This window comes from Squalius cephalus (assembly GCF_949319135.1).
Source record: "Squalius cephalus genome assembly, chromosome: 24".
NCBI classification, from domain to species: Eukaryota; Metazoa; Chordata; class Actinopteri; order Cypriniformes; family Leuciscidae; genus Squalius; species Squalius cephalus.
Window position 1 is genome coordinate 21,942,557 of NC_137145.1, and position 144,179 is coordinate 22,086,735.

At 39.1% G+C, this 144,179-nt stretch overlaps 6 protein-coding genes across 13 annotated transcripts in view; 4 read left to right on the plus strand and 2 right to left on the minus strand.

Moving 5' to 3' along the window:
• Positions 1-6,647: 6,647 nt before the first annotated feature.
• On the minus strand, positions 6,648-27,183 carry mrrf (mitochondrial ribosome recycling factor). 5 transcript variants are annotated; one of them, XM_079861445.1, is made up of 8 exons: positions 27,070-27,183; positions 25,582-25,618; positions 19,818-19,988; positions 19,356-19,508; positions 15,705-15,823; positions 11,808-11,899; positions 9,513-9,672; positions 6,648-7,612 (listed from the first exon to the last, which is right to left on the minus strand). In XM_079861445.1, the coding sequence occupies exons 3-8, from the start codon at positions 19,975-19,977 to the stop codon at positions 7,535-7,537; spliced, it is 762 nt and encodes a 253-aa protein (XP_079717571.1). In that variant the 5' UTR covers positions 19,978-19,988; positions 25,582-25,618; positions 27,070-27,183; the 3' UTR covers positions 6,648-7,534. The 5 variants fall into 5 exon arrangements, with proteins under 5 accessions (XP_079717571.1, XP_079717570.1, XP_079717572.1 ...); XM_079861444.1 differs by having other exon boundaries at positions 27,066-27,146; XM_079861446.1 differs by lacking the exon at positions 25,582-25,618 and having other exon boundaries at positions 27,070-27,180.
• Positions 27,184-27,207: 24 nt separating this feature from the next.
• rbm18 (RNA binding motif protein 18) lies at positions 27,208-45,008 on the plus strand. The gene is made up of 6 exons (XM_079861450.1): positions 27,208-27,390; positions 28,822-28,935; positions 39,698-39,824; positions 40,271-40,351; positions 43,688-43,776; positions 43,953-45,008. Exons 2-6 carry the CDS (start codon positions 28,829-28,831, stop codon positions 44,113-44,115), a joined length of 567 nt encoding a protein of 188 aa, XP_079717576.1. The 5' UTR covers positions 27,208-27,390; positions 28,822-28,828; the 3' UTR covers positions 44,116-45,008.
• Positions 45,009-46,706: 1,698 nt separating this feature from the next.
• Positions 46,707-59,538, plus strand: lhx6a (LIM homeobox 6a). 3 transcript variants are annotated; one of them, XM_079861439.1, is made up of 9 exons: positions 46,707-47,110; positions 47,900-47,971; positions 48,441-48,623; positions 50,318-50,439; positions 56,619-56,839; positions 56,927-57,027; positions 57,760-57,855; positions 57,952-58,126; positions 59,180-59,538. In XM_079861439.1, exons 1-9 carry the CDS (start codon positions 47,033-47,035, stop codon positions 59,257-59,259), a joined length of 1,128 nt encoding a protein of 375 aa, XP_079717565.1. In that variant the 5' UTR covers positions 46,707-47,032; the 3' UTR covers positions 59,260-59,538. The 3 variants fall into 3 exon arrangements, with proteins under 3 accessions (XP_079717565.1, XP_079717566.1, XP_079717567.1); XM_079861440.1 differs by having other exon boundaries at positions 46,903-47,110; positions 56,622-56,839; positions 59,180-59,388; XM_079861441.1 differs by lacking the exon at positions 47,900-47,971 and having other exon boundaries at positions 46,903-47,110; positions 59,180-59,388.
• A 25-nt stretch (positions 59,539-59,563) lies between these two features.
• morn5 (MORN repeat containing 5) lies at positions 59,564-77,455 on the minus strand. 2 transcript variants are annotated; one of them, XM_079861452.1, is made up of 6 exons: positions 77,292-77,455; positions 76,652-76,799; positions 72,324-72,435; positions 72,084-72,215; positions 62,507-62,600; positions 59,564-59,626 (listed from the first exon to the last, which is right to left on the minus strand). In XM_079861452.1, the coding sequence occupies exons 1-6, from the start codon at positions 77,336-77,338 to the stop codon at positions 59,611-59,613; spliced, it is 549 nt and encodes a 182-aa protein (XP_079717578.1). In that variant the 5' UTR covers positions 77,339-77,455; the 3' UTR covers positions 59,564-59,610. The 2 variants fall into 2 exon arrangements, with proteins under 2 accessions (XP_079717578.1, XP_079717577.1); XM_079861451.1 differs by lacking the exon at positions 59,564-59,626 and having other exon boundaries at positions 62,433-62,600; positions 77,292-77,411.
• A 144-nt stretch (positions 77,456-77,599) lies between these two features.
• On the plus strand, positions 77,600-85,163 carry ndufa8 (NADH:ubiquinone oxidoreductase subunit A8). Its single transcript, XM_079861454.1, has 4 exons — positions 77,600-77,767; positions 78,300-78,463; positions 84,600-84,765; positions 84,872-85,163. Exons 1-4 carry the CDS (start codon positions 77,717-77,719, stop codon positions 85,007-85,009), a joined length of 519 nt encoding a protein of 172 aa, XP_079717580.1. The 5' UTR covers positions 77,600-77,716; the 3' UTR covers positions 85,010-85,163.
• A 53,329-nt stretch (positions 85,164-138,492) lies between these two features.
• The window catches only part of LOC307152629 (keratin, type I cytoskeletal 18), an 11,999-nt gene continuing 6,312 nt past the window's right edge, over positions 138,493-144,179 (plus strand). Inside the window, exons 1-5 of the mRNA XM_079861438.1 lie at positions 138,493-138,571; positions 140,041-140,438; positions 141,532-141,614; positions 141,697-141,853; positions 143,119-143,283. Coding sequence (XP_079717564.1) covers positions 140,046-140,438; positions 141,532-141,614; positions 141,697-141,853; positions 143,119-143,283 — 798 coding nt within the window. The 5' untranslated portion in view covers positions 138,493-138,571; positions 140,041-140,045. The remainder of the gene's footprint in view (positions 138,572-140,040; positions 140,439-141,531; positions 141,615-141,696; positions 141,854-143,118; positions 143,284-144,179) is intronic.

The window sequence follows — 144,179 nt, forward strand, 5'->3', positions numbered from 1 at the left end:
TTTTCAACTATTTTCGTTGGCGAAATAGTTAAAACAGGCAATATGGTGTCTAAAAGTAAACTTTTCAATTATCAATTTATTAAATCACATTTATTATCATGTTAATATCTGGAGAAAAACTGCACTCTTTGTGTGATATTATATTAGATTAACTATATTAAATGATATAAACTGACTAAATCACACAGTGAAAGCGTGAAAATCTAAATGCGCACCCGCACTTGTCTAATCTACAAGACTACACAAGGTGTATGCGTACACTCTTTGGGTGTGTGTGTGAGGGAACGGTTTTAAACAATCTAGGTAACGTTTAACGCACAGACTGTATAAAACAAGGTTATAATCGCCAACATAGCGAGGTGGACTAGCCTACATCGGTGACAAAAGTAAGTGATTGGTTATCATAACATTTTATGTCAATGATTTATTAATGACGCAGACGCAGCATATTCTGTATTAAAGAGAAAATAATCACTTCATCCGAGGTTTAAAGTAAATAAAATAGCCTTGACTTACTGGAGTTTATTGGAGTTGTTTGTGATGAGGTAAAAGGGGAGCGGGCAGTGGACCGAAGCACTGAGGCAAGGGAGGGGGGACTCAACATTTTAAAACGTTTATTTGTATTTGCCCCGTTTGCATTTTTATTGTTTTACTACTTAAACAATTATTTTAAGTATATATCATTATATTATTTACAATACACATATTTTAGGCTAATTATATTTTTAGGAGGGGACAACCCTCAGATAGGGGGGGTCCTGACCCCCCCGACCCCCCCGCGATTTCCGCCTATGGTCATAAGAGTCTACTATGATGAATTGATAAAGTTAATAGATGACAAGCTGAGGTTTTTAATCACCTCAGGCTGTTGTTCTACATGATGCCACATGGTGGAGTCTTGTCTAAATCAGGAGAAAGTGCAATTAGCTGAAATTAAGTAGGCCTAAATGCTGCATGCTCAGTCCTAATAAACACATTCAAATGAAGCCTTTGCTGCCTTTAAGACTAACCACAGCTAGACTAAAAAGATAGATGATTGATATGTGTCTTTAAGGATCGAAGGACCACAGGAGAGGTAGACAAACAAACTATTTCCACCTTTTTTTTTCTTTTTGGCATCTTGTCTGAGGAAAAAACAAGTGGGCCTAGGCTATTTTCCTGTGTGAGCAGAAAGCATATGTGGCGCAGCTTTCCTCATTGTGCTTTTCTTTTCTTCATTTCCAGCGACCGTAAGAAAAATTAGATGCTGAAAGACTCTATTAATTTGGGAAACACTGCCAAAACCTCAGTCCACATGAAATCCTCTAGACGAGAAATGCCTCCTCTTGAACTACACACCAAATGTCCAATCTCCTCCCAAACAAAATGACAGTTAAACCCATCAAACGCTACACCATCCAGCACTAGGCCTTACTTCCCCTCACAACGCTCACCCAAAGACCCCAAAAAGGTTTAAATCATCCCGTAATTAATATTCCTCCAGAAAGAGCCCATGAGGAACCAATTATTCAATAAGACCCCCAACCCCCATTGTTTAATGTGACATACAGGACGTATGTACGCCACAGTTGACGCTTTCAGCCGGTGGATTCAGAGGTCCAACATCACCGCCATTGGCTGGGCTCGATCCTCGACCGCTGCACGACGATAATTGAGATCAGATGCGAGTGCGACCTGCGCAGAGGGTAACCTGGAAGCATTTATTTTATGGAAAAGATGTTTAGTTAAGTGCAGCGCTGTGGTCTAATGAGGCTGGACTGGGTTCTGTGATGAATATGATTGGTGAAAGCTCTGAAGGCTGGTTCCTGAGTCCTTCCTTCCTTGCGCATCAGGTTACAGATTAGTAGACTTCCTGTCCACTCCATGCATTTACCCTCGAAAAGACAATCCTTTTTAATGAAGCTTATCATGTATTCGACTCCGATGCATTAATCCTTTTTTTGTGACTTAACATTTGATAAGAGGGGCTCTGTAACACATCATGAGTCTGCTCTCTGATGTCATTTAGCTTTGATGGGCACATGTAGCCTCATTAGCATAGGCCTATAGCATTTTTTTGTTCTATCAATTAATGTATTCAAATATACATGTTCAGGGTGTACAACCAGCCTTTATATGAAGAAAATTTTTTAAAATATATATATTTGTTTTCCTTGGAAACATATTAAAAAAAAAAAATTAAATAATGATTAAGATGTGTATATTCGCATGTATTCATGGCATGAGGAAAATGTTATTTTTTGGTTACACCACATGACATTTTTTGTCATTAAATTGGAACTTTTCTTAATTTTGGTTTTTCAAAACCATATGAAACCAACATGAATACAATGAGTATACATTAACTTGACAGACAGACAGAAATTTTGCTTGCGAAATCATTTGTACATGCTAATTTCTTACGCACAAACATTAGCGGCACACTATATCGAGTTTTTCCATACCGGTCTATTATTTTTGTGCCATTTAGGCCTATAGGCTTCATACTTACTACTTACATGTTCTTGTGTAAGTGGGCGGATCTTGGCCAGAATAATGTACAAACGCTGAGTCCACAATTTAATACTTCCCAGCTACATAGGAAAAATAGTATGCTAAAAGAGCAGTGTGTCCGAAAACATATTTTCAAAAAACAAGGAAAAGTCCCCTGATGACCTATACCTATATGACCCTAGTGTGTACTACACACATTTATACTATAGAACATACTTAACAGTCGCAAAATAAGTTCAAGTTCAAACTCAGTAGTAGGCCAACGTGATTTCGGACGCAGTGAAAGTCGACCAGACTCTATGCCACTCGTCTGCCTATGTGAGACCACCACCCTATAAACTCAAGAAGTAAACATTTTATTTTTTCATGCTAGGCCTACTCATTGTGAAATCTCATAAGGTGGCCTTAAAGGGGCAATTCAAGGTAAAAAACAAACAAACAAACAAAAAAAACCTTCAAGGTCTATAAAAAGTTTTAACTTTAGAAAGCCGGGTCATGCGCGAAACGCTGCAAAAGACTTGAGCGCAACGGTCAAACACATCCGTCTATATAGCAGATGTTTCCATAGATAGAAAACCAATGGATAAGTAGCGAAATAGCATTGCAAAAACTCATTCTGTGCCTTATTAGATGGCGAGTTACTCCACTACCCAATCTTTAGATCTGTTCGTGACACAGAACTGCGGTCCACTTTCATTCCCTTCCACTGTCACTTGTGATCACGTGCTCAGCAAGGCCTCTCACCCCAGTCGCGTGTCCCTCTAACTAACTTGCATGGCAGGTGCCTCCCTTCTGGTTTGTGCAGTAAAGACTTATGAATAATATGCGCTCAGCAGCAGCGCAGACAGCTTTGAGCACGCGCGCATGTACGCCGTGACCCGCACTCGCCTCATCTCGCGTCTCTCCGTGCTTTGAGCCGTTGATTACAGTCCTCCTGGGGGAATATCACGACTCCGTGGAGATGGGGGTATCTAGTGCTCCAGTCACTTAGGATCAAGACAGGGGCAGGAAATCGCTACGGACTTAAAGCTAAATATATAATTCCTCCCGTGCCGGTAATCACAAGGTCCAGACGATTTGAAATGACAGTTTAACCACTTCAGACTCAAAGACGTTTCTGTTCAATAGGATTCATCTAATGAGCGCACCCTGTGCCAGGATGTAATTGCACATATAGCGCAGATTTAGGTCGTTCAGGTTAGATGGAGGGCAAGGTTTGGGAAGTCCCAACTTACAGATTTGTTTTAAAAACTAGATTTGCATTTATAGTGCAAGACAGCAAAAAGTTGAAGTTTAGTCTACTTTTTAAAAATTCCACATTTCCTCTTCCTGGAAAACAAAAATATTGATGACTTTTTGTCCAATCAGATGCCCCCAAAGCGAACATGTCACTCCCCCTAATACCACCTGAATCTAGAAATAGCAAGCAGCAAATCATGGTTTATAGCCCATGGCTAATATGGAAACCTATATAATGTATAGGCCTATTTATGATGGGTTAAGTGTAAAATAAAGCCCATGATAAACATAACTTGAATATAGGCCTACTTTGACGTTTTGTACTACAACGTAAATTACACACACCGATTGCAAAAATGTGAATTTTGAAGCAATATGTTCATTTTTGAAAATGTACGTTTTTAATAAGTAATTAGATAAGACAGTTTGGAGTGTGCAATTTACGTTGTAGAAAAAAATGTCATAATATCGTCAAGTTGTGTTTACCATAGGCTTAATTTTACACAAAAAATGAAAAGCCCCATTATAAAACCTCAGTAAAATCCCAAAGGAACCCCCTGTGAAATATTTAGTCTTCCGGGTTCTGACGTCACCTGCATCACTCTATTGATTGGATGGTTGTGTTTTGCTAAATGCTGTGATCTCATTTGAATGACAGGTTGCCCCGCCCTCGCGCCAGTAAACACGTCATCAGAGATCAAGAGATGTTGCTGCAAGAGGGAGGGGAAGTTATTTTGATTAAAGATTACAAGGACACACAAATGCTCAAATTTCTTAAAAAAAAAAAAAAAAAAAAACAGTTTACAAAAACACATGGCTGAAAATATCCACAAAATGATGGGAGACTCTTAAAGAGATTAATTAAATTGTTGAAAACTGGAAAAAACAGGAAAAATAATTAAGTAAGAGGGATTTCAGCACTGTGCTTTATCGCAGGCCACATAATAAATGATCACGGAGGAAAAGTTTGTTAGGCTGATATCGAATAACAGCAGCGAGCTCGAAGTCCAATTCAAGTGTGAAGTGACATGAGCATGCAGCGGTTACATCTAACCGCACGTTTACGTATAGGCTACCTACATACATTTCAATGCATTTCACAACCAAACCACATATTAAGTTGTGTAATTCTTTAAAAAGCGCTCAGATTGACCTGAGATCAAGAATGAATAATGCATTCGCCAGAAAAGGCTTCGTTTCGAACTCCTTACACGCTCCCCTGATATATGCATGACTATCAGAAGAAAGAGAATCCGCGTTAATTTCCCTTCCACTTTGCATATGCAGTGATCATGCCCTTATGGCACCGACATCCCGACGGAAAAGCTTTTTTCATCTCCAGCGAAGTGCATCTCGCGCTTAAACTGATTGGATTCTTGATGAGGCGGTCGGGGTGGCTCGCGCACTTCAGGCGAGGACGCGTCGAGCGCGCGGGAGCCAATTCGGTGCCGCTGAAGTGATTAAACGCGCTCTCGAGGTCCCCGGTAACTATCTCCGCGTACGGATGCGTGCGTGCACCGTAATCAGCGCACGCGGACAGGGAAAGCATAATAGCGCTGCTCTGCTCCTGGAGACCCCGTTGTCTGTAAAGTGCTCATATTCCCACTAACCAGCATATCAGTGTTCTAGCATTGTCACAAGAGTGAGAATGAATAATGCAGTGCAGTCCTAAATCATTTGCATGCAAACTAGGCAGGGAATGTGCAAGGTTTCCACACATTTCCACACTGCAAGACTGAAAAGGTGGCTGGACACTTTTAGGTCGGCTATTAGCAGATGCGATGTTGTTTTGATTTCGCACACACACACTGACCCCTTTCTGACAGGTCAAGAGGTGACGGTCCACAAACCCGTAGAGTATATATTTCTGCGATGGGAGTTTACTGTCAATTCAAGAGTTTACAGAGCCAATTTACATGTATATATTTCCAGTGACACAGAAGGAAAAACATTCGGTCTCCCCCCGCTGCTATCGCAATCCTCTCCATCATGGTAGCGGTAAACAGAGAAACACACAGTAATCCACTTGATAAATGTCAAGTGAAATGAAGCTATCAGCTGAAAGCAATTTTCGGGGCAACGTGCAGAGCCAGAGACTCGGGATTTTCACCCCTCCATCGATCATGAGCCGCTCTCTCAGGCCAAGGTATACAATGCCCCCAAATTGCTGACATATGGACCGGGGGAAACCTGGCCATTTCCTCTGTCTGCGAACTAGCTCCTCGAAACTTTTGTTTATTTAGCGACCCCATGTTTTCATCCATTAGAGACAATGCTTTTCGGTTACCGGCACTGACGTGCAAGGAATAGTGTTGGATATTGTGACTCGGAATAACTGACGACGGAATGTTCTATTATTAAAATGTTTAAGGAAGCCAGGACGTGATAATGCAACCACAAAGCATGGTGGACCATAGTTACTTTTCTTACACAACTGATTAGAAAAATCCGCATTTCCTGTTTACAAGTCACGTTATTGCCATTTTTGGCTTTTGTCCAGCTACTGTAGTAAAACATTTCTTTAAATTATTTTCCATTTTTATTGTTCAAGTTCATTTTAAAGTCGGCATGAAATGGAAGTTGCGACAGTCTATTATTCCCTATTGTGTATATCCGAGTGAAATGGCTTCTGGAACAAGAACAAATGTAGGGCGGGATTTGATTTTGTCTATGGGGAATTGATTGGATGGTTGTGGTTTGCTATTGGTGGATCTCATGTGAGTGACAGGTCGCCCCGCCCTCACGCCAGTAATCGCATCAGAGATGCTACTTTGATTCAAGATTATGAGGGGCACATAAATTCAAGTCATTTATAATAAACACTGTATTATTCCGTAAAAAAATAAGAATTGTCCGTTTTGATTTCATGGTGACTTTAAACAGAAAGAACATGCTGAAGATATGCAAAGTCTGAAAAAAGAATAAAGTTTCTTTATTGGCATCTATGATTCCATGAAGAATCTTTCATCACATAAAAGGTCCTTTATAGAAGAAAAAACGGTTTTTAGATTATTAAAATGTTCTACACACTTAGAAAAAAAGGTTCTTAATGTTCACTGATGAGTGAAAAGCTGAGGGAAGCCGAAACACCTTGGAATATTTGTCAACCAAATCAATAATTCAGCATTGTTAAACATTATTAAACAAAAACAAGCAGATGTGGAAATATGATTCAAAAGACAACACACACACACACACACACACACACACACACACACACACACACACACACACACACACACACACACACACACACACACACACACAAACAGAGTGGGCTACAGCACCAGAATAATAACCAATGCATTTTATTCAGTTTACATTGCTAGATCTGATTATATAGATGAAAATAATGACTATTTTTAGCTTGGTGGCTGCAATAGTCAATGCGAAACAAATGTTGGCAGCGTGTTGCCGTGTGCACTCGTTCTCCACCCTGTGTGACTTTCACCGTCCTGTGAAGAACACAGAGTTTACATTCAGTGCGGTGCTTTTTACATAAACAGCCCGTTTGTGGCATCGCTTTGATTAGGAGGAGTACCCCAAATCACATTAAAACTTCATTTGTCCTCCGTTTGTTTGTTTGGAGATGTGAACACAAGGAGCACCATAAGCCACTGGCGTGCCACGCCAACATTTGTTTATGCATGAGAAAAACACCCAAACACCGTCCAAAACACCACCTTCAGCGCTTCCATCACCACCATCATTAACTGGTTTTCTGTTTGGGGGATTTTTGTTCCAGTTAAGAACAGCTGACTGCCTTTGTCTTGATGTTAGCGAGACTTGGAAGGCCTTGTTGTCATCCAAGCAACTCCTTGGTTTTAGTGGCCAGTTGTTTGTCGATGTCTGCCGCGTAACTGTCTGCCATTTGTTGGACCTGGTGATATGGGACAGAACAAATGCAAATTGTGATTAGTTATACATACTTTATAAATAATAGTCACACATTCACGTAACTGCAAAAATACCTTGTGGGTAGTGATTTATTTGATATACAACAACAATAATTATTAATAATATTTTATTATCATTATTAATACTACTACTACTACTACTAATGATAATAAAATTGTATTATTTATTAGTACTACTATTACTACTAATAATAATAATAACAATACTTTCTAGTGCTGTCAAATCGATCACGATTAAATCGCACCTAATATAAAAGTTTGTAAATATATGTGTGTGTGTGTGTGTATATATATATAGTATACTATATATACAGTGCTATGCATAAGTTTAGACACCCATGCTAAAGTTGACTAAAAAGAGGAATAAAAAATCATCTTTTGGAAATTGAACTTAATGGCTTAATTAAAAAAATTAGGAAAAATCCAACCTTTAAGGACACCAATTTTCTTTGTGAATGAATAATGTATCGTAAATAAATAAATGTTCTTCCTTAAAATACAGGGTGCATAAGTTTGGACACCCCTATGTTAAATTCCCATAGAGGCAGGCAGATTTTTATTTTTAAAGGCCAGTTACTTCATGGATCCAGGATACTATGCATCCTGATAAAGTTCCCTTGGCCTTTGGAATTAAAATAGCCCCACATCATCACATAGCCTTCACCATACCTAGAGATTGGCATGGAGTACTTCCCATAAGATCATCTCTCAATGCAAATCAAACCAGCTATTAGGCTAACTGAAATAAAACCATGCTGTTGTAGCCCATCCGCCTCAAGGTTGTGCATGTTGTGGCTTCACAAATGCTTTGCTGCATACCTCGGTTGTAACGAGTGGTTATTTCAGTCAAAGTTGCTCTTCTATCAGCTTGAATCAGTCGGCCCATTCTCCTCTGACCTCTAGCATCAACAAGGCATTTTCGCCCACAGGACTGCCGCATACTGGATGTTTTTCCCTTTTCACACCATTCTTTGTAAACCCTAGAAATGGTTGTGCATGAAAATCCCAGTAACTGAGCAGATTGTGAAATACTCAGACCGGCCCGTCTGGCACCAACAACCATGCCACGCTCAAAATTGCTTAAATCACCTTTCTTTCCCATTCTGACATTCAGTTTGGAGTTCAGGAGATTGTCTTGACCAGGACCACACCCCTAAATGCATTGAAGCAACTGCCATGTGATTGGTTGATTAGATAATTGCATTAATGAGAAATTGAACAGGTGTCCCTAATAATCCTTTAGGTGAGTGTATATATATATATATATATATATATATATATATATTTACAAACTTTTATGTTAGATGCGATTAATCGATTTGACTAGAAAGTAATAAAAACTATTATTAATAATATTGTCATTTATTATTATTAATACTGCTACTTCTACTACTAATAATAATACATAATAATCTATTATAAATGAAAAAGTATCATATTACTTTTATTTATTATTATTAGAATTATTACTACCACTATTGCTACTACTACTACTACTACTACTACTAATAATAATAATAATAATAATAATAATTTATAATGAATATTTAATGATTAAACACTGGTGTCTTTATTGAATGTCTGTCATTTTGTTGTTCTACAACAGTACTTTCAATTTAATATTTATTTATTAATGATAAAAACCATTATTATTTATTATTATTAATACTACTACTACTACTACTACTAATAATAATAATAATACAATTTATAATTATATTTATTTATTAAACAGTGGTATCTATATTGAATTTCTGTAATTTTGTTGTTATTCTAAAACAGTTTCAAAATACTCCATCACTACTCCAACTGATAAATCAAAAAAAAAAAAAAAAAATTTATATTGATCCTCATTTGTATGACCTGTTTTTCGATCAAGTGAATGGTATCATCGGAGACGCCCTCTTTGGACTTCTTCAGTTGACTGATGGTGTTGGACCGTACTCTCCTCAGCAAGTCCTTGGCCTTGTTACTGAACTGCTTCGCCAGTTTCACCAGATTCTCCCGGTGTTCTCGCGTCACCCTGCCAGACAAATATACGGTTAAACCAACCCAGTACATGACTCATTTTAGATCATAATCATTTCCTGAAGAAAAGTCTTGCAGACTTATATTTTTAGGCGAGAGAAAATCTGATTGTCCAGACTATGTTATTTAGACTTTGCTAATATGATGCTTATGACAGACAATGTGTGCTTATGATACATTTTTAAGCCAGAAACAGCTATAATCTGAAACTAAAAAGTTTCACAATCAACAAACTGTTGTTCTTGCCCAAATTTTTTTGTAGGTGTAGAAGTTTCCCCATCTTATAATTGGCATTTTGCTGCCAGCCATTTGCAAACAGTCCAAGAGTACTGTCTGTTTACTACAAACAATGTTCATAATTACTGATTCTGAGCCAATCAAGCCTCCCGCTCTCTTTAGAAATGCAAATGCATGCGACGAGGCTGCGCTGATTACGGGCGAGACGTTCGGCCCCTTCACGCGCGCTGCCAGACAAGCACCTGCTGCTGTAGCTGTAGCGCGGCCTCGTAATCAAAGAGTTTTGTAGAATGAAGGCCGTGCGGCGAGACTATTTGGCTTGGCAGGGAAGAGGAGCGGTGGTCAGAGATCGAAGACCACTGAGTTTTCTTCTTTGTATCAAATATAATAGAGAGTGTCTGAAGCACAGAAGGGGAAAACATGAAAAATAGCAATACAAAGTTATCTTAAACCCTAACAGAACAGACAACAGATACATTTTGAATACATATTTCAGATTTAAAAGAACAGGATATGGTTGAAATGAAAGAAAGAAGAAAAGCATGCAGCCCTTGCTAGAATGTTCTGGGTGGTGACTTACTAAGGAGTTCCTATGCATTCTGGGTGGTTGTTAGGGTGTTGCTATGCTAGGTGATTGTTGCTAGTGATTGTTTACTGCCCTAAGTGAAAAAAGGCCAAGCAGGTTCTCAGCTGGTCTAGGTAGGGATGCACCGATTCATATTTGAAAGCCGATAACCGATATATTGTCCGATAAATCTAAATCCAAATTTTTATATAGTTTTTGAGAGCCTAATTACGAAAAACAAAAGTCTCACTATTAAAAGCCATGTCCCAAGGACACAATTATATTATAATTTTATGTAGCCTATATGACAGACTTGCGCTGCACATGTTGCACTTATAGGTATTTTCCTTTTTTGAAGTGATTGATTCCAATCATATTTTGAGCAATTCAAACCATCATGTTAAACAGTGTGCGTCTGAAGAGTCTCAGCTGAAGGAAATAATCCATTATTTATTGGCTTTAATATATCGGCCAAATTTTCTTATCGGGCGATAACGATAACATGAACATAATGAACATATATCGGCTGATACCGATATGTTGACCGATATATCGTGCATCCCTAGGTCTAGATGATCTCCCAGTCTGGTCAACTGAAAAGTGTGCAAAACCCCTCTAAAATAGTCATGTGCAATAGTAATTGTGAAGCTTGCCTTAAAGGAGAACTCTGGTCAATTTTAACATTGAGCTCATTTTTTTGTAAATTTGGAGTGCTGTCAGTACAGAGAACAACGACAGAAATCGGTGTTGCCTACACCGTGTTATCCTCTTTTTAAAATTTGCACCCTGTTGACTTCAATGGGGCAAGTTTTAAACCTGCTTTTAGCCTCTTAACATCCTTGATGTGTCATTACAAGTGCACAGCCAATGTGAGTGATTCCTTCAGAGTGAACACGGGTGAATTCATATCTTTCACATCTACTGCAGTCAGACTCACTCGTGTTCACTCTGAAGGAATCACTCACATTGGCTGTGCACTTGTAATGACACATCAAGGATGTTAAGAGGCTAAAAGCAGGTTTAAAACTTGCCCCATTGAAGTCAACAGGGTGCAAATTTTAAAAAGAGGATAACACGGTGTAGGCAACACCGATTTCTGTCGTTGTTCTCTGTACTGACAGCACTACAAATTTACAAAAAAATTTGCTCAATGTTAAAATTGACCGGAGTTCTCCTTTAAGTTAAAAAGACAAAAGATGTTAGCATTGGGAAAATGGCATTGCACAGACAAACGGAAGAGAAAGCAAACATTGCTTGTAGAAAGTGATGTTAAAAGGAAAGGTGAGAGTGGTCATGAGGATTCAGGCCCTGGGCGGTAAAACACTCACTTGGGAACAGGCACCCTGATGATGGTGCCCTCCACGTCTGGGTTGAGTCCCATGCTGCTTTCTTGCAAGGCCCGAGTGACGGCTGCCGTGGCCTGAGGACACGTCGCACAAACACACACACAAACACACACATCAGAGCTAATGACAGCCAGCTGGGCTTGCGGTACCTGCTGCAAACCTTCATGCACCCTTTGCATCTCTACAGCCCTCATATCTCACTAGACCGGCCCCTTCCAGATCAGTGGAGTACCCCGACCCCAGGCCCTTTGATCCAGAAGGAGCTGGGCAGCATCTCCCCGTGACGGAGCTCCAGAGGGAGGAGTGTGTGGTGTAGGAAGCGCCGCAGGGCGCTGTCAGCGCCAGATCCCGTGGGATGGAGCTGAGAGGTTGCAGTGCAGGGCATTGACCCACATGACCCTGTTTCTGCATGTTCACCTCATAACCTATTACAACTCCTGTGGCCAGACTAGCCTGAGATTACACTCTGAACTTGTGTGCAGGCAGTCTAGTATACATCATGGGGGCCGCCCCGTTTCACGGATAAGGATTTAGACTGTTTGGAATACTAGTGTACTGCATCCTGCACAGTATATGATTGAAATATTAAAATAAAATGCTTCATTGGCCAAAGTCTGCAAACTTCCTGTTTGTCTTTATGCAGTTTCATCAGATGTCATCTTGTTAGGCTACGTTCACACTGAGTCCAAATCCAATTATTTGTGTATCCGATTGGAATCTGATCTGAATTATTGACTGTCCACATTGTGTTTCGCAACTGTTCAGATCCGATTTGTGTGTCCCATGGCGCTCTTTCGTTTTCCGGAATATTTTGGTATACGGCAAAAACAACAACCACAATGTGGAGGACTTTACAATACAGATGTTGTCTTGTTTACAATATGTAGCCGCGCACTGGACTAGCAATAGCAGAAACACAAGAGGCTGGTACGAGTGGCTTTATTCTGTGCTGTCAACTCCGCCGGTCTCAAAACATGTCTCCATTATATTGTCATTTTCTTCTCGTCCGTCACTTTGCAACAACACAACCTTGTTTCTGCAGTGATGTTTCCTATAACAACGTCTGACGTTTACGTTTTCGCGGTGTGAGAAAGTCACATTAAACCACACAAAATCTGATCAGAGCGGTCAGACTGAAACGGATTTCCAGAAATGTGATTTGAATAGGATTTCAAACCACATGAATGTAGCTCGAAACAGATTTTTTTTTACCATTCACACTTGATACATCTGATCAGTTTTCAATCGGATATGCACAAAAACTGTTTCTCGACTGACAGTAGCCGCAGATTTGCGCATTACATATATGCAAAACCTTTGCGATATTTTCTAAATGTCGATAAAAAACTATTGCGAAATGGCGGCATTTACATTAACCGATGTTATGCGACTGAACGCCATTTTTTCCTCTCGAAATAAGTCATTCCAAAAATGATGGAATGACTAGCCACACTAGCCATTATTTTTAATCGAAGGAGATGTTAGGCGCCATGTATGAGGTGTTTCTCCCTCCTATCTGCTTCGAGGTCTTGATTGTGACATTACTTTGTGGTTTAGAATACAGTATTCCCGTAATTATTTAGTCTTTTATAAGTTTAATGAAGAACTGTCTCGTCTTCTGTCCAAACATACCGTGCCATCTACATCAGGTGACCTGTAAAAACGCAAAAAAATGTTTCCATTGCAGAATTGCATAAAAAACAACCTAATGCGAGAGTAAAAACGCTGAAATTGTTTCCATTCGGCGTATTTTCAATTTTCAATTTTCAATTTCAAGTTGCGCAATCTGAACGGTAATGGAAACGCGGCTAGTGTGAACTAGCCTTAGAGTACACACATCAGTCCGAGCAAGTGACATCTGATTAACAAAGAAATGATTCTCATGAACTGATTCTTTTTATTGAGCCATTCATAAAGATTCACAAAACTCACTCCCTCACTGTCACCACAAGTCATTTTTTCAGCCTTTAATTTCGTGCAATTTATTTTCTGACTGGATGTTCGTGACAATGTGTAAATAAAAGATTTTGTTATTTTTCTGTTGTGAATGTGTAAGGGAATACTAAAAAACGAAACAAATATTTCACAAGAATATTATTAATTATTGTTTAACATTCATAACAGATCCAAGTGTAAAGTGGAATCATCTGTAAAGGAATCTTTACAATCTTTAAAGCATGTTGGAACTGTAATCAGCATAACATTTGACCTTTTTTCACACACACACACGCACATACGCACACACTTTTTAAAGAAAGCTGTACACTCCTCTTATGTTAAATGCATTTCTTGTGAGGTCTGACTCAGTGACTCACAGCCATTGTGTGCGTGTGATTCCTCTGAACATCATCCATCATTAATTCCTGGTAGTTCAGAATTTTACGGTAAAACCAGTATTGTTCTGGTTAGGAAGTTTTTAAAAAAGCCCAGTTACCCTCTGTACTTGTGATAAAAAAAACAAGAGGGTTCAAAGTCAGCTTGAGAAACCGTGGGCTAAAAAAAACTCTGCTTTCTTAATGATTCTGGATCCCACACAGGCACACAGAGATCGAAAGCTAATGACTGCTGTCTGCACCACAACACACAACAGCCACTGGGGTTTCTCAACCAGCCTGGACCTTCTCCGGCCCTCTAATGAACGAATGGAAAACAACGGCGTCTTCTCAAAGATTGTGTAATGGATTAGAACAATCATGAGGCTGTTTGCTTTCGGGCCGGGCCAGTCACCTCTGTGTTGTTTTTTGCAGGCCTGTTAGGTAATGGCCAGTTTTTCCTGACACCCTAAACAGCCGCATCTGGCATTATGGTAATCTGAGCATGCGAATCGACCCCTTAATACTGTGCAGGGTGTTTTTTAGCATTATGTTAATATAGAGGTGATGAAGAGGCAAATCCATTTGCAAAAGGTTTATTATTATATCAATAACATAATGTGTGACCCCACACAAGGGAAGTTAAATTTGGTCATATTTCTGGATTTATTACATTACATGGACAATTGCGGCATTCAGCAGTTAAATGTTTTTTTGTATAATGACTACTTACAGTAACTATATATTACACTCGTTTCATGACAACAAATGCAATGCAATGCAATGCAATTAATTAACATTGCAATATTCATGGAGTGTTATTTAAAGGCTAATATGTTTTAATGGACTGTTAACAGAAGAATTAAGTGAGATAATCATAAATTTGTTTAAATTTCAATATATAAATAAATATCTATTTATAACCTTCAGGGTGCAACACCCCACTGCTTTGGTTTTGATCATCCTATCAAGGTGTACTTTGTAATAATGGCTGGCTGACTGTACATTATCCCTTACATGTTTTGGCTTGGAGTCTCCCAGGATGGATGACGAAGGTAGATTGGTGGGTTTTAGAGACACCAGGAAACCAGAGCCTTTGGTATTGAGTGGACATAGGCCAAGAGGAGAAAGCATTAATCTCATTAGGGTTATCTGAACATCACGCAGAAAGAACTCAAATATATCAGCGGAGAGTGTGGTGACGGGAGAAGGAGGAGAGGAAAAACAGAAAGACAGGGTCTCGATGTGTGGAGAGGCAAAAAGACACAGAAAAGAGAGAGAGATATCACACATTAGCTCAGGTCTAAGTTCCAGAGGGCACTTTGCGGTCATTTCCTGGCCTGACAGCTAACCACAGACTCTTGGCCTACGTTTCAATCGTTCTCCAAGAACAAAGGGCTTCCCCCAACAATCAATCAATTGCTCTGAAACCAGGCTGGAAAGAGTCCATCACACTCAGGTTTCAGTAGGAGAAAGAGTGTGTTTTCGGTGTGTGTGCTTGACTTTGCATGCAGCAGTGTGAACTGAGAAGTTCTGCTAGGAAGCTTTCTGTAGTTTGGTTACATACCTCTGGGAAGCCAGTCATGTTGACCACAAGTAGCTGAGGAGACTTCATGGATATCTGGCCCAGCTGGTTCAGGGGAAATTTGCCATCCTTTGTGGTGACTATGATGTGGTCCAGCGCACCTGAACACATAACAACACAATTCCTTTGTTAACCAGTGGTTTTCTCCACAATTATTCAGCGAGCTAAACATCATAAAGAATCACAACACATACTTCTAACTAGTTATTTTTCTGTCCTCAATGAAAGCAAAACGCATCCAAATCAATCACAACCAATCAGAGATGATGTGATGTTTGATATACAGTTACTTGCCATGAGATACTGGAGCAATGAAATTTCATTGTGGGTGGAGTGATCTAGTGAGTCACGAAAGCAAGTAACCAACAAGATATCTTGCAACACCAAGTTCATGGGTTCAACTCCCAGGAAATGTGTTTCTGAACTGAAGAACTGTTTTTGTCCATACAATTAAAGTACTTGAGGCCCAAACCAACACTGAATCCCATTGTAGATAAAAAAGCTGAAAATGTGTCTTCTTCAACATAATATATTCTTTGTCTGTTCCACAGAAGAAAGAATGTGATACAGATCTGAGGTAGAATTTTCTATCCCTTCAAGAAAAACAAAGGAATAATTCTGTCTGTCAACTAGACATTTGCCTGCTTTCTATATCCTTTCCCAACCCGTCTCAAAAAATGAAAGGTTGCAAAAGAAGAGGCACCTTCGGATGGCTGTTGTGACGACACGTCTCGCTCTCCTTGAGGGATGAAAGCACCCACTCCTTTCACTCCAGACAGAAAACCAGAGCATTTCACCAGCATGTCTCATTCCCTCATCTGTCTAACCTCACACAGCTATGTTTCTGTCTCCCGCCCTTTGTCCCCGGTCTTACCTTACTTACTTATCCCACACTTACGAGAGCCTGGAGAACAGCTGAGACGCACTGCACTGCACTTTGATCTTTCATGAGAGAACCTGCATGTGCCTTTCAGCCCAAAGAAAACACTTCAGAACTTCAAATTCTCCATATATGTACCATTTTGTCAGCTTGTTGAACAGTAACATCTAAGAAGATCATACTTTGCGAACCTTGAAAACCAGCTTCAGTCCAATTTCAGATGGGTTCAATAGTGCATATGTGACTTTGACCAAACTTCGACCATTATCTTGTCATGAGCAAAGGTATGGAGAGATTTGGCCCTGGAACCCACCTCAGATTGTGTGTGTGCTACCTGGAAGCGTTCACATCTGCTAACGCTTCCATGGAACATTTTGCTGTTTCCTCCACTAAAAAACCTTGAAGATTAACAGGGAAGTTATTAGCCAAATGGGCTCTTCCTGGTCATGGTACCAATTGTTGACCTCACAGTTTCAAGAGCCTAAAGGTTAGACAATATTCAGAAGCAAACTGGCTTGATGTTAGATTTATTTGCTTGCTGAAGAACCATCATATGATGGCTGTTTGAGCCTTCTGCTGGAACCACCAAACTTCTGTCCTTGAGATGAGGTGTTTGGAAAATACAAAGGCTTTTGTGAAGCGATGTCCTCTGACAGTAGATTTATCTGGAACAAGAGAAGGTACATTTGCGGAGATCCAAGCACAAGCGGTCTATCCTACAGATGACAGACCGACAGGTCGTAATCCTCGTATATTGTGCCCAGACGCCAGGTCACCACATTAATCCTGCACTCCGCAACCTCCTTCCCTCGGCCAAGGTGATTCTCCTGTCCTTCATAATAAACTCGCTGCTTAATTCAATCCAGATGATTTGATCATTTGCTTAAAAGAACGTCATGCCATCTCACTGACTTTCCATATTTGTTCCATGGAGCCAAGTCCATGCTGGATCAAGGAGAAAGGAGGAAAGGACTGGCAAAGGTCAGGAGGTGAAAGTGAAGAGCATGGACTCCTCAACCACAATTCCCAAATGCCCAACTGTTGGGTCTTTAGGGATTGGGCTGGAGTGAACGGGGTCGACCTGGATGTACTTCAGGAAGTAGGATTGCAAACAGGGTGACCCCACCTTGTGGAACAATGGTCAATGCCAGAACATGTGCAAAGGTGGATCGCTGTGCATTGATCCTCATGGGAGGACGAGGTAACACAATACTCTCTTAGCCTTGTGTAACCTCAGTGACACTGATAATGTTGATCAAGGTTCTTAAACTCAAGTCCTGAAGGGCCAGTGTCCTGTTGAGTTTAGCTCTAACCCTAACCAAAACACACCTGGAAAAGCTAATAAAGGTGTTCAAATCGCAAAATACAAACAGGTAGTTTTAGATACATTAGTCTGCAGGACACCGGCCCTCCAGGACTTGAGTTGAAGAGCTCTGATGTAGATGACGTGGGTTTAAGTCAATGACACCAAACACCATAGGATCTTGTGTCTTGTAACTGATCGGGATGCACAAGTTTTATCCGAAAGTAGTGCACGTACGAAAATGTGATCGTCTGCGGGAAGATTTTTCAGTGAATAAAGCTTCTTATGGCCTCAGAAATCATATTATTTCTGTGGATTAGTTCAAACTGTCCAATTCAAAACTCAGATTGAATTGTTTGTTTGCTTTGCTATTAAAAATAAAAAGTCCATGGAAGTCTCGATGTGGTATTTAATATATATCATTCCTGTGTTTAGTGAAAAACTGCTTTCAAAGTAATTTTGATTAAAAATAAAAGCTATATCAGAGCAAAGACATAAATATAAAAATATAGTAGATATCATCAAAAGGCTAAAAATCTCTCATATTTAAGATAAGATCTTTTTCATCCATTAATTGTTTGGCCACACTTTAATTTAGGGACCAATTCTCACTATTAACTATAACTTTTGCCTCAATAAACTCCTAAGGTAGTTATTAAGTTTAGGTACTGGGTAGGATTAAGGGATGTACAATACGGTCATGCAAAATAAGGCATTAATATGTGCTTTATAAGTACTAATAAACAGCCAATATCCTAGTAATATGCATGCTAATAAGCAAGTTATAGTTAAAAGTGAGAATTGGACCCTGAACTTTAGTCTTAAATGAATTTGAATTGCGGTGACAGAATTGCAATTTTAATTTAAGGAGGTGGAGTGAAATCCCCAAAATATGGTATAACTGCACTATAAAAATACATTTATTATTTTAAGCATAAATTACCCATAAACATGTCAACATGCATTCTCATACTTCAAATTAATAAATTATATAATGAATTGAATCAATGAAATGAAATATGATGACATGTTGTGGTGCTGTAGACTAATTTAAAATCTGTTTTCATGCTTTGAGAGTATTGAACTTGTTGAGAAGCAGAAGTATTCTACATATCAGTGAATAAATTAGTCAAAATTAATTATGTAACTGTATAGAATTATCAGTTGCAGTCTAATTCAAATTCTGTGAAGTCTTGCCAATGCCAGTTCAGCGCTCTCCAAATTATAACTCAACTCTTAAATAAGATCTACTATGATATGAAGAAATATGCATAATTTTAATGTTGCTTAGAAATGTTAATGTTGCTTTCAGAATTTTTGAATGGCTTTCAATGATCAAAGATGCAGCCAGGTGGTGTAGTAATAACCTCCACCAGCAGGGGCAAACGAGTCAAGCATCACAGCATCGGGTTAAAGCGACAGAGTTGCCTTGTGTGTCAGTGGTCCTGACCTGGTGATGTGCGAATGCTGAGGTTGCGGCTGAAATCCTCTTTCAGGGTAGTCAGGACAGCAGCCATGTCTTCATTCACCTCCTCCAGGCTAATAATATCATCCACCAATGCTGCCTTGATGTTCACTTTAGCCGTCTGCCCTTTTGCCTTTGCTAACATATAAAAAAGCAACAAAGAAGAAAGAAACATTAACGTCTTCATCACTGGTGCCTTCAAAAGAAAAGCTGGAGATAGAAATGAAAGATTGTGACCAGCATGCTGGCTGATTGTTTCAGCAATTACAAATGAAAGCAGGATTTGGAGGTCAGAGAGGGAAAAGAGGGGATTTCTCCTCCCTTTATATGGGCTCAAAGCCCACTTGAGTGCAGCTAAACAAGCACTGCTTTGGAAAACAAATACAACATCCACTCCTACCCCTATGCTGGACGCTCTTTGTTGTGGGGGATGAGTACTCCACTCACCTTTACTCTTCTTTGTGGCATAATGACGGGCATAATTCGGCAGGACCACGGGACGGGGCAGAAAGGGGACTCTTGAGCAAGACACCAGCGGGGTCCTCACAACAGAAGGCACAAATCTGCACAATACTGGCCGCAGGAGGTTCAGATGACTCAATGCCATGTCTGTGGAAACTATACCAAAGCATGGAAAGAAAATGATTTAATGCAAGGACATTTAGAGCAACTTTACATCAAATACAGATTTTGAGATCTGTTACAAAAAACTTTGGACATTGGCCACTGGCTAAGATTCAAATTGCCACCAGGGGGCGTCTCACAAATCTAAAAGACCAGTACAGAGGCATTTACACTTACTTTATTCATGTAGCAGAGGCTTTATCTGACTTTAAACAACTTACAAAAGTGGAATACAACAAGCCAACGAGGCAATAACACAAGAAGTGCTAGCAATAGAAAGCTTCAAACATCATCTACAATAGTACAAGCTAGAACAGGGAGGGATTTAAAGGGTTAGTTCACCCAAAAATTAAAATTCTGTCATCATTTACTCACTCTCAAGTTGTTACAAACCAGTATGAGTTTCTTTCTTCGGCTGAACACAAAAGAAGATATTCTGAAGAATGTCGGGAACCAAACAGTTGATGGACACCATTGACTTCCATTGGATTTTTTTCCCCATACTGTGGAAGTCAATGGGATCCATCAACTGTTTGGTTCCCGACATTCTTCAGAATATCTTCTTTTGTGTTCAGCCGAAGAAAGAAATTCACACAGGTTTGAAACAATATGAGGGTGAGGAAATGATGACGGAATTTTCATTTTTGGGTGAACTATCCCTTTAAGAAATTGTGAAAGCAGAGACAGAGACTGGAAAGCACACCAATTTCATCAAACAGACACTAACAAACTAAAAAGCATTGCAATAGTTCCTAAAATAGTGTCATTGTAATTTTAGTACAAATACATCTCAAGCAAATGACAAATCAAGAGCGTCCAAAAAAGAAACAGTCTTTTAAACCTCCAAGTTAAAATGCATGAGCAAAGTTGAAATTAACTCATTGTATTCATGTTGCATTATATATACAGTGCTATGCATAAGTTTAGACACCCATGCTAAAGTTGACTAAAAAGAGGAATAAAAAAATCATCTTTTGGAAACTGAACTTAATGCCTTGAACTTAATTCCCATAGAGGCAGGCAGATTTTTATTTTTAAGTATTTTTTTAAACATTTTTTTTAGGATACTATGCATCCTGATAAAGTTCCCTTGGCCTTTGGAATTAAAATAGCCCCACATCATCACATAGCCTTCACCATACCTAGAGATTGGCATAGTTTTATTTCAGTTAGCCTAATAGCTGGTTTGATTTGCATTGAGAGATGATCTTATGGAAAGTACTCCATGCCAATCTCTAGGTATGGTGAAGGCTATGTGATGATGTGGGGCTATTTTAATTCCAAAGGCCAAGGGAACTTTATCAGGATGCATAGTATCCTAAAAAAAATTTTTTTTTAAATACTTAAAAATAAAAATCTGCCTGCCTCTATGGGAATTTAACATATAGTGTCCAAACTTATGCACCCTGTATTTTAAGGAAGAACATTTATTTATTTACGATACATTATTCATTCACAAAGAAAATTGGTGTCCTTAAAGGTTGGATTTTTCCTCATTTTTTAAATTAAGGCATTAAGTTCAGTTTCCAAAAGATGATTTTTTATTCCTCTTTTTAGTCAACTTTAGCATGGGTGTCTAAACTTATGCATAGCACTGTATATATATATAAAACAATAATTTATTTATTTTTTAATAATTTTTTAATAATTTATTTATTTATTTTAATTTATTATTAATATTAGTATTTTTATTGTCATAAAAGGTCAAATTATCTGATATTTTAAGAGACTTTATTGACCTTGACAGACAGTTATAAAGGCCTGCAGGAGCGGTCTACATGATATAATTTCCTGTTTTATGTTTGTTTTTCTGTAAGTTTCTGAATGTTGGTCAAATCACAATAATAAAAAAATTATGCCAAATTACTCAGTTTTTTCCCCAAGAATTTCATCCTTCGAAAAATTAAAACTTTAAGTTTAAAAAATATATATATAATATAGAGTATGATAGCAAGTGTTCACAAAAATATCAAAATGAATTTTGATCTAGAAATTAAAAACAAATTTATCACACAATAAGGTTTATTCAAGTCACTGCATTTATGAATCGTATTTTTAATGTATTTTAAAATATATTTTTTATTTTTTGTTCCCAACAATATTTTAAATATAAAATATTAATATATACAAATTTAAAATGTCAAAACGAATTAGTTGTGTTTTTTTTTACATTTTCAGAAGAAATGTCTGTGCAAACGTCATTTTTGCATGTTGTGAGGGCGTTCTGGGTGGTTTCTTAGTTGGCTTCAGTTAAAAAAAAAAAAAATCCTCCCCCAAGTTTCTATGATTTTAGTCCCTTGATATCTCTCAGGACTTTCCTTCAATGTAAGTTTATACAATTTCCAACTTGTTTATAGTTCACCAGGTGAAAATTGTAAGTCTGATGGCTTAGTAAAGTAATGGCACAACTCCCCTCAAGCCGCACGATTTGCCGTATCATTCATGTCCGGAGCACAAACAGTGCTGAGTTTAATTCTCAGGGTTAGGGCAGTGGTCCTCAATCCTGGTCCTGGAGGTCCCCCAACACTGTCTCCTTAATCCAACACATCTGATACAACTCATCAGCTCATTAGTGGACACTCCGAGTCCTGCAATGTGTGTGTTGCTGGTGTTGATTTCCCACTGTTTAGTAGCATAAATCTTCAAATGGAGGTTGTTTATCAGTGTGGACTGTAACAACAGCGCAGGTGCTCTGGAAAAGAGCTATACCTCACGGGTTGCTTGCGCCTCTGTCAGTGCTTCTTTGTTATGGCTAGTGTGAGGTATCCCACTAGTCAAAATACAGCCTGGCTTGTGCTTCAAAAAAAGTTTGGCTGTGTGTTTTTACAGTTGCTGTGATAAAGATACCTCGATGGCACGGGTCTGATAGCAGCCACTACACGCACGACCCGCGATTTTTATCAGCTCTTGATGATGCATGTTGCGGGTTCAATGGGAGTCGCAGCTGTTATGGTTAGATGCAGCTCAAAAAACGGAAAGCGTGACTCTTCTTGTCGTCCTTAGGAGATGGGAGTTGTCCGACACGGGTGTTTTGGTCCACGGGGTGTGGATGGAGAAGAGCCGATGGCGGGTTTAGAGGGGCCGTCAAGCAGAAAACTGTTGCGCAGGTGGTCTGTGGGTTACAGCGCGCTGCCGTTTGATTCACACCGGTAGGAATGACAGCGGTTGGCAAACCCTCATTGCATGAGCTCACCTCATGAAAGAAATGTTTACAGTGTGAACTGTTAAAAGTCCTTACTGTAAAAACGGAGACAGTGTTGCATATTGGCTTGGTTGTGGTAATGTGAACCCACGGTTGGATTTCATGATGTATTGGCCACTGCTTTTACACCAGTGTGGCTCGCAATTGATAAAAGCAACTGTATTTCATGGATTTGTAATTTGAAGGCATAGCTCCCCCACCATTTTGTCCATTGAACACATAAGAGATTTTTAGCAGAATAATCATGATGCTCTTTTCCATACAAATTAAATTAATGGTAACCAAGGGTTGTTAAAGTGATCTTATTATGCTTCTTTACATGTTCATCTTTCTTTAGTGTGTTTGCTGTTTGAGAATGAAATAGGTCTGCAAAGTTACAAAGCTCAAAGTCTATATCTGTGTGCATTGTTTCTGAACTCCCTGAAACGCCCTGATTGTAGTCTTGAGTTTTCTTCCGGGAACAAACACGTCACAATATTCCTCATTTAAATAATTCCCGCCCAAGGCATATGAATGAATAAATGAGACATTTATATAGCGCTTATATGTACTACTGTACACCCAAAGTGCTTTACAATCATATTAGGGAATCTCTCCTCACCCACCACCATATGCAAAGAGGCAAGGCTTGTTTGAGTTAAGTCTTGTGCACACCAGGATAATTATCGCGTGCTTATTGCTGAAGTTTAACGCCTCGTGACTAAACAAAGGACGCCAATGTGAGTATGCACGCCAGGCGTAAAAGCGTAATAAAAAACAAAAACGCCTCAGGTTCGTTTTTTTGGTTTGACGCCCCGCGTTAAAAACTGGTCGACCAATGAGATTGGCGCTTTTGTTCACATGCCTGGAGCTGCTGAAAAACGTCTAGAAAAAAACTGGCAATAAGCGCGCGCGATAATCATCCCGGTGTGCACAAGGCTTTAGGCCCCGTTTACACGATGGGAAAACGCAGATATTTCCCTGCGTTTTGGCCTGTCATTTACACGAAAACGCCGTTTTTATCCCAGAAAACGATTATTTCTAAAAACTCCGGCCAAAGTGGAGATTTCTGAAAACGCCGGTTATGTGTTGCCGTGTCAACTGGGAGAAACGGGGTTTTAGGTTCTCAAACGTCACATTATGCGCCAGAAAATGCTTACGTCATGAACCTCGCGCCATGTCTGTTGTTTTGAAAGGAACAGGAAGTCGCTCGTGCTATTCGTTGTTATCATTTTGAGGATTCTGATTGGCTTGCATGGCTTTATCTTTCTCCCTACACTGCCGCCCATAGGTTTGGCATAGTTATGATGGCGCTCGACGGCGTATTTATGCGGGTTAATGTAAACGACAACTTTTTTGAAAACGATGGGGGGGAAATATTCGTTTCTCTAAATACCCGGCTATGTGTAAATGTGGCCTTAGTAGTGTGTGAAACTTGTGGTTATGGTAAGGGGAGGGACGGTTGATCAATCACAACACACTGGTCCAGCCGACCAATCAGAGCACATTGTGCTTTTCAGAAGGAGGGGCTTCATTGAGACAGGAACTAAACAGGGGTGTGTTTACTGAAAGCATCGTTAGCAAACTATGGTCACAAGTTCCGTCATTATCAGCATCGTTCAACGAGTCGTGATTCCCAAAACCATAGTTCCAACGAACATTCGAAAACAGCATCGCGAAGTTGTGTGGTCTGAACGACAGCTCTGGACCTGCGGTTAGAAACATAGTTTCTTGTTTTTATAACATGTGGACTTAATAAATCCTTATCTTGAGCAAAATAAACATTAACTACAATCTATATCTTTTATTTCTAATACATACTAATGTCATTTACATCTTTAAGTTTGTCATGAGATTTAAAGCACTGTTTTTGAAGAGTGCGCATGTGGTCTAGTACATTAGATCGAACCTATGATTGAGTCTTAAAATAAAGCAAAGAAACTGAGAAAAATGAGAAATAGTCCTCAGATGCCATGTCTGTAATTTATGGCAAAAAATCTAGCATTAATTCGATCTCGTACGGATTCATTAAAATAAGTTATTACTCCACTATATGCATGACATCAATGACCAACATGGTTGAATGAAAAATTTGTGAAAATATGGATTCGGGAAACAGTCGTGACTATAGTTGATTTCTTCAGCAATGCATCGTACTATGGTAGCGAGTTACAGCGAGTCGTTGTACGGGAAACCCAGCCCAGAGCGTTACTGACAGACTGGGAAGAGAGGTGCTGCAACAATATCAAATATGTGAAAAATAATCTGTTTTTTGAACATTCAAGCGTGAAAACCTGTTCTAGTAAAAAGCCAGAAAACAAAATCAAGACTGGAAAAAGGCATAGGTCCCCTTTAAAGGTGTAATTCACCAAAAAAAAAATTAATTCTGTCATTCTGTTTACTCACCTTTATGTCATTCCAATCCTGTATGAGGTACTTTCTTCTGTGGAAAACAAACAAAGATATGTTGAAGAATGTTGGGAACATTGGAGCCTACTGACTTCCAAAACTCAAAAATCTTCTTTTATGTCTCACAGACGAAAGAAATTCATACAGGTTGATGACAGAATTGTTTTTTTGAGCGAAGTATCCTTTTAACAACCTGAGGTCACCATTCACTTGTATCGTATTGAGAAGAGCAGCATGAACATTCTGCTAAACATCTCCTTGTGTGTTCAACGGACAAAATGAACGTGAATAATTGTGGGTGAACAAAGATAATATTCCTTTTTGATTGAGATATGCCTTTAATTAAAAAGCCTTCCTGCAAAAATGACAAAAATATTACCAAAGGAGTTCTTTTAATTATGATATATAGCTTGATGCATTCATGTTCTAAAAATATCAATATAAATTATAATTGAAAATTAAAAACAAATTTATCATGTAAGGTTTATTTAAGTCATTGTATTTATGAACTGTATTTTAATGTATTTAACATTATTTTCTTTATTTTTTAAAGAAATACATTTTGTTAATAAAAAATAAAATATATATATTTATTTATAATTCAGAAGTCAACATTTGAAGTGGATCAAAACCTTTCATCACAATTACATGAATTTTGAACAATACCCGTTCTTGTCTTAGGACAAGTTTGATTAACTTTTTTGATCCACGTCAAATGTTGACTACTGTATAATGAGGGTGAAATAAATCATGAATAAATCATGACATGATACATGCCTTTTATTATTATATATCCATACTCTATAAAACTGGATGGAGTGTGTTAATTTAACAAATGTTATGATTTTAAAAACTTAAAACATTTATTTAATTTTTTCTAATGTATATCCAGTTTATTTTCCTATATAAAATCTCTAGCTATTATATTATAGATTCTATTTTACATAGTGATGAGAAGTGAGCCATTTATAGTTTATGATCCATCATATATGAGAGGAAAGTGCTTAAAAGGGAACATTTAAAGAACAGAAGACAGTGTTAGTAAAAGTGAAATAAATCTGGTAGGGCAACCTAAAACAACCCTTTTACCAATGATATATGAATCTCATATTCTGAAACTAAAAAACAACACATGCTTTACTTTGCCTTCCATTAATTTATGCCCTGTCTGTCATTAATAACAATGTTTCCAAGCATTACCCAAGGAATAATTTACAAGGAATTTTCCATTATTATTTTTTTCCAGCACAGACAAACTGTTGATTTTTAACGCAAGTGTGCATTACCACAGACTGCAGTACATGACAAATGACGGACACTGAAGTGAACACACAGCAGTGCCATGATGCTACTAACTTAGCTACATTATGAGTTACATAAATCAAACCCACACATCGCTACAAACTCAAACAGACACAGCGAGTACAAATACATTAAGGCATTTTAGCGTGACAAACAATACAAGTGTAATTCACACATACTTACATTCCTCACGTAGAGAAATGTGTCCTAGCAGGCATGGCTTGCAGTACACTCACTTTTTGACAACATGAGCAGCTCAAGGGCACATGTCATCGCATTTTAGTGTTTTGCGTCATCAGAAAATGCGGTTAACGTCACTTTATGGCGCCGTTGTTGATGTTAGGGATGCTAAAGCTAACTGGCTGCACTCAATGTTTTTGTCTGACTCGTTCGTGTGGCATATAAACGAGATGAATTTTAGGTTTTGAGGCAGTGCCACCAGATTTTGCACATAGCATATTTAGTTTAGGATCAGAGAGCAGAGGAGAGGAATACGAGAGGAGGGTGAGTGTTTTGCTAACGTATGTAAACTATTAACACTGCTTGCTAGTTGTTAGCTCAACAGCCATTGATGTGTATAATTAATTATTTTTCGGCTTTAGTTTATATTGTTGATCAGTATCATTTTTATATAACTGTCGTTGTTTCTAAACGACAAATGGTTTGTAAAAAATCATATTGACGTTATTATCATGTTCATTCTGCATTTTAATTGTCATGGCTAATTTCACACCTAAGTTAGAGACCTAAACTGCAACTGTTCTGCATGCATCGCACTCTCAAGGGTTATTATACGTTTGATAAGAAATTAGAGTTTTATGGAAGTGTTTCATTCAGTTCAGTTATGTATATTTGATCTGTTATGTGATAAAACGTTAGATATAGATAGATGCACAGTCAGATAGATAGATAGATAGATAGATAGACAGACAGAGTCTGATAGATAGATAGATAGATAGATAGATAGATAGATAGATAGACAGACAGAGTCTGATAGATAGATTGACTAATTGATAGATAGACATAGATAGAGAGACAGACAGACAGACGCAGTCTGATAGATAGACAAATATATATATAGATAGATAGATAGATAGATGTATATATAGATAGATAGATAGACATAGATAGATAGACAGACACAGATAGATAGATAGATAGATAGATAGATAGATAGATAGATAGACACTCAGTCAGATAGATAGTTTGACTGATTGATAGACACAGTCAGATAGATTGGTAGATATATAGATAGACACACAATCAAATAGATAGATAGATAGATAGATAGATAGATAGATAGATAGATAGATAGATAGATAGATAGACACACAGTCAGATAGATAGATGGATAGACAAACAGTCAGATAGATAGATGGATAGACACAGTCAGACAGACAGATAGATAGATAGACACACAGTCAGATAGATAGATGGATAGACACACAGTCAGATAGATAGATAGATAGATAGATAGACACACAGTCAGATAGATAGATAGACACACAGTCAGATAGATAGATAGATAGATAGATAGATGGATAGATAGACACACAGTCAGATAGATAGATAGACACACAGTCAGATAGATAGATAGATAGATAGATAGATAGATGGATAGATAGACACACAGTCAGATAGATAGATGGATAGACACACAGTCAGATAGATAGATAGATAGATAGACACACAGTCAGATAGATAGATAGATAGATAGATAGATAGATGGATAGATAGACACACAGTCAGATAGATAGATGGATAGACACAGTCAGATAGATAGATGGATAGACACAGATAGATGACAGACACAGTCTGATTGATAGATAGATAGATAGATAGATAAATAGACAGACAGACAGACAGATAGATAGACACACACACACTCACACACTTACCTGAATGTGACTGAAATAGCTCTCTGACTTTCCTCAGGCCCCTAATGCAGTCCGCCTCGGAGACTGTGGAGAATGCCTCCATCCTGTCAGGTGGCTCGGCACAGGACGGTCATCGGCTCTGGATCGGCAACATTGACCCCAAAATCACAGAGTGAGTGTTTGCCTGCGCAGAAACCCAGCGCTGCACTGCCTCTGAGGCAGACCCGGGTGATTGATTAGCCGAGCGTGTCTTTGTGCTGGAGAATGAGCAGACGACGACAAGCCGTGTTAAAGAGAGCCGCTCGGCCGTGGAGACCTGTTTTTCCGAGGGGCTGCCATCATTTCTCATTCACCTGGCGTGTTTACTTTGTGAACCTGTAGCGGCTGCTCAAGGTGGAGAGGGGGTGGCCGGGTGACACGGAAGGGAAGCTCGAGAGAAATAGCACACGTTGCGAGAGCGCCCCTGGAAAATGTACGGCTTGCCCGGGCTGGCGTCTAGACAGGCGTTTCCTTCCCTCTCGCTCCTCTGTTTTTCTTTAAATAACCTGCTTGAACGAAAACAGCCGTGATGCCCACAGGCTGGTGATTGGGAAGATTAATTAGTTCACATGCTGGGAGTGTTTGTAGTAGTGAGTTCCACTTCAGGGTCCTGCAGATGCTGTACACACACACACACACACACATACACACACAGTGGGGAAGTCCTGCTATGTGAGGTCAGCGTTCACCCAAAGGCAGTTTTTAGTTGAAGTAAGTGGATAATTGAGAGCAGTAATTGAGTTGGGAGGTAGAAAGGTACTTTAGGTATTGCACTGTAGCAGCTGTGGATGGATCATCAGAGAGATTTATGAAGAAACCAAGGAGATGAGGTAAAAGCTTTGAGGGATTCAGTGTGATGGATCAACTGGTTACAGAGCAATAACCTTTTGGGCAGTTTGAACTTGTTTACACCTGTTTATCAACCTTTGGTGATCCAAACACATTTTTGATGGCTGATACCAATTTCTTAGAGAGAAGGGTGGCTGATAAACATATTTCAACATTTGATTTAACTAACATGCATAACAATTGCTGCAATGACAATTATATTTATTTGACATATTAACTAAATTAGAAATAATTCATTTTAAAAAGAATCAATATAAAAAGTTGAACTTTATGAATTTAAGCTTTACTAACTTCTTACTCCTACTATGGTAAAGTAATATTTGAAACATAAATAAAAATAAATTAACTGTAACCAATAGTCAGTAATCTGGTAAATGTGTGAGTACTGTAAAAATATTTTCTCACATAAAGACCAGTTAATGCTAATTTTACATGCAGCACAGAGTGAAAATTAAATGCATATGAAATAGTGGCCACCTGGATATAGCACAGCATGGTTTGAAATCAAGGGCTGCATCTGAAATCACATATTTCCTTACTATATAGTAGGCGAAAAACAGTATGCAAAAGTTTGTCCGAATTCACAGTACTCATAGAGTAGGGAAAAGGTTCCCGGATGACCTACTTCCTCCGGTGAGATTCTGAAGTGTGCATACGATGGACACTTTACTATCCCATGAGGCCACGGGAGAGCATTTATGAATGACAGTGAAGTGACATTGGTAGGTCACATGATAACAACATGGCGAATGTATTACGTCCAGATTACATTATACTATATAGAAATTACTTTTTTACTGATTGTAAAGTCCCCCTCCTTGAACTGCCACCTTACCGTGGTGGAGGGGTTTGAGTACCCGAATGACCCTAGGAGCTATGTTGTCTGGGGCTATATGCCCCTGGTAGGGTCTCCCAAGGCAAACAGGTCCTAGGCGACGGGTCAGACTAAGAGCGGTTCAAAAACCCCTTATGATGACAAAAAAAATGAGGACCGTGACGTCGCCCGGTATGGCGCAGCCGGGGCCCCACCCTGGAGCCAGGCCCGGGGTTGGGGCTCGTATGCGAGCGCCTGGTGGTCGGGCCTCCCCCCATGGGGTCCGGCCGGGCTCAGCCTGAAGGAGCGACGTGGGGCCACCCTCCCGTGGACCCACCACCTGCAGGAGGGACCGTAAGGGGCCGGTGCAAAGTGGATCGGGCGGCAGTCGAAGGCGGGGGCCTAGACAACCCGATCCCTGGACGCGGAATCTAGCTCTAGGGACATGGAATGTCACCTCTCTGGCGGGGAAGGAGCCTGAGGTTGTGCGTGAGGTTCAGAGATTCCGACTAGAGATAGTTGGGATCACCTCTACGCACGGCTTGGGCTCTGGAACCACACTCCTCGAGAGAGGATGGACTCTTCACCACTCTGGAGTTGCCCATGGTGAGAGGCGGCGGGCTGGTGTGGGTTTGCTTATAGCCCCCCAGCTCAGCCGCCATGTGTTGGAGTTCACCCCGGTGAACGAGAGGGTCGTTTCCCTGCGCCTTCGGGTCGGGGATAGGTCTCTCACTGTCGTTTGTGCTTACGGGCCGAATGGCAGTGCAGAGTACCCGGCCTTCTTGGAGTCTCTGGGAGGGGTGCTGGAAAGTGCTCCGACTGGGGACTCCATCGTTCTACTGGGCGACTTCAACGCCCACGTGGGCAGCGACAGTGACACCTGGAGGGGCGTGATTGGGAGGAACGGCCCCCCTGATCTGAACCCGAGTGGTGTTCTGTTATTGGACTTCTGTGCTAGTTACAGCTTGTCCATAACGAACACCATGTTCAAGCATAAGGGTGTCCATCAGTGCACATGGCACCAGGACACCCTAGGCCGGAGGTCGATGATCGACTTTGTAGTCGTTTCATCCGACCTCCGGCCGTATGTCTTGGACACTCGGGTGAAGAGAGGGGCGGAGCTGTCAACTGATCACCACCTGGTGGTGAGTTGGATCCGATGGCGGGGGAAGAAGCTGGACAGACTCGGCAGACCCAAACGTACTGTGAGGGTCTGTTGGGAACGCTTGGCCGAATCCCCTGTCAGAGAGATCTTCAATTCCCACCTCCGGCAGAGCTTCGACCAGATCCCGAGGGAGTCTGGAGATATTGAGTCCGAGTGGACCATGTTCTCCACCTCCATTGTCAACGCAGCCACTCGGAGCTGTGGCCGTAAGGTCTCCGGTGCCTGTCGAGGCGGCAATCCCCGAACCCGGTGGTGGACACCGGAAGTAAGGGATGCCGTCAAGCTGAAGAAGGAGTCCTACCGGGCCTGGCTGGCTTGTGGGACTCCTGAGGCAGCTGATGGGTACCGACGGGCCAAGCGGACTGCAGCCCGGGTGGTTGTGGAGGCAAAAACTCGGGCCTGGGAGGAGTTCGGTGAGGCCATGGAGAAGGACTATCGGTCGGCCTCGAAGAGATTCTGGCAAACCGTCCGGCGCCTCAGGAGGGGGAAGCAGTGCCCTACCAATGCTGTTTACAGTGGAGGTGGGCAGCTGTTGACCTCGACTGGGGATATCACCGGACGGTGGAAGGAATACTTCGAGGATCTCCTCAATCCCGCCATCAATCCCGCCGTCACGTCTTCCATTGAGGAAGCAGAGGCTGAGGGCTCGGAGGCGGACTCGTCCATCACCCGGGCTGAAGTCACCGAGGTAGTCAAGAAACTCCTCGGTGGCAAGGCACCGGGGGTGGATGAGATCCGCCCTGAGTACCTCAAGTCTCTGGATGTTGTGGGGCTGTCTTGGCTGACACGCCTCTGCAACATCGCGTGGCGGTCGGGGACAGTACCTTTGGACTGGCAGACCGGGGTGGTGGTCCCTCTTTTCAAGAAGGGGGATCGGAGGGTGTGCTCCAACTATAGGGGGATCACACTTCTCAGCCTCCCTGGGAAAGTCTATGCCAGGGTACTGGAGAGGAGAATCCGGCCGATAGTAGAACCTCGGATTCAGGAGGAACAGTGTGGTTTTCGTCCCGGTCGTGGAACACTGGATCAGCTCTATACCCTCTACAGGGTGCTGGAGGGTTCATGGGAGTTTGCCCAACCAATCCACATGTGCTTTGTGGATTTGGAGAAAGCATTCGACTGTGTCCCTCGCGGCAGCCTGTGGAGGGTGCTCCGGGAGTATGGGGTCCGGGGCCCTTTGCTAAGGGCTATCCGGTCCCTGTACGACCGGAGCAGGAGCTTGGTTCGGATTGCCAGCAGTAAGTCAGACTTGTTCCCGGTGCGTGTTGGACTCCGGCAGGGCTGCCCTTTGTCACCGGTTCTGTTCATAATTTTTATGGACAGAATTTCTAGGCGCAGCCAGGGGCCGGAGGGGGTCAGGTTTGGGGACCACACGATTTCATCTCTGCTCTTTGCGGATGATGTGGTCGTGTTGGCCTCATCAAACCAGGACCTCCAGCATGCGCTGGGACGGTTTGCAGCCGAGTGTGAAGCGGCCGGGATGAGAATCAGCACCTCCAAATCCGAGGCCATGGTCCTCAGTCGGAAAAGGGTGGCTTGCCCGCTTCAGGTTGGTGGAGAGTTCCTGCCTCAAGTGGAGGAGTTCAAGTATCTCGGGGTCTTGTTCACGAGTGAGGGAAGGATGGAACGGGAGATTGACAGACGGATCGGTGCAGCTTCTGCAGTAATGCGGTCGCTGTACCGGTCTGTCGTGGTGAAGAAGGAGCTGAGCCGCAAGGCGAAGCTCTCGATTTACCGGTCAATCTACGTTCCTACTCTCACCTATGGTCATGAGCTTTGGGTCATGACCGAAAGGACAAGATCCCGGATACAAGCGGCCGAAATGAGCTTTCTCCGCAGGGTGGCTGGGCGCTCCCTTAGAGATAGGGTGAGAAGCTCGGTCACTCGGGAGGAGCTCAGAGTAGAGCCGCTGCTCCTCCACATCGAGAGGGGTCAGTTGAGGTGGCTCGGGCATCTTTTCCGGATGCCTCCTGGACGCCTTCCTGGGAAGGCGTTCCGGGCATGTCCCACCGGGAGGAGACCCCGGGGAAGACCTAGGACACGCTGGAGAGACTATGTCTCCCGGCTGGCCTGGGAACGCCTCGGTGTCCCCCCGGAAGAGCTGGAGGAAGTGTCGAGGGAGAGGGAAGTCTGGGCATCCATGCTTAGACTGCTGCCCCCGCGACCCGGTCCCGGATAAGCGGTAGAAAATGGATGGATGGATGGATGTAAAGTAATTTCTTATTCAAAATAAGAACCTACCCAAGAGAGTATGTGATTTCGGACGCAGCCACTAATTTAAAGATCAGGCACTGCCTTTCTTGCCGCTGTCAAAATAAGAGTCCTGTTGTTGTCTAAGTAAAAGTGGCTTCAGATAATTATAGGCCAAACAGAAAAACGTATCAGCCATTGCCGATAATTTAAAAATGCCAGATATCGGTCAACCACTAGAGGTCAGTTGTCAATACAGATGTAAATAAAGGAGCCAGAAAAGCATGTGACCAGCATGTGATCTATCCTAATGCATCTCAGACAATGAAGGACCGCCTAGTCACCTGTCAGTCAACCAGTGCTCTAAAGCAAGAGACTGATTTAAACATTTGGAAAATACCAAACACATACAGACTTCAGACAGATGGTATTTATATATTTGGCAGATGTTTTTATCCAGGTGTAAACAGGACCTTAGCCAACCCCATTCACATGCAGTGTTGGTTTTTGTATAGCGATTGTAGTGAGAGGACAGGCGGATCAAACTCGTGCTGCCGGCATGAGCACCACAGCTCAATATGTCAGATCTCATAGGCTAAATCTCTGTTTAAAAATGCCTGGTTAAAAATTGAAAGTACTAAAATAAACCTAAAATACTTTTTTTAAAAGTTAAACAGGACCATTAATATTTTTTTTTTTGCACTGCGATGATATTTTCATGACAGTAAAGGGCATTGTTCTCCTGGGGATTTTTTAATTAGCATAAATTAAGTTCAATGCAACAAATACTGCCATGATGTATACTTACTATTGTATTTAAAATGTTCTTTATTATTCATATATCATTCTTTATTTGTGTTACAATAATAAAAATGTTGATTGTTTTGCTTTACAGTAACCTATAATTGTGCTGGAGGGGGTGCTTAGTTATAATAAAAGTTATGTCACAATGCAAAAAATAATTTAGTGGCCTAAAATACAAGCTTCATGTCTTAATGCAAAATATTTGTGTGAAATATGACATTTCTTGACAGTTTTTGTGAGATTTACCCAGTAGTTTTTGGGATTGAGAACAAAAACACAATACGAACACTCCATCTATCTCTCTTATGTTATATGTAACAAGCATTTATCATCTGTCAGTCAGTTTTCTTTAAAGTAGCAAGCTAAAGTAACATTTTGGAAATTAAAACATAGGAAAAATCAGCTGAGGCTTGATGCTTAGATTCTGATGTAAGAGTAATTCATTTAAAAAACACTTATTTGTCACTCATTCCATCACGCCACTTTACAAACAGCCTTATTTATTTAATATGATTGATCTCAATACATCACCGCTTTGGAAAAGCCTGCGAAGTTCACATTTACAGTTCTGCAAGTAGTCACCAACAAATTTCAGTCAGACAAAAAAGAAAATCATTCTGTTCTTTCAGTGTAAACAGTCTCTTCTGAGTGCTAATCCATCTACCTTACTGACTGTTAGTTTCACCATCATCATTACATTAATCACAAGCTGCTGCTAGATGGAAAATTACAGTTTCTGGACACATTTGAGCAGTTGCTCAACTCCTCTCGTTTCTTTTCCACTGAAATGTGTTATAAATGTATGATACTGATAGTCAGTGCTTGGGCACCATGACAAGTCACAGTGCTTAAATTGCACGAGTCTCATACTTTCCACCTGTTAAATCAGCCCTGCTCCAAATCTCTGTCTAGGGTGTGTCTCAATCCGCTAGGGAGCGAAGTGCACTTCCAGAGGAATCAGACATTTCTAGAGCTGTCTCTTTCTCATAATCATTCTAAAACTGGAAACTTACTTATTAGTGTCCTAATATCAAGAATTCCCGATCATAGGGAACTATTAAGTGTTATGAGACTAGTCAATAACTGTATCTGTATTCGGAAAAATCCGGAAGTGGGCGTGGCTTTAAATGGAAGTTTCTTGAAATGTAAATTCTGTTCACTTCATAGTTTTCATTTAACATGTCTCATATAGCTCATAAAAAAAAAAAAAAATTTAATCATAATTATACAAATTGTTGAAATAATCTAATTCCAAACAATAATACTAAATGTTAGCCTAGAAATCTAGACGCACACTAGCGGCAGCAAAATGTATTTTGCAGCCAGGGCAGTCTAGCAACTCTCCATTGACTTTCGAGCTGTAAAAACCTAAATTGGGTCAGGCCAATCACGTCGTCTATAGAGTAGGCGGGGGCGGGCTTAACATAATGACGACAGAGATGGGACGGTTCCCTGCTACTTGAAAACAAAGAATGGCGGCTGCTGCTGGAGAACATCTTTCGAATCGGCTTTGACCGCGACTCTGGAGGACTTGGAGTTAGGTTTTTCTTTGAGAAAAGAGCATAGAACGGCACTTAAGTCATTCTTAAAAAAAGGAAGATGTGTTCGTAGTTTTGCCGGCCAGATATGGCAAAAGTTGAATCTATCAACTAGCTCCGCTGTTGGGAAAACGCTCTGGTTGGTTGAAGCGGTGAGTTGCCAGACCCAACATCTTGATGTAGGTCTGGCTTGCCAGGCTAACTAAATGTTAAATAAAATGTAAAATCTTTTTTAAATGAACTGTGTACAGAGTAATATCAGGATCGTCCACAAACTCAAATAATCACTGTAACTATAATCACTGGTTTCCGGTAACGTCCGGTGGAAGAGTGACCTCTGACCCGACGCATGATGAACGCGGAAGCGCAGAGGATAGAGCAAAACAAAACACCGGTCACGAATTAGAAGTCTAAAATGAGAATTTCGATATAAGAGAAGAGGAGCTTGAGTTTGTTGCCCAGCCTTATTTGTTTGAACCGCGAGAGGCTTGCTCGCCTATGGCTGGCTCAGAAACCTCTCGTATTTTGGCAAAACTATCTTAATTTGTGTTCCTAAAATAAACGGAGGTCTTATGGGTTTGGAACGACATGAGGGCAAGTAATTAATGACAGAAATGTCATTTTTGGGTGAACTAGCCCTTTAAACCTGTAGTTTGAGTGACATTCCTATGGCAGGTGCTGAAGATTGATGACCCATAATAAGGGCAGTGATGACAACATTTCTGCGCATTTCCATCTAATGAAAACATCCGTCAACATTTACAGAGCTCCACCCCATCATGCATGCACAACCTCTCTGACACAAACATACAAACTCTTTCTTTCAGGGTTCGTTTCCCACAGTTAAGGCCTGTAGTGTGGCGGACAAATTCACACAAAGCAGTGGATGCTGTCGTAATAACAGGCTGACATATTGACCTATCCATGCTCCGCTGGGGCCCATTTAGGGCCGGTGATGGATCTACCATGTGCCGCAGGTTGTTTGTGCTTTTTGGAGCTCTGCTTTGCATTGTCCATTATTACGGCAGCAAGGAACAGCAGGCCCTATCCGATGGGACGGCCGAGGAGGAAAACGGCATTGGCCTTAGACCACACCCTCCAATCATCTGAAATAGACGCGTGTCTGTTGGAATCGCTCCTTGACCTTGATATCCATGCTGTTTTCTTGATTCTGTGCTGCTATGTTTCTCAAGGTCTGCGCAGCGACACTGAAACGAGAGACGTTGCAGGTGGGTGGGCAGAGTTTCGACCACTTTGGCCCAAACAGATGACATGCTTGGCTTGTGTCATCACTTACACAAAATACTCCAAGCTCCTTAGACCGGACCCCTTCTTCCTCCCCACAGCACATTTTATTGCCCTCTGGGGATGTGCATTGTGGTTTGAAAAAAATCAGCAGGTTGTCTCTTTGAGTCGGGCCACTATCAATTCTTCAATCTGCAGCAAGTCAGGAAGATCCCGTGGCCCAAGCCTGAGAGGGTGGTGGCTGGGAAAGTGCGAAATACTACGTGGAGAAAAGCTCCTGGGAGAGGAGGGGAAAACATTAATACTGAAGCCAGGACCCCCAGTTCTATCTGTGTTCATACCTTTCCAGGACTAAAAATAACCTCAACCAACTGAAACAACAAAGAAATCCCAGGCATCTCCTTGTCTCGGGTTAGGAGGCAACTCCCAGACCACTCTGGCTGTCATGCTAGAAGCTAGTAGTTCCACAAATGCTTTGTTGTTGATCCTGAGCGCGTCTTTTTGCACGTTCCTGACACTCAGTCGGGGAGCTTTCCCAGCCTTTTCTCAGCTGTAGGAAATGCTTGGATGCCTTGCTAAATTGCATTACTGAATCTCTAGAATTTGGTTTGGGTGATGCCCGTGTGATGCCACATTCATCACCCTACGTCAAGATGAATAATTGGAGACAATGTCAGCACTAGTGACAAGATAAGTCATATTTACTAGAGTGTAAATGACAAGTAAGAGCAGCCAAGATAAAGACTTACTGAACTTGACACAATGTCATGTGATAGTATTTCCTGCCCCCCCCCTTCATGTTTCTGCACACTGGTTGCACCAGGGTTTTAAAAATGTATTTGATTTTGAGATGTATAATACTTTTTTTTTTAAAAAGAAGCAAAACTTAATGTTTTCTTTGAGGCTTTTCTTCTTCACCCAGATATTTTTTAGGGCATAAAGTAAAAATAATAATTTTCTTTTTTTTTTATGTGCTTTAGAATAAAATATTTGATCTTGACTTAAAAATTAGCATCATGTCATTGACTGTTGATATTGCGTTCTTTAAAAGTGGTTTTGCCAACATACTAAAACAAACATTGGGTTCAAACTGAGTTGTGTTCATGCAGCGTCAAGTCACATTAAATGTTAACGGTTTGGATGACGTACAGGTGAACATGCAGAAGCAAAGGTACTTGCAAACGTTCGGTCTTATGTATGGACTGCATGCTAGACTGCTCTCGAATGCTGTGGACATGGTTGTTTGAAGAAGCCTATTTATACTCTCTCTTTGTTTGAATAGCACAGGTTCAGCGTGAAGTTCTCCTGGAAAGCTGTTCATTATTCCTGTTTTACAAGCTCTTTGTACTTGTACTCATTGCTGCATCAAAAAATTGACCAGTTGATTTTCTTCCATAGACTTTCATTTTTAGTAGACGCCATGATATTTATTTTTATCTTTATTGAAATATGGACCATGCCTAGTCGGCTGATCCATTCTAGTACGCAACACCCACTTTTCACAATTAAATCAATTCCCGATGGATGCACATTACTTGGATAAACGGCACGTTTCAGAAGTAGAATGAGTTGCGAATGCCATTTCATGTTGACGTGTTTCGACACATTGAACCATGGTGATCATGTGGGCATTGTGAATTTAAATCTGGCTTGCAACATTTCAAAAAATGACATTCCTGTCGTCCAAATCGCTTTATTTCGAAGAATGTTTCAGATGTGTTTGTCTAGTGAAAGTCAATGGGGTCCAAAACAATAATTTTTCGTCAAGGAACAAAATCAAGTTTTTTGGCAATAATAAGGTGCTTAAGGCGAACCGTAGTCATTTCCCATGTCTTCTATTGGCTTTTACCGTACAGCAGGTTATAGAAGCTGCACTCGTTGTAATTGTTTGTCTTAAATTAAACTCTTGAGGGAATTCAGTCTTCCGCTTTTTTATATCCTCATTGTCCCCCTGCTGTATCCTTTGTATTGTGTGAATAAAAGATTTACAGCAGCTAAAAAGGTGTAAAGAGACCTGTCATTCTGATCAAGCCTTGCTTACTAAGAATTATGATTCCATGACATGCATTATTCCCATGTGGCTTAAATAATGGTTATCAGTCATTTTTTATTCTTGGTCAGTACAATTATTTGTGCCATTTGCTAAAGGAAGCATCATGAATACAATCGCTCGTGAATCAAGTGTCCTTGATAATCTCATCATGAGTGTCGAACCCAAATTTCATTGAGGTATTTTGCAAAAAAGCAAATAGACTCGAAAGTAAAAATACCTCCCTCTGTGTTCCTGCAGGTACCACCTAGTGAAGCTCCTGGAGAAGTTTGGCAAAGTCAAGCAGTTTGACTTCCTGTTCCATAAATCAGGTCCTCTGGAGGGCCAGCCAAGGGGATACTGCTTCGTCAACTTCCACACCAAAGAGGTTCTTCTCGTTCTTCTTTACAACATCTAAGAATTAACAACCCAAAATACCAAAGGAAGCGTCAGTTTTGATCCAGAAATGATATGCACGTTTTTAAGAGGCACCCACACAGCTGATGAGATGAAGAGTGTAATATGAGGCAGTCCCAAGGGTGTTGTTGAAGAGGAAATGTGTGTTTATAGATCTCATTCACACCCTTCATGAGAGCTTGGAAAGCTGGTGATCCATCATCAGCCATTATTGTTCCAGCAACAGCCGAAAGTAGCAAACAAACACACAGGAAGGTTTGGGATCCAGAGACTTCGGAAGAGGCGATCTTTGAGAGAGGATTTCAAATGTAGATGGATGATCAAGAGTGAAATTATTAAGTATAGTGACATGTTTGTAGATGCATGCATGATTGTGATCATCATAAAAGCATAAAATGTGTTTTCTGTCCATCACAGGAGGCTGAACGGGCTATTCAGTGTCTGAATGGAAAATTGGCACTTTCCAAGAAGTTAGTGGTGCGTTGGGCTCATGCTCAGGTAAAGGTGAGTATCACAAATTGCAATCACTCATACTATAGGCTAGTGGTTTGTTAAAATCAATTTTCTAAGCGATCAGACTTTCGATTTTTGCCTGACAGATGATAAAACAGGACAAAATCCAATAGACTTATATTGAAGGAAGGCCATATCTAGAAGCCAGGATATCACGGGCATTGTTCAGACTACAGATCTTTTGTTTTCTGACATTTTAATGACCAATGCTGATGTCTTAGAGAACTTTGCTGAAATAAAATTAACATTCTTTAATATAATATTTGCTTAATTTGTTTGAGCTTTGTGTATTTGAGCTTGATTTAAAAAAATAAATTGAAAATAAGATATAGAAAGAGAGTTATTTAGAGTTATTAACTTTAGTATCTGGGTTTTTTTTTTCACAAATAAATAAATTGTTAAAAATATTCACTTCCATTTAGAAGTTTGGGGTCAGTAAGAAGTCTCTTATGCTCACCAAGGCTGCATTTATTTGATAAAAATACAGTAAACATTACAATAAAAAAAAAAACTGCTTTTATTTTATTCCTGTGATGGTAAAGCTGAATTTTCAGCATCATTACTCCAGTCTTCAGTGTCACATGATCCTTCAGAAATCATTCTAAATTGCTGATTTGATGCACAAAAACATTTTACATTATTATTATAAATGTTGAAAAAAACATTATTTTTTTTAAATAATCTTATTTTACAGCAGAAGACCTACATTACCATGATGCTGTACAGAAAATTACACCAATTAGTGAGTTGAAAATAGCAAGGTGCCAAAAGAGCTCTTTAGCTCCGCCCACTGCCATGAACATGTAATGTAATTGATTCGATCTCTCTAAGCTCTCAAAATACTTAAATATTTGTATATATGTGCATATTTTGCATTAAACGATTCACCTCGTAGCTGATATGTCTTGGGTTCATGGCATAACTCTTTAACAAAGACTTTTTTTAAATCCCTATGGGAAAAATGAATGAAAAAAATACTTCCGGAACCAACACTGCTGACAAACGGGGCGGGAACTGTTGAACCCGACTGAACTTCAACGGTTGATGATGGCGTATGAGAACACAAGACACAAGATCACTCAAGAACGCATATTCAGAAATAGCCTAAAATTATCTTTAGTCACTTTTGACCAATTTAATGTGTCCTTGCTGAACAAAAGTGTTAATTACTTAGGGACTTTTGAAGTGTAGTGTCTGAATAAAAAAGATAGTAAAAAGATGACTAACAGTACTCAGTACTGGAATCGCATTTTTTTCAAACAAATACCTTCCCACCAGTCATTTCTCATTTCGTGGGTCTGTAGTCCTTGCTTAACTGTGGTACTCACTGTGACAGCAGCAACAACCATTGCTTAGGCCAACGTTTCCCAGTTTTTTGTGTTTAAGTTTTAATTCTGCACTCATGAAAAGCATAATTAATGGCACATCATCCATTGCTAAAGTCTCACGCATGGTGAACCTAAACAGGTTAGCATTTAACATGCAGTTTGAGCAGTCAGTCTAGAAAAGTGTGAACTTTTGGCGGCCAGGGTTAGGGTTAGGGTTAACCTAACCCTAACACTCACATTTTTTCATCAGAAAGCGTAAGTTTTTAGTCTGTACTGTAAATTCAGTCGATCCTTGACATCCATTTATGCCTTCTATAGTTGTTTTATGGAATATCTGGATGCTGCTTCTTCAAAACAGTCCATAAAGACCATGCATCACACCTATAGTTAAGCTATAGAGAGGGGCTCCACAGGCTTAACAATAGGCAGCTGCCGCTGGGAGTGAGGAAATCCTGTATGGTTGAGAATCCCGCCCCTCTGGCCCTCCCCGTCTGAGGGGAAAGAGACACCAGCTCGGGGTCAAGGTCAACAGTGCAGGGTTGTTGACAACAAGTAGCAGCAGGCAGCTCTGGTTCCAGGTCCTCCTGACCCCCTCCACCCAACACTGTCCGATCTGTGTGGGTCTCGGGGTCTTCTTCAGCGCTGAGTTTGAATCAGCTGTGCGCTCTGAAGCCCCTGGTTCACTGGAGCTGTGTGATAATGTGGTGTATATATGGTTTGCAGTTGTTTGGGTGGAGTGTAGCGATCTAAAGGAAAATTTGTAACTTAATGTAATGTATAGGATCAGAAACAGACTGTAAGAACATTGCTTTATGGTTTTCGGTATTTGAAAGATGTGATATTACAAGAGAAGAAATCCAAGTTTACTTTGATAAATGTTCCATTATTCATTATTATTTTATTACATTATTTTAACGTAACCAAGGCTGTGCCAGCAATGGAAAAATCTATGCTTACTGAGGTTTTCAACCTTCTTGTGTACAGTCACGAATGGGAGGAGGACATGGATGTTTTTTCCCCACACACAAAAGACTTTATTCATTTATTTTTAGATTTTGTAATTTAAAGAAAAAAGTATTATAATTGGTATTTTTGCCCTGCTAACAAAGTTCATGCAAGTTCATCCACCAAAAAATGAAAACCTAAAGAACATATGCAGTTTTCAGTGTTTTGTTGTCAATAAAAATGTTTAAAAAAAGAAAATTGGTATGCCTACTTTCAAACAGGGGTGATATTGATATATTTGGTCCCTAGATGTGGTCATTCAATGAAAGTCCATGTTTTTTTTCCACCTGTTTTATCGTCCACCGGGTCTGATTGCTTTGAAAAGTAATAGCACCGTTCAAAATGAACATTTTAAACTATCATTCATGCATGTACAGTAGTTACGTGCCAAAGTTTACTTTGGGGGTCAGCGAGCACTTCTAATAATATCAACATGAAGATCCAAACAAATTGATCCCAACAGATCAAATTCCCATCCTTAAAAGAAATAAAAAGTCCCAGTCCACACCATTTGCCAGTTAATAATCAGGTTAACTTAATAAATGCATCACGTTTTGGAAGTTAAAGGCATTGCAAAAGCAATTTCACATTGTTCTTTATTGTGATTTAATACAATGTGGAATCCAAAGATGTATTTTTTTGTTTTCATTTTGTCCGTTTTTTTCAATCATCTCCAATGTTAAAGCATTTTCTAATCACTCTTTGTTTTTATTCCCCACAGATTCCCATGAGCTGCTATCATCCTCATGATCGCAAGGGTGGTTGGAGGGACATTTTTGAGTGGAATGAATGTTTATGACGTTGCATAGCCCAACTTTTCCCACACTATTCCAAGAGAGCATATGACTAATAAGCAGCCGGCTCTCTTTCTCTGCTCTCAAATGCAACCCAATGTGTTTAAATTAAACAACCCTCAGTGCATTTTGTCTCGGTGTCTCGTGTACAAACTGTCTTACATCCATCTTGGTGTGTGTTTGTTGGCTTTCAGAAGTTTGAACCCTTCCGAGGAGACAAAAATGTGCCGGCCAGTTTAGATCCTTCGTCCAGCGAAGCAGAGGAGATGCCAACCACACTGAGGTTTGGGACATTACCTCTCAGCTTCCTTTCATTTTCCCTCTTTTTCCTTCAGATTCCCTCCTGTTCTTGTTTTCGTTCTCATCTACTCTTTCCAAATAGCCTCAAATTGACTTAATAAGTGACCCATTTGGACTGGATAAGAAGGTTTCCTTTTCTATTTCCTCTGCTGTTTAAAGTGTTAATGCAAAGATTCGTGCCATTGAAGCCAAGCTGCAGATGATGGAAGAAAACCCGGATGACTATTCCGGACCCTCCGCGTACATCTACAACAAGCCCCCTGATAACAGAGACAAGAGGTCCCAGCCCTACCGCAAGCAGTTTCGCAAATTCAGGAGATGACCTCTCCAACAACTGGCCAAGTGTCTCTTCACCCAACACGAACAGACTGAGAGACGTGCGCAGATGAGCCGTTCTTGTGTCTTGGCCAGCGTGAGACTGTGATATGTCATGAGAAGAGCGAGTCCAACCCCTTTGATTTGTAGTGCTGTTCTGTTTCTCGGCCAGCGGAGGAGTATTTTTACTGAAAGACCGGCTGATATAAGCAGAATCTAACTAGTGAATTTAGTTTTTTGGATATTGATATTACCCAACTAATTTCAGTTCTCCTGGGTTTAAAGGGATTTATCAGTCAAAAGATCAAAATTTTGTCGTCATTTATACTCGCTCTCATATCGGTTCAAACTTGTAAGAGGATAAATTACTGATTCTTTGTATTTATAAAATGAAAGTTAATGGGGTCCAATGTTGCTTGAACCCCAATATTCTTCAAAATATATTATTTTGTCGTACAGGTTTGAAACATGAGGGTGAATAAATCATGACAACTTTCATTTTTGGCTGAATTATCCCTTTAAGAGTTTTTGCACTTTTTCAATTTACATCCCTTCCTTGATATTCTTCCAGAATATAGTGTTTTTTTGTATCCACATGTAAACTGCCCCATGTGCTGCTTGCGAAAGTTGTTGTGTGTTGTGAGTCTTAGGATCCAAAATCTACAGACTGTACCATTCTTTGTTACCCTGTTGGAGTCCTATATCAAGGAAGCACAATATTCTGCATTGTTTATTTAACTTGCCTTTTTAAGTCTAAAGAGATAAGGGCTTTTATCACATGATCTAGAGTGGGGCATCACAACAGGACAGTTTGGTTCCAGTGTAAATATCCAGGTATTTTGATAGATTTCGCTTCTGTTGTGTTCAAAAATAAATGAAATGGTCCTTGAGATGTCCAAACTGGATTCTTGTGCTTTCACTTTAAGTGGACATGTGTGCATATTTAAATCACAGTAAGATCTGCTGTGTTGATTTGAGCTGTCTGTAATGATCGATAATATAGTGGATTTTTTTTTTTATTATTACCGTTTTCTTAATAAGTTTATTAAACTGCGACCGTTTTCAATTACGAACAAGCCTAGTGAGTCACTAGGCAACGGTAGTTTTTTTTGTTTGTTTTTTTGCCATAAGCAGGATTCAATTAATTAAATATCAATTTAACCCTAAAATATTTTTTATAAATTTTATAAATTTAATTTTCTAAATTAAAACCGGGTTTGAATTCGAATTAACATTCGTTATTATCGGTCTTTGCGAATTTAACCCAATCATAGAGACCTTTTATTCTGCTTTTTGTTTTATTTGTTTATCATTTATTATTAATTTACTGTGTTCATTTATTTTTCGACACTATCATTTTCCCTGTGTGATATAAAATAAATCGGTCACATCGACTAACGAGCCAAGTTTCCGCCGTGTAATCTGTCGATTAATATGATGTTAAAGGGCGCGAGGTCACGTCAATATTATTCCTCTTTTATTCGAATTCATTTCCAAACCAAGAACAATCAGTTCAAATACAAATGAAAGAGATTAATAGTTCGGTTATGCATTGAACCTGAACGCTTTCTTTTACAATCTCTTACATGCAACCCTTCATTTTAACAATAGCCTGCATACCTGAATATATCAAGACGATCTATTTCTAATGCAACTGTTGCAGAGAGAAAAGCTCTACGCCGCTCTATCTGAATTTCTGATGGTTATGTATTTTCCTCTCTTTTTCTCCCCACATAATAGCATGTCTGTTTCAGGCTGGGTAAAGGTTTTTTTATTATTATTTTTTTATCTCGCATTAAACCAGGTCAAGGACAGATGCCATTGAATGCAATGTTTGAGATCGAGTCTTTTTACAGAATAGATTTTGTAAAGTTTGGTTTTTAAAAATGCTTAACGATACATTAACACTTTTGATGCAATATAGAAAAGACAGATTACGACACCCTGTTGCTTGAGTGGACTTCGATAGGCCTACACAAAATCAATAATATAAATAATCAAAATGATACGTTTGGACACTGCATTGCATTACGCGAATAGATGAACAGCATCATTTTTTTTTTTTTTTTTTTTTTCAATGCAACAAATACAACCAAAATATTAATTTGGAACATTCTGGTGTTTAAAAGAGAAAATGGCTCAAATAATGCTTTTAATTAGCCTACTTTTTAAAAGTAAGAATAATTCATTTTTGGTAGCCTAGGTATATTTTATGTTCTATAAACTGGAAGATCATGCATATTTTATAGGTCAATTTATGAATCAAATGTAGGCTATAATATAAAAAAAATCTTACAATTATTTGAAATTAACAAAAAAAAAATTTTTTTGTAATTAAATGTTAAATACACTCGATACCCATAACAGCCCAGTTTAAATATTGACTTAGAAGCCCAGCATTGTTTTTGTTTTTTTTAATCGCTGATTTGTCAGACAATTAAAGCCCAAACAGCATCACAAAATGTCGCTTCACACTCAGGCCACATCTCTTCCCTCCCCTCTGATCTGTAAACTTTCAGAAGGTAGGCTGTGCTCTGACTGCCTATGAGGAGAGCAGGAGCAAAACCTGCCAGCCCCTCAATTTTCTCCACTTCCTGTACTCAAGCAACTGCATCCCAAAAGAGGGAAAAAGTAGGAAATATCCTGCAAACGGTTCTAAAAAAGGCGTCCCGACGAACCGCTCGCGCTCGGCGCGTCTAGCTCCCGGTTTGCTGACCTATCACGAATGTGAAGACTTCTTTTACACGGTTTTTCTTAGAGATTATTGATCGTTATTGTCGTTATTGATTGACTATACGAGAGGAAACGGCGATTAGGGTTCAAATTAGACCGACTTTTACCGGACAGGGCGCATGGGATAAGGAATATTTAACAAAAAAATCCCGCTTGAAGCAATTTATATCTAAAGAAGGTTAAGGCGTCAAATGTATTGGAAAAATGAGGCTTTGGCCCCTCTATCAGAGGGAAATCAGTTTCTATCCGAAGGAATTCCCTCAAAACAGGTAAGACATTTACACTGTAAAACATTATATGATCAATCAAGTTATAACAACAAATGTTTTTGCATTGCTTTTACTCGTCAAAATAAGTTAAGAAATGTTCTACTAAATTATACAAGATTCAACTTGTTTTAAGTCAGTTTAATGCAATTTAAGTTGAAATGACTTAAACGTTCAAGTTGATTGTAGGATACTTAAAAAAATGAAGGCAGCACATTTGTTTAATCTTATTCATGCGCATAACGATAATGCAGTTATGTCTGTTGTTATCCATCAAACTGCATGGGAATAAAAGGGACCGTGTAGCATCATCTTCTGCAGCCTGCAACATCTTCACCTTAAAGTGATGTCATGAGAATCAGGATCTATTCTGAATAGTGTGATTTGCGGTCCATCCACTTCACATGCCAAGTCTGCAGAGGAAAAATTAGATTTTAATTACTGCCATTAAAAATCAAATTTGCAATTCTTTGGGTGGCCCGTTGCTTTCTCTGATTGGCAGTTGAAATTGACACTCTGGGGTCCTCTTATCGCGAGCATCTCAAGCTATTTGTAATTGCAGGTAGTTTATTTTTTCAGCTCCCTGGATTGCGTGGAAATACGATTATGGGAAGAGGCACGGGTTAAGTGTGGGGAAAAAATCAATCCAAATTTAAATCGCTTCATTAAAACAGGGGCTTTTTGTCGCGAGGCTCTCAATGCACAGTTAAAAGCGGTTTTTATTGTTTTGGACGCATATATAGAGCAGGGAACATGCCTGACGTGGAGCACTGTGGCTTGCCTGTGTTGTAGGTGATCTCTCCAGACTCGCACAGCACACCGGGAGCCTCGCGCTGCGTGGACGCGCAACACGGACACGCGATGGTGAGCGCGCGGAGCGATCGTGCTCCTTTATTGGGTCTCTGCTAGATCGGTGCGTTGAGCTTTTGCAGAAAAAGGCCTTCAGATAGAATGCAAAAGTCTTTACTGATATATTGCATTTTTGTGTGTGGGTTTTTGGATTATTTCAGTTTTGTAAACAACTTTTGCGCTTAGAAAAGCTTTTTAAATGTCAATCACTTCCCTCTTAGACAGGGCCATCGTCTTTATATCTATCATTTTATGTTTACACGAGCTTTTCAGACTCAGTGAGTTTGAAACGTTTCGATTTCCTTCACACTTAAATTGGAAATGTTCGGAAAGGGTCAGCAAATCACTGCATGCTGACTTGATTTTTTTTTTTACGTTTTCAGTTTTACTGGGTTGAATTATCTTTCTCAGAATATTCCTGTCAAGTAAATAAACATCATTCACGTGAGAGTGAGATATGCATTGCTCTAATTTTCACTGGCAGTCACAGTCTGACGGAGAATCTCACAGATCTAATATGGAGAAAGAGGACCCGCGCTCTTCGCCCAGTCCTCCGTCGACTCCGTCCATCTGCTCGCCCCCGTCCAGCGCCTCGTCCGTGCCGTCCACCGGGAAGAACGTGTGCGCGAGCTGCGGGCTCGAGATCCTCGACCGATATCTGCTCAAGGTATGTGTGTGTGTGTGTGTGTGTGTGTGTCGTCTCATGTGGCGAGTCAACTCTTTTGATTTGAGCCTCTGACTGACTTTTGTAAAACGTTTGCAAACAACATTCTGTAGGTTGAAATGATTTAGGCTAGTAGGCTAAAGAATTGTTGCTTGCATTCTTTATTATTTTTTAGATGACTGTCTGTAGTTTTAACCCTCATTATTGGAATATGATACACCGCTGCAAATTTAGTAGATCGAATATATAAGCTACTTTACTATGGTTGTCTTTCTTTAACATTTGTGATTTTCCGTAATCTTGTGAAAACCGATTCTAACCCGAATTATGATAAAACGCTTTAGTAAAAAAAATGTGTATAGGCTACTTGTGTTTGGGGCTTATAAAACATGAGTAAATAGGCTACAAAAAGACTCGTTATTTATTTGTTTTATATGTAGTCCTACAATGTGTGTGTGTGTGTGTGTGTGTGTGTGTGTGTGTGTGTGTGTGTGTTTTTTTTTTTTTTGCTTGGATCAAATTTATCACAAGCAGAAACGTTGATCATATTTCTGAACAATGCATTGTCTACTTTGATATAACAGATTGGTTAAAATTTCTGTAATATCTGCCTATATTGTGTTTTAGTTGTGTCAGAGGAACATGTTAAAATAATGTGAAGGGGGAAAGAAGTTAATTTGAAATAATAATTATAAGTATTATTATTATTATTATTACACATACGTTACATTATATATAAATAGGCTAGTAAAGTCAGTCTCAGCAAATCGTGAAGGTTAAAATATTGCGAATATTTTTTAATAGACCTAGATATAGATTTAGATTTTTCCTGCTATTTGTCGTTTTTTACGAATAATAGTTGGCTGCAAACATTTATAGCCTTGTTTTTTTTTTTGTAAAGATGTTGAGAGCATCGTCGCGTGCACGCGCTCTCGGGCTGCTTGTTTTTCAGGAAGTGCGTGTGTTGCGCGCGAGGATCTTTAGAGCGCGATCTGTCCGAGTTTGTTTTGCTTTTTCTGCGGAAACTAATAAAACAACCCGTGTGAGTTTATTACAGTTTAGTCAGAATGAACCATCTTTATAGACGCCTTTTTAAGTTTTCCTTTTTCTCAGAGTCTGAAAATGCATCAAACAAGTTAAAAATGTAAAACCTTCAAACGCGCAAGCCTTACTTTCGTCTGACTCTGAATTTATCAATAAACATTTCAGTCCGAGATGCCTCTCACGTGTGTCCAAAAGAAAACATGGTTAAAATCATATTTTTTACTTCAGATATCAGTAATCAAGTTTAAAATATCAGTAATCACACGGAATATGTTGCAGTTTACATTAAATTATTATTATACATTTTCTCGTGTAATTAAAAAAATAGACATGCGTGTATCTACATTTATAATTAAATACTTTAATATACAACGCAATTCTAAGGACATCATTAGCCTACAAAAAAAAAAAATCCTATTTTTTTTATCACAACTTTAATTATAAACTAAACATTTTATTTTACATGGCAGGGATTTTTGGGATTGTTCAAATAAGAAACGTGTTAGTTTCGACCTAATAATTTTAATGCACGTTGACATTTAATTTTTATAATAATACGAATTTTACGAAATGCTAAAAATACAATATTTTTTTTTATTATTATCACCATCATCATTATTATATTTTGACGTTCGCTGTTGTGTTTATTGCAGGTTAATAATCTGATCTGGCACGTGAGGTGTCTGGAATGTTCCGTGTGCAGGACTTCACTACGTCAACACAACAGCTGCTACATTAAAAACAAGGAAATCTTCTGTAAAATGGATTATTTCAGGTAGGGTAAGTTTTTCACTTTCTGTCCTCAGAAATATCAGGTGTGCGCTTAAATGAAACGCATGCGTTATATTTACTTGTGGATGAAAATATGTTGCGTGAGTGTAGCGTGTAATGGTTTAAAGCTAAAAAATAAGATTTCATACAAAACAAATAATACTACTTACCACAACAAATAGGCTGCACAAGACGCCGTTTGTAATTGAGTTTAATTGTGATTAAGTCAGTGAAAGACCTCATATAACATTATAATTATTTATGGCAATCGACTTATTAGAAATATTTCGTCTTTGTAGCTAATTTATGCCTCTGTTACAGATTCCACACTTGTCTTGTTTAATAATAAAACCAAAATTATTTTATTTGTGGTCAAAATAATGTTGTGGCTTATTGGAAGTCAATATTTTACAGCTGAAAATACTTCAATTGACGTATATAAAATAATATTTTTGACCAGTTAATTTTGATGTGCAGTGTATACTTTTGGATTGTGAAGGGGGAAAAAAGGCCCACAATAGGAGATGATGCCAGTAGTAATATAATGGCAGGTCTAAATAGAACTTGATTACTTGATTATTAGTTGGTTTACATTTGCCACTATTCCCTTGTATGCAATTGAATGGTGTGAGAAATCAAACCCGAGTTAAAGAATTGAAGATCTCGAAAGTATGGAGCTCTGGTTGAGATCCAGTAATGTGCTCGTGGGAAGGCATGGAGTGAGGGAGATCCGACAGGGAAGCTGTGGAATTGCATTGAGGGTGCAAGGGCTGTGATATGGCATGATTGCAGAGCACTCAGCAAGGCCTGTGAATGGCATGATATTGGCCAGCCTTCCCTGCTTATTGCCCGTCAATGTGAATGACTGGCCCCTTTAAAGTCAATGCAGCAGGAGAGGGTTTGTTTTCTACGTTAAGGCCAATAATCTGAAGAGATGCTTCAGTGTCTTGATCTTCACTGAGCAACGGCGGTTCGGTCGAGTCTAGGGCGTCAGGATCTCTCAGTGGCTAGAGCTGTTTACACACAAGAGGAGAATTTGGCACAGAGGATGTATACCAAGGACATTTGAATGCATGCAAGAAAGCTTGCCACAAAATGGATTTTTAGTGGATTAGAGCTTATTCGGGATGAAAGCATATTCTAAAGACGACGAGTTCAGAAATGGGAGAAAAAGCTCACTGAAGACTGTTAAATGAAATAGACGGGGTTTCAAAGTCTCAAGTGATTTAATGTGTATTATTTTATTAGCATTAAATATCATAAATATGGTATAAGCAGGACATCCCCTTACTTGGTGAATGGAGAGAAATTGTTAAAGAAATATACAATATGGGAGAATTGACTTTTATTTTGAGACTTAAAAAGGACCTATTTCTAAAATACTGGAAATGGATTGATTACCGTAATGTAAGCAATTAATGACTGTATAGCCCATGTGAATTTATACTTAATGTATTCCCCCTGTTCTATTGTTTATTTTTGCTTGTTTGATTTTTTTCCCTGATTTCCCTAATGTTGTAGACATTTTCTTGAAAAATCATCAATAAAAATTAAAGTAAAAAAAAAAAAAAACTTAAATATGCCAACAATATTCACATTTCTTCGAATTGACCTTGAAATTTGAAGTGTGATTTTCATGTGATTTGTAGAGAAAAAGATAAATAATGCACTTAAAATAAATTCCAGTATCCAAATTTTCAGATATTTCAAATAGCTAAAATTTATATATTTGGTCAAATCACCTTAGATAATTTATGTGGTTTTTGAGTTTCTGTTGATTAAACCAATCTCCTTCATTGTATAACCTAAAATTTTTCATTTCAATAAACTCAAATTAGACACCAGGTTACTTACTTTTTTCAGCTAAACCAACAATATTTTTATACAGTGATACATCGCCCTCAAACGGTATTTTATTTAGTTTTCGTACAGTTTTGTATGTCAAAACAGCAACCACAGGGGTTTATGCTGGTCTCTTCATAACAAAATACAGCCTCAGCTTTTTCGCATAATTATGCAAGTTAATCAGGATGGTGTATATGTTTTTATTTCTGACATGGATTCACAGAAACCCGACTGACTCTGTAACGTATTCATGTTTGCCTTGTAAAAGAGACAGTAATAGCTCCATGCTTGTGGAGTCAAGTCCAGTGATCTGAAGTGTGTTTTTCTCCGGTGCCACTAAAACATCCCTCCTGTCAAGTCCTATATCAGCGCTTTTCACCTTTTTTTTTTGTCTGTTTGAGCCTTTGTACCCAATTGTATCTTTCACATAAAGAGGTCGAGATCATAGCCGCTAGCGGTTATAGTAGAGAGTAGCATTTGACATGCTTGAAACAAATTCTGTTTATATATCTGGAAATAAATTTCCTGCAGTGTGTTGTTTTAAGGTTAGATGTCATGCACTGGCCTCGCAGTCAAATTGCACTATGAATCAATTTGATGCTCAACATTCTGATGCTCAGATGTTTGGCTGCAGTGACGTTGAGAGTTGTGTGTACCTGTGTTTGTTCTCTGGCAGCTGGATTGTTTCGCTGGTGCTGCACGACGCCGTTAGAGGACCGCCATCATATGCTTGAAAGGAAAAGGATCTCCATTGATTTCTTGCAAGGAAGGAAAACAAAACACAAGGAGATATGTTTCATTCGTGTTAGTCTCTCATCTGGGCCAGATTGACAGCTGCTCTAATAGAGTGTAATTACAGGAAATCAAAGTGGGTTTGCCCCGTGTGCCGTGGACAGGGGGGAGAGAGGTAGATTTGGCGGTAAGGGTCAGAGCGGAGACTGTACCTACACTAAAGAGAAACAGCCACAAAGGCACTAGCATCAGGCCACACGGGAAGTCAGAGGAGGCTGTTAATCAGAGGAACCAAAGGATAAGGACAGGGTGATGGAGTAAGGCGTAACCCGAGTGGGTTTGGATCGCTAGATTTGGAGGAGGTGACGTACTGTAATGGCCATATGCGCGTGCAGGACTCCTTGTGTTTAAATGCTAACAGAAGTAAACAGAGCTTGTGTAACTCAACTTGGTGGAGAATGCGGGCAAATTATATGAGTGACTGAAATTATAATGCCTAAATGAAATGACAATATACCAAAAATATAGGCTCCAACAAAGAGTTACCAAACCAAAGTCCAATGCTGTGACTGCATACTGTTAAAAAAGTATGTTTTATCTGGTATGAATGTGTGTAGTTTGAGTAAAGTTTGCACGTACCATGTAGTCATCATCATGTGATCTACGGCGTCAGTTGCATTCACAAATTCTCTCCCGTGGCCTCATGGGATAGTAAAGTGTCCATCATGCGCACTTCCGAATCTCGCCGGAAGAAGTAGGTGATCCTGGTACTTTTCACCTACCGTTTTTCGAACACTACACTATAAAAAATTATATCATCAATAAGTTATGACAACATGTTTTTACATTGCTTCAGCTCATCAAAATAAGTTATGCAATTTTCATTTTTTTTTTTGTTATACAAGATTTAACTCATTTTTTAAAGTCAGATATAATTTAAGTTGAAATTACTTAAACATACAAGTTGATTGTACTTAAAAATCTAAGGCAGCAACTTTTTTTTTTTTTTTTTTACAGTGTACACATTTGGAAATACTACTTTGCCTTTTTGTTTAACATATAGTTTGGAAATAGGCATATTTGGTCAGTGCCAGTCTTTATTCTGGTCTCTAGATATGATTGAGTCCCTCCTTTGACATAAGACTATTTTCTCGGACAATCGCCAGGAATCACCAATTCGATCACTAAGGAAGGGAAAAGCACACCGCAACAAGTAGCAAGATTTGCAGTATCATTTATGGTCGTAGCACAAACTGTGGGGTGGGATGAGTTACACACCAAATTTAATACTCATGGTTCAGGGTTTGGAAAAACCACCACGAGCAATAGTAATAGCCATGCTTGCCGTAGCAATCGTCACTGATAAGTCTCAGCAGTCGCTGAGAGGGAGATTTACCCCCAGATTATAATACTCCAAGAGTATATCGCATTTAATCAACCGAATTTGTACTTCCACAAGCTTCTCTTTTCCAGCCAAAGGTGAATTTCTCGGGGAACTGAGGGAAACGCTTTGCGGCTGCAGGAATTTTCCCCTGGCGAGTTATGATATGCAGGACAGAAATAAATCCAGCATAAGCACAACAACGCACAATCAGACGTGCGGCAGATCTGAACAAAAACAAAACCCCCTTAAGATCTTTATGGCTTCTCTGAGAGGTTTTGCGGTAAATGAACTGCCATGACAGATTACGGCTCCGTTCCACAATGTTTCTCCTCTAAACACACGTCTGAAATGCATCATTACTCAATCGTTGTATTCTTTGTCTGGAATGATGCTGCCAGAGTATGGTGCGCAGTGTACACAGAAACCCCTTCGCAGGCTTTTTGCAGGCATTAATACGCGAGGCGTGTTTTATGTATCGATACTTTGCGCATAAGTGGACTGTAAATATTTTTTGATTCAGGTTTGTTTTTGCTTCTTGGCTCATCCTGCTCAAGTGCTGATTGGCAGAGACAAATGATTATACATGCACACAAGTTTCCTGGTTTGTTGAGCCCCACGGGGCTCCCTGGTTGGGCTCTGATGTCATTTCCAGTGGATGAACCCCCCGAGGGGCCGGTGTCATCATTCTTCAGTAGCGTATACGAGGGAAACATGGCTATCTTGATATCCCGTGTTTCTTTGCAGTCTGAGGAGGTTGTGTATGACACTTTGTTTACACAAGAGCTCCCAATGACAGAGGTGTGGTGGTGGAGGAGGAAGGGGGAGGGCTCAGATTCAGGCCAAAAAAGGGCCGTGACTGGCCATCTGCAGAGCATTAGTCTCTCCAAGTCCTCTCAACACTGGAACCCTCTTTGGTCACCCGAACGTGATGTCTGGGTCAAAAACACACGGCATGGTCAGCCCCGTCCAGTCAAAATAACACTTCATTATAGCAGGCTGTGTGTATTTGCTGTTGGTTTGTATCGCCGCAGGGTTGTTCATCAAGTCCTGTTGATCGCAGAATCACAGAAGAGGTGTTTTAAGCAACTGCACGGCCATATGGCTGCTGAAAATGCAGGGATAAATTAAATATGTGTGTGACATTCACAAATCGCAGTTGGCCGAGAATGCAATGATTAACATGTAACGTCAGCAGTAACATCAATAACATCTAAACTCCATTTCTGCACAAGAGAATCAACACATAACAGTGTATTATATAATTTGAACTAAATATAAATATAGAGATGCAAGAAAGAAAAGACCATGTGGTTTGCAAAAATTGCAAAAAACAAAAACAAAAACAAATTTCAATGACATGTCGGCTTGAGGGAGAATGGCAGATATTCTGGCAATGGTAGAATGAGTGAACGAATAAAATACATTTCTTTAAAAATGTACTTTATAAAAACAAAAAACACCCCAAGACTGAAATGATCTGAAAATAAGTTTGAATTATCTGTGTACATTTAAGCAGTTTGAGATTAATATAATGCAGAATATTTTTGATAATCACTAACCTGTAAAATAAACTGAAATTACATTTTATATATATATTTAAGAACATTTTTGATCATTACTATCTGTGCATTCAACTGAAAACACATATTATACATTAATATATAATAATAATATTATAAACTAATTATATATTTTTTAAATGATTAAAACAATGTTATATTTGGATATGTGAATACATTATATTTGAATTCCTTCACACACACAAAAAAAGTGGAGGTGGTTTAAAAATAGATGTCTTACATGCATTACGCACCTTGTTGGATAAAATCTTTTAAGTTTATAGATCCTATCAGCACAGTTTATCAGCAGACATTTCCTGCCGACCCGCTGCTCAGAGAGTTACTAGTGGTTTGTTTGTGCTGAGAGTTTTACAGCCGTGTCTGACACGTTTAGTGGTTATCTTTTGGACGCGGTTCAGCCTATCTGTATTCTGTCTTCTTCTGGCGAGAGCTTTCTGTGGAGAGAAAAGATACCCGCTTGACTGATAAACTGATATACATGTTATACCATTACACTATGAATTCAAAACAAGCATCATTTACACAGAAAATGCTTCTGTTATTATACTAGGGTTTGGGTTGTAATGATAAGCACATGTACTGTACCTGATTATTGTTTATGGAATGAGTATATTGATGCCCAAGCCCTTCTCTGTCTCACAGTAGGTTTGGTACAAAGTGTGCCCGCTGTGGCCGGCAGATCTACGCCAGCGACTGGGTCCGGCGAGCCAGGGGCAATGCCTACCATCTGGCCTGCTTCGCCTGCTTCTCCTGCAAACGCCAGCTGTCCACAGGAGAGGAGTTCGGGCTGGTGGAGGAGAAAGTACTGTGTCGGATCCACTACGACACAATGGTGGAGAACCTAAAGCGGGCCGCTGAGAGCGGTGCGTGTGTTTCGGATGCGTTGCACTTTAAGTCTCGTTGATCTAAAAAAAGATTTCCTAACCACCTTTTCCCGGGTTTTCGCGCAGGAAGCGGACTCACTCTGGAGGGGGCGGTGCCGTCGGAACAGGATAGTCAACCGAAACCGGCCAAAAGGGCACGGACGTCCTTCACTGCGGAACAACTGCAGGTAAGATTATCAAACACACAGTGGCATGTGGATGTCTGAGATGAGGAAGCAAAGCGCCCTTTTTGGTTTTGCTTTTGTCATTAATTTTTAAGTTCCATTCGATGTTTACAAAGCTTTCACGTTAAACGCATGTGAAACAGCATTTTACCTTTCTCGTGGCACTATCAGCAAGCAACCAATACTGTGTACTTAATGTATAGCCTACACTACAGAGAGTTTGGAATGGAACATCTGAGATTTTTAAAATATTTTTGAAAGAAGTCTCTTATGGTCACCAAGGCTGCATTCATTTCATAAAAAAAATACAGTAACAAAATAACAAAAAAACTTGTAAATAGTAAATGTTTCTTGAGCATCAAATTCTCATATTAGAATGATTTCTGAAGGATCATGTGACACTGAAGACTAGAGTAATGATGCTGAAAATTCAGCTTTGATCACAGGAATAAATTACATTTTAAAATATGTTACAATACAAAATTGTAATAATATTTCACAATATTACTGTTTTTACTGATTTGTCAAATGAATGCAGCCTTGGTGAGCATCTTTCAAAAACATAAAAAAACTATAACTGGTAGTAAATATAGTATTGATTTTTATTTGTATCATTTTTTATCACATATATATTTTTTATGTATTTTGTCATTTTAATAAAGAAAATCTTTACAAATAGACGTTCTCCCCCTAGTAAACGACCTAATGTTAATTTGACGCTTGTTTCATGCACAGGTAATGCAGGCGCAGTTTGCACAGGACAACAACCCTGACGCTCAGACCCTGCAGAAGTTGGCAGACATGACAGGATTGAGTAGACGAGTCATACAGGTGATGAAACTCACTTATAGTCCCATTTAATGTTTAATCCGTTCAAATTCAGTAAATAGAGACGGCTTGCCTTGACAATTGGTTGTATTTTCATAGGTTTGGTTTCAAAACTGCAGAGCGAGACATAAAAAGCACACTCCACAGCACGGCGGCCCACCTCAAGCTCACCCGCAGGCCCGCATGCCCCCCTCACTGCCCGACGAGCTGCATTACTCCCCTTTCGGCAGTCCTGAGAGAGCGCGCATGGTGGCCCTGCACGGGTACATCGAAAGTGAGTGTTTCCTCCAGTACTGCTGTCATTAAAGCAGAAGGGGAAAAAAAAAAATATATATATATATATATGTGTGTGTGTGTATACAAATAAACACACACACAAATATATTCAAAACTTGTATGTTGGATGCGATTAATCGATTTCACAGCACTTATGTTTTTTTTATGTTTTAGAAATAAGTCTTTTCTGCTCACCGATGCTACATTTATTTGATTAAAAATAGAAAAAAAACAGTAATATTCTGAAATATTATTACACTTAAAAATAAATGTTTTCTATTGTAATATTTTTTAAAATGTAAATGTATCATTACTCCAGTCTTCAGTGTCACATGATCCTTCAGAAATCATTCTAATATGATGATTTGATGCTCAATTATTGTCAATTCTTATTGGTGCTCAATTATTAATAATGTTTATTATTATTATCAATTTTGAAAAGTTTTTGCTGCTTAACATTGTGGAATTCATGATAAATGTTTTCATGATTCTTTGATGAATAGAAAGTTCAAAAGAACAGCATTTATTTGAAATAGAAATCTGTTGTAACATCATAAATGTCTTTACTGTCACTTTTGATCAATTTAACATGTCTGCTGAAAAGTATTATTTTTCAAGAAAAGAATCTTAACCCAAACTTTCGAATGGTAATGGATCACAGTTTCCATAAAAATATTAATCAGAACAACTGTTTTGAACATTTCTTGAGCATCAAATCATCATATTAGAATGATTTCTGAAGGATCATGTGACACTGAAGACTGGAGTAATGATGCTGAAAATTCAGCTTTGATCACAGGAATAAATTACATTTGAAAATATATTACAATAGAAAACAGTTATTTGAAATTGTAATAATATGTTTTTTCTGTATTTTGAATCGAATAAATGCAGCCTTGGTGAGCATAAAACACTTTAATGACTAGCATATATTTTGGTAGCTAAATTGTTATCTTTTGTAACTAGCGTGTTCTCTGACCTGAAGATACATAGAGATCACTATAGATAGAGATTAACATTAGCATCTGTTGATTTTGTTTTGGTTGGGCAGGTCATCCGTTCTCGATGCTCACTTCACAGAGCCTCCCTCATCAGGCCATGACGCTGCCGCAGCTCCCTCTCAGCCGCTAGCGCTCGCACTGACCCCTGACCCCTTCACCCTGACCTTCCAATCACTCCTGCGCCGACCCCACAGGCTGACGGAGAAGGTCACGGTACCACTTGCTCTTGACCTCTGAACTCGCAAGGAGAGAGACTGTTTCCTCTCTGGTTTCGCTGGACGGGATTTTACTCACTTGCATCTAGTCGCGGATGGTTAAGGGAAACCGCATATGTGACCTGTGAATTTAGGACTTGCATCACCGAGACCAGGATCTGGACTTCTGGACACAAGAAAGACAAGAAAAAAGACTCGAGCACACACTGTAACAGACTAGCGCTCTTGGTTCGCCCCTTCTCCTGATAGTCTCGTCTGACTCTTGTTCAGCGGTTGGAGACTCTGAATGCAAACAAAAGGAATGTAAAGTTACCAGCATCAGTGTTAAACATTTAGGTTGAAAAAGGGAAAAGCACAAGAGATGTGGATGGGAAATAAGTGGCATAGGACCAGGTGGTAAGACATATTTTCTCTCTTTTTCCTCACCGAAACACGCCACGATTGAACGTGGAAGTTGTGCTAAGCAAGTGAAACGAATTGACGCTACTTAAAAAACTTAAGTTGACTTCACTTTTGCTTGCTGTCTTGTTCTTACACCCATATGCAAAGCATCCGTGTTTTCCGGGGCCTAAAAAGGCCAGCAGGGTTGATTGTTCCACAGATTTCATTTTAAAAATAATAAAATTGTTCTTAAATTTTAAGTCCATCACTTAATTGTATAAATAACTGCCGACATCTTGTTTTGAAAGGAGATCGTTTGTTAGAAACTGATTGTTTCATTTTAGATCCAAGTGACACGTTAAATAATAATTCCTAGTCTAAGGTTGAATTTTTCAAAGGTCCTGAGGATGTCTAAAACTTCCCCAATTTTATTATTTTCAAAAATGCATTGCAATAACTGTTGTCCTACCAGTTTACTGCAACCATACACTACAGATAACGTTGATCTTGCTGTGAGATTATTTCAAATTGAAAACAGTGCTCTCAACAGTTGTACTAAAAAGAGAGAAAGAAAATATCAAACACGAGGATCAAGACAGGATTTTCAATGACAAACAACACTATTTTGTGCAAAAGATGGAAAGGAAGAGGACGACTGAGACTAAAAAGAGCACTTGAGTAAAATGTAAAGATAGCTACATGTAAAGAAAATGTACATGTAATGTATTTTTATTTAAGCGGTGTCCTGAGACGAATGTGTCTGTGTTTCATTGTTTTCTTCATACATGTGTGCCGTACATGCCTCAGCTGTGACCGGAGAGCAGGAGTGTTGGGTGTACAGCTCTGAAACCGGGGGAAAAGTCTGAAATTGTAACTTAAATTTGAGAAAGACATTCTTGTGTTCTGAATGAGGGACAAGGCCTCTACATTCTTGTATTTATTATGACAGGTAGCCTGTAAGCACTTTCCCCCACTTCCACATGTCTGTTTTGTAAAAAAATAAAATAATGAACTATTTCTATGGCTGTGCATCATAATGTTTTTCTTTTAAAAAAATGAAATCCATTTATAACCTGACAAAATAACACAATTTGCTCTTGTTAATTAGATTGCTAGATTTTCCTCAGAATTTAACTATCTATTCTATATATAACATTTTCATGACATCTATCCATCTACTCTCTCTCTCTCATATATATATATATATATATATATATATATAGGAACAAGGAGAAACATTAGACAGTGTTAAATTAATTTTACATTTTCAATAGAACATATGTTGTATTAAAATACAATACCACATTTTCTTGAATGATAAAACATTGCTTTTTTACTGTGTGTGTGTATATATATATAAGGAGAGAGAGAGAGAGAGAGAGAGAGAGAGAGAGAGAGAGAGAGAGTAATTTTTTAAGTACAATCAGCTTGGATGTTTTACATCATTTTAACTTAAATTACATTAAACTTACTTAAAAAATGAGTTGAATCTTCTATAACGTATAAAAAAGTTTAACTTAACTTATTTTGATGAGTTAAAGCAATGGAAAAACATATGTTGTCATAATTTATAGATCATACAAAATGTTTTACAGTAGATAGATAGATAGATAGATAGATAGATTTTTTTTATTCAAGACCATCAGATCCAGGCACAGTATTTATCATAAAACACTCTTTTACAACATGAAATGCAGATTTTATATCTGACTGCTACAAGTTACTATTATGACAGGTTAGGATATTATGAAATGTATGAAATATTACAGATAATTTATATATATATTTTATCTGGATGGTTTTTGTCACTTTCAGAGAGTTTTTTTTTGTTGTTGTTGCCCTGAGCCCTGGTTAATTTCTGCCTGTGGTATAGACGCATGTGCCGGTGTGTGTGCACGAGTGTAGCAGGAAGCAATCACAGGCTGATGGAGGAGCTGGCAGACCCTTCACGGGTCAGTGTGTGCAGTAATGACTCCATCACTGATTCCATCAGCATCACACACAGGAATTCCCTGTCAGGCCACATCACAGGATTGAGCTCGCATATCCCGTGTTCTCTTTCAAAAGACACACTGAGACATAATCTTTGACTAACCTATCCTCTCTGTGCTCAAGCACACACACTTTCTTGAGTGCAGAAAACTTTGCATCTCATTTATTTCAAGCTGAGCATTTACGTCAGTAGAAGTATTCAGCTGTTGAATGTTAGTGATCATTTACTTGGACAGAATACAGCAATGATGTAACATTTCTTACTTGAGTTTGTACCCAAACCCCACTATTATCTTGGCAAACGTGATTTTGTCTTTAAAATAAGCTGTATGGAATGGCCTTTAAAACCTAAACTCACTTAATTATATTCTTCTGATTTGATTATTTCGTAGTTTGTTATGTAACTGTTCAGTTGAGATATTTTTTCTGATTGGACACTTTCACTTCTCATGATTGTAAAAAAAGTACTAAACACTGTAAACAATAATGCTAATTGCGTAATAAATATGTTTAATATTTGATTTGTTAATATACAGTAGATATGCTCATCGCTTAATGCAAACTCATGTTTTACTTTTCCATTAAGCATTCATTAATCCAGAATACATAAAGTATGATTTCTGTGGGTTGCAATTTAACAGTTGTTAGTATAGTGATAATCATTTTAAAATATTTTATTTTTTAACTCAGTTTAAAATTTGGAAAGGATAACAGGATTGAAGAAATAAACAAATGAATGTAACAAAGCTGCAGATGACATCCATATGAACTGTGTGTGAGTATTCTCACTTCTCCTCTAGTGTGCTGCTTCTTGGATAGTGGCCAATGAACTCATCCCAGCTTTTCCTGCATGTCCGCACAATCCACTCGTGTTCTTGGTCATCTACAAGGGCAGATAATACATTTTTCATTCATTCTGATAAGAAAAAAATAAATGCTTTCTAGATGTAGGCTATAATAAAAGCATGAAGTCTGCATGTGCATAGGCTACTTGTAAATGAAATAGCCTATGTGGTATTTTTTTTTTTTTTTTCTGATTGTTTGGTCAAAAATCGAGCTCCAAAAGGCATGTGTCAAACTCATTCATATGCGGTTAAAGGCAATTTACATTTTTTACGTGCAGGATTAAGACAACAATTATGAAAATTCGCTCTCAGCAGCCTACTTCACGCGACAATCAATCACTCCCTTTTTTCATTCCCTTCCCAGAGATGATTCCACAACCAAAAACAGTGAATAATATACTGCTTTTTTAAATGGTTAAAACTGAAAGGAGTTGTTAATTGCGGAGCGCGAGGTAGTTCTGCTGCTGGTGCTGAATGTGAGCGCGCAGCTGCACGCACTTGAGCGCTCACCCCCATGAACGTGGCGAACTGGGCCCATTGTTGAGAACAGGTCTTAAGCTCTCCTCTGATTGTCGATAATTGCACGCGATGGTCCTAAACGGCCTCTCCACGCGCCTCCCGCCACTTCTACCTGGTTCCCGCGCGCAGCAATTGAGACTTTTCCAGCACGCGACCGGCCCATTCTGCGACAGCTGCATGCTAACGTCTCACTTTATTCACTCGCTCCCACCTCACGCTCTCCACATGGAGGTCACACTCGAGAGGAACATTTCATCACTATTTTAAACCAATTAATACCTCCGTGGACGCTTCAACCAATGGCTGATGGACAGGGTCGGTCTACAATTACATTTCCGTAAATGCTCCGAGTTCTCGCGGTTATATTTGCACGAAATTAGCACCTCAGTCCTTATTGTTTGCCTGGCATTCATACACTTGCTAAATTCATAGGCTAATACAATCCCATTTCAGAGCAGACGTGTCACTCACATCAAATCTACTGCAAATAAATTCTCCTCCGTATCAGTTGTCTAGGGCTTAAAGGGCTTGAAAATAGTAACTCTTGACATGAAATTTACATGACAATAGTGTTTTAAATTGAACTGCGTAACAGGTAGCCTAAGTCCGTAGCGTAGACGTCAAGCTTACAAAAGCAAAGTGATTATAATATAGGCTACCGGACCTTACATCAGTGTGAATAGTTGGAAACAAGCATAACGATATGTATTTAGGCCTAAATATTGTTCCTGCTGGAAAATTTGTTATCTTTAAACAAGCCACAAGTCACTCTTGCATAAAAACACCAGTAAGTCCTTATTGTCCATTTGTTTAGGTTCCTTGGTCATGAAAAAATACCAGGTAATTTAAAAATTGTTTTTATTTTTCATGTAGGCTTTTGTTCTATAAAATATTTTTGAGTAGCCTCTTTGAGTGCAATCTCTATAAAATGATTAAAAAAGTAAAAAAGTCCAGTAACCACAAATGACTGGAATAGTCATTCATTCATAGGTCATTCACAATTGCACATTCATTGTGGGAACACTGTTTAAAGAACTGTCTAAGCCCTCATACTTCCTAAAACTTTGCTGAAATTCATCTCCTTGAATTTCCGTAACCCATATAACCATCTATTTGTTTTCATTACTAATGTTTAGTTTCTTTTTCTTGGCTTTTTTAATTCTGATTTTCCCCCTTATCAATTTATTCCCCTTCTGCCCTTGTCTTTCTTGTTTATGTGGTAGTATAATTTATTTTTTATTATAAATGGGAAAGTACAATCATTTGGCTTTTTTTTACTTTCCCAACATTTGCTTTTTTTCTTAAATTTATTTTAGCTACATGCCTGTATTTTGTGCAAAACACAAAATGACAGTTTCCTCCTCACTTTATTCAAACCTCCTTTCCACATGTTCACGTTGAGCCCTCATTCAGGTGGTCTAAATGAATATGACACACATTCCACGATCAAAGCCCAGGAGTCAGAAAGGAAGCAGTAATGGTACCTTGTTAGGAGGTGTTTATCTTAATCCCTAAAATATAATCAAAAGGAAAAGTGTTTCCTTCCAAACAGAGCCGCACTTTTCATTAATGGATTTAGGATCTCTGATTATCGCCTGAGATTATTCCAAGGCTCGAGGAGCTGTGTATTCCCACCAGGTGGATGATCATCTCCTGACAAGGTTTGGTGTTCCCTAAAAAAAGTGACTATGGGCTCAGGCCTTGGCTGCTTTCATTGGCGGTGGGATTTTTAAATGTGAACCTCAAGCAATTATCACAGAAGCAGGAAACCACTGCAACCGTATGGCAGTCAAGCTTCTGGCTCAAGTGAGGTTTTGTCTTACCCGGGAACAGACGCTAAAGTAAGACAAAAGACAGTATTGTTTAAAGAGCATTATCACACTCAAATTCCCAAATATTTAAAAGGATAGAGCAACATATTTGCTAAGCCAAGAATTACTATTATTGTTTCTATTTTACAGTTGTTTGTTCTAAATCTGTTAACTATTCAGAACTTAACTTGTCCTGCTCCAGACATGAATGATAAGAAGAATCCAACCCCAAATTTCTATAAAATTCTTGTCTAAAAAAATGACTCTGTTGTTCAGTGCAAGTCTATAGGAGTATTTAGCTGTTTATTGTCTGCCAGGCAAAATTTTTTTTAAATCTTGTTATCATGTGAGGGATATGATAACAAAATTAAAAAAAATTGCCTGGCAGACAATAAACAGCTAAAAAAAAAAACATAGACTTGCACTGAACAAGGCATCTGAGTCATATCTAGAGACAAGAATATTATTGAAACTGATTGAACATTGATGATACCAAAAATATCATCCTTATAGCAACCCCCTGGCAACCAGTCAGGGTGTAGTTCTGCATTGGCAATCACAACTCAGAAAACTACAAGTCACTTTTAGTACTATGCAAGGTTTATTTTCATAGTACTAAAAGAAACTTGTAGTTTTCTACAAGAGTGGTGATACTTGGTAAAATATGGTCTATATATTAGTATGTCTTGACAGGTCAATCAAATGTAATTACTGTAAATGGAGTGTATCAACCCCCTTGCTCATTTACACACATTGTTATTAAAGCTGGTTGTAAACAGGATTTCCAGTCCCAACGTAAACCAAACGCCTGCCTTCTGCTGCCTGCTTGGCTTCAGGTTTACTGCAACCTAGAAACCCTATAGTCCCTAAAGCCTCTAATCCTGCTACCTCTGCTAAGCAATGCTTATTACAAGCGTTCTGTGTAATGACAGGGCTTTAGTGACGCCCCCGCTCATGTTTCAAAGCCTTTACAGTCAGGAAGGAAACAGAGGAACCATCCCATGTTCTTACATTCTTTCAGGCAAACCTTATCCTCCAAGAATCTTATAGATGAGACAAGTAGGTGTTTATGGAATTATTTGAGTATTGTAATTAAAACTATTTTTACATTTTCTGAAGCAAACATGAGTTGTGCTTGCCTGTGCAAAAGATGCCACCGTGATTCAAGGCTGTTCTGGGTGGTTGCTAGTTGGTTACTCTCTGGTCAGTAACCGGTCTAAGTCAAAAGAGCCCACTTCCCAAGTCTCTGTGCTATTCTGATCCCTATGGTTCAGGTCCCATCTTTATGCAGATGAAAACTGTAAAGGCCTGTTCACACCAAGGACGATAACTATAAAGATAACGATAAGAAAAAAATTCTCAATATTAAAGAATAGAAGAGTTCACACCACAACTATAATGATAACGGCACAGAGAAACGATATCGTTGGAATCACTTTCAGAGCGATTTTATCCAGCTGATGAACGATAAAAACATAGACAGCCAATCAGAATTCATCCTGCTGCAAACTTGAGCATTTAAAGTGACAGACAAACGCGCTTAGAATAAACAGAACGATATCGTCCGCTGGTGTATCACGATATCAGCCTTAGGTTGGTAGACATGGTAAGTATGGTCTGCAGTTGGAAGTTAGTGTAAAAAGTGCATCATATATTATGATGTATATTCTGAAATTGGCTTAAAATTTCAAATATGTTTGATATGCTCAGACTGGAGGGAATCATAGACTGAAGCAAAAAAAAAATTGGAGTGTGTTCCCATCATACACTACGCAATTTTCTGTAAATGCTCCGGCAGCCCAAAATCTTCAGACTGGCTCTAGCTTTTGGAAACTGCCATTGACTCGCCCTGACTGCAAATCAGGGCAAAAATATGGGCAAAAGTCAAGAAGTATATTCCAGATTTAGAGAAGTAATAGCACACCTCTCCTCAACAAGCTGCAAGATTTGAGGTATAATTCGAAGTGGTTAAACGAAAATGTTGAACACTTGGGGTTAGAGGTTTAAAGTAAAAGAGCAAATACCACTAACTTTAAGTTACTGTTATTTTTTTTTAAAGACAAGCATATGGCTAAAACTTTGCTTGGAGTATACAGTTACCGTGCTTTGGTGTGCTTGGATTGAAGACAAAGACGAGAAGCTGGTCAACTTGGGCAGAATAGGACATATGGAGGGGACTCAGTCTGACTCCCATCTCAAGGGGCAGTCCTACATGATACGCCAACAACCGCGGCTTGCAATAACCCACCCTCCCTGACTTCAAATGACCAGTGTTGAGATTCTTTAGGGCTTCCTCCCATCTGCTTTTCTCGTGCTCTCCAACCAGCTTCAGAGTTGGCCTGCAGCCTGGGCATTTCCGCAGGCCTTCCTGTCCAGCCTGGGCTGCTCCTGTCTGGGATTGCCACCCGCTACTGCCTCCTGGATCCTACTGTTACTCTGCCCCACAGCTGTAGTTGGACTTGTCCCTCTTTCCTCTCCTCCCAAAAACATCCTCCCGCAGGGAATGTGGTTCCTCTTCGTTTGTCTCTTCAGCATCTGCGCACTCTGTGATCCTCCATCCTGGAGGGAAGCTACTGGCAATAAATTCTGTCTTCACACCCATTTTGACAAATGTACAGTCACCTCCAGGTGATAAAAATAAATCTATAGGATGCACAATATTCCATATTATAAAACAATCTAACGTAAGAGATGGTGTTGATTTAAAGCGTAATTCTCGTCAAAATGCAACCTAGGGTCTTTTTGTTAATCTACCCGAGGCAAACTTTCGCTTAAAAGCATAATTAGAATGGAAATGCCACTTTTAAGTTTGACCGTATTTTCGTTTTCAGTCAAACTACCTTTTGAATGGGAGTGCTAGGGGCACGACGATGATAGCATCAAAATCGCTATTTTTAAAACATCAAGAAGGCTCGACACAACATGAAACTGTGCTCGAAGTATCACCAGGGGCTCTACACATGAACTCGAGCATTGACAACATTGTTTGTGTACACAGAGTTTACTAAAAAGAAAGATTTTGAACAACTCACTGTAGCTGTTGTTGTTTCCATCCGCCAGCATTTTGTCAGTCAAAAATAGTCGATCTCTGAATGCAACGTAACAGGGAGGAGAGAAAAGATGGACAGCTCCTAAAGCTTAGCTATTAGTTAGTTTTCTCTGTAATAATAGCATTTTGGTGAAAAAGTTTTGGTGTTTGTGCTCTTGAGAGCATCTCTGTTTACAACGTGTTTTGCAGCCTTGAGCAATATAGCCAATCACAAACATATCTGTTGATTTCTTGAACGCAATTGGCCAATCAGATGCTCGCAAATCCTCTCGTTATAAGTTAACTCATAACAAACAAAGTGTAGACATTATGGGCCAGATTTACTAACAGCTTGCGCCAGCACAAACCTTTTGGCGTTAAAAAACTACTGTCAGGATTTAATAAAGGCACGCAGTGAAAAAATAGCGCTGAAAAGGCGTGGACAGGGTTATTTTTGTGGCTGACCTTATTGCATTTGTAGGAGTTTCCCTTTCAGACGCAAAATTTTATGGGAGGAGAGTATTTAAATGAATAATGCAAGGTGATTTACTAAAGTTTATTTAATGGTGTTTGCGCCATTATTTAAAGCCCAAAAAGGCATGTCTTAAACCAGACGCTAACTGGTAGATTGCGTAGGTCATTATGGAAATGATCCGGCTGCATCTGTGTTATTTAATTTGCAGTAGATTTAGTAAATCACGCACAGAACTTTCCACTTCCATCTGCGTTTTTTTGGAATGGCGCTCTCACGCTAATTTGCACTGTTTAATAGCCTAAATCTGGCCCCAAGTGTGCTAAATAAAGATTCACTGTGCAGTCAGCTTCATTGATTACAGTGGAACTTTGTGACATCGCGATGAATTGAGGTGACAGCTTTATATAAACTACTGTTGTGACAACATTTCAAGACCACCCACTAATATCGCAATTTTTTTTTAAAGAGCACTACACCAAAAAGCTTATTTGTCCCATTTTAGCTGATGTCCCACTTTTGCTGACTTCACCCTATAATCCATTCAGAATTTGAATTAAACTTTTGTTTTGCTGCATTAGGTAAGGCAATGGTTATTTATTACTCAAATATGTTGCCATGCCAAATCATGCATACAGTATGCTTGCTTTTCTGTTCAAATTATAGTGGTTTGCGAACATAGCCGCTTTAATAACAAATAATTTATCTGGAGCGTTTATACTGGGATGAGTAGGTTGTTGCTAGGCAACACGTAACTTCAAACTATTTCATGATATTCTATTTAAATGTGTTTTTAAGGAGGAAGCGCATCTAGCCTTACCCTGGAGTTGGTTCACCCTCCACCTATGGATAGAATCTTACCTATGGAAACTATCCCTTTAAAGATTGAGCCAAAGTTGCTAGGTCGAGTAGTCACAACTGCTAACTATGACTTACATGATATATCCACTTTATTGTAAGTGGCTTTGGTCAGAAAGCTTCTACTTAGAACATGAATGTAAATGCAAATGAAGTCTGTGATGTGGACTCATGTAGAAGCGGGTGGGCTTTGGCTCTGGGAGTCATAACTAGGATGTGGTTTAATGTGACAGGTCTGCGCTCTTGTGTAAGTCTCGGTCTCTGATGTTTGCTCTCACTTTCCAGCCGCATGTGGTAAGGATGTAATCCCAGAGGCCTGGAAATTATCTGATCTGAAGACTGAACATATACCACACTGGCGCAGAAGTGACAGTGTGTTTTCAAAGCCTGAATAGAGGCATGGAGTGACTGACACATGGAAATGTGTATTAATATCTAGGAACACAAATAACTGTCCAATATGAACACATAAATATATAAATATAGTTCTAAAAATTGTCCACACCACAACTTATAATGGTAATCATTGGAATCACTTTCAGAATTTTATTTTCCAGCTGTTGAATTATAAAAACATAGACAGCCAATCAGAATCCATCCTGCTATAAAGAACTCAAGCATTTAAAGCAGCAGATGACAAAACTCAAGTAAGCGCTTAGAATAAACAGAATGATATGATCCGGTATGGACGCTAATGTAGATATCCTTATAGTTATCTTTGTAGTTAACATTCTTGGTGTGAATGGGCCTTAACACTTTGAATGATGGGTGTTACAATTCCAACAGAAAGTGTTTTTTGGGGAGTTCTGTATCTGAAAAATCTGCGTGGGCTGATGCCGACACATAAGGGAGAAAGAAAAATCTGCTAAAGACTAATTTTGTTTGCGTCACCATGTTGCTACTATTCTTTTACCACACACGGATTCTGTTTCCTAACAATATCAATAAACAGCTTCCAATTAACTCGTAGAAGAAAATCTATGCATGTTTCTCCATAAGTAACTCTTCTGACATCTGTTTAGGATGTGTCTGTCTTCCTATGTTATAGTAACTGTAGATGTATGAAATAGACATGCAAGCTCACAATCAGACTGTGACGAAAGGTGGGGCTGCAGATCGTGTTGCATGTATTTGCTCAAGACAGTGTTTACCAAATTATGCAACTCACAATACTGGAAAACACAGCTGCCAAATAATTCCCAAGCAACGTTCTAAATACAGATACCTGGATATGAACTAGGAAAAAAATAGTGTAACAGCCAAAGATGTAAGTCTAACACATGTGTAGACCAGTAATTAAAAAACTACAAGAACATGTCCTATGCAAACATATGTTGTTCTAGTCGTATTTCTTCGATAAAAATAACTGAATATGGAAAAATGGTATTTAATGGTATATAAAAATGGTATGTAATTCCACCATTTGGTACTGATGGTAATAACTTTATTTCCACAATAAATAAAGAATAATGTATCATGCACCTGCAAAAATAAATGACAAAATCTACACTGCGGTATATTTTTTTATGTTTTTGAAAGAAGTCTCACCAACTCACCAACACTGCATTTATTTAAAGTCCCCCTGTAGTCAATAATTGTATCCCTTAAAACTCATCTTTGATCACCAAAATGATTGTGCAAATGAGTCCCGCCTCCACTCACTCACACCAGCTCAGAGATCCACTCGTTGTTGATCACATGTTGACCTGATTGGTTACAAGGTAGTTTGTGACGTCAGAAACACCAACGATTTCAAACTGTGTTTTTGAGACTATATTTGGTTCACTGCAGTTTTAAGGAGAAAATACTCAGCAATGGTGTCGACTTATGAATTTGCAAATGGTTTGTCTTAAAACGTATTAAAAACACCACATGGACATATTAACAACATTAAAAGCTGGATTTTCACCACAGGGGGACTTTAATAAAAACTAGTAAAAACTAATATTGAGGAGATATTATTACAATTTAAAATAACTGTTTTCTATTTTAATATATTTTAAAATGTTATTTATTATTGTGATGTCAAAGCTGATGATTTTGATTGATTGATTGATTGATTGATTGATTGATTGATTAACATTTCTTATTATTATCAATGTTGAAAACAGTTTAATATTTTTGCTTAATATTTTTGTGGAAACCATACTTTTTTCAGAATTCTTTGAGGAATAGAAAGATTTTTTTAAAAACACATTTATTTGAAAAGGAAACCTTTTTCTGTGTAGAGTTATAATAAAAAAATAAAATACTGGCCTCTTTAAATAGCTTCACTGTTAAACACTTTAACTTTTTTTTTTAAAAGGATAGACTGTATTAAATTATAAGTAGCATGTAACTTCCCCAACGCATATACAAACATATACATACATTCAATAAAATAATTCAGGTAACACAGGGATTATTAATTTCACAACCTTGTCTAATCAATGACACAGCTTGGGGGATTCTGGCCTCCTATCTATAAGGCTGACATCCCACGTCGGGCACTGGAAAATGTGTTTTACATTTTCCTTGAAAACAATTCAAATGACTACAGAACTGAGGCATGTCTGGCTAAGAGAAAAGACCTACAGATGAGTTATCTTACAATCTCACCGCTCAATCTTCAGCCCTACACTATCTACATGCATTTAGCTAATCCATTTATGCCACTCGAATGCTTGTGGTCTTATGTGTTCCAGGTGGAAGGACCAAAAGCAAATGTTTACTACTTCAGATCATGGACCGAGAACTATATTGAGATTTTGTGGATTTCATGGAACACGGTGTAGGAAATTGTGAATGACACACACACTCACAGACTAAAACTTGCAAGGGCACTTTCTCATACCTGCGTTCCTGAGAAAATTGCCATCATAGTCTTTGACGACCCTGGTGTTCGGATCATAAAAGCCATCGCCGCTGTCATAGCAACCATCAGGGATGAGCCGCGGGGGGTCCCGATCAGTTAACTGGGATTCTCCTATTCAAAGACATGGTGAGACTTGATTTCTTTCTTACATTTTTAGAGAATCATGCTGCTTGTCTATAAATGATCCCACACAATAATTCCAGTAATGTCAGACCATACCTGCTGGTTTGAGCCCATTACACCTCTCAGAGTAGAACCGCCTGTCTGTGCCATCACAGTAATCCCAGTCAGTCTCTTTATACTCCAGGCCATCAGAAAATGTGTATTTTCCCTATATATGTAACCAAAATATTTAGTCCATATAAAGTATTTGGACACTCAAGAAATACTTCAAAATTCCCTTGTATTAAATACAAAATATCCAAGCAAGAGTCATCTGTTTTCAGATGCACTCAATAGATAACCAAAGAAGTATTTTATCACATTAAATATCGACATGATCCATTCAATGTTAAAGGCAGGGTAAGCGATTTGTTCCAGAATTTATTTTTGTTATGCTGGTTGAAAGTCTCTTTACATCGTGATATCGATCACTCAGTTAAGTGGTCTAAATGTATATATATATATATATATATATATATATATATATATATATACACTCACCTAAAGGATTATTAGGAACACCATACTAATACTGTGTTTGACCCCCTTTTGCCTTCAGAACTGCCTTAATTCTACGTGGCATTGATTCAACAAGGTGCTGAAAGCATTCTTTAGAAATGTTGGCCCATATTGATTGGATAGCATCTTGCAGTTGATGGAGATTTGTGGGATGCACATCCAGGGCACGAAGCTCCCGTTCCACCACATCCCAGAGATGCACTACTGGGTTGAGATCTGGTGACTGTGGGGGCCATTTTAGTACAGTGAACTTATTGTCATGTTCAAGAAACCAATTTGAAATGATTCGAGCTTTGTGACATGGTGCATTATCCTGCTGGAAGTAGCCATCAGAGGATGGGTACATGGTGGTCATAAAGGGATGGACATGGTCAGAAACAATGCTCAGGTAGGCCGTGGCATTTAAACGATGCCCAATTGGCACTAAGGGGCCTAAAGTGTGCCAAGAAAACATCCCCCACACCATTACACCACCACCACCAGCCTGCACAGTGGTAACAAGGCATGATGGATCCATGTTCTCATTCTGTTTACGCCAAATTCTGACTCTACCATCTGAATGTCTCAACAGAAATCGAGACTCATCAGACCAGGCAACATTTTTCCCGTCTTCAACTGTCCAATTTTGGTGAGCTCGTGCAAATTGTAGCCTCTTTTTCCTATTTGTAGTGGAGATGAGTGGTACCCGGTGGGGTCTTCTGCTGTTGTAGCCCATCCGCCTCAAGGTTGTGCGTGTTGTGGCTTTACAAATGCTTTGCTGCATACCTCGGTTGTAACGAGTGGTTATTTCAGTCAAAGTTGCTCTTCTATCAGCTTGAATCAGTCGGCCCATTCTCCTCTGACCTCTAGCATCAACAAGGCATTTTCACCCACAGGACTGCCACATACTGGATGTTTTTCCCTTTTCACACCATTCTTTGTAAACCCTAGAAATGGTTGTGCGTAAAAATCCCAGTAACTAAGCAGATTGTGAAATACTCAGACCGGCCCGTCTGGCACCAACAACCATGCCACGCTCAAAATTGCTTAAATCACCTTTCTTTCCCATTCTGACATTCAGTTTGGAGTTCAGGAGATTGTCTTGACCAGGGCCACACCCCTAAATGCATTGAAGCAACTGCCATGTGATTGGTTGATTAGATAATTGCATTAATGAGAAAATGAACAGGTGTTCCTAATAATCCTTTAGGTGAGTGTATATCAGGGTTTCTGTTGTCCGGTAATTGCCGGACATTGGCCGGAAAAAAAATGAAATGTCCGACAAAATTAAATCTCTCCGGTCAAATTGTCCGATTAAAGCTGTCCTAACTAACTACACGAGACGCGACACGCGATAAAGGGTATCTTTTCCATGTTAATCAGAGTTTTTGTCCTAACCAGACGCGACAGCGACACGCGACATTTCTAATTTAGTAACGGTTTCTATTTTTCTGCGACGTCGCGCTGGAACATCAAACACAAAGTGTGGCAATGATAATCTCTGGTAGGCTACTGTTTATGTGCTTTATTTAATGTTAAAAGCGTGAAATGTGACTTTGAATATCATTTAGTGCTCCAGCTTTGAAGCTGTAAAAGCAACAATGGATATAATTAACCTCAGATCTTGAAATTAAACAAATGGAAACATGAACGTTAAAACTGTGAACAAACAAGTGTATTCTTTGACAAAGAATGTTTTAGTAACTCAGTAGCCTATGTATTTGTTTAAATGGTGTAATATTTGTGAATGTTATTATGTAGCTACTTATCCATTTTCTTGCGAGTGCCTCAAGTTTACTCTCTAGTCGGTAGTCGGTTAAAAAAAAATCTCTAAATTAGGCTATTATAGGCAGTGGACTAAACGCTACTACAGTTAGCCATCTCATTCCAAGATCTTTTTGAACAAATCCCTCACACTCAATTTTTCATAACTGTCACAACGAACCAGCAAAAGTAATGATTATGAATATGTAAAATATTGCAATGAGACATTTTAATTGTCTATTAATAAACAAGTGTTTTCTGTGTCGGCTGCAAAGATGAAGTCTGACTCGCGATCTTCGCAGTAGTGAACGCGCCGGAGAGACACATTTCATACGGATCACATCGTTTTATTTTGTTTTGAATGGTTCTGTTTAAAAGTAGAGATTTCTGTAGATAATAGATATATTTCTTTTTTATTTTATTTTTTAGGTGTGTGAGGCGAGTAGGCTACCTTATACGTTAAATTTCGGTTCATGGATGATAGCTTAACGTTAGCTCCAGTTCAGGCGCTGGCGCCTCCATGTCGTGATTATTTATTGTCTGCTATATTTACTTTTTATTTATTAAATCGAGAAAATTGGATAATGAAACACTGATTAAAATTAAGATACAATTAATACAAAACGAAATTCGTTTTAAAGAAAGGCTTTGTGCTTTCTGTTTGAGGTCTCTGTGGAAGTTTTAAAGCAGTCTTTTAGTGCCGCTTTGAACGGTCGCGACGCGTCAGTAATGGAGAACTGTCACGTAAGATGGTAATATTATTATTATAAATAATAAATCGTGTAATAATCCCGCCCCCCTAATTAAGAGGCGATATCTGACCGGCATATCATCAAAAATGTCCGGAAAATGAAACCTCTGCCGGTCACTTTGACGGCACCATTTTTTTTTAGCGGAAACTCTGGTGTATATATATATATATATATGTTGAAGGTCTGTTGAAGGTGTAGGACCATAAAATGTCTGTCCAATCATTGCATTCGGTCAATACGATGTCCTACCTGCCTTCAACATATGTATTTCCATACCTCCGCGCACCTGCTCGCGCAAACATCACACGTCATCAGCGCGCTTCATGCCATGCAGAGTTAAGCCCTACTCGGACTGGATTAGTTTAACATGGAAATGTGGGTTAAAGTCATTATTACTAGAGCTTCTCAGTGACTTTAGTCCCGTCCGAATGTGCCATCTCAGTAATCATTACGGACAATGTCAATAAAGATTACGCCGACTTTTACCTTCTGTAAAAAGGTCCGGAAAAATGACCTCAGGTAATACTAATCCCGTGCGAATAGACCCGCTGTAAATATGTACGTAAATATTCAGTCATTTCCTGTTTAAAAGTATGGAGGCGCTTGAAAAACCATTCAGTTGCGTTCCAGGCGGTGGGACAAGTCTCAAGTGTTTTCCACACCTTTACGATCAAAAAGAAGGTCGAAAGCACTTGTTAGAGGCACAAAACTTCTTTTGGCGTTAGGGAAGTGTCTATTACCAACATAATCCAATCTGAATTTAATTAATACATTGTTTGACCGGACCTAACTGTAGATTATGCTGCGTTCACACCATACCTACTGTCATTTGGAAGAGATGGAAACCTGTGACGTTATACTCTGAGCGGTTTGTGACTCGAATTTATGAGTTTCAATGACACTACTATCAACGACACTATCAACCCCGAAATGAATCAGCAGCAGTCAGGTGATACACGTCAGTTGAAGTTGTTTATGTTCATTGTCATTGCAATGTTATTTGCTTTGAGGTAGTTTAACGCCGCCGCTGTGACGCTTTTGTTTGCTCCCTGCTGTGTACGTTCATGTGTTTTGAAGGAGGCGTGGCTTTGGAGACGCTCTGAAGGGAGAGCGGGATCTTATGCTTTCAAAGCTAGCTCGCTATTGCTAGCCTCTCCGAAAATTACCTACCCTACCTTTAACAACCAGAATGTATCACGACACTCTTCGTCTGCATTCTAATCAGTATAACTATTATTTTATCATTGTAAAGTGTGCTTGTGCTATCTTTCTTTAAAATATTTGCCACTTGCTGTATCTGATATTTTGTTAAATATAAAATATGTGGCAGTTGGCATACTTATATTATTAACATTAGGAGCAGAGAAAGACCTGTTTGGATATTCCTTTCTCCCAAGTTCCCTCATATTTTGTTCCATTGGGGAAATGCAGCTCTCCTTTTCCATGGAACATGCCGTCTTTCATCTCTCCAACATATCTAGTGTGAGTGGGGATTGTGTATTCGCCCATCCCCTCCATCCTTTTAATAAAGACAACACGATGAGAAGAAATGCGATGGCTTGCCTCACTTATACCTATCAAAATTATTGTATCTTTATTCTCAAGAGTACTGCTAAACTGGCACGAGCATATTGCAAAAAGGGAAATCATTACATTATTATTTTTTGTTACTAGGAAAATATTGAGTCATTTTTTAAATTTGGTTACAAAATATCCCTTGACTTTTCAGTCATGAAAAATATTTAAAATATTCAGGAAACCCCATACATTTTATTAAATCATATGGAATAGTTTTACTTTACATTGTTTTGTACATTTAAAATATTTTAATATACCAGGTGCCTGAAAAAACATGGTCTACCATTTATGACATTTACAGTTATTCATTTATTAATGACTTGAACGTGATATAATGTATAGCCCATGAACATAGGCTAATCAGAAACTGGACACATCATATGCAGAATATGACATAATACAATATACATGTCGTCAAATTCAGTTGATTTACCTGCCATTTTTGTAATCTCCATCATAACTGCTACCCATGAACTCCATGTTGATACTGTTTCCATGGAAACACAACCGAGGCTCTACTTGTAATGGTAAAAACACTCCTTTGGGACATATGTAAATGTACTGTATAAATAAACTGATAGAATAAACGATATTGAATCATCTCAGAATAATAAAAAGGTTTTGAAATCTGCAGAAAAGTAGTGGCATAACTTTGCGTTGCGAAAGGAGCCAAGATGGCGCTGCCGCGTCCCAGTTTCCACACGCATGACGCTATCTAAATGCGCCTGTAATTTTTCGCGCATGCGCACTTGCGCAATCAACTGACCTTCTTCGTGCGGCCTCGTCTTGCTGCAGACGAGGACATCGGTGGGCTGTCAAACTCATTCTGATTAGTTTTGGTGCCGTATAATTCGCACCATGCCCGGTGTGGTTGAGATTCCGACGTTGCAGGAACTGAACGTCGAAGAGGTAAGTCTGAAAGAATGAAAAACAAGCAGGTGTTAGCCTGAAGCTGCAGGAGTCGCACTGCTAACGTTAACCTGTTAAGTTCATTTAAATTAGCATAGTAGTGTATGCCTGTCAGTGAAGATAAAAAAGAAAGCAGGAATTCGAAACTGGATTACTGATTTTTTACTACATATTGGCTTTGTTTTTAGCAGTGTTAGTGTAGTAAAGTGTCAGTGGTTTCATATTTCCATGTATTATTAAGGGTAACACTATAATGGGTAACAAACCTTTTTCTTAGCAGGCTTATTATAGACACGCATAGATTATTATGTTCTTTGTAATTATGTGCCTATTGTTTTGGATCTTATTAATATCCAATTCAATAACAAGACTGGCTACCTAACATTTTGTCTCAAAATCCAGGATATTTTTTAATGTCATACATAAGTTATAGATTTTTTTGCTGGGGAAAATAATGTATTCACTTAAAGTCACGTAGGTAATTTTCTCCTACGTCATGTGTGTTCTCAGGACATTGCTGTTTTCTTTGCAGGTCAATGTATCATCAGCTGTACTGAAGGCTGCTGCTCATCACTATGGCTCTCAATGTGACAAGCCCAACAAAGAGTTCATGCTGTGCCGCTGGGAGGAGAAGGACCCCAGAAAGTGTCTGAAAGAAGGGAAGAAAGTCAATGAGTGTGCAGTCAACTTCTTCAGGTACTCAACACTTTCACTTGTTTGTCTTGATTTGGCTTTGAATATTTTAGATGGATTTTAATATTATGAGCTGTACATTGTAATTGTGAAGCAATTTACACACCATGTTTGTTTGTTTTTTTTAAACAAATTTGCAATTCCTTCTGATAAGATTTCTCAGTATTTATTAGAGTTGGCAAAACTCTACTTCGACTTTTACTTGACTTCGGTACCAAGAAATTTGAAAAATGTGATGATACCAGCATTTCCCTCTAGCACCTCTGATTTGCCATTGTGTTAAACCACTCAACATATATGTCTCTGATTGGCCATTGTGTTGACACGCTTAACTTATATGTCTGTGATTGGCTACAATGATCAACGCGTTGTCTTTGACTCTATTTATCGAGCGCTTACACAGATACACACGGGAGCGTTTGAAAGCGGCGTCTATCAGTGGATATATTAGGGATATGATGATAGATGTCTGCTTTTAAACGCTCCTTTTTGTATCTGTGTAAGCGTTCTGTGAAGAGCGTCAAATATGTCATTGTTGATCATTGTAGCCAATCAGAGACATATATGTTGAGTGCGTCAACACAATGGCCAATCAGAGACATAGGCTGTATGTTTAGCGTGTGAACACAATGGCCAATCAGAGGTGTTTAAGAATCTGTTCAACAGTGTTCACAATGCTAGAGGGAAATGCTTGTATGGTCAAATATTTTAATTTTGGTACCGAAGTTGGTACTTTTTGACTCTAGTATTTTTTTATCATTCTGATTTATTGGTGTGACCCATTCGCTAATCCATTACACCTCATCATTCTTACACCGGATCAAAGCGGCCGCTTCAAAGAAATTGACAGGCCTATTCGTCAGTATGTAGCCGAAATAAGAAATGAGGTCCTTGTCCTTCGCTGCTGGGTAAGTTAAGCACTTTGGCGATACCCAGTGCCTTCAGCTGGATGACGGCTCTGGTTATGGGCAGCCCCTCATTTCTTTTTTCGGCTATTTACTGACAACACTTGTCTGTCAATTTCTTCAAAGCGGCCGCTTTTAGGACAGCGGTTAGACAGTCTTTTTGGGCTCACCATCTTCTAACATTACACTCTGACACGCCGTATCTCTTGGCTGCTTAATGAGAGTTGTTTTATGACATTTATCACCATTAGCTTAAAGTTTGCATCCCCTGCCACTGTAAACTACCGGCGGGTCGCTTCAGTCCTGGGGGAAACACTCGTCGTTTTACACGTATTTGGATTTTCATATTGTAATGCAACTGCACAGTGACATTGTCTGTCATGAATGGGCAAGTGTATGGATGTATTAGCTTCTATAAATTAAAAAATATTATCATGGGGATGGGATTTATTCCCACGATATCAACATATTCCCAGGTAAATGAATCAAAATAAGTGTGAGCGTAGGACATCTGTCTTTGCAGGATAGCAAATACTATATTGACCTGCCAAATTACAAGGTGCGACACAAGAAGCAACAACCAATGCAAAAGTTTGTAAAGTAGCTTGGTTTCTGTTCTGTGGCATTACGCTGGGCAGCATCGTTCATTCCTGAAATGTCATTGAACCAAAGCCCTGTCCATTTTTTCTTAAACTTAAAACATTTACAAAAAAGGTTATTCAGGAATCATTGGATATTTTACAAGCACAACCATAAAAAAGGTGCTTTCTGGAGAAGTTCCCTGGATGTCATGAAAATAAAAGTTATATGTTTATGGATTTCCAGGTGTTACTTGTGTGAAAGGGCGCACAAATATAGAGAACTCGCCTGCATTGCTCAAGCTAAATCGCACTAAAAGATTTTAGCTAGGAGTTTTCTCTTAAAAGTTATTCACAACGCCTTTCAGACCTACTCTTAGTAAAGAAAAATGACAACTCCTAAACTAAGAGCGAGTCTTCGTTGCTATGGATGACGTCATTACTCATGCACGAGCTTGACTGAAGTGACCACATTGATTGGCTGATGATTGTAACGCGGGAATGATTCCAAACACCTCCCCTACGATGATGAGTGACAGGTGACAGGTCTGAGAGTGCGTGCGCTACACAAGTAGTGTGAAGGACGGAAGATGATGAATAACTGAATAAATAGCCTAAATGAATAAAGAGTAAGGCAAAACAAAGCCTAATGAAACATATGGATTGATGCAATATCTTTGCAACATTATTGAATTAATCTGTCACTATATGCCTCTGCCTACGTTTGCAAAGAGAAGAACATTTTAATTTGATTCACAATGAAACGTTACAATTAGTTTACATGCAATGAGTAGCCTAGTTTTGGTTGTTGTTGGTGGCGTTATTGCATCCCTAGTTATGCCTACAATGCAGAATTGTTCCCTCGCGATGGGAAGCTCCTGTAGCCGCATACGCATTTCAGAACATCGCAGCGTGAAATGCCACAAAAAGCGGTTTGTGAATAGGTCTTAGTGAGTTAGGAGTCCTCTCGACTTCTTTTAAGTTGTCCCAGGCTTAGGTGCTACTTTTAGGGCTAAAATGCTTCGTGAATTACTCTTAGTGAAAAAAATTAGGAGTCCTAAAGTTACAAGTGACACGCCCATTATTTTTAGGAGTTGCTCCTAAATTCGCCTGTTAGGAGCTACTTTTAGCCTTTAAATTCGTTGTGAATACGGCCCCAGATTGGCTTTTATTTTATTATGTCCATTATGGCATTTTTGGCTTTCAGCATGGACAGAAAATGAGTCGTTGTGTCGTAGCTGGTTAGGACATCAGGGCTCTACAGTGCGAGTAATTCACTCGCATTTGCGCCTAAAAATTTATGTGCGAACTTGAAAAATTATTTACGAGCACAGTGTGCGAGTGACGGGCTGTTCTCAATACACTGAACAACAGCGCGATGAAGCGAAACATACCACTGATTTCATATGGAAAGCAAGCAAGACGAGGACGGGGCGCGACTGCGCGATGTGAACATGACGCGCTTAACTTTATTCAAATGAGAGCGACGACTCGCAACCAATGAGCCAATCACTGAAATAGTGTGAGAATGTGCGGGAACTGTTGGATTTTAAGTGAGAGAGTCAAGTGACTCCTCCCAACAGTGCTAAAAATAACAAGTGGTACTCGATGCAGAGCCAAATGGGAGGAGCTAGAGCTCCAGCTCCTCCCCTCGCTGGATTTAGTGGGAGGGGCCGCGCATGCGCAGGTTAACTTTCTCGCTATCAAAGAGTTACGTCACGATCTTTTCCCGCAGCGTTGCATTCCGGGAAGGCGCCGCCATTTTAGGTGGTAACTCTATCAGTTGCCATGGTTACTTCTACAGTGAGGCCAAGATAAATAGCAAAAGAGAGAGAAAAGATCAGCTTGATATGCGTTTGCATTTTAGCGATATGCCACAGTTTCTTGGGAAGATATGGAGAAGGAAAAAGCTTAAAGAAATGGCCTATCACGTTAATGACGTAGCCTACGACATTGCCAGAATGTACGATCTGTCCGCACACAGCAGGTCCAAAATGCACATCCAATATCAGATTTATTTCCACATATAAATAAACCCCAGGCAAAATTAATCAGTGAGGCCCTATTTTTAAATATATTTTATATAGTCCTATAATGTTTTTATATAATATATTAAAATGTATATTTGTTAATAGGCTATCTTCATTGCCTAGATATAATTAAACAAAAACACATCTAACAGAACATAACCTGAGTTGTTCATTTTTTACAATATGTTCTTATTTATTTTTTATTTATTTATTTTTTCATTAACGAAATGTCAATCTTCGTCTTTATAACAGAAGATACAAAAATCTTCAGCCTATTAGGCTACATGTATAACGGATTATCACCTTATAAACAGTCCTTTGTGGAATAAGGCCTAATGCTATATAGAAATAGCATAGCCTATGGTTATAGCATCTTAATTTAAACTTTATTTTGGTATTAGGTTATTAAAATGCTAACTCGTCTGTCTAATGTAAAGAGCTGGATACTAGGCTACTTAAATAGGCCTTATGTCATTAAATGTAGGCCATCTACTATAGACTAAATATTTTTAACGTTAGTCATTCATTTAAGCAATGACTAATATCGCACGTTAATCAATCCTGTGTGCAGTTCAAGCATCAAGCACCGGCAAAAGTAGGCTAATGATAATAAATGTGTCTAAAAAAAATAAAGCATTTTCATTATATATTAATAGGCTGTGTACAGTATCATAACACTGAACAACTCAACAGAAATCAGATGATTTAGATTAATTCACAAATAACACACACGTAAATGCGGTGGACAAAAAATAAATAGGGGTGCACTATCTAAGTTTTCACATTGCCTTTTAAGTCTAGTAATTTAGATAATAATAGCAGACGCTTTTGTCCAAAGCAGCTTTAAAAGTGAGGAAAACAACGAAACCGTTATAAAGATAAAATAATACATAGATAAAAAGTTTCAACCGTTTTTAGAAACACACACACACACACACACACACACACACACACACACACACACACAGTGTGAGCAATGTTCTTATTAGGTGTTTACGCGTTTAGTCACAGAAACGATAAATATTTAATCATAATCACGACAAATATTAGAGAAAAATACAATATGTATGCATCAAAACAAACTTGTCCTTCCATCACGGTTGAACTCGCACTAGATCCAGCAACAGTGAGCTAGAGCTCTAGCTCCTCCCATTTGACGCTGCAGCGAATCCCCGCTCACTAAATTTAGCAAGGTGGAGCTGGAGCTCCAGCGAGGGGAGGAGCTGGAGCTCTAGCTCCTCCCATTTGGCTCTGCATCGAGCACCATCTCAAAAATAAACGTGTGAGAGCGTGTTATTGGCTATATGTCATGTTATGGCCAGATATGTTGACGCTACTGCAACACGCATCACGACAGATGAGCGATCTATTGATCAAGCCAACGCGCAAACTGCCGCAAATGAAAGTGAAAGTAAGTCGTAGACGCTCAGCGCTCAACACACAATCATAGATTCATTAATAGTAAAGAAACGAAATGATATTAGGCTACCAGTGCTGCTGTCGCGCTCTCCTATCGCTGATTTTGAAATGAGCTTATGATCAATAAAATGCAGCTCATATCTGTTGCCTTTGGTGACGTGAACTATGCATAGGCCTACATTAAATCTGCATATTGCGCGGGAATATAAGATCCGATTTATTTATTTATCAGTTTTGCGAAAACACACAATGGAATCGTTTTGCTTTTGATCAGTTAAAACGCATGAAGTGACCAGGTGTAAACAGGCCCCTACACCATAAAAGCAGTAAACACTAAGTGAGCTAGATACGCAACACAGTATGATGCCTATAGTCATTATCTCAAAAGACCAAGTGCAAAAAAAAAACAAGGAACTCCCGCACACTATCAATACTTGCAAATGAGTATCAAAATTGTATTAGCAACGTTTAGGTCTCAAAAAAAGACCAAGTGCAGAAACTTAAGTTACGACCAAAACAGTCGACACTGAGGACAGGAAGACGACAAAAACTCATTTTTGAGGACAACTTAATGTAGCCTACTGCAAGTACTGCAAAGGAAAAAAGGCATTTGTTTTGTTTTTAGCACTTTATACTTTATTGAGGTGTTCATTCTTTTATATATTTTGAAGTAGGCTAAAACTAATAATTGCATAGCTAATTATTAAACAGGTAGTTCACCCAAAAGAGAAAATTCTGTCATTTATTACTCTCCATCATGTCGTTCCAAACCCGTAAGACTTTCACTCATCTTCGAAACACAAATGAAGAACTTTTTGATGAAATTGAGAGATTTCTTTCCCTCCATTGACAGCCTACACAACAACCACTTTAATGCTTCGAAAAAAAGTTCATGGTTCATCCATATGTTTCACCTGATCCAAATTTAGAGGTTGTCTATTAATACATTTTTGATTTTATGTATAATTTTAGTCCATTGACATTCAAAGTGCGAATAAAAAGATCATAAAACTAATCCATATGAACTGAGCAGTTTAATCAACTTTTTTCACTGTGCTCCTATATTTATTTGTGTGCTCCTAAATTTTTTCATTTAGGAGCACATGTGCTCCTTGGGAAAAAAGTTAGCGTAGAGCCCTGGACATAGTGTAAACCCCACTATTTGCATGTAATTAGTTTTTAAAATCACATGTTGTTTGGTCTACAGGCAGATAAAGGGAAACTGTGCCGAGTCCTTCACAGATTACTGGACCTGCCTGGATTACTCTAACCTGGCTGAGTTGCGCCACTGCCGTAAGCAGCAGAAGGAGTTTGATAGCTGTGTGTTGGAGAAGCTGGGCTGGGAGAGGCCTGACCTAGGAGATCTGTCCAAAGTGGGTCAAAATATTCATTACTTTGTTATTTTAAACCTGTATTAGAAGTGGTTTCTATGTCGTTTTGGTCTACCTGCGTACTTCACACCTGTGACCTCTCCCACAGGTGACCAAGGTGGCAACCTCTCGACCCGTGCCTGAAAACCCCTACCATTCAAGACCAAGACCTGAGCCCAACACTCCCATTGAGGCTGAGCTACAGCCATCCAAGCACGGCAGCCGCTTGTTCTTCTGGAACTGGTAAAAAGGGCCAATCGCTGTCCTATAAATATCATGTTCTCAATGCTCCTGACCAGTGTGCCAGTGGTTGCGCTGTTATCCTAACGTATTGTGTAGAAATGTTAATAAATTTTGTGCACTCAAAACATGTTATCGAATTAAAAAAGATTTAATTTAAACTTGGCTTCAGGTTTCTTTTTGTGTACTTTATATAGATTTGACTGTTAAGAATGTGCTGGGTTCAGTACAACTTAAAAGTTTGGTTAACACAAAAATGAAAATTCTGTCATTATTTACTCATCTCACTCATGTCGGAGACTTTCGTTCATCTTCAGAACACAACTGAAGACATTTGAATGAAATCTGAGATTTCTTTCCCTCCGTTGACAGTCCACACAACTACCACTTTGTCGCTTCAAAAAGTTCATAAAGAGATCGGTTTTGTCACAATTTTCTGAAGTCACGATCACTTTATATGATGAACCGATTTAATTTAGGCTTTTATTCAATTTAAACATTCATCAACGCACACAAGGGCTGTCCAGTACCTCTACGACCGGAGCAGGAGCTTGGTTCGCATTGCCGACAGTAAGTCAGACTTGTTCCCGGTGCATGTTGGACTCCGGTAGAGCTGCCCTTTGTCACCGGTTCTGTTCATAATTTTTATGGACAGAATTTCTAGGTGCAGCCAGGGGCCGGAGGGTGTCCGGTTTGGGGACCACACGATTTCGTCTCTGCTTTTTGCGGATGATGTTGTCGTGTTGGCCTCATCAGACCAGGACCTTCAGCATGCACTGGGACGGTTTGCAGCGGAGTGTGAAGCGGCTGGGATGATAATCAGCACCTCCAAATCCGAGGCCATGGTCCTCAGTCGGAAAACGGGTGGCTTGCTCGCTTCAGTTTGGTGGAGAGTTCCTGTCTCAAGTGGAGGAGTTCAAGTATCTTAGGGTCTTGTTCACTAGTGAGGGAAGGATGGAACGGGAGATTGACAGACGGATCATTGCAGCTTCTGCAGTAATGCGGTCAATATACGTTCTGTCGTGGTGAAGAAGGAGCTGAGCTGCAAGGCGAAGTGTTACGCAGCACGTTTGAGCTTCCTCAAGAACCAATGAGGTTCATTCTCGTGTTACGCAGCACGTTTGAGCTTCAGCAAGAACCAATGAGGTTCATTCTCATGTTACGCAGCACGTTTGAGCTTCAGCAAGAACCAATGAGGTTCATTCTCGTGTTACGCAGCACGTTTGAGCTTCAGCAAGAACCAATGAGGTTCATTCTCGTGTTACGCAGCACGTTTGAGCTTCCTCAAGAACCAATGAGGTTCATTCTCGTGTTACGCAGCACGTTTGAGCTTCCGCAAGAACCAATGAGGTTCATTCTCGTGTTACGCAGCACGTTTGAGCTTCTGCAAGAACCAATGAGGTTCATTCTCGTGTTACGCAGCACGTTTGAGCTTCAGCAAGAACCAGTGAGGTTCATTCTCGTGTTACGCAGCACGTTTGAGCTTCAGCAAGAACCAATGAGGTTCATTCTCGTGTTACGCAGCACGTTTGAGCTTCCTCAAGAACCAATGAGGTTCATTCTCGTGTTACGCAGCACGTTTGAGCTTCTGCAAGAACCAATGAGGTTCATTCTCGTGTTACGCAGCACGTTTGAGCTTCTGCAAGAACCAATGAGGTTCATTCTCGTGTTACGCAGCACGTTTGAGCTTCAGCAAGAACCAATGAGGTTCGTTCTCGTGTTACGCAGCAAGTTTGAGCTTCTGCAAGAACCAGTGAGGTTCATTATCGTGTTACGCAGCACATTTGAGCTTCAGCAAGAACCAATGAGGTTCATTCTCGTGTTACGCAGCACGTTTGAGCTTCTGCAAGAACCAGTGAGGTTCATTATCGTGTTATGCAGCACATTTGAGCTTCAGCAAGAACCAATGAGGTTCATTCTCGTGTTACGCAGCACGTTAGAGTTTCTGCAAGAACCAATGAGGTTCATTCTCGTGTTATGCAGCACATTTGAGCTTCAGCAAGAACCAATGAGGTTCATTCTCGTGTTACGCAGCACGTTTGAGCTTCTGCAAGAACCAGTGAGGTTCATTATCGTGTTATGCAGCACATTTGAGCTTCAGCAAGAACCAATGAGGTTCATTCTCGTGTTACGCAGCACGTTTGAGCTTCTGCAAGAACCAGTGAGGTTCATTATCGTGTTACGCAGCACGTTTGAGCTTCTGCAAGAACCAATGAGGTTCATTCTCGTGTTACGCAGCACGTTTGAGCTTCAGCAAGAACCAGTGAGGTTCATTCTCGTGTTACGCAGCACGTTTGAGCTTCTGCAAGAACCAATGAGGTTCATTCTCGTGTTACGCAGCACGTTTGAGCTTCTGCAAGAGCCAATGAGGTTCATTCTCGTGTTACGCAGCACGTTTGAGCTTCTGCAAGAACCAGTGAGGTTCATTCTCGTGTTACGCAGCACGTTTGAGCTTCTGCAAGAACCAGTGAGGTTCATTATCGTGTTACGCAGCACATTTGAGCTTCAGCAAGAACCAATGAGGTTCATTCTCGTGTTATGCAGCAAATTTGAGCTTCAGCAAGAACCAATGAGGTTCATTCTCGTGTTACGCAGCACGTTTGAGCTTCTGCAAGAACCAATGAGGTTCATTCTCGTGTTATGCAGCACGTTTGAGCTTCAGCAAGAACCAGTGAGGTTCATTCTCGTGTTACGCAGCACGTTTGAGCTTCTGCAAGAACCAGTGAGGTTCATTCTCGTGTTACGCAGCACGTTTGAGCTTCTGCAAGAACCAATGAAGTTCATTCTCGTGTTACGCAGCACGTTTGAGCTTCCTCAAGAACCAATGAGGTTCATTCTCGTGTTATGCAGCACGTTTGAGCTTCAGCAAGATCCAATGAGGTTCATTCTCGTGTTACGCAGCACGTTTGAGCTTCAGCAAGAACCAGTGAGGTTCATTCTCGTGTTACGCAGCACGTTTGAGCTTCTGCAAGAACCAATGAAGTTCATTCTCGTGTTACGCAGCACGTTTGAGCTTCCTCAAGAACCAATGAGGTTCATTCTCGTGTTACGCAGCACGTTTGAGCTTCCTCAAGAACCAATGAGGTTCATTCTCGTGTTACGCAGCACGTTTGAGCTTCCTCAAGAACCAATGAGGTTCATTCTCGTGTTACGCAGCACGTTTGAGCTTCTGCAAGAACCAGTGAGGTTCATTCTCGTGTTACGCAGCACATTTGAGCTTCTGCAAGAACCAATAAGGTTCATTCTCGTGTTACGCAGCACGTTTGAGCTTCTGCAAGAACCAATGAGGTTCATTCTCGTGTTACGCAGCACGTTTGAGCTTCTGCAAGAACCAATGAGGTTCATTATCGTGTTACGCAGCACGTTTGAGCTTCCTCAAGAACCAATGAGGTTCATTCTCGTGTTACGCAGCACGTTTGAGCTTCTGCAAGAACCAATGAGGTTCATTATCGTGTTACGCAGCACATTTGAGCTTCTGCAAGTACCAATGAGGTTCATTCTCGTGTTACGCAGCACGTTTGAGCTTCCTCAAGAACCAATGAGGTTCATTCTCGTGTTACGCAGCACGTTTGAGCTTCCGCAAGAACCAATGAGGTTCATTCTCGTGTTACGCAGCACGTTTGAGCTTCTGCAAGAACCAGTGAGGTTCATTCTCGTGTTACGCAGCACATTTGAGCTTCAGCAAGAACCAATAAGTTTCATTCTCGTGTTACGCAGCACGTTTGAGCTTCCTCAAGAACCAATGAGGTTCATTCTCGTGTTACGCAGCACGTTTGAGCTTCCTCAAGAACCAATGAGGTTCATTCTCGTGTTACGCAGCACGTTTGAGCTTCTGCAAGAACCAGTGAGGTTCATTATCGTGTTATGCAGCACATTTGAGCTTCAGCAAGAACCAATGAGGTTCATTCTCGTGTTACGCAGCACGTTAGAGTTTCTGCAAGAACCAATGAGGTTCATTCTCGTGTTATGCAGCACATTTGAGCTTCAGCAAGAACCAATGAGGTTCATTCTCGTGTTACGCAGCACGTTTGAGCTTCTGCAAGAACCAGTGAGGTTCATTATCGTGTTATGCAGCACATTTGAGCTTCAGCAAGAACCAATGAGGTTCATTCTCGTGTTACGCAGCACGTTTGAGCTTCTGCAAGAACCAGTGAGGTTCATTATCGTGTTACGCAGCACGTTTGAGCTTCTGCAAGAACCAATGAGGTTCATTCTCGTGTTACGCAGCACGTTTGAGCTTCAGCAAGAACCAGTGAGGTTCATTCTCGTGTTACGCAGCACGTTTGAGCTTCTGCAAGAACCAATGAGGTTCATTCTCGTGTTACGCAGCACGTTTGAGCTTCTGCAAGAGCCAATGAGGTTCATTCTCGTGTTACGCAGCACGTTTGAGCTTCTGCAAGAACCAGTGAGGTTCATTCTCGTGTTACGCAGCACGTTTGAGCTTCTGCAAGAACCAGTGAGGTTCATTATCGTGTTACGCAGCACATTTGAGCTTCAGCAAGAACCAATGAGGTTCATTCTCGTGTTATGCAGCAAATTTGAGCTTCAGCAAGAACCAATGAGGTTCATTCTCGTGTTACGCAGCACGTTTGAGCTTCTGCAAGAACCAATGAGGTTCATTCTCGTGTTATGCATGCAGCACATTTGAGCTTCAGCAAGATCCAATGAGGTTCATTCTCGTGTTACGCAGCACGTTTGAGCTTCAGCAAGAACCAGTGAGGTTCATTCTCGTGTTACGCAGCACGTTTGAGCTTCTGCAAGAACCAATGAAGTTCATTCTCGTGTTACGCAGCACGTTTGAGCTTCCTCAAGAACCAATGAGGTTCATTCTCGTGTTACGCAGCACGTTTGAGCTTCCTCAAGAACCAATGAGGTTCATTCTCGTGTTACGCAGCACGTTTGAGCTTCCTCAAGAACCAATGAGGTTCATTCTCGTGTTACGCAGCACGTTTGAGCTTCTGCAAGAACCAGTGAGGTTCATTCTCGTGTTACGCAGCACCTTTGAGCTTCTGCAAGAACCAATAAGGTTCATTCTCGTGTTACGCAGCACGTTTGAGCTTCTGCAAGAACCAATGAGGTTCATTCTCGTGTTACGCAGCACGTTTGAGCTTCTGCAAGAACCAATGAGGTTCATTATCGTGTTACGCAGCACGTTTGAGCTTCCTCAAGAACCAATGAGGTTCATTCTCGTGTTACGCAGCACGTTTGAGCTTCTGCAAGAACCAATGAGGTTCATTATCGTGTTACGCAGCACATTTGAGCTTCTGCAAGTACCAATGAGGTTCATTCTCGTGTTACGCAGCACGTTTGAGCTTCCTCAAGAACCAATGAGGTTCATTCTCGTGTTACGCAGCACGTTTGAGCTTCCGCAAGAACCAATGAGGTTCATTCTCGTGTTACGCAGCACGTTTGAGCTTCTGCAAGAACCAGTGAGGTTCATTCTCGTGTTACGCAGCACATTTGAGCTTCAGCAAGAACCAATAAGGTTCATTCTCGTGTTACGCAGCACGTTTGAGCTTCCTCAAGAACCAATGAGGTTCATTCTCGTGTTACGCAGCACGTTTGAGCTTCCTCAAGAACCAATGAGGTTCATTCTCGTGTTACGCAGCACGTTTGAGCTTCCTCAAGAACCAATGAGGTTCATTCTCGTGTTACGCAGCACGTTTGAGCTTCTGCAAGAACCAGTGAGGTTCATTCTCGTGTTACGCAGCACATTTGAGCTTCAGCAAGAACCAATGAGGTTCATTCTCGTGTTACGCAGCACGTTTGAGCTTCTGCAAGAACCAGTGAGGTTCATTATCGTGTTACGCAGCACGTTTGAGCTTCTGCAAGAACCAATGAGGTTCATTCTCGTGTTACGCAGCACGTTTGAGCTTCTGCAAGAACCAGTGAGGTTCATTCTCGTGTTACGCAGCACGTTTGAGCTTCTGCAAGAACCAGTGAGGTTCATTATCGTGTTACGCAGCACGTTTGAGCTTCTGCAAGAACCAATGAGGTTAATTCTCGTGTTACGCAGCACGTTTGAGCTTCCTCAAGAACCAATGAGGTTCATTCTCGTGTTACGCAGCACGTTTGAACTTCTGCAAGAACCAATGAGGTTCATTCTCGTGTTACGCAGCATGTTTGAACTTCTGCAAGAACCAATGAGGTTCATTCTCGTGTTACGCAGCACGTTTGAGCTTCCTCAAGAACCAATGAGGTTCATTCTCGTGTTACGCAGCACGTTTGAACTTCTGCAAGAACCAATGAGGTTCATTCTCGTGTTACGCAGCACGTTTGAACTTATGCAAGAACCAATGAGGTTCATTCTCGTGTTACGCAGCATGTTTGAGCTTCAGCAAGAACCAATGAGGTTCATTCTCGTGTTACGCAGCATGTTTGAGCTTCCTCAAGAACCAATGAGGTTCATTCTCATGCATCAAATTCGGTTGAGCTTCTGTTTATATTCGCTGATCAATGTTTATGTGAATAAAAGCCTAAATTAAATTTGTTTATATAAATGAATAGACATGTTAATTAAGTATATCAATAAAAAAAATGGAAAAACATAATTACTCTTAATAATTTTAATAATTACATCAGATATACAAAATAATCTTGGCGTATATGGAGGGGGTGTTTTACAAATATTGTTTTGGAGAACGTAATATCCTTTGAGTCAAAAAGGTTTAGACCCACTGTTCTAGGGAAATGATTTTGTTTGTTTCTGTGGGGAAAGTTTGCTTCTTGTAAACAGCAATTTGTTATTACTGTTTAGGCTATTATTAAAGATTTTGTATATATTTTTTATATATTGAATAAAGATTGATAAAAATCCTCAACATGGAAATAGCCACAGAAGTGTTAAAGGCATGTCTTTAAAACCTTTTTTTTTTTTTTTTAAACAAAAATATTAAGCAATCAAAACTGTTTTCAATTTAAATTGTAATAATATTTTACAAATTTACTGTTTTTTTGGGTTAGATAAATGCAGCCTTGGTGTGCAGAAGAGACTTCTTTCAAAAATATGAAATGTTTTTGACAGGTACTGTATATCGGCAGATATTGGGAAATTTTGCATGCTTTTCCCCCACTATCTTACATTTATACACTTAAAGTTAATCTTTAGAAGCTTAATAATGTATTAACGCTGATAAATGTCATCTTTAGCCAATCTGAATATATAAAAACTCAAACTAGCAATACAGTGTATTTTAATATTTATTCTAGTGTGACGCCTGTACCCACAATCTTCCATTAGGTCCATTACTCTCAAAATCTGTTGGTTTATAAACTGACAGATGATTCTGTTCTAATCGACAGCATGCCACAAAAAGCGTAAACTTTAAAGGGGACATATCATGCTAAATCCACTTTTTTCGCCCTTAAATGCATTTTGTTGTATATTTGGAGTGTTTAGAAGTACAGAAAAGTTGAAATCATTCTCTTCAGGTGCTTCGTTGATATCTTTATATTCTGTTTTGGCCTTATTTTATCTATGCTTATTTTTCAACCTGTTCCGATTTTTCTGTTATCTATGACTATGACGTTTTGTGAACTATTACGTCACAGTATTTGCAGCGGAACTGCCAAATAAGGACATTGACTTCCAGCCCAACACTTTGAGCAATCCGCCATTTTTATTTCTCGCTGCAATTTTGTAGTCCAAGCTAAAAGATGCAGAAGTTACGAGAGGGTAAGTTAAAATGTTCGGTTGTTGGATGTAGTAACCCACACGCTTCATTACACCGTCTAATGTAGATGAACTGCTGCGCTTGTGACAGGGCGCATGTTTAACTGAAAGAACGAGCAGAGAGAGAGAGACCCGGTCGCGCGCACGCACTCTCTCTCTCTTCGGAGCCAGGCGAAAATGTAAACAAGACACCGTCTCCAAACTAGACGCTGTCTTGCTCTCTCTCCCTCGCACATATTAATCAAAATAAATCGACACGGTGGTAAAAGGTCGGAAGACCAAAGTTTCATGTGTAAATACAGTAACACACCATTGCAATACATCCATATGAAGACGTTGTTCTGCAGGTTCGTCGTCTTCATTTTCATCTCGCTCCGGCTCCGACTCTGGCTCGAACATGTAAGGCTGGCTGGACAAGTCTTCCGTTGTTGACATTTTGTTAATAACGTGTGAATAAAAAGTTTCTGTGCCGCTAGATAATCGTATCTCTGCTATCAAACTACAAAAATGGCCGAACGGGGTGGAGTTGAACCGAGTGTCACCTCTGCATCCTGGAGAGGGGGCGGGGTATGAAGTGTCTCAATTGTATTTAAAGAGACCGCACCAAAACGAGTTGCTCTCAGACGCACATCAGAAAAGGGGTAGAAAAGGGGCCTGTGGAGCTATAATAATGAGGAATTCAGACCCAAGCATTGCAGTTCCACTTTATATAGACTACAAATGTATGATTTATATGTAAAAAGGAACGATTTAAAAGCATGATATGTCTCCTTTAATTGATTCTGGAGATTAAACACTATTATGAATTTACCCCTAGCTTCCACAGTATGTGCGTGTGTTTTTGCTCTGTGTTCACCTTTAAAGCTTGTTATAAAGGTGCTTTCTTTCATTCACCTGGGCTGCTGTTCTGGCCAGACACCACCTCCTGTCTAAGTCCAGCAGTATGGTGTGTGTTTTAAAACCAGATTGTGGCTGTGTAGTGTCATGGACCTCAGGGGCTGGAGACTTGGCCCCCTTGGGTAAAGGCCAATTTCCCCCAGAGCTCCCTCCTCACTTCCTTACCAGCCCCTGGAGCAGCACTGTCTGAACAACACGACAAGTTCAAAGAGTCAGTAGTGCACTGCCACAGAGCAGCACAGGTCAATTGGCCCTACAGGCAACAGCACTGCTGCCTTAAGAAAATAAACCTGTGTGCAAAGCTCCATTTTTCAGAATATTTTTATAACAAGTTTTCATGTTAACCTTTATGACATGCAGGTAAAAGGCCCTTACTGTCCCGGTAAAATGATGCTCATTTTCTATAAACTAATGTGGAGAGTTTTCTGGGAGGTCCCACATGTGAAATTTAATCAAACTGTGGAACTAAATCTGTTCTTTTTTCCCCCTCCCTCAAATGTGCAAATGTACTCAAGAGTACTCTTGCCCCATACAAGTCAAACGTCATTCTGGATGAAACTCGTACTCTTTCAAGAACAAAAGTAAACTGATGTCAGATTGCAGCCTGAGAGGCAAAGCTGAATTTGCTCTGACGTTTTCTTGGCTAGAAAGTCAGAATAGAGCAGAGCCAGTTTTGTGCCAGTTACAGAGGAATTATGGGATAGGAGCCCTGCGGGTATCAGATCAAGGGATATATGACACATGCTAAGAGTGCCAGTTTAAACACTGTGGCAAAACAATAACTACACTTATAATAACAAGATTTGTAAGCTATAAAACAATGTCGCCTTGAAAATGTTCAAATTACAGCCGGGTCGTCGCTTAAATTACCAGGGCGTGGGATCAATTTTAATGGGGTCTTCCTAGTTAATGATCATCAGAGATGAACCCGCTTTACAGTAAACCTTGATTTGAGACAAAATAAAACAATAAACCATGAGAGGTCATCCAATACCAGTGATTTTACTGCACATGGAAAACATGATGTGAAAAACTCTACATACAATTCTACATATTGTTAATTGGCCTAATTGTAGGCATCATACTAATTTGGCGAATTAATACAGAATTTTACTGATAATGTGCAATTATAAGTATCTCGTCTATGTATATCAGCTGTTTACGGCTTCAATGACATAATCCAATCAGAATAGAGTTGAAACTGTCACTTTTAAATATAAAAATCTTTGGTAAATGTAGATGGAAACAGAAGATAGATGCTATTTCTTTAGATTTTTTTTTATTTTATTTTTTTTGACATTTAAAGGAGAACTCCGGTCAATTGTAACATTGAGCTAATTTTTTTGTACATTTGGAGTGCTGTCAATACAGAGAACAACGACAAAAATCGGTGTTGCCTACACCGTGTTATCCTCTTTTTAAAATTTGCACCCTGTTGACTTCAATGGGGCAAGTTTTAAACCTGCTTTTAGCCTCTTAACATCCTTGATGTGTCATTACAAGCACAGGTCATGTGAGTGATTCCTTCGGAGTGAACACGGTGAATCTGACTGCAGTAGATGTGAAAGATATAAAAATGATATTTATTTAGCCAGCGCTCATACCTGTATTTACATCCTGTTTTCGGTCAAAGTCCATAGTAATCGATTGTCGAGTTCACGCGCATGATCATAGGTACTAAACCAATGCGCGTGAACTCGACAATCGATTACTATGGACTTTGACCGAAAACAGGATGTAAATACAGGTATGAGCGCTGGCTAAATAAATATCATTTTTATTCATATCTTTCACATCTACTGCAGTCAGATTCACCGTGTTCACTCCGAAGGAATCACTCACATTGGCTGTGCACTTGTAATGACACATCAAGGATGTTAAGAGGCTAAAAGCAGGTTTAAAACTTGCCCCATTGAAGTCAACAGGGTGCAAATTTTAAAAAGAGGATAACACGGTGTAGGCAACACTGATTTTTGTCGTTGTTCTCTGTATTGACAGCACTCCAAATGTACAAAAAAATTAGCTCAATGTTAAAATTGACCGGAGTTCTCCTTTAACTGGACTGCTGTACCATGCCGGAAGATTTCACCCAAGAACGCAGTGATAGATGTAAGAACTCAGAAATTATTTAAAACTTCACCCTTATAACCAGAGCTGCAAAAGCAAAAAGACAAAATATTCATCCTGCAAGTCATAATTTTTATGCTTAGCCAGCGAAGGCCAACTTTTTCCTCTTGGACTCACAATTAGGCCAAATGCATGTCAATCATTATTTGCAAGCATTACTAAACTGCTGCTCAAACTAAGGGTTAGTGATTTGATAATTACAAATCATACAACTTAAGTAGAGCTTCAGATTCAAATGTAGTGTACATTAAAAACCACTCTAAAACCAAGCCCAGCTTGGCCAGTCTGCAATTTTTTTGGCTTGGTATTTTGTTTAAATCCATAAGTAAGCATTTTCCTCTGAACATTTATTTGTAATACTGCACTGTAAAAAAATTGTAATAACTTATGACAACATATGTTTTTACATTGCTTTAACTCATCAAAAGAAGTTAAGCAATTTTCAACTTTTTAATATAAATTATACAAGATACATTTTTTAAAAGTCAGTTTGATGTAATTTAATTTGAAGTGACTTAAACACCCAAATTGACAGTACTCAAAAGTTTACTACTTAAGGGATAGTTCACCCAAAAATGAAAATTCTGATGTCATTTACTCACACTCATGTTGTTTCAAACCTGTATGGGTTTCTTTCTTCTGCTGAACACAAAAGAAGATATTCTGAAGAACATTATGATGCAAACAACATTGGACCCCATTGACTTTAATTGTATGGACCAAAAAAAGAATGAATATCCAATATAATATCCAATAATTTGGATATTTTCCAAAATATCTTTTTTTTATGTTACACATAAGTCATGCAGATTTTATGGAGTGATATTTTTGGTGAACTACCCCTTTAAAGACTAGCAAGTCAAGCACCATTGTTGTCATAGAGCCAAAAGTGTCTTAACTGCAAAATTTCCTCTAGATATCCTAAGGTGCGGCCCGATCCACAGACTCCCTCAGGAAACCTCACCTGACCCGGGCCGCTTCGCAGGTCCGCGCAGGGAGGCCTGAGTCTGGAGGCAGGGCCCGGGGGCTCGTGGCAGCGCTAGTTCAGACCTCAACAAAGGAAATGGAGGTCAGTGTTGGTCGACTCGGCCCCGGCGCAGGAAGCATGCTTTGGCAGCGGAAAGAAATACAATACTGGACTTTCACAAAGCAACAGCCGCACGGGAGTCCACGGTGCTAAAACACTCAAACAAACTAGCTCATACTCGTCCCTAAACTGTCAATATTCCTATTGTTCGCCACAGACTTTGACAGGATCAAATAAATATTTGAGGCGGTGATGTGCACAAACCGCTTGTTGCCTAGCGTAACCTTATCATCCAGTCATCGGGCCACATGTATGCGAGCCAGGGGACACGATGTTATGAAGCGTGAGCTATGACCTGTTCTGAGGCCTCACAGAACCAGGACCTGCCGCCTCTGTGATATGTTGAAACAACCTATCGATTGTGGTTTTGTCTTGGTGTATGCGGCTAACTGTAGTTTTAACTCCTTGTTGCGTCTGTTTTGCAGCAAGACCGCATGTTATATGTTTACTTGAAGCTTTCTCCTTGTCTCTGATTTGGCGTGTTGAGAGGCGCTTTCATGTTTCCACTTAAAATGGCCTCTCACTCGAGTGGCTTTGAACTCACATGCAGGTCTAAGTAAAATACACAGGCTGCCACAGTCTGTAGACTAGCGCTCCAGATGTCACTGTGTGGAACAATACATGCATATTGCAGGATAACGCACCACTTGATCCATACCATAACTATAATGGGCCCTGCTTTTTAATGGGATTAATGTCATGTGTTTGACAAGGCAGAGTGATTTTACTCATGAACACATGCAATACTCAAATGGCAGTTGGCAGAATACAAGAAACACACTGAACACCTTGACAGTCTCCACTAAAACAAGGACTGTTTGTAATAAGGTACAACAGTAAGATGCTCATACAATGGTACCAGACGATTACCAAAGTCACACAGCATGGTATTTAGGCTACATGGTACTTGAACTGTACACTAAACAATAAAGGTAATATGGGGATATCTACAATACCAGTATAGTATTCTTTTGAAATACCATGTACATATCATGGTACATGATGGAGGGGAACGGGATATTGTGGCCACAAGTTAACAAATTAGTACAACGTGGTTAGTAGGCTACCATGATTGATCTAAAACAAGGGAATTAATTTATAAGCATGGCTGCAAATTAATAAATTGTGGGAATTAATCCTAAATTGTGGCTGTTATATCTGTTATATATCAGAGCACCCATTTTACATTGCAGATCCATCAGTACACCATTCCTTTTTATACTTTGTGCCCTATCAGTGGTGATCTGAAAAGAGGCAAAGTTAATTAAATGTAAATTCATGTCCCAGTTACACTTAATTTTATAGTAATGATTTGGTTGTGGTGGTGAGACAGCATTCAGCAGACAGAGTGAGAATCCAATCGCAGTTTATTAACAAATGTAATCCAAGGTCATAGTCCATACCAGGCAGAGGGTCAAGCACATGTAAACAGTCCGAAATACAAATCCAATCCACAGAGGAAGACAGGAACAAGAAATCCAAAAACACAGGAAAAAATGTATATAAAGAACCCAAGAACTGCTCAAAATGCTGACAGAGTGTGAACTCAAACAAACAAGACTTCATACTGAATGAAGGCAAAAGGCATTTAAATAGACGGTGATGATCAAATGAAACAAGACATGGCTGAAACAGATAAATTAATAATGAGCAGAGGATTCTAGGAAATGAAGTCCAGGAATAACAGAGTCTATGGAAATGGTAAGGGAATAGGCTGGCATCAGTTGACACATGATGGCACCTGCAGCTGACAGATGTAACAGTTGTTACAATGACTATGTAATTAATGTTCTATTAAAATCAAGTATAGATCCCATTAACAGTAACAATTTCAACAATACATTTTATTTGTGAACTGATGTTCGGCTGTTCTTTTTAATAGTCAACTTATTTTTGGAAAACCAGTCATCAAGCTCCGTATCAAAAAAACAAAACAAAAAAAAAAACACAGTCATGTTTTCAGGCCATTTCAAGTTTAATTTTGAGTGACATAAAGCGGTGATAAGTGGGTGAGTTGTTTACTTAGTTTATAATTAGTGTTCATTCAGATTGATTCACAAATGCGTAATCAAATCATAACCGATTATATCCAATCATAGCTCGATGGAGGCATTGCCTCCTCTCACATGACTTTCCCCCATTCATTCTCAATTACCCCCACCAACCCAGGGACTGCACTGCATTAGGGGATCTGTTAAAAGTCAATGGACTCAGGGGAGGCAAGAGAGATGTGGACACCTGCTGTAACTATACCTGCTGGTGTCGCTGTTGGACAGTGTTGCTTCAGACATGTAGGGATTTATACAGTTTTTTATGTTTTTAAATTTTAAAAGTTGTACTCCCCAGTCATCGTAATTGAATGGAAAAGAATGAGTAGTACATTCTTCAAAATGTCTCCTTTTGTGTTTCACCGAAGAAAAAAAGATGTTAAAGAAAGAGGTGAGTAAATAATGACAAAATTAAATTTCCATTTTTTGGGTGTACTGTCCCTTTAAGATGCTCATCTACTCTATGGATGAATATTCTCTTCTACTATATGGATGGATATTTACATTGTAGAAAATTCTTGTGGTTAGAATGATTAGGATATTAAATAGATTCATTAATGTAAAATAAGGGAATGTAGTAGGATAGTGCTTGTTTAACAAGCAAATTCCACCTCAGCTGACACATTTGTGTTCGCGCACCATCCCTTGTTCTCCAGTGGTGGTTTAGTATGTATCCTTGCTAAAAAAAAAAAAAAAAAAACAACCTTGAAATATCAGATATAACTGATGTCTACTTAGCTCTTTGCATTCCAAACGGCATATGAAGGGTTTTCTGTTTAGAAAAGGCTTGTGACAGCCTCGATTGAGCTATCCACTTAGGAGTTTTTTTTTTTTACAACCAAAACTGGTGTTAAAACCTGGACAAGACAGCAACGGTATAAAACGCTCATATTTTGCTTGTTTATTAATCGCGCGCTCTCGTAAACGTTATGTTGGCGCGAACAAGCGCGTGGTGAAATGGAAAGGTGTCAGTTTATGACCGCTTGTTTATTTTTTTTTAGACATTGACATTGACATTGCGCGGGGCTGTTAACGTTTTTGGAAAGTGTCAGTGCGTCACAAATCTTTTGTAAACCGATACTGAAGTAGGCCTATGTGATGACACGCGACGTCTAAACGCATCCCGACCTTCCTGCAGGTGTCGCCACACTTTTCCAGAAATACTTGGAGAGCTCCATCCACCCTAACATGACCGTTTTTACATGGCAATTGCGCTGAGTCCTCTGGAGTGTACGCATGCTTTGAATGCAACAAGCCTGGCTGGAGGCTCCATACTTGACTTCATATTGTATATAGATAGATAAACAAATAGTGGAGTGATTGATTGCTCATTAAAAGAGGTTCCAGTGAATGACAGGCCCAGCTGTTGACAGCTGAGGGGATGTGGAGTAGGGCAGCAGATGAGGGCATGGGGCTCAGGATTTGAAAAGGAGGAAAACGGGCCCAGCAGTGCAGATCCTCTTGGGCCAGCCCTGTGTTTGTTTTGGCTCATGACCAGCCTCCCATTTCTCCTTCTGAGATACAGCTTTCAGGACTATTTACAGCCCTGGTTCGTGCAAGCACCAAATCCTTTTCTCTTTTTTTTCCTTTCTCACTCCTTACCCTCATTTCTTGTCAGAAGGGCAGTGTTATATACGGCATTGTTTGTTGAAACTTCAACCTCGATTCATTGGTTTCGCTCAATGAAGGGAGAATAATCACGGTATCCCATGGGCAAGACTTGGCCGATGATGAACTGAGATGTTCAGGGGATAGTTCATCCAGAAATTAAACTCCTTGTCATCATTTATTCACCCTCATGTCATTGCTGTTTTTTCTTGGAGCTATTTCTTTCCCAGTTCACTTTTTCACATAACGACAGTTCACAGTGACCACAAAAAAGGAAAGTGCTTCAAAAAGAAAAAAAGCCAAGAACAAAGTTGTTCATGTTTCTTGTGCACTATATTCCAAGTCTTCTGAAGTCATACATCATTATGTGAGAAATTGAGTTAGTTATTTAATGAAAATCTTCCCCTCCACTGCAGCTCTTAAAAATCAATCTCTATTTGGGATTTTCCAACTGGTGTACCTGAAACACAAAGGAAATTGTTAAAATGTCAAAGCAGCTTCTTTTCCATTCAACAAAAAATGCTTGCTAATCAGGTGTCAATTAAAAACCACAACCACGCGGCGCATTACACCACTGTGAAAAGATTTTAAATAGTGCACATGTTATGAATAACTTTTATGGTGCTTTAAAGGTATGTTTCTCTGTTTTGAACAACTGTCCTTTTTGAAATTTTCTTTTTAGGTTACACAAGAAAATAATAACATCATACAGGTTTGGAATGACATGGTGGTTAAATAATGACAACATAAATTATTTTTAGATGCATTGCAATTAAACTCGCCATATTCTTGAGAGAATCCTGTGGACTATCTTTCCATCCACTCCTTTGATTTTTCTTTTTCTTTCTGAGATGGAGTTACATCATTCAGGCTCTCCAGCCAATGCATGCAATCATCAAACCAGCCTCTGCAGTTTTTTATTCAAACTCTTCACTGTCTTTTTGTCCATGCCGACACATTCCTGGAGGGTTATTTCCTTGATTTCTCCAAACATCTTGGCACCGTCTTGCAAGCAACAGCATATATTTGCTTCTCCCAAGCAAACAGCGAGATCTCATGTCAGCTCACTGGTTGGCACTCCACCGAATGCTTCCTGAAGGCAGTTGCTCATTTCCCATACGTATCTGCCTACATGTCATTTTAATGCATTTGTGTATGTGGTTTCAGGGCTTTTGGAGAGAGCGTGAAGGGGAGGAGGTGCAGGATGGAGACATTCTTCTTCTGTGCGCTCATCTAAACAGATTGAGTTAAAAGCTGTACTGAGCGGTGCGGCCGAGCTCCTTTGGTGGTACGTATCTGACTCTGCTCGGAGCTGGGCTTGAGTTTCCTATGGATGTCAAGGTGTGTTAAGCTTTCCCTGCAACTCGAGTTTCTTGGGCCGTGGTGGGCCGTCAGTCACTGTGGACCACCTCCCACTCCAACCCTGGATCTAATCCACACGCTGCTGAGCTCTGGGAGTCCCAGACCCTTCACCTTCTATTGTCCATTTTCATGACTTTCTTTATCTAATGTTTCAATAGTTGACCATGGTCCCAATCCATCTCTCCACCTACAAATACTGTATGTATGCGTAAAACTGATTAATGTAAGATATATGGACATGGTTTTAGATTTTTGCAATTACACTCTTAAAAATATATATACATGGTTCCATGTTGCGCTCCTGTCACTTCTTTACTCCACTGTTAAATAATAAGAAAAACTTTATTTTAAATAATGAATCAATTAATAAATCTTAGACTTAATTACATCTGAATTTAGAATTTTTGAAATTTATTAATGATTTAAAACTTTTATTTTAATTGATGAATTCATTTTAAATTAGTTATTTTTTCAGCATGGCTTGAACCTTAACAAGCTTGCCATTTATTTTTAAAGAAACACGTTCAAATTAATTAAAATAAACAAATAAATATATAAAAAAATATTTAAATAAAGTTCCACCCTGATGAAAACAGCAAAATAATAAAGAAAGAAAGAAAGAAAGAACCACACTTATTAAAAGAAACATGCATAGTTGGTGGGCAGCATCCTATCCATCCAAAGTTCCTTGGTTAACCAGTTTCACCAGATAGACCATGCTGGTCAACCGACCAGACCAGCACTGAACCAGACCATAATAAAGTTCTTACGTTCTTCATTGAAAATCTTCCCCACTACTGCAGGTCTTGCATGAATTCTCTGATGAACTTAAAGTCCCCCTATAGTCAATAATTTGTTCCTGTAAAACTCATTGTTGATCCCCAAAATAATAACACATTTAAACGTTTTTTCTTTTGAAAAATGTCTTCATGCCTTCAAATAGCTTGAATGTAACTCTACACCCTTGCCTCATTTAGTATACACTGTTCTATGAATATGCAAATGAGCCCCGCCTCCACTCACTCACACCAGCTCAGAGATCCACTCGTTGACGATCACACGATAGACCTGATTGGTTACAAGGTAGTTTGTGACGTCAGAAACACCAGCGATTTCAAACCGCGTTTTTTGAGATTGTCTTTGGTTCACTGCAGTTTTAAGGAGAAAATAATCAGCAATGGTGTTGACTTATGAATTTGCACATGGTTTGACTTAAAGCATATTAAAAACACCACATAGACGTAAACAACATTAAAAACTTTTTGACCACTTTTATTTTTTTTAACTTTCTCATGTGTATACACCTTTCCTCATTTTCTTTTTTGTACCTTCCTATAACTTCCAGGTTTTATTGACTCATACGGTCTTGACCGCCACGTCATTCATTGCTTCTGTGGAGTTTTCCAGCTCTGTATTGGCTCTGTGACATTATTTAGTGGTTCTTCCATTCAACAGAACCCCCGTGTTTCCGCGTGCTGCCTGGACGTCCAAGTAAAGCCACGAGTCAAAGGAGGTGTGTTTGTTCCAGGTAACCACAGGATAGTGTGGGTCGGAAGAATCCTGTTTACTGCTGAAAGCCACACTCCTGCAGCTGCTCACTGGGAACAAGCGGCAAATCCAGGGAAGTCAAGCGCTTAGTCACTGGTTGGACGACACAATAGTCTTGGCGCTTGACATGAGAATGCGTCCAAAGGATCTGGATTCTCCAGCGCATTGTCTGGAGAGACCTCTGCACACTGTAATGAAGTATGAATTCCTCTGTTTATGATGGATTCACTCAGCCATCCTGGAAATCAAAAGAAGGATGTGAGGATCGGTTCATGATCTCGCTGTGTGTCGGTGTGTTAAAGGTTCAGATTATATTTACACTGCAGACCTCATTCAGTGACAGGAAAGCTGGAAGTGTTTAGCTGGTAGAAGGATCCTGAATCCAATTCAGTTTTGTCACTCAATGTAAAGGTCAGTGCTTTTGACATGATTACAACCATATTCATCAGGTCTCATGACTTCATTCTTGTTTACCGTGACCTTCCTACCCTTTCCACTTCCACCAGCTATTTAGATTAACGCCGAATGACAACAGATCTTATTGCGATCTTTGCCGTAACAACTAACAGAACTTGACTTGCAAATGGTGGTCGACCCATATGGGTTTCTCATAAACATAATTGCTGAAACTAAATGAACGTTTATTTGACTCAAATTCATTCAAGAATATTCAAGGGGGGAAAACAGCAGACTTCTATATTCCATCATAAAGTAAAGACAAACCTCTCCTTTTAATTCACAAGTAAGTATTTGAATTGGCCACACCCACAGGATTTTTCCCATTTCTTCTTTGTCTTGAAAAACGTTTCTAGTTCAAAATTACACTCGTATGAATGACTTTCAATTCATGACTTACAGGATTGTCACTAATAAATGGTGGGACTACTTGTTGGTGAGAACCCTCCTCTCCCCTACACACCCAGTACAACAGAGAAAAAGGTGCCCAATAGCAACATAAATTCACTGACCGAGAATTCCCAGCAATGGCCATGAATCCTTACATTTGAATTCAAATGGCAATTCTGCTTCCGGTTTACTACTTCCATACAATTCTGGATGTCTTACAGCCTTGTTAAGTGTAGTTTGATGGTTCATGGGGCATGGTTAAATGTTCATTTAAAATGATTGTCTTAACTTGTTAAATTGTCAGCCCTGGTCTATACATTTATTTTACACCAAGTCATTAGAGTCTAGTTAATTTTGTAGTAATGCCGACAGAAGAAAGAACAAGTGCATTGTTTACCCTCTGGTGGTCTTCGCGTGTCAGTCAAAAATTACCGAATTGTTTTTTATTTCAATGAAATGAATGTCTTATATTTTAGTCTGATAATATTTTTTATTTAATATTTTGTATTTTTAGGGGATTCTATGGTACTAAATTATATATATGCTGTAGTTATAATCCATTTATTCACTTTTTGAGCATAAACCTAAAAATGTCATTTTCAACTTAAACTGTCGTAAATCTTGAATGCTTTAGAGCACAGACGTAAGTTTGATCTCTTTTCAAAGACGACACTTGGTAGATTATTGCTGAAGTGAAAAAAGTTTTAAAAAGTGAACTTAAAAGTTACAGAATTTTATTTTTACAGTTATGAAAAATGCACAAAACTACTATTTGCAATTTTGATATGAAATATATATTTTCAAAAACACGTTTTAATCTAAAACTGCAAGAAAAGCAAAGCCATAAATCTAAATCAGTTGTGTTCTAGATTTGAGCTTGATTTTGAGCTTGATCAGTAAGATTTTATTTGGCCACAGTACCAAAAGTTTTCACTAGATGAAATTCGTCTCTCATTCATTTCCAATGCGGTCATTTTTGACCGTGAGTAGCACAAGTGTGACTATTTTTTCCAGGACTTTTTTTTCTATTTTTTTTATTGTGTTCACATAGCAAGTGCCAAAACTGTTTGTACAAGTCAAAAATTCTAACAAAAAAACAAAATGTAAACATTTTTGGTAAAAAATGACCGAAAAGCACCAAGGGGCTATATGTAGAATTCAGAAACCCTGGACGTTAGCGACACCGGGGGCCGTTAAGTGAACTGCAGCCGACAACTTACTGCTCATCCTCTCACAGGTGCACACATAACATACAAGAGACTCAATGCCCCGATATACTCACAGCTGTTGTTGTTGTTCTTGAACTGGGAAATAACTTTGCAGTGATATACTTTTGTTTTAACAAACATCCAGACACCATCCACACTGCTGAGAGCGACTTTTATATGAATGTAAATGTGCTGCACGATTTCCTCTAATATATAGATATTAGGAGATATCAGACTCAAGAGAGAGATGAATGAGCACAATGCTTTATTGAACTGTGTCCAGAGCAGTCGAGTATAGACAACAAACTATGAGTAATGCAAGTATAATGCTTCAGTTCTGAGGTTTGCAGGTGAAGATAGAGGAGGTGACTTCAACTGGTAAGTATATTTTAGTCCCAGAAACATATAGTTGGCCCTGATCCCACATCTGGTACACGTGGATTCCACACGGCCCAGATGTGGGCCGGATCTGGGCCAACACTATGTTGCTGTCTGGGGTTGCCGTTAGAGTGAATGAATAACAATCAATGTCTTTGTCTTACAGGATTGCAGGAACGCTGGAGGTGGAGAACAGACGAGGGAACTAGTAGACAGGATCTTGGAGAAATCTTAGAGGATAACTATCTCAGGTGGACCAGACAATGAGTGTGACTGAGATGTGTGCTTAAATACTGTGCGCTGATCAAGTGCAGGAGGAATGCTGGGAATTGTAGTTTTGAGTGATATGGCTGGACCATGTGTGTGTGAATGGAGTATGGAGTGCATGAGGGAACCACAGACAGGTGAACTATGACAATAGCCCCTTTAAATAATTAATATTTTGAATATAATCATTTGAATATTTTACAGTGATAGTTTCTAACAAATGCTTTAAATTTGAAATGAGCATTTTTGTTTTCGTGTTTGGTCCCAGTGGGTTTGGTTAAGCATTTTCATTTAAGTGCATCACTATCGGGCATCCATGTGACTAGCCAATACAATCAATGACTATATAAAATCTGCTGTTAAACACTTCTGAGGTGAGATTAGTTCACCAGTGTATGGACATGAGCGGCACAGACAGTAGCTGAGGTTTGAAGCAGACCCGCACATTGAAAGCGAGTCCCCGGTTCATGCCAGGCAACTGTGTGGTTCGGGTGTTTTGTGTGAACACTGATGTGATGTGATGTGAATGAGAGATGAAGTCCAGTCCACCCGTCCAACTTCCTGAACACAAATAAGCACCTCACTTCCACGTTTGCCTTGCCTGTTAGTGTCCAGCCGTACACAACCCAATTACAACCACCATGGCTTTAATTGTGTATGCGGTGAGTTCGCGAATACTAAGTAAAATAACTTTTTGCAAAGAAAAATAAACGACAGGGGATTTTTCCTGGGAGGAAACCTTTAGTTTACTATATGACATGTTTCTTAATAGTGCTAAAGTGTTCTGTGTTCTTTAAATAAACAATGGGGAGTTTTGCATAGAGGGGCATGAAAGAATGCAGGATTTCACTGCTCCTCGCACACATGTCAGCAATTTGGCTGCCTTGTGTATTTTGGATGTTAAAAAAAAAAAGCAGCATTTCAAAGTAAACGAAAGAGGGAGAGTCTTATCCGCCTGGCAGCTGCGTTCGGTACCAAATTGCTTTCAGCTGATACTCTGCTGCTCAAACTTGCTTGGGTAATGTCAAGTGATGCATTGCAATACTGAGAAAACAACACAGACAAAAATAAATAAGGGGAGAGAAAATGGTGGAAAGTTCCTATGCTTATCCTTGGGCTTCACCTCTGAGACCCCTGTTGTGCATTGTCCATCTAGACAAGCAGTAGATGAAAAGACAACCTTAGACCTGGACAGGAGTACAGCGGCATTCAATTTGCAATGACAGTGATGCACCTTAAAAATGGCACATGCAAATATATATTTGCAAACATTTTAGTAAACAGTTTGTGTATTTATGACATAAAAAATTACAGTTGACATTTTTTTTAGTTAGTTGTGATATTATTAAAGGCACACTATGCAAGATTTGTACCTTAATATAACAGCTGGCAGAACCAGCCATGCAGGTTTGAGAGGTGGCGCCCCGACAAATCTCGCGAGAATCACGACTTGATTTACGGCACGACGTCACATACATCAACAACATATGAAGCAGCCTCTATGGAAGACACTAGCACGCATTTCAGACGTGAATCATGGCAGAGTCGACGAAGAAAATGAAGAAAGCGCGGTCGGAAGAGTGCAGAGACGGCTCCAGTACTCCAGTTTGAGAAAAACGGAAACTGCATAGTGTGCCTTTAACATTTCAATAACAGATAAGTTCGATACCAGTGTCACTCAGGTAAATACCTAATTTTGTGGATTAATGTTATATACAATGTCAATCTTTTTTTTTTACTGAGTCATTTTTCTAAATAAAAAATATAGTAGCATGATTTTATTATTTTTTTCCAGACACCCCTTTATTTGTAAATTTCAAATTTTAATTAATAATAATTACTGTTCTAAAGTCTGGAATAATTAAAATATATTTATTATTTATAAGATCAAAAGTACTGTAAAAAAACATAATATTGTAACATTATTATATTATAAAATAATAGTTTTTTATTTAAATATATTTTAAAATGTATTTTATATCTGAGATGTCAAAGCTGAATTTTTAGGATCTTTACTGCAGTCTTCAATGTCACGTGATCCCTCAGAAATCATATATATATATAATTAATAAATATGATCTTGTCACTTCATAAAATTAGAACCACTGAAGTCACATGGACTATTTTAACGATGTCTTTGTGACCTTTCTGGGCGTTGAAAGTGGTAATAATGTTGCAGTCTATAGGGGATCAGAAAGCTCTTGAATTTCATCTAAATATCTTCATTTGTGTTCCGAAGATGAACGAATGTCTGACTGGTTCGGAACGACATGAGGGGGAGTAATGACAGAATTTTTGGGTGAACTAAACCTTTAACACATGCTTACTACTGAGATCAACTTTAGTAAGAAACAAGAAGTGGGTCCCTTTAATGTTGGTCTATGGGATTCTCTCCCCTGTTTTATCATCCGCCAGGTGATACTCGTAAGTGGTGATGTTCATTGCACAAGTCACCCCTGCCCATAACCATAGGCCCATATTACCTCATTATGAGCTCTTCAAAGCTCTGAAATAAAGCTCTTTTGCAATTAGTAATTGTTTTTGCACAATTATAAAAAGGACTACATGTTTTCTTTCAGCTCTGATATCTCCATATTCTTCCAGTTCCTGGATTCCCACCCACAAAAGACCTTGAAATGTATCCTTTGGAGTGAAGCCACCCACCATGCAACGAATCAACTTAGTTTCTCCTTCAAACCTGACAAGCACTGGTTAGGAAAATGGATTCAGCAAATTTGCACCCTCATCGTTCTACTAACTTCCAGTCTGACCCAGTGTGCAAAGTCCTTCCCAGTGTGCTGTTGTTTATACTGTCAGAGCCGAGGAATCTGGAAGCATTTGGTGGGTTCGCTCGCTGGGAACTATCAGACGATTTCTTTTTAAACTATTTTGATATCAGCTCTGTGGAGAGTTGACTTGCGCATGAGAAACGAGACCTTCTGGGCTCTAAGGCCTGGCTGCGCTGCAAGAATAAACACAACAACAGGATGAAACCACAGCCGGACGGGGACTTTCAAGAGCGGGAGCGCGTCACACAGCTGTTACGTAGTTTCATCATCCATCACTGTGGGTGTTACGTACAGGACTGGTGGATCGGGATGGCACTGCGTTTGTGGTGATATCTTGGTTTCAATTATCCAAGCCATAAAGGTCAACGGCAATCAGGATATTGGAAGCTCCTCTGGCCTACGGCAATTACGACTGCTTAACTTCGAACTCCGCCACACGCGCTCAGACACGTAACGGTCCTAAAACGAGCAAGTCTGTTCCTTGTGACCTATTACCCAAATGTGTTTATTCTGGGAGCCGCCATTGCCCTGGCCACGATCCCACTTTGGAGCTAATGGGTGAAATTCCCTGCATACGTTTTTGTGAAATAATTGATCACATGTGAGTGTGCCGGTGCGTGTTTCCTCCATTTTGAAGGTGATATCATGCGGTCAGAGTTTTCCTGTGATACTGTGATTGCTTCCTTGGCCGTGGCCAGGGCATTGAGATGGCGGCATTACGCCACGGCACTGGATCGCTCATATCAAAGTGTGCCGTTATCACTAGCGCAAACTGCCCTGGACTGTGGCCACATGGACTCAGCAAGTATGCAGTGTCTGCCATCAACATTACGTGGCAGGGAAATTTGACTACAATTAAGTTTGAAGGCCTGCAAGATGTTTTCAAGACAAAAATCAAGGGGGAAAATTTCGACTAGGGACGTCCAGCTGTTGCTCTTGTGCACGTGTTGGCTCTTTCAAATGAACACAGTGTTGCTTTATACAAGTAAACTTTTCTCCGAGCCAAAGAAATCACAACTTGATAAATACTATGGAGACTTCAAAGGGTTTGCTTCAGAAGGAATCACTTCTTTGGTCGAAGCGGCAAGTCAAGTTTCTGGCTAAGTTTCTGGCTATATTCACTCAGTACTCCGTCCAAGCAGTTATTTGAATCGGATTTTTTCGTCCATCTTCATTTGTTCATCTTGTTTTGTATACATCTAGTAAAACCACGGAGTACTACAGCACAATCTTGACTCCTCTCCAACACTGAGTGAAGGACCTTCTGCATTAATCTAACTGCTTTATTTTTCGTATTTTGACAAATTTGTGTTTCCAGGAAGTGGCTGAGGTCAGCGCAGCATCTGTTGCTACTTATGTCCAAGATGCATGCGTTGCTTTGTGTTGGTTGCCAGGGAAACCATGTCTGCACAATCACCTCTGAATGGTCACATCTTCAAAGACCTCATGAGACCGTCAAGCCGGATGATTCCGACCAAACAGCAGTACTAAGGGTATGTTAATGTAACTATCTGATTTCACTGCATATTTACTAGTAAAGGGATCATTTGAAAATTGTATTCACCCTCATTCATTCAAAGAAAGAATTCAGAGGAATTATTTATTTTTTTATCTATACAATGAAAGCCATAGGGCTCCAGTGTTGTTTTGGACTCCATTGACTTTGAGTGTATGAAAAAAAAAAAAAAAAAAGACATTCTCAAACATTCTTCAAAGTATCTCCTTTTGTGAACTGTTTGGAACAACATGAGAATTTTCATTTTAGGGTCAACCATCCCTTTCTTAGATATCTTGTTTTACCAAAAATGGGTAAAAAGACATCATGAATGAAAAAAGAAAACATGCATAACATTATGAAATAGGAATTCCAAGACGAAAGACAGACATTTAAAAAAAAAAAGTGCCTGTGGATGATCTGTACAGTCTGCTTGAAAATGTCACAAAAGTCTAGACAAACATTTAAACTAAAGTTTTCTTGTGAGAAACCTCTGTGAGAAATGAATACAGGATGAATTTAATGTTTTTTATTTAATGTTAAGGGAAATATTGCTTTTTTACTCATATACAGTCATGCTCAAAAGTTTACATACACCTTCCAGAATCTGGAAAATGTTAATTATTTTCATAAAAAAGAGGGATCATACAAAATGCTAAATGTTATTTTTTATTTAGTACTTTCCTGAATAAGATATTTGACATAAAATATGTTTACATATAGTTCACAAGACAAAAAAAAAGCTGAATTTATAAAAACGACCCTGTTCAAAAGTTTACATACCCTTGATTCTTAATACTGTGTGTTACCTGGATGTTACCCACTGGCTTTGTTTTGTGATGTTTGTTCTTGAATCCCTTGTTTGTCCTGAGCAGTTAAACTGCCCAACGTTCTTCAGAAAAATCATCCAGGTCCTGCAAATTCTTCAGTTTTCCAGCATCTTTTGCATATTTGAACCCTTTCCAGGGACTCAAAAACAACTATTAAAAAAGGTTACACTATGCATTAAGAGCCGGGGGGTGAAAACTTGTAAGTATCTTCTGCTGCTTCCGAAGGGCAGTACTAAATGATTTTTTTAATATATATATTTAAACAAAATAAGAAAAATTTGGACACATATTTATCCTGTTCAGAAGTTTTCACACTTTTGTGTGAAACAAAAGTTTCGTGGACTATGTAAACATCTTTTATGTAAAATATCTTAAGAACTGTACTAAATAAAACATAACATGCATTTTGCAATTTCTGCAAGGGGTATGTCAACTTTTGAGCATGACAATACATATATATCCCATTTAAAGGTTTTAATTTTTTTTGTTATGCTGGTTGAAAGTCTCATATCCTGATAGCAATCACTCTGTTAAGCGGGTTTTTTTTTACTTTTAGTAGCACTGTGGTGGCAGGTTTGCACAACATTTACATGTCCTGATTGTATTAACCATTTCAACAACATCACAGACTGATCCCGTCTAAAAGAACGAGTTGTTTTATAGAGGCTCATTTTGTCAAATGGCTCTATCGACAGGCTAATGAATTCAAGATCTGTGCTTGACAACACTGGCTCACTCAGCTGATGCCTCAGTTAGCTTATTAATTTACTTTTTGGCAGGATCCACAAACTGTGCTTTCGTCTTTCCACTCTTGAACCGAAATGTATGCACTTCCACACAGGAAACCCTTCTGGGCTCTGCCAGTACTTGTCACCAAGGGAACATCTCGAAAACCGATTTATCAGTTTTGGCAGATCGGTCTGTCTCAAGGATGTACATCTGTGGTTTCCTACTGGCACGGTCCATTCTGTATCCTGATGAAGGCTAATGAACTAATGAATCAATGTTACTGGCATTCCATTGATTAGTGCAGATGAATTGAAAGACGCTTTTGAATCTGATCTGGGTTCTTCTCTGGGAGGAGAACCCATATTCAGGAAGATGCTAACGCTAGGTTTGCGTACTGGGGGCGGACATAGCAATGTGTTATGCTAACAGGGCATTCTCCTTGTTGTGAGAGGACCACCCCTACACTAGTTTCCCCCAAAACTCAACCAGATGTGTAATGAGCTTCGCTACGCTAGTAGTAGTAATTATTTTCACCTGTCCTATGACAGTCTCCCGTGTAGATGCTAATATGTGCAGCCCCTCCACGGCCCTCTTTTGCTCCTCAGAGACCGCATGAACCTCGCAAACTTCGCTCTCATTTCCTTGTGTGTCATTGGCCCAGAGCTACGCCTCTTTTGTAGACAAGCTGAGAAAAGTCTGTCACCAATGTGAGCTCAGTCCTGCCAATTGCCTACATCAGATTCTTTTTTCTGACTCTCTTTTTTTTTTTTTTTTGCAGTGCTATTTTCCATCTCCGTTCGACAACATGAGGATTTAATTTACCCTTTCCTTCTAAGCCCCCATCTTGCTCATTTTTACCTTACAGCTGTTGTTTTGGATTAGCGAAATAGCTGCTGTCAAACAGGACAATCTTTCTCCAGCGCCACCCACTAAGCCACTGGAATTGACAGGCGAATGTCAAGACACGTCAAGGGTTCCTGCAGTGACCGTGGACACCAGTGTCCTATTCATTGCCAGGTAGCGGATCGAAGCTGGTGTGCTGTTCACACCTTCCTGTGGTTTGTTACACACAGTGAGGAATGTCGTAAATTCTGTGCTTTCTTCCTCACCTCTTGTACCTCCTGCGCGCACACTGTTTTCCTGTCCCATAGACTGAGGATAACAACTGAGTTTCGACAGCTTTAATTCCTTTGTCATTGACGTACAACCTACATGCTATTTTTGTGTGGTATTTAAAAAAAAAAAAAAAAAAAGGTTTTCCCAAAAAGCATTCCAGTTACTGGGACAAAAACAATGAATTAACATCCATTTCAATTTGAAGTGTGACTAATGTCATCAAATTTACATGGTTGTAAAGTGCTTTTAGATGAAAGCGCTATATAAAATGCCTTATTCATTCATTCATTCATTCAAATTTAATAGCAATTTCATACCGCCGTGCTTTCGTTATTACGACATTGTCACACATTCAGATCAAAAACATAACAGAAACTTAGGAACCGTAAACCCAAATGACTACATATGAATTGAAAATAATGAAAAATATACATTCCTATCACAACTAAATATTTTGTTACATAAATTATGTACTACAAGAAAGCTGTATTATTAACTTTACATTTCACTACAATCTCTAGATTATAGATATATAATATTAAAGAACAGTCATTCCACCATGTTTCAAAAATCGACACGCCCCTTCCAACATCACTCGCAATTCGTGCATCGTCAAGAATTCCAAGTTTCCTACTTGTAAATAAGACTTCATTGAGCCAATTGTAAATATGATATTTTTCCAACTGAAGGGCAAATAATACCTAACAGGTTTCCTTAAAGGGATAGTTCGGCCAAAAATGATATTTAACCCATGATTTACTCACCCTCCGCCGTTCGAGATGCATACGTCAATCTTTTTTCAGACGAACACATTTTCAGTTATTTTAGAAAATGTCTTAGATCTTTCAGTGGTTATAATGTGAAGTTATGGGGTCCACCTCCTTCAAGTCCCAAAATGTGCATGCATCCTTCACAAAAGTAATCCATCCGGCTCCAGGGGGATAAACGAAGGCCTTCTGAGGGTAATCCGTGCGGTTTTGTAGTAAAAATATACATATTTAAAACTTTATAAATGAAAATATCTTGCTTCCGGCAACGGTCGACGCGCGTTCACGGGAGATGGATGCCGGCGTAGGACGTAGCGTTTGATTTAGCTGTACTTCGTTCTACGTCATGACGCTTCCTAAGCTACGTCCTACACCGGCATCCATCTCCCGTGAACGCGCGTCGACCGTTGCCGGAAGCAAGATATTTTCATTTATAAAGTTTTCCCTAAAATAACTGAAAATGTGTTCGTCTGAAAAATGATTGACATATGCATCTCGAACGGCTTGAGGGTGAGTAAATCATGGGTTAAATATCATTTTTGGCCGAACTATCCCTTTAATACTACCTTCATCTTCCATTGGTCAGAAAAACTGATGGCCCCATCCCAAACTCACGCCATTGGTTGAACCACTGTTGCTATGCTAATGCGCAAACAAATGGAGCAATGTTTTAAAAGTGAGTAATGAGCTGCTTCCCAGACCCTGTACCAAATTGAACCTTAAGCCCTCGTGATCTTCCTCTGAGACCACACTTCCGTGACGTAATGCCGTTTTGACTGCTGGGTAGAAGTTTGGCTCAGCAAAAGTGCGCATCAAGGGCGCATATCGGCCGCAAAGGGGTGTGTTGTGGATTTAACGAACACAAGCAGGCAGCAGCCATTGTAAGTCTACAAGACCTCAAGTGCACATGAACGAAGGCCGTCCCAATTCAAAGGCTTCTTTGAACGCATCCTACAAATGTGTCTTTTGTTTCTGGGGCTGCGAATGATAGAACAAGTGGATCCTTCACAGCCTAGCCTATCCCAAGATTCACTATGCGCGCACCAGTGATAACTGGATTTTTTTTTTGAGAGAAAATTCTGGATATCAACATACAAATGGCTTACTTATAGTTGTCTTTGGGATAGGAAAAAGGGATTTTAAAATGAAAAAATTAAACAATGTTTAATGATGTAATTAAACAACTTTAAACATAGTTTATTTTTCGCTATTACCGAAGTGAGATCATTACATTACAACCAGCAGCTTGATGGCAAAGTAATAGTTTTCATTAAACACGAAGTCTGTTTCACATGTGCAAAACTGCAGACAGTATGCACATTTACCACATTTTCAAACTAAAATAAACACGTGTACAAATATTGTAGCTTTAATCAATGAAATAGTGAGTGTAATGATGTTTCTGTTGACCAGCTTCTCTTTTTTTTAATCGGTTGCAGATTAACGTACAGTTGGAAGAAGTCACAGATGAGTGGACATTGGAGCTAATTATTTTCAGCGTAGCTACTGCAGACATTACTGGTTGATGGTTGATATCCAGTATGTTTGCTTATTCTTCATGGTGACCCTAATACAACAGAGTGACATTGGACAAAGCATGATGAATGGCCCCTGCTGATGGCTTCCAGAGTTGAGCTGTGATTGGATCAAGAGTTTCACCAGGTGTTAAAGGGATTCTTTGCCTAAAAGTGAAAACTCTGTCATCATTTACTCACCGTCATTTTGTTCCAAATGCATAAGAATATATATATATATATTTTTATGAATGTTTCAGCTGTTTTGTTCATGTTATGAAAGTCAATGGGACCCAAAGCTCCAAGGACATAAAGATAGTATGGAAATATATAACTCAACTCACTGTATAAATTATTGTCATGATTTTTGTATCTTTTGTCAAATCAACTTAATTAATGTGATTCAGATAACATCATATTTTGAGTTTCTGTTTATTAAACCAATCTCCTTCATTGTATTAACTTAAACTTTTAATTTCAATGAACTTTAAGGCGACCAGGTAACTTCCTTTTTTAAGTTAAACCAACAATAATTTTGTGTATCGCTGTAAAAAAAAAAAGTTGCTTCCTTAAATTAAGTACAATCAACTTGGATTTTTAAGTCATTTCAACTTAAATTACATTAAACTGACTTAAAAAAAAATTAGTTGAATCTTGAATAACTTGTAAAAAAGTTGAAATTGCTTAACTTATTTTGATGAGTTAAAGCAATGTAAAACATATGTTATCATAACTTATTGATAATATAATTTTTTCAGTCTTTATTCACTCTCAAGTCAAATCAAAACATGCAACCAATGCACACAAAGACGATTCAAAAATTCAATGTCAATTATCGTTAAACCACTTTGGTTCTCACACATTGTGCATTTGAGGTTTGCATTGCCATATTTGATGTAGTCTGTGTAACCATGTGTTGAACAATTTATGGAGTTTGACATTTGTTCTTTCATTGTATGGAAGTTTCCTTTAGTTTTACACTGAATTAAGAAAGTCAAACAGGTTTGGAATGCCATGAGGGCGAGTAAATGCTACTCTTTTTGTTATCATAGTTGCTGTTGCTCTTGCAAACATCTGCAGATCTTCCCTCCTGTCCTCTTTCTTCTGCTGCCCCTGTGGCCCCTGGATGGAGTGAAGACGTAGCCAGGCCTCACTTGTACGCAGGTTTCCTTTGAGAGACAATGGGAGGGACGTTCCAGGGCTGAGGGGGCAGATTTATTGCAGAGGAAACAGAAACGGGTGTCAGAGAGAACAATAGGGGATTCACACAGCAGTGGTGTCCCTAGAACAGACACTTACTTTTAACCAGGACTCTTTCCCCTTAGCCAGGAACTCCCTTCCTAGAACAGCCAGTCAAAGAGAGCAGGAGGGACCCAGAGAAAAGAGAGATCAACATCTGACAGGGGGTCTGCCGCAGACCTGACAGCACACGCCTGTAGGTCATCACACACTGATATATGGGTTCAGCAGCCCCCCCGTGGAGACAGTGGGGTTCCTGTCTGTACTGGCCTGCTGCCCATTTCTTGATATTGAGATGCACCGCCCATCTCAGTTGCTGCAATGTGTCTGATTTCACTCAAGAGCGCCCCTGCTGTCAGATATCAGAACTGACTGGCACACACAAAGACTACATGTCCCCCAAAAAGTAAGCAATTGTCAAAAATGTATTCATCACTGCATTAGATAATGAAGATTTTTTTGGGATAATCTTAATACACTTTTACAAGTAAAACATTTCACAAAAAGTTTAGGTTTAAATGATAAAACAACACTGTTCAAAATAAAAATTGTGTGGACAGCTCATGCAATGTGGTTACACTGATAGGACGCTTGAAGTGATGTCCACTTAAACTCACTGCAACACAGCTGCTTAAAAGTAACAGTAAAAAGTGAAGCTCTAGCATTATTTGTTTGTAGATGGCACTAGTTGACTAGTGATACAAAATTAAAAGTGTGATATTATAAATGATTTAGTTCTGCTATTTAAAACTTAAAACAAAATATGTTTCCATAAATGTTAATTAAATACATAAGTTAACATGAACTATCACTGAAAATGAATTTCGAACATTTATTAATCTTAGTTAATGTTAATTTCAACATGAACTATTATTAAAATCAAAAGCTGTATCTGTTAACATTATTTAAAGGGATGGTTGATTATGATTTCACTTTTCTAACTTTAGTTAGTATATAATGTTGCTGTTTGAGCATAAACAACATCTACAAAGTTACAAAAAGTTCAAAGCAAAGAAAGATATTTGTTTTTATAAAAATCGTTTTTTTAAGGACTACAACAAACGGCTGGTAGGGACTACACAACATTCCTCCTGGGTTAGTGACATCACAAACCCTAAAATTTACATAAACCCCGCCCCCGGGAACACTCAGTGCATGTTGAGAAGAGGAAGAGATGTTGTAGTCGAGCACATTTGTGAGTCTGCTCAAGCTGTCACATCCGTCTTTTCACATGCAATACAGTACATAACACAAATGCAATAGCATGTCACTCTGTAGGCATCTTACAATAGTTCCCACATGAGCGATTTTATAGATTATAATGACAGAATATGCTAATTGAAGATAGTTAACTCCACATCAGCAACATAAATTCATCAACTAACCATTCAGAAACGTCCTGTTGCATTCTACGTTGTCACTTCTACTTAAATCAAGTCAAGTCAAGTCAAGTCATCTTCATTTATATAGCGCTTTTAACAATGTAGATTGTCTCAAAGCAGCTTTACAGAGATAAGCGTATAATTTAAGGTAACAGAGATTGTTTCGGCTTTACAGCAGAGTTAAGTTATTTCCATCTAAAGTTAGTTTTAATTGATTTGCTTCCGTCGCAATGATCATTTGTTATTAAATTAGGGGCCGCTAAGACGACACCATTCTCTCTACACAGACTTTAAACGCGAACCTGTGAGAAACGCTGATGGCGTTCACATGAGCATTTAGAATGGGTTCTATAGTTATGTGCGTTTGAATATACGCAGGTTTGGAATTCCCTACAAGCCAAGCCTAAACAAAATACTTGTCTTTCCTTATAAATTTTGATAAGGAATTTTATTTTATTTGTTGCTTTGGGGTAGGACCGCGAGACGAATTTTCCCGACAACGCCTTATCTGTAGAGTGGTAGTGGGATCCTCCATAGGGAGAGACTAGTTGGCACTTCAGCACTGCGTTGTCATCGGTCCAGGCGAAGGTCCTTCGTCAGATCTGGATACGGCCTGGATCCGGCAGGCTGCAGGAAAACCTCGGGATAAACACAGACACTAAAATTAGCGTAGATGCCATTCTTCTCATGATGTAACGAGTACATCAGGATTTTTGGGAAGTGTTCCCGGTTCCGGCTGACCTACTATATGCAGCCTAACATTAAATTATAGAAGTCTATAATGTATTATGTGAAAGCTAGGTCAAAGAGATGTGTCTTTAATCTGGCTTTGAACTGACAGAGTGTGTCTGCTTCCCGGACAATGGTAGGAAGACTGTTCCAGAGTTTTGGTGCTAAATAGGAAAAGGATCTACCGCCAGCAGTCGATTTTGATATTCTAGGTATTATCAACTGGCCGGAATTTTGAGATCGTAATAGACGTGATGGACTATAATGCGTTAAGAGCTCGCTCAAGTACTGCGGAGCTAAACCATTCAGTGCTTTGTAAGTAATCAGCAATATTTTAAAATTGATGCGATGTTTAATAGGGAGCCAATGCAGTTTTGACAGAACTGGGCTAATATGGTCATACTTCCTGGTTCTGGTAAGAACTCGAGCTGCTGCGTTTTGAACCAGCTGTAGTTTGTTTATTAAGCGTGCAGGGCAACCACCCAGTAGAGCATTACAATAATCTAGCCTTGAGGTCATGAACGCATGAACCAATTGTTCCGCATTTGTCAATGAGAGCATATGGCGTAATTTAGATATATTTTTAAGATGGAAAAATGCAGTTTTACAGATACTAGACACGTGACTTTCAAATGAAAGATTGGTATCAAAGAGCACACCCAGGTTCCTAACCAACGACGAAGACTTAACAGAGCAGCCATCAAGTGTTAGACAGTATTCTAGATTATTACGTGAGGAAGTTTTTTGTCCAATAATTAGAAACTCTGTTTTTTCAGAATTTAGAAGTAGGAAATTACAAGTCATCCAATTTTTTATATCCGCTATTGTCGTGGATATTTTTCCCTAAACCTATTACCTGGCTCTATCTTTTGGGTCTCGTCCTAAACGTCCCCACTTTATAGATCACTGGACTACCTGGCTCTATCTTTTGGGTCTCGTTCCTGACGTCCCCACTTTATAGATCACCTGTAACTGACTATCTGGCTCTATCTTTTGGGTCTCGTTCCTGACGTCCCCACTTTATAGATCACCTCTAACTGACTACCTGGCTCTATCTTTTGGGTCTCGTTCCTGACGTCCCCACTTTATAGATCACCAGCTATTCTGACTCGTTTTCCCTAAACTAGTTTTCTTAAACTAACTTCCTACCTAAACTAGCTTCCTGCGCAGGAATAAATTGACAAACAGACCTGCAAATGTCCTTTAAATGCTTTAATCACGGCCAGGAGATCTTCCCGAGCAGTTCTCAGGGAATCTCTCCCAAGAAGCAAGGCCGGAGGATCTCAGACAAATTCCATTGAGAATCCCACCGAAAAATACATATACAACAGTTTTTTATAGAATCAGGGTATGGCATAAATGTCATGCTGCATTACATAATTTCCCCACTATTTGATTGGTTCTTCATATGCAAACCCCTCTGTCACTAGGTAAAGCAAACTCTGATCTTGTGATTACTTATCACAAGGTTTTAAAGATGACTTAATTTGTTCTAACAGACTTGTCTAGTTTCACTTCCCATAACTATGTTATTTTTACCCATAGACACATACTCAAAATCACAAGTTTTTCCCCAAAGAGTTTTGACACATTAAAAGCATATGAATGTTATTCCTGCAAGAAAAACAAATGTTAGTTGATTAATTAACGTTGATTAATTAAAATCCACCACACTATGCATTCCGTTAATTTTGTGAATTGATAAGTTTCGTTAGGTTTTGAAGAAATATAGAGCTGAGTATCATCGGCATAACAGTGAAAGCTAATGCCATGTTTCCTAATGATATCTCCTAAGGGTAGCATGTACAGAGTGAACAGCAGCGGCCCTAGTACTGAGCCTTGTGGTACGTCATACTGAACTTGTGATCGATGAGACATCTCATCATTTACTGCTACAAATTGATAACGGTCAGATAAGTATGATTTAAACCATGCTAGTGCATTTCCCGTAATGCCAACATAATGTTCTAATCTATTTAAAAGAACGTTGTGGTCGATGGTGTCAAATGCAGCACTAAGATCGAGTAACACTAATAGCGAGATACAACCACGATCGGATGATAAGAGCAAATCATTTGTGACTCTAACGAGAGCTGTTTCGGTACTATGGTACGGTCTAAATCCTGACTGGAAATCCTCGCAGATATCATTTCTTTCAAGAAAGGAACTCAGTTGTGAGGATACTGCCTTTTCTAATATCTTTGACAGAAATTGTAATTGACTAATTCTGAAGGATCAAGTTGCGTTTTTTTAACAAGCGGTTTAATCATAGCCAGCTTAAAGTTTTTTGGTACGTATCCTAGAGACAAAGACGAATTAATGATATTAAGAAGAGGATCTATGACCTCTGGAAGTATTTCTTTCAGTAGCTTAGTCGGTATAGGGTCTAACATACATGTTGTAGATTTAGATGATTTAATGAGTTTAGTAAATTCTTCCTCTCCTATAGCAACGAATGAATCAAATTTTTCCTCAGGGAGACTACAATGCACTGCCTGATGTGATACTGTAGTAGACGGTTGCATAGTTATAATTTTGTCCCTGATATTATCAATCTTATAAGTGAAGAAGTTCATAAAGTCATTACTGCTGTGTTGCTTGGAAACTTCGGTGCTTGAAGCTTTATTTTTCGTTAGTTTAGCCACCGTTTCAAATAAATACCTAGGATTATGTTTATTTTCTTCTAATAGGGTTGAAAAATAAGCAGATCTAGCAGCTTTTAAAGCCTCTCTGTAAGTAATTGAGCTCTCTTTCCATGAAATGCGAAATACCTCTAGTTTTGTTTTCTTCCAGTTGCGCTCCATTTTTCTGGCTGCTCTCTTAAGGGCCCGAGTGTGCTCGTTGTACCACGGCGTTGGACTATTTTCTTTAATCTTCTTTAAGCGCAACGGAGCAACTGTGTCTAAAGTGCTGGAAAAGAGAGAGTTAAACGTTTCTGTTGTAATATCTAGTTCTTCTAAGCTATCTGAGATGCTGAGATGATGAAACTGATTAGGAAGATTATTAATAAAGCAATCTTTAGTAGCAGAAGTGATAGGTCTCACATATTTGTAACACGGAGTCGGCTTTGCAGCCTTGGCTAAATGGAAATTGCACGAGACTAGGTAATGATCTGAGATGTCATCGCTCTGCTGCAGAATTTCAACGGCATCCACATCTATTCCGTGTGATAATATTAGATCTAGAGTATGATTACGACGATGAGTAGGTCCTGACACGTGTTGTCTAACTCCAATTGAATTTACAATGTCTTTAAATGCCAATCCCAATGCATCTTTTTCATTATCGATGTGTATATTAAAATCACCAACAATTAGTACTTTATCTGCAGTCAATATTAATTCTGATAGAAAGTCCGCAAATTCTTTGATAAAGTCTGTATGGTGCCCTGGTGGCCTGTATACAGTAGCCAGCACAAATCTCAAACGTGATTTATCGTTTACACTATATATTTTTACATTAAGCACCAATGCTTCAAAAGAATTATATTTAAAACTTGATTTCTTAGTGGTTTTGAAACTATTACTATAAATTACAGCAACACCACCCCCTTTGCGTTTCAGACGAGGCTCATGTTTATAACAGTAATCTTGCGGGGTGGACTCATTTAAAGTAATGTAATCGTTTGGTTTTAGCCAGGTTTCTGTCAAACACAGCACATCTAGGTTATTATCTGAAATCATATCGTTAACAACGAGTGCTTTTGAAGTAAGCGAACAAATATTCAGCAACCCAAGCTTTAGCATTTGCTCATCTGTATTATAGCTGTTTTTTATTTGTTGAACATCAATTAAATTTTTAACCTTAGTTGGGTTTAAACGTTTTTTGGATTTCCAAATTCGGGGAACAGACACAGTCTCTATATGATGATAGCTAGGTGAAAGAGGCTCTATGTGATAGGATTTATCTGACCTTGGTGACGCGAGGCCGCTAGCAGACAGTCGGTTAAGCCAGTCTGTCTGCTTCCTGACCTGAGCCCCAGATTGTCATGTTTGAGCTCTAAGACTATTAGCCATATTACTAGAGAGAAGAGCAGCACCATCCCAGGAGGGATGAATACCATCTCTTTTCAACAGGTCAGGTTTGCCCCAAAAACTTTTCCAATTGTCTATGAATTCTATATTATTAAGCGGACACCACCGAGACAGCCAACCGTTAAGCGAACATAATCTACTAACTATCTCATCACTCCTGCGAACAGGAAGGGGGCCAGAGCAAATTACAGTCCTTGACATCGTACTTGCAAGATCACACACCTCTTTAATATTAATTTTGGTGATCTCCGACTGGCGGAGTCGAACATCATTAGTGCCGACATGAATAATGATCTTAGAGAATTTACGATTAGCATTAGCCAGCACTTTTAAATTTGCTTTGATGTCAGGCGCTCTGGCTCCCGGCAAACATGTGACTATGGTGGTTGGTGTCTCTATTTTCACGTTCCGTGTAATAGAATCGCCAATAACTAGGGCACAATCATTCTCAGTGGGTGTTTCACTGAGCGGGGCAAATCGATTTGTTATGGTAATCGGAACGGAAGAGTGGTTTTTAGATCCGCGACTAGAGCGATCCCTCACTGTCACCCATTTGCCCGGCTGCGCAGGCTCTACTTCAGCCGGAACCACGCCATGTAAAGTGTTCACTATTCTATGCGCATCCAAAACATCTAAAGCACTAGCACTCTTACTATCCTCAATTAAAGTTTGGATGCGTGTTTCTAATTCTGAAATCTTCTCTGTCAACCTAACTGTCTCCTTACATTTATCACATATAAATCCTATATTGTCGACAGAGAAGGCTATACTAAACATGTGACATGAAGTGCAAGTGACAATAACAGGACAAGACATTACTCACCGTGTTTGTTGACTGATTCTTACTCACCTGAGCTTTTTATGAACTCAAAGGCGCGGACGCGCGAGAGAAAAATAAATAAATAAAATAGCTGAGCGCACGGGTGGCGCGTTAACAGGCTAGCGAATTACTAGCGTTTTGTGCTAGTAGTACTAATAACAAAAGCTAGCGATGTCAGGTTAATCTGAGATGTTGGGTAAAATGTAGTAGTATAAACAACTAGAAATAGTAGTAAAATGATGGTTCAAAACAAAGAAATATAAGGCTAAGACGGAGCTTACCGCACTGAAGCACACAAACACACTCACAGCAGGCAGCGAGGCAGACAGGAGCAGATCACTCCATAATCGTCCGACTCCAGTTTAAACATAAAAGGCAGAACATTTTCTGACATTTTAGTGCTTGTCTGTGAGGTAATCGGAGCTGCTAACACACACAAGCTCTTGAAGCTCCGCCCTCTGCACCGGGAGTAGCAGCTCATTTGCATTTAAAGGGACAAGCACGAAACTACACGTTTTTACTGACCCTCAAAAAGGAACAATTTTAACATGCTGTAAGAAATTGTCTGTGGGTTTTTTGGAGCTAAAACTTCACATACACACTCTGGGGACAAAATAGACTTATTTTACTTATTGTAAAAAGGGGCATTTACCGCTCCTTTAATGGACAATAACAGCTGCATTTTTAATATTGTTAATAAAGAATAATACATACTGTAGCAAATGTATTGCGCAGTGTTAGTTCATTTTAGTTGAAGGCCCACTGAAGTGCTTTGAAACGCGTAGCATTATTCGATGTGTTGACGTAATTTCCACTGAAACAGGAAGACAGGGCGGGACATATTGAACAGCTCCTCCCCTTTAAATAAAATAGTTAATAGCATTTAGTTTATATCACAGCTCGACCAGAGCCGTTGAGCTCGGTAAAGCCGCAATTTCTTTCTAATCTCTAACCGTTTCTCCTCCTAATCTCCCTTAAAAAAACAGCATTCTGTGCAGGATTCAAATGTGTCCGATACGTTTTGAGGTCTGTGCGACTCGACTTCAAACCAGACTTCATTCGCCCCAATGAAAAGCATATTTACACTGTCTGAATCATTCCCTATCCCTTATATAGTGCATGTGCCATTCTCTATAGAAAATAGTAATAGTGTGAACTAGTGACCGATTTCAGCCACAGCTTCAGCATCTTATAACGAAGGGGGCGGGACGCTTTAGATTCTAGAGAGCATTTGATTGGACAGAAAATCTGATGAGAAGCTGAAGTGCAGAGTGATGTCATCAAAATCATTTATCCATATTGGCGGAAGTGAGACTGTAAGATGTGAATGCTTATGTCTTCTATATGCAAATTGTGCCATTGTTTTGGAGCACACTAACTTATATATAACATATTCATACTAAAAGCCAAAAAACGTTTGATTTCATGGGGACTTTAATGCAGTAACTGGCATGGGATCATAATATTGTAAAGTGTACCATTCATGTAGAAAGATGCACAGCATTTAATCACATTTAAAGCAAAGAATGTCAGTGCTAAATTAGTATGTCTAAAAGTGAATATAGTTCTTCTTGTAGCCTATTTCTATATAATTTTAACCATTAGCCTATATATGATAGCATAGCCTATATGTTTTTGGGTTGAGTTGAGGGGGTGCCAAAGGGCAAGAAGCGACTCAAGTCCATCCTTCTCACAAGCTGCAGGAATTGCATAGACCGCAGCCTACTATAGCTTTCCATCTGACATTTTTCATATTCCCATTATGACGGAGAGGTAATTGTTGTTCTCCACGCGAGACAAGCGGCTTCTAACGAGCACGCGCCCGCCGAGGGAAAAAGGTGATATAAATGCATAAGATTATGTTGTTTCATTAAGTTCGTCTCCCTTCTCTTTCACAATGCGTTAACAGCCATTCAGAGCATAAAGCGGCGTAAATATAGTGTTTAGTGTTGTTGGCTGGTAATTGAAACTTTTTTTATTCGGCTTTTGTGTCTGCGGCGGTGATTGGCAGACTCGAGTGCGCGCGGATGAAACGGCTGCAGTGTTAATGAATAGCGCGCTGATTGCAGGATCCCGAGCTGTAAATTAGCAGTGCCGCCACGCTGACGTGCAATTACCGGCCCCCCTTCATGCATATTCATCACCCTCTTTTGCATATTGATCAACAACTTCAGCTCTCCCCACCAACAGCTAGAAAGGACTTGAAGAATTCTTTGGTCGGAAGTCGAAGGTATTTCTCCTGGGGTTCATAATTGGTGGTAACAAGACTTTTGCATCCCACAAAGCCTGTTTCATGCGACATTTAAGTTCCAGCTCTTTTCCATACGCTTCTAATGAGCACATTACAGGTCACTGTGAAGAAATATTTCGGAAGCGCACCGCAATTATTTCAGTCCAGATATGCACGCACAATAACAGCTATTCACCTGGCATTTGTATTACATTACGAGTTTAAATATAAAACATTTATGACCCAAATGATGCTCTTATCACAATTAGCCTGCATTCAGTTACAATTAGGCCTACATAATTTTGGCGGCAGTTAATTATTTTATTTACTAAATAAAGTTGACAACAGCAAATGTGGCTTGTAGTTGACGCATAATAAAATTAAAAAGCAACTAGACGGGTGCACATTTATCTTCAGAACTGTATCTTACCAACTAATGCGTTTTAAAAATTGCGCGCAAAAAGAAATCATTTGGATTTGTGTATTTTACATATACCATAATGCTATTTTTGACTTTGCTACTCTGGCTTTGCATTAATACTAAGTATAAATGTTGTTTTCTCATTTAAACTGTAAATATTAATTTCCTCTGCAGGCCGATTTAAAATGGATTAAAACCAAGAAAAAAATGGTTGATCTGTGTTATCACACACCGCCTTGTCACTGAAAGTCATATATTCAATCTGAAAATGTGAAAGAATAGATCGAGGAAACATTTAGTAATAGTGGGAAAGTAGAAATACTGCCAAGAGCCGTATTCTGCAATCTAGACGAGTCAGAATCAGTGGCCTTCTGTAGGTCTGGAACAGGCTTTAAAACAATGTGGTTATAATTACAGTTATCATAATGGGATATTTTTTTTAGTTTCTGCATTCATACATTCATCATCACACCCAGTATTTCCTGCATCGACGAATCTCCATGCACACAGCAATGTTTAAAATCCTATTTTACCCGAATTGTGAGCTTAAGTAGTCAGTCCGATTCACTCACGAATACTGAATCGTTCAAAAAGAATCGCATACTCGCGGCTTACCTGTCAGGTTGAATCAGTCTGACAAATCCTTCACTGAATGACTCACTGAATCGATTAGAGCGGTTCCTGAAACAACATCTGGGTCAATGACATGATGTGCTTATTTTTGAGTTTAAGTGCATTATTTCCTTTTAAAATAATTTGATAAATTCATGACAAATATCACTCTATTCTATAAAATCTATTTAGTTTGAATTCATGTTTAATACATTTAAATAACCTACGTATTTTTTATGTTTTATTATCTTAACCCCCCAAAATGTCAGGTGGTGCAACAGTCCGAACAAATTAACGGATTAAGAAAACTATTTAAAATGGTGTTTTAATAATAAAAATTAGATTTGAATAGATTTGAAACTTTTAATATAAACAAATTTTATAAATATCACTGAAAAAAAAAAAAAAGCTGCTGCCTTAAATTTTTAAGTACAATCAACTTGGATGTTTAAGTCATTCCGACTTAAATTACATTGAACGGACTTAAGAGTAGAATCTTGTATAGGCTAACTTATAAAAAGTTTTTTTTTTTTTTTTTTTTTTTTTTTAAAGCTGTTGAGATCATTTGAAAACCTTTTGTTGAGCAATTTGTATATTATCAAATGTCAGGGTGGTACAAATCCAAACACTGCTCTTTAATTATGAATTTACAAGGTAATAACAGTAAAGATGATAATGCATCATCCAGAGGAGCCCAACTGATCCTTGTGGCAGAGTGAAAAGGTTTGTAAATCTCTCTCAAATATTGGTAAAAGCTGCTGATTTCAAGTATTGAAGTACAAGTATGGAAGTATGGTACACTTTCCTTGTCAGGTGGTACAACTAGTAAATATATACAACTATTTGGTTGTACCGCCTGACATAAAACCAGTCAAAAATGAATTTAAACACTTTGAAATGTTAACAACTGAAACTTGTTTAAGCACATTGTTCATGACTCAAAAATATGCATTACATCAGTTTTAAGTTTTATTTGTCAATCACCCATCTACATTTTCTTGCAAAACTAATATTTAAAAAAACATTACTAATTTTGTATTGATATCACACATCTATTTAAAAATGTATTTAATGAAAATAAAAGCACTTCTTTATTGTTTCCACAGTAATCTATTGGCAGTTTTAAAAAAGATTTGTTCTGAAGTATAACAGAAACATTGTTCACTGTGTCATGTTAAAGAGTGATTTTTAATGTTATATCGCCAATTTCTGTAAAAAATGTTTCTGCAATTAGTTATAACAACTTATAATTTGTTGAGATAACTTCAATATCCACCTTAACTAAACTTAATATTTTAAGTCAAGCACAAACACATACTTTTTTTAAGTTGAAACAACATATTATTTCTTATTCTGTTGTTAAATTTTAAGTTGTGATAAATAATCACAGCAATCATTTATATACAGTGTTCTAAAGGCAGCATGAATATAGGTGTCATTTTTCACAAACATTTGGAAATGAAAGAAATAACCAGCTCTAAATATAGTGCTATTGTCATTTGCTCATTAAATTCTTATCTGAAACAACAAACATGCCATCTAAGCATGAGCCTTTGGAATCATAACTTGGCCAGGCCGTATCACACTAAAAATCCTACAATTAACCATAGCCTCATATTTTATGCAACTCAAATTTTTCTCCTTTTGACTTTAGGCCATTTTTGAAGGCATACTTCTTGATTATCTCTCTCGGTCTTTTAACAATTTCCCAAAGCTTTTCACTATCGCCTGTGTGGTTTTTTTTTAATACCCAGGGTTCACATCGCTCGAAGGATGGAAAATGATATTAAAAGCAGTGGTTTTAAAAGCCGCTGTAAGCTGGCCAGCGGTTAAAGTGTTCACACACTCTCTAGATAGCGATCTCTCCCTCAGACATGTCCATTCACATTTTGCCTGCCTCTGTTGGGCCTTTTGAAGCACAAAAGCAACCTGTGCTTTGGGAGAGGAAACACAAACTGCATGAAAAGAAGAAGAAAAAAAAGTAATGAGCGAAAGGCAAATGCAGGTGCTGACCCCCAGTGTAATACACATCTGTTCGTATCTGTTTGCAATTTCACCACTAGTGATCTTTATCATTGATTCAATTGAGCTATGAACTGCAGTCTCTGGCTCGGGCTTTCCTGGCCGATCGCACTGGCAGCTATTCAAAGGACCTGAACTGTGTTCTGAGCCTGTGAAAACGTTTCCACTTCCCCCTCGATGGGCTCTGGATATCAGCAGACTAATTCTGCTAAGTGGTCACTGTGTGCAGTTTGGAAGACAAACAGTAAACACCCTGGCAGCATCTGTGCGCGTAAACACTGGGTAAGCGTAAGCGTTGCAGCCGGTCAAACAGGAAAGAATGAGTTAAGATAAAATGAGGGGAAAGATAAGAAAAAATGCACTAACTACAACAGTTTGGCCACGAAATTGAGAGTGGAAGAGAGGCTGATAATGCTTTCCATGTATAGGGTCCAAAAGCCTGAGACCTCTAGTGAAAGTGCCTCTATTTTGCATTTTGCGTCAGAGTATGTCAACTTGTAGTATATTAAAAATGTACAATGCACTCGACTTTACGGCAAAAATATTCTATAAATATAAAAATTATTTTAATTCAGTCAAGAGGTCAGGCAGTGAGGTATTGATCTATATTGGTCACACATCTTCACGTGTCCATGAGACCGTAGGGTGTCCCATTTGTCAGATTCAGAAGAAGGGTGCTCGAGAGCGCCCCCTTTGCGGCCGATAATCGCCCTCGATGTGCACTGAAGCAAGCAGACTTCTTCCCAGCAGTCAAAGCGGCATTATGTTACGAAAGTGCGGACTCAAAGAGTGTTTAAGGTCCCATTTGGGAAAGGGTGTACATCAGATATAGAACGGGACATCAGTCTACTGTCGGGAATTCGTCATGTCGCTTTAGGTCACTGCATCCAGTGTAAACAGCATCACTGATTATAATGGGTTTGCTTTTGTCATGCCACTCGCGTCTGGTGTAGACACGCGCTGTGTTCGAAAACGCCCCCTATACCCTCATTCACTCTTCCCTACATTAATATAGTCCACTTGAAGGAGTGAATGAAAACGAGTGAGTGAATTTAGACACTGAGTGTGCCGGAAGGGCGGCCTCTTTTTGCATAGTTTGTGCTGTGTAATAATCATTTGAAACTTAGCCAACTGGCAGCTCCAGTAGTAATGAAAATATGTATCTTGAACTCTGTCATGGAAACTAGCATGTATAAACCTTAATAAAACAAATTAATAATCCATTTAAACCTGTATAATATTACGCTGTAGCCACATTGAACCAGTGGTTTGTAAAACGGATGGATGGATGATTCAGCTTCGGGCGCCATCTTCTGGTCAGATGCAGGAATTTATTCAACACTGACTCTCACAGTGCATTATGGGTATTCTCTAGCCGTTGAGCATACATTGGTTGTACACTTGTTGCGGTGCATTGAGGGATTGAATAAGTGCACTCTATAGCGTCCACTATGGTTGCGGACACCAATTGGCTGTCCCTGCAAATAGGGCCCTATAACAAGGGGCGATTTCAGACACAGCAACGGTGTTGAACTTGTCCTGTGTCCTATTCTTCTGCAATCCAGAATATCAGCACATCTGAAAGATTTGTTTGAGCTGCGCCACAGGCATGAATTTGCATTTCCTTCAACTTTTTGTCGTTAAAAAACAAACAAGCAAGCCCAGCCCAGGTGAGAAAAAGCAACGCAAAAAAGTAACATAAGGCATTACTTTCCTTAAAAAGTAACTAAGTAACTCAATTAGTTACTTTTTAACACAATATTTTAATGCATTACTTTTAAAAGTAACTTTGCTGTTCGTAACTATTTTACATTTTGGCAAATAATTCGTACAATCTATCCAATCCAATCTCATGATCTATTTTGCGAGTTGGTGTAAATATTTGATAAGATTTACAATCTGCTTTCATAGGAAAACGTAACTGTTACGAGGTGGCGATTTCATATGAATTCGTACAATATACAAAACGTACAATTATTAAAAAAAAAATAGGCATGAAGGTCCAGCCATAAACCTAACCACTAGATTGTACGAAAACGCACGGATGAGATTGTACGGATTCATACGAGTTAGGTTTAAAGACCTAGAAATAATGTAGAATCATAAATATTTCATATTCATGTTGAATCATAAGTTATAACGTTTCTTATTTTTGATGTTCTCAAAGCTTTTATCTTTAAATGTAAAAGAAGGCCTTTGCACTACAGCGTATGTCCAAACTTTTCAAGAACATCTTAGTCCTGTGAATCATCATTCAAGTTTCATCACTATCCGTGGCCAGCCTCTTGATTTGAAGTAAACACTGTTATTGGTCAGAGGGGAAAGTGAGAGGGAGGCTACAGGGGTCTGTCCGGGCTAATCAAGTGTGACAGAGGTCAGCAGAGGTCAAGTGGGGTCAAAGGTTGCATCCTGACTTTGCACTGACGGATCAGTCTATTATTGATTTAGCTGATTTCACTGACCTCACACTGATGCACTTTTATATATTTGATGTGTCCACTTTTCTTTTTTTTAGGTGGCATTATTTGACACGACCTGCCAGGAATAATGCTTCGGCTTTGGGGTTTTTAGCGTTCCTATGGAAACATCACAATCTAATGGCAATTCATAACTATTTGATGTTTTGATTCATTCGTACGATCTCACTGTTAAGTTTTCGTACGATCTGTTCACACCCCAGTGACGGGTATGTTTAGAGGTGGGGTTAAGGGGTGTCTTACAAATTTATACAAAATAAATTAGTTACGTTTTTCTGTGAGATCAGGTTGAAACTACTCTTAGTGGACATACCATGTTCCCAAAAAGTATTTGGACACTTAAAGGGATAGTTCATCCAAAAATGAAAATTCTGTCATCATTTACTCACTGTCAGGTTGTTCCAAACCTGTTCCAAAGAGGAGATTTTGAAGAATATGGGTAATCAAACAGTTGATGGACCCCACTGACTTCCATAGTATGGAAAAAGATACTATGGAAGTCATTGGGGTCCATCAACTGACTGGTTACCGACATTCTCAAAATGCACACAACCTGACGGTGAGTAAATGATGACAGAATTTTCATTTTTGGGTGAACTATCCCTTTAAATCACAGTCACACTTAGCATATCTAAATGTCATTGCATTATAAATATGGAAAGTATTCACAGCAAACCAATGCTTTTTTCTAGTGGTTTTTGCAATGACTTTTAATCGGCTGTTGTCAAGGCGATTTTTAGTGGATGTAAGAAGTCAGTTCTCCTCAAGTTCATGTTATGGTTCATAGTTCCTCACATTAACTATGAACATAATCCACGAATATCCAACAACCTGATTTTTTCACAGCATTTTTAACCGGTTTTCAATTGTTTTATCGTTTGAAACCAAGCAAACCAAAGTGTGCTTGTGCTGTCTTTCCTAAAAATAAATGCAGATATTTTTTGCCTATTTTTTTTTTTTTTTTTTTTTTGGCGGAAGAGAACAGATCAGACAAAAATACGAACTGTATGACTGTTGAACAGTCGAGGATAGAGAATGAAGTGATGCTGGATCAGCACAAAGGACAGATACATGAACACTGTGAGTGTCTTTAGCTTCGGGACTGAAGCTCGTGAGGGACCCCTGCTGGTTCTGCTTGGGCATTGACTTTTTTTGTAGTAGTAGGTTATAAAACACAGTTTATGTGCTTTTTCAGCACAGTACATGTCTGATAGCCTACTAATCAAGATGTGGATTTTTAAAACAACATCAATTACAAAGTATCATAATTACAACTAATCAATTTCCTGAAAGCTAAACTCAAAGTCTAGAAAATCAGAAAGCAATAGTCTCAAACAGCATTTCCCTTGCAAATCCAACAGCATTTATTTTTTAATAACTGACGATATATATATATGTGTGTGTGTGTGTGTGTGTGTGTGTGTGTGTGTGTGTGTATATATAAAAGAAAGTTAAATAGAACAAAGCACACTAATAATTGTACACTTTCATGCTTTTTATTAATTATCTTAAAGGTTTAGTCCACCCAAAAATGTAAATGATCCCATAATTTACTCGCTCTCAAGCCATCCTAGGTGTATATGACTTTCTTCTTTCAGGCGGCACAATTCTGAGTTATATTAAACATATCCGAGCTCTTCCAAGCTTTATAATGGGAGTAAATTTAGATTTTGAATCCCAAAAAGCGCATCCATCCATCATAAAAGTAATCCATACAGCTCCAGGGGGTTATTAAAGGCCTTCTGAAGCAAAGTGATGTGTTTTTGTTAGATTAATATCCATATTTAAAACTGTATAAACTATAATCACTGGCTTCAGGTGACAGCCGTACACGAGTCGAGTTCCGGCATGAGTGACCGCTGACCATATACACCTTGGGTGGCTTGAGGGTGAGTAAATTATGGGATAATTTTTGGGATAATAATGGAATAATTCATTTTTGGTGTACTAACCCTTAATTCATAAACAGTCTTGATCTTACTATGCAAATTTAGGCGTGAGCCATAACCAATCATCGTAGTGTCTTTGAGTAAAGCACTTTTAAACAAAACCAAACATATCTGCTTTCTGTTCATGAAGGGGATTATAATATAAAACAAACAAACAGTGAAAGAATGAATATGTGAAGATATAATAATTTATCAGGCTAGTAAAGATTAAAGATGTTACTCATAAAATTACTCAAAAAAGAGGACAAACCAGTATCAAACAGTTGTAGCTTTTCTAAAATAAACAAAATTAAATGATCTAAAATTTGGTATAATTACTAAATTAAATTAAATTAAATAACGATTAAACTTCTCAAAACGAGCCCACCAAATCAGACTATTGTTGATATATTTCAGGCAATAAAAAACGCACTAAATAGAAATGCACTATTTCTTTCATCCACAAGGTGGCGATGTTGTCCTGAGCATTTCTTCCCAGTTCAATTTATTTTTCTACACGCAAGTTTATATTATATTATATTATATTATATTCTTCTACTGAATACTTCACAAAACTCCATTACCCACTCAAATTGTATAATATCTTAAAATAATAGGCCTTAAAATTAAAGTTGTTGGCTGCCAAAAGCACAGTCTCCTGTTTCCTTTTATACAATAACCTGATGCCTGCGACATTCAAAGTGACTAGTGTAGTATGACTTCTTGCCAGATATTTAACACTGGATACAGGCACAGTAGCAAAGAAAAGTGATCTTTGACTTCTCTACTCCCTCTTTGGTAAACTTACCCCGTTCGCCTTCAGCTGAGACTAAAAAACATAAAGCGTTTGCTTCAACAGTTCACCACTCCTCAACCTACCCACATCATTTACATTTCTCTTGTACTTCACTGATAAACATGTAAATGTGAGGTGTGGACAGACAGTTCATAACTCAACACTGAGCGCTCAATATATCAGTATAAAACATGTCCTTTTTCAGAGAAATGTGAAATGTGTGCCCAAAATGTGAGGCAAATATCACAGGAACATGCCTAAAAAGAAGTGCAGACAGACACAGAGTGGTTTTATTTGCATGTGTGTGTTCAGGCTGACTCCTGTAGAGACTCTTTATGGCACTTCTGTATTGAGTTTGCTTTATCTTGTCTCTCACATGTTTGTCTTTAACCTGTCATCCTAAGCCGTGTCCCATCTCTTGTTGAGATACCGTGAGTGAATTATGTGCTAAAGGATTAGCTCATCCTGAAAATGACAATTCTGAAGTTATTTACTCATGCTTGTGCCGTTCCATGCCGTTTCTTTTTTTCCGTGGAAAGACAAAAGGTGAATCTCGGAAGAAATTCTTGGGCACTCTTTTCCATATAATGAAAGAGGATGGAGACTGGAGCTTTCAAGCTTCACAAAGACAGACAGCACCATAAACATACCAAGAAATGCAAACGACTTGCGCTCTATGTTCAGAGTTTTCTGAAGTTATTCAATGGCTTTGTCTGAAGAACAGACTGAAATATAAGTTGCTTTTACTCATAATCTTCCCCTCCAGTTGTTCCTGGATCAATGAGTCTGTGAGTTGAACTCGAGAACTGGATCAATTCAATTCAAGGACGAATTGTTCAGACCAGTTTTGATTCATTGAAAGGATAGTATTCCTTCATTAATCGAAAATTAAGGGTTTGTTTACATGACAACAATGTACTAAAAAGAAAACGTTTTTCCTTTGAGTTTTCCGCATACAGACGACAATGTTCCCATTCAGACTGATCAACGAAAAACAACTAAAAGCGCTGTATTATTCATGCCAGGCCAGTTGGTGGCGCTGTCACTTTCTAAATAAACACTACTATAGACTGAACACGTAACACGCATGCGCATGACATCAGCGTTTTCACAAATACATGTTTTTGTAGTTTACGCGGGACTTTATCGTTTTCAAAAACGTGCACTTTGAGGGGCTGTTTACACGACACCGTTTTCAACTAAAAACGTAAAACTTTTTATGCGTTTTGGCCGTTCGTTTACACTACAGCGGTGTTTTGGGTTTCTGAAAACGGAAACTTTTGAAAACGGGTTTTCAAAGAGCAAGTTTTTGAGAACGGTCTCCGTGTAAACAACAAAAACACAAATCTCTGAAGACGACGACGTCTTGCACACGCGTATTCCGTGTTCAGTCTATAGTGTTTCATCGCCATCTACTGGCCTGGCAGCAGAATACAGCGGCCGTTTTCGCGGATCCGTGAGAATGGGGATTGTTTTGACAGTGTCGTCTGTACGTGGAAAACTCAAAGGAAAAACTTCTCAGTTTTAAGCATATCGTTGTCGTGTAAACATACCCTGAAACGCGTTTTCAAAAGTGTTTTCAGGCCCCCAAAACACCGTAGTCATGTAAATGAATGGCCAAAACGAAAAAAATATTTTTCCGTTTTTAGTTTTTAAACAGTGTCGTGTAAAACATCAACTAAAACTATTAAATATAATTTCTGTCAAATTAAATAGATGAAATACAATAAAAAAAATAGGATATTAGATGAAAAACTTAATCTTTGCAACTAACTGAAATAATAGAAGTCGAATCTGAAGTACTAAATGGCTAAAACTAAAATTAAATTAAATTAAAAATAATAATAAAAGTACCACATAACAATATTACTAAAGCTAAAATTATAATGAAAACTGAAACAAGTAAAAAGATTGGTAACACTTTATTTCAATGGTAACTTTGCAACATGCCATTTAACTCCCATTAGAGTATTAGTAGAGTATTAATAGACTATTAGGGTTAGGGTTGGGGTTCGGGTTAAGTGTAGTTGCAAAGTTAGTTAGTAGAATGTCTAAAGTGGACCATTGAGTGTTACAATGTTTTACCAAAAGATCATTTAAAATATTAATACATATTATAACAATAACATGAATATCAAAATTTTCAGTGTATCACAACTTAAATTTTGGTCTGTTTCTTGCACAAAACTTTCAGAAGAATTGAAATGTAGAGCAAAATATACTTTGTGGTGGGTTTTATTTTTTTGGAGCCTGACAGACTCCTGACAGACACCTTTACTTTCATCATATGGATAAAAGTGGCCAGAATATTCTTCAAAAATTCACATAACTTTTATTTTTGTGTGAGCCGTTCCTTTAAGGACTGTCAAAACTCTTTTAGTACTGAAATGTTGTACTCCAGTAAAAGTTGTAGGAAGGGATTCAGTATGAGAAATAAGTCATGCTCCTGGCATTACAGAACAAAGACTCTGGGATGAATGTGAGCCAAACATATGTTGAGTAATTACTCCGACTGAAAGAACCTGTGATCTACCTGAGCTGCTCGAAAAGCTCGTATACCGTATGAATTGCTGCTAATTTGTCTTTCTTTTCCATCCCTTGCAATGTCTCCATGCTGCGGAATCTGCCCACCCATGGTGCCGTAAAAGAGCAAGAGACATGATCAGATAGTGAATTCCCTATATATAAAAAGAAATTTAGTCATTACAATTGGATCAGTTTTAATCACTTAAAAATATTATGAAAAGTTTTTGTTTTCGTGTTTTTTATGGATTACATGAAGTCAATTTTAATAAATGCATGAAGATCAATGATAATATAAATAAATAATAAACAATATATTTATAATAAATAATGTATAATAAAATATTATAAATAAAACTAAATTATTATAATCAAATTATAGGCGAGTTTTGCATCGACAAGCATTTTCTTTTCTCAAGACCATGCAGTGTTGGGTAAGTTACTCTAAAAAAGTAATCAATTACTATACTAATACTCTCTCTGAAAAGTATTGGATTATTACGAATTATTTTCTAAATCCATATCAACCTCGACCAGTTGAACAATACAAGAATACACAGGAAAGTTCACTTTTAATTTTTTTTAATATACAACTGCATAAATTATCCTTCAACTGACCAAAGTATTTCAAAGGGAGAAGGTTACATCAAAAACATACATATTTACATTAAATTTTGATGTTAAATCCACTGTAGTTTTATATAGATTGTTTTATAGTCTAGCAGTATTCAATGCAATTACACAAGTTATCCCTAGGGGAAAGTAATTCAATTACAGTAATCAGATTACAATTGATTTCACCCAACACTGCTTAAGATAATGTAAAAATCTCTACTATACTGAACCAAATCTTTACATCTTTCACCATTGCTCATACTTAACTATGCAGAAACCCTGAACCTCAGTGTGTGAGAGAGGATCAGGAATGTCACTGTGGTGAGCGTCCATGTCAGAATGTGTGTTTACAGGCATGTAGAAAATGGACTAGGCAACATGTAACCTGAAACACACATGGATGTGTGAAACGAATCAATCGTGGAGCCATCTGAGAGTCCAGTGAGTCCAGAGATCTGGATACTTATTGTGTTTAGAGCTGACACAAAAGATCTCTGTTTGCTACTCAGCTCCTGTTCCCAGGACACAGTTTGAGAGAAGGATTACACTGGTGTTGTGCACATTTAAAAGGTGTTAACCAGAGCAGCTTGACTTAATCGGACTGTGCGTATCATATAGCCTATATTTATTGCAAACTTTAAGAAAAGGCGAGTTGTTCTTCCCTGCTGGAAAATAGCTTTGTTTTGGAATATGATAACTGTTCAAAGCTTGATTTTTAACCACGATTCCTGTTCAAAACTTGTAGGTTTGTAATAATGTACAAACCAAAGAAGACATTTTGAGATTTTTTTTTTTTTTTTTTTTTTTTTTTGCCCAAGCAGTGGAAGTCAAAGGTAACCAAAATGGTTTGATTACCAACTTTCTTCAAAATATATTCTGTTTCAGCAGAAGTTATAAAGTCATACAGCTTTGAAACATCAAGACGGTGAATAAATAATGACAGAATTTTTAATTAATTTTTTATTTTAATCAAGCGCATAAATACAGGACAGCTAAATTCAGTCTCCGTGTGAACGTAGCCTCTGTAAATTAGGCCAGGCCACCATCATTTTTGTTCAGTAGAGCGCGGTTTGATAAGTAAACTACTGAAAAGATAAGCTATCCTTCAGATCTAGTTCAGAGAGATAAGCATAGTATAATATATAGTATAGTAGACATTGTTCTGGCTCATAGATCTTGTCCTGCAGGCACATAGAGCAGCCTTTGTTTTTTCATTCTCTTTGTTCACGTTACATCAGAAACCTGTTGAATATTTAAAGCCATGGTCTCTGGTGTCTTGAGTAACAGCGATGTGAAGAACTGCAGTTAGAGAGAGAGTCAGGTTGACTCCGCCCACAGGTGTTCAGATGCTGTAAGCCCCGCCCCCCATCCTGAGCTCTATATGAGGACACCGTTAGGAACTGACCACAGCTTAACGCTGTACACATCCCTCACCACAGGAGCCCTTCAACAGGTATGAATCTTCTTAAACTTATTCTCTTGTAAAAAATAACCACATATAAATCAACTTATTTTAATATTATATATTTGGACTTTGGAATTATACAGCAGTCAACATTTGAAGTGGATCAAAAACGTTCAGCAAAGTTGAACGGTATTGTTCCTTTGATGAAAGGTTTTGATCCACTTAAAATGTTGACTACTGTATATGTTGTGATTCACATTAAATTTGGTACTTATATTAATATTCACTTACATAGATTTAAATTGAAGAAATTATAAGTGACTATGTAATTCCAAATTCTTGGGTGCATGGTTTGAGAAATAGTTTCCTTTTTAATTGATATCTATGTGTTATACAAACCTCACATTTGGAGAAGGTTCATTGTTTGATGTGCCGACATAAAATAACAGTAGAGTGTCCATTTACATGTCATGTGATCTTTATCGCTCAGTGAAGTTTTGTGCATTGCTTGTTGCCCTTAATATTTCACTAAGTAGAAAACATAAACAGTTTAATGTTTCTTCAAGCATTTCAACAGAAGTATTTTAAAACAACTGATGTCTATTGTTGGACTGGGTAAGACTTGTTTCCTCAGCATTGGTTCAGTTTCTGCTACTGATCTGAGATCTATTTCACCCCGCCAAAAAAACCTTGAACATTAAAAAAAATATATGATTTGAACATTACTTATTTGAAAAAATAAATACATAAAATTATATCCAGTATATATATCTTATTACTGGGACTTCAAATGTGGTTAATTGTCATGCTAATAATGTCACATTGCAAAATGGTCTTATATTTTATATATATGCACACATTTTTTTTTTTTTTTTTTTATATAACCGGACATTTCTTTGTCAGATTCACCCCTGACATTACTGAGTTGGGATTCTGGTCCCAGATCAGCATGAAAAACTCAGCCCAGAGCTCTTTTACAGAAGCAAGCTGTCAGACGGTTATCACTTTATGGCAGGAGATAAATGGATTAGGAAGGTGTGAACCAACTCTCTTAAGCAGCCCAGAGTTGAGAAGTCATTTTTTACTGAGTTTGGACGTTTACTTCTAGATGTAAAATCCAGCGTGGGGGAGCAATGGAAAATTCTTGGTTTGAAAAGTCCATTTGTATGAAGAGCATTTTTAAGCTGGAAGTCTTGAGGTTAGGTGGAGATGTGTGATGTTCTTCTACACCAAATATGATTTTCTTTGCATAATGTTGTTACTAGTTTTTTTCAGCAAAAGGTTTCTGGCTATGACGGAGGTTTTAGGCTTATTTTTATTCTAAAAGCACACATTACATTTACGGTTGTATTCCTTAGTGTACATTTTGATATTGTGGAAGTAGCCTATATATTTAAATTAAACAATGTTGTGCAATCCATTTCTTATATGGTGATATTTTACAAGGATATTATTTAGACATTCATCAAAAACACTGAGCATTCGGGTGTGACATACTGTAATACTTCTCCTTTCAGAGGTCATGGCGTCCAGTTTCTCAGTACGGAGTTTCTCTCTGGGCCGGCAGCCCTCTTTCTCCAGCATGTCTCTGAGGGACAGCGGACGAGCCCGGTCCAAAGCCTCCGTCTCGTTCGCTGCCTCCAAGCCCCTGTCTCGCTCGTCCTCATTGAGCATGTCAGATCTGAACGGTCTGAGCAACCTGTCCCACAACGGCCTTCATGGTAACAGTACCAATGAGAAAGAGGCCATGCAAAGCCTCAACAGCCGACTGGCCAGCTACCTAGACAAGGTTCGCACTCTGGAGAAGTCCAACGCTGACCTGGAGTTGAGGATCAAACAACTGATGCTGGACCGTGTGCCGAAAGGCCACGATATCGATTCCATGATGGCCCAAGCCCATGCCCTAGAACAGGAAGTATGTGGACAATGCCCTTAAGGCCTTTTGAACATAAAAACATGCATGACTCATACTATGTAGGTATACACATGCTCTGAAAGTCTGCTCTGCAATGTTTGTGATCATTGGCCATAACAGACAGACATAGTTAAATGATTACCTACCGTCAGACTAAACAGTTACCTTTTAACAAAGCCGGAAAGTACCTAATACTTAAATCTGAATAAATAGCTTTGTAAAAGGGGTCGTCTAATGGTTGAAACACTCGGCGGGTTCCCCAATGGTACTACTGTAAGTTCAAACAGCACCATGAACTGGTGAATTAAGTTCCCCTCACCATTGTGTCCCTTTAGAAAAGCAACATAATCCTGAGTTCCTCCATGTGTGGCGTCTATGACAGGACTGTCCAATCCTGCTCCTGGATGGGAACCTTCTCCCAGGGTTTTGTTCATACCTGCTCCAACACACATGCCTGAAGGTTGTGAGTGATCATAAAGACCTTGATTAGCTGGTTCGGCTGTGTTTAATTAGGGGTGGAGACGAAGGGTGCTTCTCATTTCTTATCCTCACTTCCTTTCCTCACTTCCTAACTCCACTCCCCTTGGGATGCAAGGAAAGGAAATGAGGATGGATTAATTGAATATGTGAGATGTAGGTTTATATAAACTGCAAAGGTAAAACATCAATTAAAATTATTGGGACAGATGTGAAAGGGGAGGAGAAATCGTACATGCATCAGGTTTTTTGACAAGAAAGACTTCCACATACACCTGTGCATCCTCGCTCATAGTTACTCTGGAAGCTTCCTCACTCCTCGTTCCTCGCCTCCTTGCGGTGCAAGTAGAGAATTAAGATGTCCTTCAAGTTGACTAACTTTGATTGGTTTCCGGGTCACAGGCTAGACCAAGGAAACACAGAAGCATCCATTTGAATATTGAGAAGCACCCAAACCCTGCATGAAGCTGACTTTCCAGGAGCAGGATTGGATACCCCTAGTTGTAATTGTGCCATGCGTAATAATTAATTACACTCTCACTATAATAATTTGATTTGTGCTTTCAATAATGTGTTTGAGATGAAGGCATTCATCTTCTCATGCTGTACCTTACAGTTAAGGAAGAAGACCCTGGAGAACGCTCGGATCATGCTTGAGATCGATAATGCCAAGCTGGCTGCAGATGATTTCAGAATCAAGTGAGTGCCCGCACCTCTCAGAACCTCTTCTAAACATCTGTTGAGGAACTTTAGGAGGCATGTACTGGATGTGTGCTTGCAGATGGGAGACGGAGAGCGCGATGTGTCAGTCAGTGGAGCGCGACTGTGTGGCCCTGAAGAAAGCCAAGTCAGACCATGACCAGATCATCGCCTCGCTCCGTGGAGACCTGGACAGCCTGAAAGAGGAACTCTACTTCCTGAAGAAGAATCATGAGGAGGTAAGGACGTGGAAACAGAGTGACGAATCCGGCACCTTATAGAGAAGCAACTGCGTCTCCACAGTGCAGAATTCCCTCAGTCTACAAACTTGTTAGACTAGGGGTAGCATGTTAGTGTACATTAAGAGTAGGACGTGAGCCAGTCAAAAGTTCAATGGTTTTCCATTCCTTCCAACTTTCTGTTAATGTAATGCCCCTTTGGAATGGATGGTTACCTCTGTGACAGGCTTGTCTCAAACCCTTGAAGAGTGTCAAGCGGTGACCTCTGTTGGTCTTGATAGACAAGGACAAGGAATTACTTGTAACCCAATCCATGTCGTTCTTTTGTCAAATGAAATCTAAGATGTCCCTCGTAGCTAACCTCCTGGCATGAAGTCAAATGCTGAAACTTGCTTTACACAAATACACAAAGATGCAAATGCTTGGCCAACAAATTCCAAGTGCAAAGAAGCAGTACAAATACTAATACTTGAATTCTTGTGTTTCTTTAAAAGTAACATGTCCCAGTACTTAAGAGGGAAATAGAGTTACCATTAAAGATCTGTGCCATTAAACCAGATTAAGGTATTCAGGTAGCTAGCTATAAACATGTCTAGTTTAACTAACTTGCTCAGCAAGATTCTCTTCAAACTGCAGCTCTGAAATGACAATAGTTGACGTGAAAAAGAAAAGTACTAAATAACAGTCTGTGATAATGGCCGTTATGTTTTGTTGTGAATTGCATTCGAAAATAATATGTGTTTGTTGTACTTGCAATTGTTGCTGGCGCATTGACATAGAAAATAAATAATGTTTAGGAAGTACAGTACCATTCTCATACTTTCTCACGCATACTGTACACTCAGGGTATATTTGGACAGAAGGGTGTGGTGTCACGGTTGTAGAATATTCAAAATATATCTGGAGTGTTTGTCTGTTTTTGTGAGAGGCACATTGCATGCTCCCTTTGTGAGTAACATAAGATAAACTCTATTAAATATTCATTGAGAAGAACTTAATAATGAAGTAACTTCCACCCACCGTGTGCCACCACGTGGTATCAAATTCCCAAAATTCACTCTGCAGTCTCAAATCACCACACAAACCACAACCCAATGTTCAAACACAAAATTCATGCACATTTAACAGACGCAAACTCAAATGTCTCATTAGTCCAAGACTAACAGTTGTTATTAGTTCCACAGAATATTATCACACAATTTGTTTAGTCATGGCTCGTGCCACATCCTTGTCTCCTCTCATTAGTTTTCCCACTGTCTCTGCAGGAATTGGACAGCCTGAGGGCCCGGGTTGCTCAAGAGGAAGTCAGTGTGGAGGTGGATGCGGCCCGTGGGCCAGAGCTGGGGACGGTTCTCTCCGACCTCAGGTTTCAGTATGAAGGCATTGTCCAGAAGAACAAGGAGGAAGCTGAGAACTGGTACCGTAAAAAGGTTGGTGCTCCCATGGGAACAGGGTCATAACCAGTACCTTGTCTGCCAGCCCCTATTTAGAGTTTCCTATAGACCCAGATGACATTTCACATTTTTACAAAAACACCTTGGGACAACCATGTGCTTTTGTACAGGTTTAATGGTATATGGTATTTTTGTACACTAAAGCACGGTATTTACATGTTACTCCAAAGTATTTTAAAGTACTGTGACATTACCATGGTAATATGATGATATTTTTGGAAAGTGAAGGTAAGGTACTTATGCAAAAAAATACTTTATTTAGAGGCCAAATGCAAAGACAAAATCTTTTCGTCGTCAGAGTTGAAGGCAAGGTACTTCGAAAATACTGTGGTATTATTACCATGTTTTTCAAATATGGAGCCACTTTAATATCATCATTTTTTGTAAGCTAAAGCATGGTATTTATATAGTACTTCAAGGTACTTCCAAAATACTTTTGGACATTAAACTATTGCAATACCATGGTATTTTTGGTATATGTAACCATAGTATTTACGTATGGTGTTTAAAAAAATACTGTTATTACCATGTTTTTTAATATGGAACCAAAATAATGTTTTTTTTTTAATACATGTTGGCTATGGTATTTACGAGTTATTTTAAGGTAAAATACTGTGATATTACCATGTTTTTTAAATATGGAGACACTTTAATATCATGTGTTTTATAGCATGGTATTTATATGGTACTTCAAGGTACTTCCAAAATACTTTTGGACATGAAACTATTGTAATATACCATGGTATTTTTGGTACGTGTAACCATAGTATTTATGTTATTACCATGTTTTTTTTTTATATGGAATTTTCACATACATGTGTACTATGGTACAGTGTATAGCCCTACTGTATAGTTATTTCAAGGTACTTCAA

Bases quoted from the DNA above. Each gene is read 5' to 3' on its own strand.
- ndufa8 (XM_079861454.1), top strand. From the start codon at position 77,717: ATGCCCGGTGTGGTTGAGATTCCGACGTTGCAGGAACTGAACGTCGAA. The intron at 77,768-78,299 runs GTAAGTCTGAAA...TTTTCTTTGCAG, and splicing joins AGGAACTGAACGTCGAAGAG to GTCAATGTATCATCAGCTGT. The intron at 84,766-84,871 runs GTGGGTCAAAAT...CCTCTCCCACAG, and splicing joins ACCTAGGAGATCTGTCCAAA to GTGACCAAGGTGGCAACCTC.
- morn5 (XM_079861452.1), bottom strand. From the start codon at position 77,338: ATGGAGTTCATGGGTAGCAGTTATGATGGAGATTACAAAAATGGCAG. The intron at 76,800-77,291 runs GTAAATCAACTG...CTTTATTAAAAG, and splicing joins GGAGATTACAAAAATGGCAG to GATGGAGGGGATGGGCGAAT. The intron at 62,601-72,083 runs GTATGAGAAAGT...CTGCCCTTGTAG, and splicing joins CAATTTTCTCAGGAACGCAG to ATGACCAAGAACACGAGTGG.
- lhx6a (XM_079861439.1), top strand. From the start codon at position 47,033: ATGTATTGGAAAAATGAGGCTTTGGCCCCTCTATCAGAGGGAAATCAG. The intron at 48,624-50,317 runs GTATGTGTGTGT...TGTTTATTGCAG, and splicing joins TCGACCGATATCTGCTCAAG to GTTAATAATCTGATCTGGCA. The intron at 56,840-56,926 runs GTGCGTGTGTTT...GTTTTCGCGCAG, and splicing joins AAAGCGGGCCGCTGAGAGCG to GAAGCGGACTCACTCTGGAG.
- rbm18 (XM_079861450.1), top strand. From the start codon at position 28,829: ATGCAGTCCGCCTCGGAGACTGTGGAGAATGCCTCCATCCTGTCAGGT. The intron at 39,825-40,270 runs GTTCTTCTCGTT...TGTCCATCACAG, and splicing joins TCAACTTCCACACCAAAGAG to GAGGCTGAACGGGCTATTCA. The intron at 40,352-43,687 runs GTAAAGGTGAGT...GTTGGCTTTCAG, and splicing joins TGCGTTGGGCTCATGCTCAG to AAGTTTGAACCCTTCCGAGG.
- mrrf (XM_079861445.1), bottom strand. From the start codon at position 19,977: ATGGCATTGAGTCATCTGAACCTCCTGCGGCCAGTATTGTGCAGATTT. The intron at 11,900-15,704 runs GTATGTAACCAA...ACGTGTCCTCAG, and splicing joins ACATGACTGGCTTCCCAGAG to GCCACGGCAGCCGTCACTCG. The intron at 9,673-11,807 runs GTGAGTGTTTTA...TTTGTCTGGCAG, and splicing joins ATCAGGGTGCCTGTTCCCAA to GGTGACGCGAGAACACCGGG.